This window comes from Lycium barbarum, chromosome 9 (assembly GCF_019175385.1).
Source record: "Lycium barbarum isolate Lr01 chromosome 9, ASM1917538v2, whole genome shotgun sequence".
Taxonomy (NCBI): Eukaryota; Viridiplantae; Streptophyta; class Magnoliopsida; order Solanales; family Solanaceae; genus Lycium; species Lycium barbarum.
In genome coordinates, this window is record NC_083345.1 from 118,689,080 (window position 1) to 118,833,258 (window position 144,179).

Below are 144,179 nucleotides of genomic sequence, written 5' to 3' on the forward strand. Positions count from 1 at the left end.
TAAGTATCACATAAAAGTCATTAAACCTTTTTAAAAGGAAAAAAATCATTCAACTTTGCCTAAGAATTACAACAAGTCACTAAACAAATCTGTTTATAACAAAAAAGTTTGTCGACTTTGCCTGATGTCTTTTTTGTTTCCTCCTAATGATTTTTTATGATATTTATGCAAAATTGAGTGACTTTTTAGTTTTTCAAAAAATGGTTTAATGATTTTTGTGATACTTAGGTAAGTTGAGTGATTTTTTTTGTTATAAAAAATTTAGGAATATTATCACAGACCTCTCCTAAGGCTTTAGCGATAATACTCACCTTCCCTGAAGTTCTAAATATTACGTAGGCCTCCTTAATTTCTTTCGTATTTAGTGTAACGAAACTACATTTAATCTAAAATAGACAAGTTTGCCCATCATATGTTTATTTTATTTTTTATTTTAAGCCATATATGTCACTCATGTTTAAGTCATAAATAACTAACTATATTTAATCTAAAATAGACAAGTTTTCCCCTCATAAGTTGATTTACTTTTCCGTTCTTTTTAATCCATAACAAAACCACAAAGCCATAATTTCATTTGGAAGCAAGCATATTAATTTGGGAAAAGGACATATTCCTACCGGATGGCCATGTTTCTCCAAACCCAAAGTGTAGCCAGCGCAATCTTTTGTGGCGACTTTAGTCGCCACTAAAGGTCCGCTGCAAAAAACAAAAGGGACTATTTGTGGTGACTATTTTTTTTTTCTCATAAAAGCCACTAAAGATCAACTATGTATAGAAAATGTATCATACGCATAAAAAAGTATCATTGTTGTATAGAATATGTATCCCTACCATATATCTATAGAAAATGTATCATAGGTTTGTATCATTGTTGTGTAATTTATGTATAATAAATGTATCATCAACGTATACTCACTAATCATACATATATTATACGTTAGTTATACATTGATTATACACTAATGATTCACATATTATACATATTCCATACATAAGTATAGAAAATGTATCATTGTTGTATAATTTATGTATAAACTGTATCATTCTTGTATAGAAAGTGTATATATAATTCCAGCATATGTATATAAACTGTATTATTCTTTTATAGAAAGTGCATCATACGTATAAAAAATATATCATGGATATACGTAGAGAAACTGTATCATTGTTGTATAGAATATGTATCACTACTGTATATGTATAGAAAGTGTATCATACGTATAGAAACTGTATCATTATTGTATAATATGTGTATAATTAACGTATAATTTATGTATAATAATGTGTAATTAACGTATAATTTATGTTTAATAAATGTATAATTAATTTATACTTACTAATTTTATTAGTTTGTAGTTGATATATTTTTGTTTGTTAAGTTTTCGATGATAGGTTACTTAGTATATAAAATGCATCATTGTTGTATAGAATTTGTATCCCTACTGTATATGTATAGAAAATATATCATAAGTATTATTATACATGTTTTGAAATATTTCTTGAAGGCTCAATCAACGTATAAATATACACATATTATACATGTTTTGGAATATTTTTTTAAAGTTCAATCACTGTATAAGTATACACATATTATACATGTTTCAAAACATTTGTTGAAGGCTCAATATGAATTTTAACCTTTAGTGGAGACTTTTTAATTGTCACTTAAAAAAAAAAGGTTGATCTTTAGTGGCGACTAAGAGTCCTTTTTTTGGCAGCGGACATTTAGTAGCAACTAAAGTCGCCACAGAAAGTCTATTTTTTTTTTTTAAGGGTGTTTGGGCTGCTGGATCGGCCAGCGCTTGGGAATAGTTTGGGCCGGCCGGCCAGCTCATGGTATTAGGCCCAAATGTTGGCCATTGTATGTCTTTTTTCCCTATTAATTTATCCATTTATACTGCACGTTATTTTTAAAAATAGAAAAACTATTTCTCACGTTCTATGGGATTACGAATCTTGACACTTTCATCTATTCATTCAATTTCTTCAATAACTTTTGGATCTTAGAAAATGAATAAAAATAATCAATAGGAAAGATTATAACATAAAAAAAAGGAAAAAAAACAAGCTTAAGTTAAGCATGTCAAGTGGGCCGGGTCGACCCAGTAAACTTGGCCACCATCGCCCCAGTACAGACCCGGCTAAGAGCTCTTAGCACTGATCTATATAACCCTCAATTTATTTCACAATAGAAGTAATTGATTATAAACCTAGCAAAGTGGTCTAGTTTTAATGAAAGAGTGCTAAGACAGAAATCAAGAGCTACTTGGGTGATACAGGGTGATTCCAACAGTAAATTTTTTTATGCCTATCTAAAGGCAAGGCAAGCTAGAAACTGCATATCTACTATTTGTAATGCCCAAGGAGTATTGCTCACTATACTTCATCAAGTGCAGGAAGAATTCTTCAACTACTTCTAAGGGTTGATAGGATCAAGTGCAGGTGAATTACTATGTCTTAACAGTGATATAGCAAAGAATGGGTACTGTCTGAACAAGGAGCAACAATTGACACTTATTAAGAAGGTTTCTAAAGAGGAAATTATCCAAGATTTGCATGATATTCCAAATGAAAAGTCCCCTGGTAATGATGGTTTCCCTGCTGAGTTCTTTAAATCTCAATGGGATCTGACTGGAGAGGAAGTCATACAGGCCATCCTCTAAATGTTTGATGCTAGCAAAATATTGAAAGAGATAAATTGTGCAACCATCACCTTAATATCTAAGGTCTCTAATCCTACATATGCCAAGGAGTATAGGTCAATAGAATGTTGTACAACACGCCAAAAACTAATATCCAAGGTAATCACTGCTAGACTGAAGCTGGTAGTAGATAGTTTAGTGGGGAATTCTCAGGCAGACTTCATCTCTGGAAGAACCATACTGGATAATGTTATTGTTGCTCACGAGTTAATGAAAAGATACTCCAAGAAGAGTATGTCCCCTAGATATTTAATTAAGATAGACATTAGGCCCCTAGATATTAATCAAGATAGACATTAGGATGCCTAGAATGGTGTTACTGGAATTTAGGATGCCTGCAAAGTTTGTTAATCTCATCATGGAATGTGCTACAACAGTCAGTTACTCTTTGTTGATGAATGGGGGGACTCGCTCCTAAATTTCAAGCAAAGAAAGGGCTAAGACAAGGAGACCTTATGTCTCCATATCTCTTTTTCTTAGCTATGGAGTACATGAATAGATCACTAAAGCAACTAAGACTGGATCCAAAGTTCAATTACCACCCAAAATGTGAAAGGTTACAGCTTGTACATGTGTGTTTTGCTGATGATTGCTTATGTTTTTTAAAGCTAAAAAGGGATCCATATAGTTAGTGCTTCAGGATTTTAACCACTTCTCTGAGGTTTCTGGACTACAAGCCAACCTGGACAAGAGTTCATTATACATCACTGGTGTAACTCAAGAATTAAAGGAGCAAATACTGACTGACATGCAATTCAGTCATAGAGAATTGCCTTTCAAATATCTTGGTGTTCCTCTGTCCTAAAGGCAGTATTGTAAAAGGTGAGCGCCTTCTCGCTAAAGGAGCAAGGCGGGGCAAGGCGAGGTAGTGCCGCCATTTAGGGATGTGGCGATGGCACTTCAAAAAGGCGCGCTAAAGGCGTCGAGGTGAGGCGACAGTGAAGGCGAGGCGACAGTGGCCTTTTTTCAAAAAAAAATAAAATGAAACTCATCAAAAAAAAAATAGCGGCTAGGGTTTTTTTTTCTTCTTCTCCTCTCTTCTCGTTCAAGCTTCAGGTATGCTCTCTCTTTCTCCTTCTTCTTCTTCTTCTTCTTTTTCTTCTTCTTCTTCAGTTCTTCTTCTCTCTTCCTCCTCTGGTTTTCGACTACTGCTTCTTCTTCAGTTCTTCTTCTCCTTTTCCAGTGACTCCTCCTCTATTTCCGGTGACTTCTGCATTTTTTTTCCTGCTTCTATTCTCTTCTTCTTTTTCTGTATGCAAGAGGAATAGACTTTCTCCTCTGTTTTTTTCTTTTTCTATTTTCTCCTTTGTTTTTTTTTCTCAACTACACCAGCGAGGCAGTGACTGTTTTGCTCCTATTTTTTCTGTTCAATAATTGCTAACTTTTGTTATATAGTTACAAACAGTAGGTTCAAATTCAATGGCATTGTCGGACACTAGCAAAAAAGACATAGGTTGGAATTATGGTACCAAAGGCTCAACAAAAGATCAAGTTATATGTAACTTTTGTCAAGGTACTTTCAATGGTGGAATTACTCGTCACAAACAACATTTGATTGGTGGTTACAAAAATATACAATTTGTCCGCCTGAAATTTGGGAAGAAGTAAAAAAGTATGTTGAGAGTAAACAGTTGATAAAAACTCAAATGTTGCACCAAGCATCTTTGGTTCATCTCTCTGATGAAGATGATGAAATGAATGAAGCTGCTGAAATGATGCCTCCTCCCTCAAAAACTCAAAAAATGTCATCCACTGCATCATCCACGGCACGGACTGCCAATGTGAAAGGTTCCCCCAATCTTTATTACCCGCAAACATCACAGGCAAAGGGAAAGGGAAGCAGTAGCACGGGAATGTTTGATTCATCTAAGAAGTTGCTAAGTGATCGCGCTGTAAGTGCTTTTGTATTATGGGTATATGATGCAGGGATCCTTTTTAATTGTATAAATGAAAAAAGTTTTGATAAATACATTGAGGCCATAGGACAATATGGCGTAGGAATAAAACCTCCTACCTCTCATGAAGTTAGAGTTACTTATCTAAAAAGAAGGTGGAGAGTATAGATATGATTATTGAGGAACATAGATTGAAATGGACAGAGTTTGGGTGTTCAATTATGATGGACTAGTGGACAGCACGAAATGGAAAAATGATCGTCAATATTTTGGTCAATTCTCCAATAGGTAATTTGTTTCTTGGATCAGTCGATGCTAGCGATGAATCTAAGAATTCCACCAAAATGTTCATCTTGTTTAAGAAGACTATTGAGCAAATTGGACCGGAAAATATTATTCAAGTTGTTACCAATAACGCTAGCGAGAATGTTAAAATGGGTGACATGATTATCGGTGTGTACCCGCACATTTATTGGACTCCATGTGCTGCCCATTGTATCAATTTGATGTTTGGTGACATCTTCAAAATAAATCCGTATGCTTCAGGTGAAAAACAATTAGCTCTAACTTTCTTTATAGCTTATACTTTCTTTATAGCTTATTAATTATTAGCCACTAAAATAATCCTTTTACAGTTTTTCAGAAGGTCGTTAAGATACATTCTTACATTGCTCAGAGGCCATTGTTGTTGAACATGATGAGAAGACATACAAACCAAAGAAATTTTGTCAAACCGGTTAAGACAAGATTTGCAACGGCCTTTTTAACTTTGCAAGCTTTTTATATGCAAAAGAAAAACTTGAGAACTATGATCTTCTCAACCGAATGGACAGAAAGTAGATTTGCAAAGGAACTTTTGGGGAAAGAAGTTGTCAGACATCTTACTTCTACATCTTTTTAGAATGATGTTGTTAGGGCACTTAAAGTTGGTTCTCCTTTGATAGTAGCGCTTCGCTTGGTGGATGGAGAAAAAAAAATCATCAATGGGCTATATTTATGAAGCAATGGATAGAGCCAAAGAAGCTATTGAAAAGGGTTTTAATGGCAATCGGAAGCAATATGAGAAAGTAGGCCATGTTTTGAACCCGAGAATATTTTACACTAATTATCAAAATAAGACTTTATCAGGAGAAGTGTGGGATGGTTATCTTGATTGTGTTGCTAAGATGGTCCCTGATGTACAAACACAAGATGCACCAGTCAAAGAGCTTCATATATACAAATATGCAATTGGCAGTTTTGGTAAGCCTCAGGCTATAAGAAACAGAGACAAAACGTCCCCCGATAAGTGGATTGATTTAGTTGTTTTTATAGCTTTACTTAAGTTATTTGACTTATTTATAATTATTAACCTTTAAATTTATTTTTTTATAGCTGAATGGTGGTCGGTATTTGGTAATCATACTCCAAACTTGCAACAGTTTGCCATAAAAGTATTAAGTTTGACTGTAGCGCATCCGGGTGCGAGATAAATTGGAGCGTGCTTGAACATGTGAGAAGAATATTTATTATATTCTAATTTCTATACACATTATTATTAGTATCTACTAATTAGTTTCCACAACTTATGTGTAGATTCATACCAAAAAGAGGAATAGGCTTGAACTATCACGTCTCAATAATCTACTGTACATTAAGTACAATAGAACGTTGAAGCGTCATTACGATGTTGGCGATACCATTGATCCAATTCAGTTGGATAATATTGATGAAGCAAATGAATGGTTAATTGGATGCCCCGAAAATGAAAAAGAGCAACTAGTATATGAGGGATGTGATCTTGATTGGGGTACTGTTTATAGGGTGTCTGGAGTTGAGGAGAATATCTATGGTCTTAGGGGGGTTTCTTCAAGTTCAAGGTCACATAACAAGGGCAAAGGACTATCTACTACGACAAGTTTAAGTCGGTCTCGGTGCTTAATTGATGAAAACTCTGAGCCCGAGGAGGAAGAAGATGAGGAGCAATATACTATTGAGAATTTTGGATATCAAGAATTTGCAAATCTTGAAGATCTTGAATTTGAATAGACTTTTAGTATTGCACTATTGCTTGAATTTTAGTATTGCTTGTCTTATCACTTATGAACTATTGAGTCATTCAAGTTCTAGACTTTTAGTATCTACTATCTACTTTTCATTTTTTGATTGAAATATTTGCTAATATGTTATTGCTAGTGAGATTTTGATTATTTATATATGCAATTAAACATTTTAATTTTTTGGTATTTATTGGCACCGCACTTCAAAAAGGCGAGCGCTTCGCCGCTCGCCTCGCCTTAAAGCGAGACAGGCCCTTGTCGCCTTTTGTCGCCGCGCACCGTCCAAAACACTACCTTAAGGAAAGTAAATATTCAATAATGTATGTCTTTAGTAGAAAAGATGACTTCCAGGATAAATGTTGAACCACAAAATTCTTATCATACAGTGGCAGAGTTCAATTAATCAAGAGTGTATTTGAAATGCAGAATGTCCTATTTGAAATGCAGACTTATTGGGCTCAGGTCTTCCTACTTCCAAAAAAGGTGATCAAGGTGTTCAATAGCATATGCAGGGCTTTTCTTTGGGTTGGTAGCACTGAAACATCTAAAGAGCCTTGATAGCCTGGGAAACACTTTGCATGCCAAAATCAGCTGGGGGTTCAAATTATTGACTACCATATATGGAATAAACCTACTATATGCAAGCTATTTGTCACGCCCCAAAACCCACCCTAGGCGTAACAAGCATCCAATGCTATGAACAACACCGGAAGCACCTTATAAAATCAATAAATGTCTAATCTCTTTCGACAATTATAGCAATATGTTATAAATAGCTAACTAACTCATGACCACAATCAAATAATGAAAAAATCAACAGAAGTCTGTCATAAATGTATCGTTATAAAATGTAGCAACATTCAAAGACTCAAGCAATGACTTCAACAACTACCCATAGAAATAACGTCTATCTATGGAGCATCTAAGATGATAAATAAAACATAATTTAACTTCGGAACGCATCCCGAACACTAAAACAATAATTAAGATAGGATGGTGCTCCACGACCAAGCATGTAAGATAGGATGATGCCCCACGAACAAGCATGTAAGATAGGATGATGCCCCACGAACAAGCATGTGGGCTCACCAAATAGTCTAGAAATCTCTTAATCTACGCGTGTATCACAAAGTTGCTCCTCAACGTTACCTAACACACTATCAAAAACAACAATGGTGTGCCTGAGTACTGGATGCTCAATGAGCGTCTCCAGGACAATAGTTAATATTACAAAATAATATAATAAGGATCAGTAAAGCGGTGCCAATAAAAGCAGTTTAAATTTAGAGATAGAATAAATCACCAAACTTAGTAACACCAACAATGAAAACCATTAAAGAAGAAATAAATCAATTTCAACTCGTATGTCGTTTATCACGTTTAAGTCTTTTAATCATGAATTCAAGACCATCAATAAGCCACTCACAGGCAACCAAAGTGTGACACATGTCGATACATGCCCAAATAAACATAACGAAGGGATGACCATTTAAGGTTCCCTAAACCGCATAGAAGCACCACATCGAGGTTATCGACCCTAATTGCTACCCTTCCTCCCGAATAGCTAGGCAAAGACCACATCGGGATTGTGAATCCTCGATGACCACTCTTCCTCCCTAATGTCTAGGTAACCCCACTAGGATCCATAGTGACTACCCTTCCTCCCGAGTAGCTAGGCCAAACATAAACAACATAAATCATGTAAAAGAGCCAAATCACCATCCTAGTATAGAAGCCCAATCACTCAAATCATGGCATGGAAGCCGAATCACAAGTTATATCAAGATAGTCACATTATTCATTAAGGATTATGTTTATCATCCCATTATTGGGGGGTACATCAAGTCATTTTAGTTTTGGAAACCGGGTTCACTTCTTTAAACAAGTTCAAGTTCAAAACAATCCATTATAAAGCACTCACATGAGATAGTCAAGCTTTGCAATTATCAAGTTTAAACATCCCTTATGGGGTAATTCAAGTTCAGATACCAAAGCTTTATATCTCAATCTTCAATCATCCTTTAGAGAGGAAAACAATCATGAATACATATATATATATATATATATATATAATATAGTACAAACAATGCTTAATGTGGGCTTGACCCTCACAAATACAAACCACAACTAAAGAGTTCATAAAACTCAATCGAAAGAGTATGTTCAAAAAGAGACATACCTCTAATCCCGCTACAAGCTAGCAACTGGATTCTTCCAAGTTCAACAATCTTTCTACAATGGTTATTAATAAAAAGTTTAGAACTTTAACCAACTCTAGGGATTTCTACCCTTATTCGAAAAACTAGGGCTTTTATACCCTTAAAACTTGTTCTTTAATCCATATGTGAATCATGAGTGAATTCTAATCTTGTAGTAATCTCTACACTAGTTCAAACCTCATTAAAAATCTCATAAAAATCAGAAGTCTTACCTTTTGATGGAATCCCACTCATTCCTTCTCTTCTGCTTTCCTTTAGTTTTCAAAAATCTAGGGTTTGGGAAGATGAACTAATGTCAAAGAGGATTGAATTTGTGTAGAATTGATAGAGATGGATTAGGACTCAGCTTAGGATTTGAGAGAGATCTCTAGGGTTCCTTTCCTCCAAAAAGTCAGCCAAAAATAGTAGGGAAAAGTTATAACGAAGTTAGGCTTTTAAAACATCCTTCTTGGTGCGCGGCTGGAGGCCCACTTTGCGCAACTGGTCGTGCAACAAAGGCAGTAACACTGCCTCTGGTGCGCGATCACACACCTGAAGCCACTTCACGTAGCCGATCGCGCAGACTGAACAATGTCCAGTAAAACAGGAATAACTCCTAGCACAAAGCTTAGATTGAGCTCCTAATATATAGTTGGAAAGGTATTTCAAAGACCTACAACTTTTATGTTTTTAGTTTTCCAAAATTCTCAACACAAATACTCGAAAACTGTACATAACTGAAGATTGTCTCAGATTTAGACGAATTTCAAGATTTCTAACGAACCTCTTTATCTTATTTTTCTGTGGACTTCTGGAAATCTGTTTCATGTAGCTTGGCAAGGAAATTTTGAGTCGTGGGTACAGGACCCTTTACATGTAAGACCTATTGCTCATGCAATTTGGGATGAAATTCATCTTTGCTCTGGAATCAAAGAAAGATAATAAATGGCTCTTATGGTGTGACTTGGAAGAAAGGTTGTTTTTTCCATATTTTGGACCTTAGCTCCATGGAAGAATATGTTACTGCTGAAACACGGAAGAATTGAAATCGTAGATCAAAACACTATATATGGATGGTATGAGAGCAGCGGGTGCTGTAGCGAAACTGATTGCAAAAGAGGGAAAATCGGCCACATTAAAATTACCTTCTGGGAAGGTCCGTTTGATATCCAAAAACTGCTCAGCAACAGAAGATTAAACACAAGCAAAATCCGTAGTAACATTGGAACATGTAAGAATAGTCTTTGACCCCGAAAAGATCATTTAACACCTGTACCCATCCCGAAGGGATCCATATAGCTAAAATGACATCTAAACCCCAATTATTTCATATTCACACCTAACTCAGATTTACGGGACGTTACACTATTGTGGGCCATTACTTCAAAAAAGGATACGTTGTGGGTTAAATGGATCCAAAGCTACTATATTAAAGGAAGAGAGCTGACTGAAATCCCAATTCCTAAGCAGATTTGTTGGCTTGTCCGTAAGATATTTGAAGCTCAGAATTATGGTTTGAGAATCAAGATGTCATAGATGAGCTCAGGACGAATACAAGTAATGGAGAGTTCATCATCAAAAAGGCATACATAAACTTCCTGCCTCAATATCCCAAAGTACCTTAGAAATTTCTTGCACTGGGAAAAGGCATTTACCTAGACATCAATTCATCTTATGGTTGGACATTCATCAAAGGCTGGCCACAATGGAGAGGCTTAGTAAATGGGGAATAACAGTAAACATGGACTGTCCACTATGCAATATAGGTGATATGGAGCAGTTTTCTCATCTGTTTTTCGAGTGTGCCTATTCTAGATATATGTGGAGTTCACCGTTAGGTTGGATGAAGATTAGAAGGCAAGTGTTGAACTGGGATGAAGAAGTGACATGAATCTCTAGAAGAGCTTATATGCATCGACCACGAGCAGAGATTCTAAGCTAGCTGTTTGCAGCTTGTGTCTACCACCTATGGATTGAAAGAAATGCTAGGAGGTTCTCACATCACTTCACACCAGCAAAATAGAAACCGAAGGACATTGCCATTCAGCTACACATATGGGGCCAATGCAAAGCGAAATGGAAGGGTGTACTCGATAGTTTAAATGCTTATCCTGTCTAGTTTTGATTCTTGTAAATGAGTATGGTTAGATAGGAATGACATTGAGGTCTAGTTCTATAGTCCAAAATGAACTGGCTGTGTATATAGCACATTTGGTTGAATGAAAATTTTACGGTTTGACCTATATATATTATGAATTTCAATGTATATGAATTTGGGCATGTGAAAAGTACATAGTCGTCTCATGATAGTTTAAACTTGTTTAATTCAGTATGTCAACTGCAGCGAAAAACATTTATCGTCAAGCTCAACAAAGATGATAATTAAGCAGAGAAAATTACAAAATATAGAGCATGAAAATTCAATATGTCCTGGAAGAGCAAGAGGCTCTTAAAGCTCTTAATGTTTCTATGACACTTCCTGAAAGTGGTGATACTCCCCAACATGTGAAAGATATATCTTGAGGCACATCAAGCTTGGAAAGAGAAGAATTCTCTTGCTCGAACGTTACAACATGGATGATAACAATATTATGAGAGAATGCTGAAAGTATGACGATGTTAAGGATATGTGCTCCGGATTAAAAGAAAAGTTTGGTCATACTTCAGTTGCCAAGTTAAGAGCGCTTACTATTTATTGATACCCAATTTTTTCCTTTCATAATTTTTATTTAATTAGTCAGACTTTTTGAATCAAAAGTAGAATGGAATATGTTTTTTAATGTCAAAACAATTTTACTTTTTAAAGTCAAAACGATTTTACAAAATTACTTTGGTGTTATTTTGCCATTTGATTTGGTAAATATCATAAAGTATATCAATGTATATCATATTGAATATTCACTATATAAATCATGATTTTTAAAACATACTTATCAAATTTTAAAGTCAAAACAGTGAAAAAGATTATTTAATTAATTGCTTAAACTAATCAGCACTAATTGATAAAAATTTACTCCGTTAAATCAAGAAATTAGATTAAGTGAATGATCATTTATTCAGTAACTATTTCAACCGAAAGCATTTGTCATAAGCACAACGTTGTTGAACCATAAAATAAGTAATGAAACTTTAGTGTAAGGGCTGGGTATATGTTACACCTCGGACATTTCATGTTGTTGTGCCGTGAATAGACTAACGTGAGCTTAAGGTGAGCATGGAGTCCATACGACCTTAAGGAGAGTATTGGATAGCCTTAACGTGCGTACTACAAGATTTTGAAGTCATATGAATCGGAGAGATTAGGTTCGTCGAAGGAAGTGAAGTATAAGTTGTGTTTGGGAAGGTTTAGCAACTATCGAGTTGATGACTATCTCATAATATCTTGAGACGAAGCTATAGGGCTCCTTAGATGGTTAATGAAGTGTTAGACAAGGGCCAAGAAGGTTCCATAAGGATTGGAGGTGAAACGAATCGACGAGAACAATTTCGGAAAAAGTTGAGTTGTACGACCACTTATACGGTCCGTATAACTTATACGGTCCCTATAAGGGTCCGTATAACCTGTCTAGAGAAGGGTCAGCCCCTGGCGGTATTACACGGCCACTTATATGGACCGTATAAGTTATACGGACCGTATAAGTGTCTGTATAACCACGCCGGGCAGCTTTATTTTCTTGTTATAAATAAGTGACCCAAGTTCACATTTCTCATTTCCCACATTCTCCACAACACTTGAGAGCTCTAGAATGTTCCTCACACCATATTAACACAAATCCAAGAGAAATCAAAGATTAAACACCAAGAATCAAGAGAATCAAGTGTAAAGAAGTTCACTAGGGTTTGTAGTAGGCAAGATTTCTTTTGGAATTGAAGTTGGGGTTTCTCTCAAGTGGAGTATATTCATCCAAAGTTCATCCTTACATGATCAAAGGTGAGTTTTACATCTATTTTATGTTATTAAGAGTATTTGGTTGTTGAATAACTTGAATGAAGGAAGGAAGAAGAATATGGAGTTCAACATGGATTTAATGATATTCTTGAATAGTGAATTAATTTGAGTCATGATTCCTAGCGTACCATCAGTATAATCTTGTTGTGAGTGATGCTAATGACGTTGAGGAAGTATTATGTGAAAATGAATATGGTATTATGTTGTAGCTATGGTTAAGAATGACTTTGAAAAGGAGTTTTGAGGATTGAACAATGCTTAGCTTGAAGAAGTCTATTGATTATTATATTGTGGGTGTTGCTATTGATATTTGGGAGTTGTTTATTATATGAAGAAAGTTGTCGAAACAAAGGAAATGCTGCCCAATTTTTGTTAGCTCTTAGTCGCTTTAGTTTAGCGTTAAGCATGTTTTAAATGGTCTAATTTAGTACGAATTCTCTTGAATGTAGAGTTGTGAACTTGGAAGGAGAACGTTTAGTCGTTAAGAAAACGTAAAGGTATGTAAGGATAGTCCCCTTCTTTCAAAAGGCATGACTCCTATATTACGATTTCCTATAATGTTTCCATGATATTCTTACATTCCAGAGTTGAGAGTTCATGATTTGTAAGAGTTTCTCATGAGTTAGAGATAAGATGTGTTCTATGATAATGATGATGATGATGATTCTATTTCTTGAGATTCCGAAGCTTATGAATTGATGCTAGTATGAGCTTGATGATCTTACTTCATGATTTCATTGATGTTATTCCGTGTTGTGATCTCACCTTATGATATTAGTTCCTTCAGGGTGAGATATAGCGACGACGATTATTTCATAATGTAATCGGAGGCCACCGACCTTACGTCACTCTAATAGAATTGTAGTTTTTACTTGAGCTCTCATTCATGCTTTATGCTATGTATATGTAAGATCACACCGGGCCTAGTTTGCCGGGCAGACACCGCTACGGTAGGCGTAGTGGGAAGCTTATGATGATGATTACACCGAGCCTAGTTGGTCGGGCAGTCACCACAAGTAGGCGGCTTGAGATGACTACCCGAACGCGGGAGGCCCGGACGTGGGCTAATGATGCTATATGACTCAGACAACTTACTTATGTATATGTATGTATGAAATGATGTTGTTTTATATATAAAAGTCAGCATGCTTGACTCCGCCATAAGAGGCAATCAGTTACAGGTTATCCCTTCATCTTATGCTCTCTTATTTCTATATTATGCTGTTATACATGTCTTACATACTCAGTACATTGTTCGTACTGACGTCGTTTCTTTTATGGATGCTGCGTTCATGCCCGCAGGTAGATAGAGAGACGGAGCAGATACCTAGGGACTTTATCAACGGATATACAGAAGCACTCCACTACTCCAGAGTTGTCGCTTATTGGTATATTCTTTTGTGCACATATTTGGGGCATGGCGGGGTCCTGTCCCGTCCCTATGACTTCAGTATTCCAATTAGAGGCTCGTAGATACTTATGTGTGGGTAGTAGATGTTATGTGATCTCTTCAGTGTATATTTTGTACATCATTTTGTAGCCTTGTGGGCTTATGTACATGTGCATATATGTGTCTTGAGAAGTACACGAAGATCGTTTCGTAATAAGTTTGTGTTGAGAATGATGTATGTTTAGGTTGGGTTTGATGATAAGTTTGATAGGTGGCGCTCGGTAGGCTAGCTCCGGGTGCCCGCCATGGCCCTCTAGTTGGGTCGTGACAGTATAAGCCATTTTTAGCGTAAAAATGAAGTTGGTTTCCTCACTTTATAGAGACGATATGTACATATTTGGCATTGATGTATTGAGTTTAAATTGGCTTTTCTACTCCATAAAGAATGAAAGAGTAACATGCTACACTACCAAGTTAGGATTACATCTATTTTTTATAGCAAAAAACATTCAACTTGCCTAAAAATCACGACAAGTAATTAAACAAATCTCTTTGTAACAAAAAAGTCAGTTGACTTTGTATGAGTATGATACATAATGTCTTTTTTGTTTCCTCCGATAGATTTTATATATATATATATAGATAAAAATTTATATATATATATATGCAAAGTTGAGTGACTTTGTGATAACAGGAAATAGTTTAATGACTTTCTGATACTTGGAAGTTGAGTGATTTTTTCTTGAGTGAACCAACCCAATTTTCACCCAATTTTCTGCGAATATTTAACATTATTGCCTAAAAAGACGTTGTCACTCACTCTTTCTTTGAGTCCTTTCTACTCCGTTCATCTCAATTTATGCGTCACTTTTTGAATTTTGAGAGCCTGAATTTGCCATTGACAACAAATTTTCATATGCTTTTTAAATATTTTGAATTGTAAATTATTGTAATTTAGAATACTTCTTTACCGAGCTTCCAAATACATAAATTTTATTTGAGAAAACTTGAATTCACGGGTGAAAATTAAGAATTTTTACTATCTTGAAATCTGAACTATGCCATGGAAATGGGACAGAAGGACTACTACGTTAGATGTAATATTGGAAAATAAATGGAAATAAATAGGATTTATCCTGAAAATAAAAAATAAAAAAACCTCAGAATAAACTTAATTGGACTAAGTTTCTACAAATGTAATATAACAAACCTCTCTATAACAACCTCGTACGTTTCGACATTTTTTGGTTTTTATAGCGACTAAATGTTTTACACGTATAATAACTTTTGATATTTAAATCTTAACTGGTTGTTATAGACATAAAAATATGCATAAATCTAATTTTTCAATTTTTATAAAAAGAAACAAAATAATGTAAATGTTAAATCTCAAAAATATGCATATTTACTTAGTAAAAATTAAAGAAAGTTTATACAGTTTCAATAAATTCATAACAAAATGTATAAAGGTTTAACTCAAACACACATAAATACTTTAGCATGCAATAAAAATATGCCTCATAAAAATACTTTAGCACGCTATAAAAATATGTCCAATCAAACAATGGATGTTGCTCACATTTTGTATTCATTCTTTGTACAAAGTAAACCTTATGTACATAGGAAATTCTAATGGCAAATACTAAGCTTCATCACACTTTGTATAAAGAAGGGAAATCTTTTAATGATGGAAATATATATTCATAAACATTACTCTTTGGCATAAATAATGTATTAAAGTGTCAATATATTTGATCAAAATCTCTAGAACTATTACTGATAATTTTAGATATTCTATTTTTATAAAGATGATTATTCCACTATAAAAAAAAAATTAAAAAAAATTAAAAAGATAGTTGTTATAAAGGGGTAATTTTATAAAGAGCGACTGTTATAAGGATGATTGTTGTTATTATAGGTAATAAGCTATTATAGAAAAGTAAAATATAACTCGATTCCAAACAAAGCTTGATTTTTTTTAGTAATGTGTTGTTATATAAGAATTTTATTATAAAAAGGTCTGATGGTAAAATAAGCTACCTAAGAAAGTTATTATTACTTTGTATCTGTAGGACATAAAGAACAGCATGTGCTCCTTTAGTAGGTTTTACTTCTGATTCCATGACTACATTCCAAATATTCATTCTATTTTCAAAGGGAAACATAAGTTAATTAAGCAGATGCAAAAGACAAAGACAAAATAAACAGGAATTTAGGTCCTTCAGGGGCAAACAAAGGGCAGAGAGCAGATCACTCAATTTAAGAAAATAATGCAATAGATGGAAATAAATTATATAAAAAAAAAAACAGCTTTGTTCTCAAAGCTCTCACTATGCGTGAGGTTTGAAAGAGCTGGATTACATCGAATCTATGATATGCAATCTTACTTTACACCTTTGTAAGAGGTTGTTTTCATGAGGCTTGAATATGTAAGACCTTCTGGTCACACAAGAGAAGCTATTATGGTTGCGCTAAAGCCCCATTATAAAGTAAAAAAAAAAAAATAGAGAAATTGAAAAAATATAAGCACTTGTCATGCCTGTTGGCATTAGGACCCATACTACTACTTTTATTAGTGTCGAAAAAGTGTAGAAGCAAAATGTGACACATATGAAGTTGAAGTACTATGACTAGTTAGTTACTTCCACTTCTTGAATTTGCCTCCATGATTGTTGCCAAATTTACCATGTTTGTATTTGCCATGCCCCTTGCCATGTTTAACCTTGCCATGCTTGCCATGATCATAATGTCCATAATGAGCAGTACCCGGTGCAGGGTAATGACCTCCGCCGTGTCCCATGTGATGAGCACCATAGGCGGCCGCTCCTGCAGCTGCAACTCCGGCCACTGCAACTCCGGCCATCATTCCATGCCCTGCAGAGATGAAATCAGAATTTAAACAGGACGGGTTTGATATGCTTTAAGTGTTTTTAGTGCTGGACTCATAGTATAGAATTATATCATGTCCAATACCCCCTCTGTTTCAATTTATGCATCTTGATTTTACTTTTAGTCTATTTCAAAAAGGAATGCAACTTATTAGAAACTTTTTTAATTTAAACATCTCACACGACATGTTTAAACCGCAAGATTCACAAGGCATTTGGTACAGTATATTACATATCTTTAGTTTACGTTTCACTTAACATTTGTGCTCAATCAAACGTAGATACATGAAATGAAATGGAGAGAGTATTTGTTCAGAATTTTAATGGGTTTTCACATATAAAGCTATGTTTCACGTCGAACATACTGAATTCGACTGAACCGTTGCCGAAAAGGTGCGTCCATAGCCAGGGGCGGATCTATTAAGGGTCGGGGGGGTGCCACGCCACCCGCAAGCCTCACCCGAAACCCTGTGTATATATATGTATATATACAGAAGCTATGTACAAATATTTAAAGTGGCACCCCCACTACAAAGTAACCTGCTGGTGCCAGTGGACAGAGGCTTTGATTCTTGCTCTCTGGTCGCGGGATCAAGCCCCAGCGGCTGCACAAAATTCTTTTTTTTTTAACCCTTGCTGCTCAACATACAACAATGAGCAGTAGCAATCTTTGTTGACTTAATTTAATTTATTAATCTTTGACTTTTTTATTTCTTAAAGTTAAGAATAGAACTTTCCCTCTCTTCCTTCTTATTTAAAAAAAGACACAACCCTCTCTCTTCTCAATTCTCATCAAAGAAACAAACCCTCTCTTCTCAATTCTCATCAACTAAACAAACCCTCTTCATTGCTCCAAAGCCAAAATCCCATTCGGCTGCTTCCTCCATTGACCCATTGTAAGGATCTTTTCGTCTTTCTTTCTTGATTTCTTTTGAGTTTTTTTTTTCTTACAAAAATGCTTTTTTGTGTTAAAATTGTAATCTTGCTTGTGAATTTTGTACATTTATGTATAAAAGTTGTCATTTTGCTTGTGGGTTTTGTACATTTACGTATAAAAGTTGTAATCTTGATTGTGGGTTTTGTACATTTATGTATAAAAGTTGTAATTTTTCTTGTATATTGCTATAAATAAATGTTTCATCGGAAAAGACGAATAACCCGAATCAAAGTTCGAAAAGACGAATAATCCGACCCGAAGCTCAAATTGATTGAATGACGCATGGCACCCGGAAACTTCAAATCCTGGATCCGCCTCTGTCCATAGCTGATGCTCTGAATGCAACAAGTAACTCAACATATGTAGTACCATTGACAATAAACGTCTGGCGAAGCTTGTTCCTTCTATGGATCACAATTTATACAAAGGACTTGCTATGAGTACTTGCTATCCTTTATATTCTTTCTTTTACCTTTTATTTTTGTCATATTTGTCTTCTAAAAGTGTTTTTCTGTAATAATTTCAAATCAAGCCATAACTAAAAGTAATTAAGCAGTGGTACCTCCATGGTGTGGAGCAGGCTGACCAGGGTAACCTGCTGGTGGATACCCTTGTGGGGGATATCCTGCAGGTGGATATCCCTGTGCCGGAGGATAACCTTGTGGCAGATACCCTTGTTGAGGAGGGTAGGCCCCGGGTTGTGGAGGATATCCTCCGGGTGCCGAAGGATACTGTCCCGGAGGATATTGCCCTCCAGGAGGAAACTGTCCTCCCGGAGGGTACTGTCCTCCCGGAGGATATTGCCCTCCTGAAGGATACTGTGCATGCTTATCCTTTCCACCTCCCATTCTTCTCGAATACCTAGGAATTTGTCAAAAAAGGATAAAACTGAAAATTTTAATATCATAGAATTGAAGAACATGAAATTTAAATTTTTGTACTTGCAATTCAAACACCAAGTAGCCCAACAAACAAGGGGAAAAGATAGCATGAAGTAATGTATATGTGTGGTCTCTTGCATGTGATAAAGTTATAGCCAGAAATTATAGGAACTAATATGTCATTTCATCGTCCCAATTTATGTGATACATTTTGTTGTTTAGCCTGTCCAAAAAGAATAACACATTTTTATATTTAAAAATAATACAACTTAAAACTTTCTCTTTTACCGTTCATGAAATGATTTAGAGTCACACTAATATTTATGGCCTATTTTAGACCACAAGTTTAAAAAATGTTCATTTCCTTTTAAATTTCGTTTCGAGTCAAACTATATCACATAATTTGGGACGGATGGAATATATGTTTGAACCAGTGAATTTGACAAGTAATTAATGTAACAAGCCAAATGAACATCAAGTACTCTATCCGTTGAAATTCAAAACCAAAAGAACCCTCAATTCTTGATGAAATGGCATTTAGTGATCACACATGATAAAATTCCTAAATAAGAAAAGTGCCAAACATGAAACCAAATCTGTGATTCGACACATGACCAAAAAACAATAAATCTCTCAAAAATTTCCTAACATGGAAAGCAAGAGCTAGCAATTATACTTTCTTGCTAGAGAAAAATTGAAACACGAAATTAAATTTGAAAATTCATAAAGACAACTAATTAACAATCAGAAAAGAAAAATAAAAAAGATCTTGGTCTCAAAAATTAATGCATGAAGTGGAAAGGGTCCTTACAGATTTGCTAGTGGAGATACAAAGAAAAGAAAAGTGTATGAATTAATGAAGGAAGAATTTGACGAGTGGATATGGTTGAGTATTTATAGGCCCTTTTACTCCTTTAAAATATTTTCCACGCGTTAATTAGACCATATATGACGTGATTAATACTAATTGAGGTGTTCAATAATTTTCTCCTCTAGAATTTCTGATTTTCCAAATTTTATAAATATTTTTAATTATCTATTATTATTTATAATTTCTTTTATGAAATATTACCTAGCTATTATTTATTATTCGGATAGTATTTACGGTCAACCTTTTTCGTAGCAAATTGACTTTTGTTGTCTTTGTTATTTGTAGTGCTATTTTCTAGCCATGGTTTCTTCTTTTCCTCACTAATTCCATAACATAGGCTTTTGACGTGTTCCCCATATAAGTCGTTTATTTTCACCCTTTCAATTTTGAATACCTGTCCACGAATCAAGCATTTACCAATAATAGAAACTTGTATTTCTTTCTTCAAAAAAGAGTAAAGATTTGGAAACTTGTCAAATAAAGTCCATCTTACAAAAGAAAGAAAAGAAGTTGAAAAAATGTGAATCAATGATCATAAGCACCTAACTGCCAAATTGTCACATGCTTAAGTTTACTACGCTTGAATTTTCCACGACCAAATACTGTATGTTGCGTCCATATATAGTAGCACCATTTTTTGGGGAGAGAAATTCAAGATTTAAAATTGATGAGTTCAAAATAGATGTGATTTATTAAAAAGTTACATTCTTTTATAATTACGTAGAAGCAATCCGAGTCGAAAGTAATAGGTTAAATTTAATTCATTGAATCCATTCTTATCCACATGCGTAATTGCTTATATGTTTATGTGTGTGTGTTCCAAGTGATGAAGCATAGATAGCAACTAAACGATCAATCACCACCACTACCTAGAAGTTTTTATTATTATTATTATTATTAGGGGGAGGAGGATAGGAGAGGAGGGCAATATTACATATGGCGAAGGAGGAGGGGCTCCCACCATGTGAGCAAACTTCGACCTCTTGAGAACAAAGTTTTTTTTTTTTTTTCAATGATAGGGAAATTTCCAGAGTCAATGGTGCACGTTCGAAATTCAGCAAATAATGGGTCCGGTTTTCTACCCTGTTTCGCTTAAGTGCTAGGCTTTCATTTGTGTAAGGTTCGAATTCATAACGTGTGCCTAACTTGCTCATTACGTGTTAGTGCTCTTACCACTAGAAGAAAACAAAGATTGACGACGTTAACTCTCACTCTCAGAGTCAAGCTTTAGTTGGTTCTCAGAATAGATATTGACCGTAATAGAACAGAAACAATGACACATAATTTTTAGAAAGATTTATGTTCATTAGCTCATGAAAAAGACAAACATAGGTAGGCTCTCTCGCGGAGTAAAGGTAACTAACCAATTTCCCATATTCTAGTAAATTAATGTGGTAGTGCAAGACATGGTTGATTAGCTAGCCAAGCATGTACCAGAAGTCTCTACACTGGCATTTTAATAGGTCAAGAAGGTCCACTGGTAAGCATGTAAGTTTCTTCATTTATCCCGGTTTGAGGCCTTCCTTTTATCTTGTCTATGCACTCAAACCTGGTATTTGAGAGGAGATGTCTATTGAAGTAGGTAAAGAAAGTGTCCTGAGACTCCCTTGAGAACAATGTTATAGATGTAATTTTGAATAATATAGTTATATTGTTTTTGTCTGTTTATAGTTAGAAATTATACCGATAAAAGATCACAAATCTCTCTTCTTCTTCTTTTGCTGTCGAGTGACGCAGCTAGCGGATCCATGGATGCAAGAAGATTTCTAGCTCTAGTAATTCCTGTAATATGATTACTTGACTAAAGTGGATTTGTGACAATTTGGGTGACATTTACTTATCTTAGTATGTTGTGTGGTTAATGGAATGTTGATATTTTGATTTTAAGTCTTTAATATATTCAGATTTGTATTATAAAAAAGTTCGAAAGGTTGTTTCTAGTAATAAATATATCAATTCTATAATATATTTTAAACTGTGGATTAAAATCCAAATAGTATAAGTAAATTGCGGGTGTTTGTAACCTCTTTCGCACCCAAAACGTTCCATAGGCTGAAAGTTAATTGGGGAGGTAAAAATGCAATTTGTGGAGGTTTCTAACCTCCGCTATTTGCTGTCACGGAGGTTGGGCAAGCCCCAGCAATAATCTGCCGCAAATTGATTGTGGCGGCGTTAACTGCGGGGGTTTGGTGAACCTCCATGACAACAAATAGCGGAGGTTTCTAACCTCCGTAAATTGCATATTTGACCTCCGCTAATTGCACCTTTTTTTGTAGTATTTCACACTCTTGGATAGAAAAAATACACATATAGGCTCAAGAGTTTAAACAATTGACCAGTGAGTGAGCTGTCCAACATGTTATACTAAGTCTTGACCACTATGCTTAACAAATATTTTAGAATGAATGGATAAATTTATACTACTGTTTGAACTGGATTCAGAAGGGTAACAAAGATGGTGAGAACGTAGACCAAGAAATGCAGTTTAACCTTTCACATAATTTATTCATTTTGCCTTTTGTGGACATTCGTTGCTTGTCAATTTTAGTTAACTCGTTCCAGCAATATAATAATTATTATAACAAGAAGAGGAATCTAAAAGAAGTCTTCTCAACGCCTTCAGACCTTCCCAACATCACAAGGAATAGAGGCAACGCTATAACCCAGAATATGCCATTAATGCACCAATCATCGAGAAAATTGTCTCATGTTTGGTCGATCAAAATGTTTTGAAAAACATTTTCTCTAAGAAGACAAGTTTCTTAAAAATTAGGAAATGTTTTAGAAAATATTTTGCATAAAAAAGGTTTACTGAACACACCCATCATCTTATCTTCTGCTCTATTTTTATGGATAGTCAAATGATAGGTCGAGAAAAGCAACACCCAGATGCAGAATATTAAGTGAAAAACTATATAAGATTTTAAAATTTTAGCTTAAATTATACAAGTTATAATTACATGATAAACAAAACTGTAAATTGTTCCATTTCTGAACATGCTGAAGATCCACCCGACTAATCGGGACGCGCCGGGAAGGCCCGCTAGGCAGGGGTGGATGCAATAAGAGGCCAGGGTGTTCACCCAAACACCTTGGACAAAAACTTATAGTATATATTTAGGGTAAATTTTCTGTGTTCATGTACATATTTTAACTTTTGAACACCCTGAACATATATTACAATGTATATTTAGGTCCACTTATTTTTCCGAACACCCTGAGTGAAAATCCTGGATCCGCCACTGCCGCTAGGAGGGGGGTGGGTGAGTGCTTCCTACCGAGATGATCCTCATTTCCGAAACTAGAACTCGAGACCTCTGGTTCAAGGTGAAAGGATCCTTAACAACCCACAACATCCTTCAGCGGTAATAAACAGTTAAATCGGCAAAAGCGCAAAGCAGCTTCCAATTCCTTCTCATCATCGCAGTTGTATCCCAGCAAATAGGCTCGAGCTGAAGCAGTATAAGGGGAAAAAGGTGAGTAAAAGGAGTTGAGTGATTAATAAACCAGAAGACAAAATTACAACTAACATACCAAAACGACCCAAGCCCATGAATGGTTCTGCTTCGTCATGTCTTACAAGCTTCTTGTTGGTCCTGTATTTCCACAAACAAAAGAAAATTAGCTAAAGTTCAATATAGCGATTTATATATTATAGAAACAGGTATTTAAAACATTATACTACTTTGATATCTTTAAAGTAATGCTACAGGGAAGCAAAATATAGCACAAGTAGTGAGATGCTACAACTCTCCCAACTCCCAAGGATGTTTTTCTAGGCTCATTATACAAGCATCAGGTGCAAACCAATCCTCACAAGCATATATTTTGACCCCAAACATGTTGTAAGATGTACTAGATCCTCAAATATTAAAAGAAGCTATGTGAACAATAAGAGTTTCCTGCACGGATGGAGATATTACTCCCACAGAAGCTAGGATCTAAAGCATAAAAACTACTAGCAAAACACAATCCAAGAAGCAGTAGACTAATTGTTTATGCCTTCCTCTATTCCTGTTAGTCTTACTCAGATTATATTAAGTGGAAAAGGTATACCACACATTACATTATTACATATAGACACGATTTTCACTTTAGAATTGTAATACTTTTCGTTTAAAGGATAGCACACTCTGTCACCTATAATGACCATCTTTGTCAGAATGGGAAATTAAAATTAGTAGCATCTAAAAAGGACCTTCAGAAACAAGTGAATTTTGGCACATCACTATTATCATTGTCTACTTATTTTCAGAAAATAGAATTTCAAAAGTTGGCGCACATAAACTTTTCATGTGCCCTTAACCGTGCACATTTTTCCGGAAACAATGAATTCCAGAATCGCCGTAAGCTACATGCAGGTGCTTACCACATCTTGCTTCGTTTCATTTGGTGACAACAACATCCTATCAAAACAGTGGCCTGAAATAGTGCACACCAGCAGACCATTTGTAGGATCCAGTACAACTTCCCTGCATGTGTCATCACAATCTGCGCCAACACACACAAGAGAAAACCAACAAGCACAAACCAATGACACAGTCCTTCCCATCTTTCTAATTATCAAATGACTGATTTGCACTGTTGCAAACATTTCCTTACCATGAACGTGTCCAGTTTTTTCACAGACAAATACATCACCAATTTGATGGTAAGCACACGTCTCTCCAGAAGACGCATGATCATTCCAATATTATCACCTAGGCCTTTACTTTTCTTCCAAATAGATACTTGATCAGCAACGGTCTTATCGAGATTATACGGTCATCATTTATCAGTACATTAAAGCCAGAAGATAAGACAAATACCAGTAGAAGATTCTTTTGTGACAAGTAACACAATAGAATATTCTTGCCGTATGCACCTAAATGCACATTAAGGGACTTAGGATGGATAAGTTCCCAATACTTTTATTTCTTATTTTTTGTTTAGGATATGTTTTCACGAAACACGTGGAGATAAGTAAATGTGCACACTCAGGGACACTGAAAGAGTTTCTGGAGATGTAGAAAGTATTGGCATGTAACAAAATGCTCTTATGATAGACAAAGTAATAGCCTGTTTGGCCAAAGTGCTTTTTGAAACGGAAAAAAAAAAAAGTGTTTATTTTAGAGAGTTGAGTTGTTTGGCCAAGCTTTTAGGACAGAAATAAGTGTTTTTGAGTAGTAGCAAAAACTGTTTTGCAGAAGCTGAAAAAAAGTAATTTTTCCCCAAAAGCACTTTTGAAACCTTGGCCAAGCACAATTACTGTTCTAATATTGGCAAAAGTGATTTTCAAATCGATTAGCCAAACACAAGCTGCTATTCTAAAAAACCACTTTCAAAATAAGCAGATTTTCAAAGCTTGCCAAACATGCTAAAAAGCTGGTATCCCATGTTTTCTATCTCTATTCTCCCTTAACTGTCTCTTTATTCACCTCTTTGTCCCTAATTGCTTGCTCCTTTCTACCTTCCAAGTATTCTCTACATCATCTCCAAAGTCCCTTCTATGACAAGCCCTCTTCTTTGTCTTGTATTTTTCTCTTTCCCTTCAAGTTTTATTCAGGTAAACTTTTATCTGCAATTTTAATATTCCTAGGAGAAGACACACTAATGAATCCCCTCAATTCCCTGCATTCACTCAATTTCTAGTCGGAGTTTCTCAATTAATAGAGATCGGCTAAATTAATCATGCAAAGGGAGGCAGGTACGAACATTCAGCGTTAGGTCAGGGAAGCGGCACCACTTACTGGGAGTTTATTATGTGAGTTCATGGGATACAAAAGAAAAGTGTTTTTAAAGAAATTCAGTTTCAATTGACTGACTTAAGTATTAATGTGCTAGGCCTTTGAATTTTGGTGTATTTTGTAATCGACTTTGCTTGGTGCCTCAGGAAAATAAAGTTCTTTAAATTATTCATTAAAAGATAACCTTGACTCCATTTGAGATCTTTTCTAGGTCCTATTCACCCAATCCCTCTCTGTTTTAGCACAAACTACTTCTCAGCTGCCTTGCATAACAGGAATGGTTAATGCATGAAAGAAACACTCCATCCAAACAAGATTTCCAGAAAACGAAAACAAGAAAGCCCAAATAATGACTTCAGGAAGTTTTCACAAAAAACACCAAAAAATGTTAATAAAAATCTCAGTCAGTGAGTCCTTCCTCAAGAAACCACATATCTAAATATCAGAGTGCCCTGCCCTTACCCCGCCCCCCAAATATGATTTATGGAGTAACCTTAAAGGAGTCAACTTTATACCATAAATCCAGCCATAAATTCAGGATGAAATTTATTTGTGATTATATCTAGATTCGGCTGAAGTAACTAGAAACTAAGAATACAGAAAATACTAATCACTTGAGAAGGAATAGGAGCTTGGCTTCTTTTAGCAGCCTGCATTTGGATGTAATACTCCTTAAATTCATGTTGGGCAATTCCCGACAAACTCCACCATGTCCTCTGCATCATGCTGCAGTGAATGCATACCATTTTACCTAAAGTAAATTTAATCTACAAGATGCATACATCATTTCACAGCTAAAGAAAAATTCCAAGAGGCTAATCTGCCCACTTTCCAGTTTACTCTCTCCATTTCTTTCAATATCCCATAAATTGATCTTATCGGAATAGTATAAATATCAATTCTTTCGTTCAATCCGGTCACTCTTGATGACAGAAATGAGAAGTGGATCCCCTTGTCCTTTTCAACAACAACAACAGACCCAGTGTATTCTCACAAGTGAGGCCTAGGGAGAGTAGAATGTACGCAGATCTTATCTCCTATCTTTGTTTGTGGGGTAGAGAGGTTATTTCTGAAAAATCCTCGGCTCAAAAGAAAAGAAAAGAAAGGAAAGGAATTTGATGCAGATACAAAAGGTATGACAGCAAAATAGCAAGATACAAGCAAATGGGCAATAGACCCTTCTTTTTTTTTCTAAACTAATAATGTTGTTTTCCTTTTAGCCTAACAAAATGTTTTTAGTGCTCAAATCTGAAATCTTCTCAGTCCACAAGAAATGCCATATTTATTTTCAAATTTATAAACGAGCTAGCATATGTTACTCAGCCTAATGTTGACCCACTTTGGCATTTCGATTTGGTTCTGCCTTAATTTTTCTACAATTGGTCTACATGTTGGGGTAACATTTTCTAAAATCAATTCCGCAGTTCAATTAGGACTTGCATTGTGTTGGGAAAAGGTTGTTCTATCAAAACAAATGGTTGAATACGGCTATTTTCAGAAATAGCAATAATTTGATTGGGAAAAACTCGGTAGTTGATTTCTGTTTCTGGATTTAGTCTTCAAAACCAAATAAGGCTGGATTGTTTAAATACTTTCGAACACGTGAATTGTTTTACTAATAATGTTCTCAAACACATTTCCAAAACCAATCGTTTTAAAACTAAACCAAACGCTTTACCCAAATGCCACCGAAACATTCAACTTTCATTGGGATCTTTGTAACTGTAAAATTATAATTTTCAGAAAAAGCTCAAATATGCCATTAAATTATCGGAAATGACTCATATATGCCACTCGTTAATAGTTTGGCTCATTTATGTCTTCGCCGTTACCAAAATGACTCATTCATGCCATTTTTCATCAATTTGGGTCGGATTTTTTATTAATTTGGGATTTAAAATTGGATTGGTTTAATTAAACAATGTGGACCTCTAATTGGAGGTCACGTGTCATATCTGGTATTATAAAATCGGTGTTAATAAAAAATGGCATGAATAAGTCATTTTGGTAACGGCGATGGCATAGATGACCATTTTGATAACGGTGATGGCATAAATGAGCCAAACTATTGACGAGTGGCATAAATGAGTCATTTCCGATCGTTCAATGGCATATTTGAGCCTTTTCCGTATAATTTTTGAACTTTCAGATTATAATTTGCGGAGTTAGAGGTGAAAAAGAATTAGGTCAGCTGAAGTACTTGGTCGATAACAAGTGAATTTCACATTTGAATCAAAAGATACCTTGATGTCAAGCTTCTTCCAAGCACACTCCCGTGGCTTTTTTGTTGGGAGTTCCAAACCCCATCGCAAGCAATACCTGTAACAAAATGTCATCAATCAAGAAACACCAATGTCAAATGGATGAATTACATATTCTGAACATATAAATTTTTACCAGAGTATGAATAAGTAAAAGAATAAGAAGTGTCAACAAAAAGGTAGTCAAAAGTTCAATGCAAATAAATCGAATGTATGAGGGCTTCTGGATATAGAAAAGGTATAAGACTTAACCAAATAGGTGAAAGGGAAAACAAGAAATCAGGAACAAGTTAACAATGACTTAGTATGAACCCAAGGGTATAGCATAGTAATCACTGAAGTAGGTGTAAACTTTGGGGACCAGGGTTCAACTCCCGATAGAGAACAAAGATACTAGATGATTTCTTCTTATCTGTCTAAGTCTTGGTAGGCAAAGTTACCCGGTACATGCGCTCTGAGTACCTATATGTGGGTGGTAGGAGATAGCAGGTAGCTGAAGGAATAGGTCGAGGCACGTGAAAGCTGGCCCAGACACTAGCTTTATCAAAAAAATAGAGTTAAGATAAATACTAGTACAAGTACCTATAACACCAGGACGGATAGATTATAGATAAGCCTATGCAGCATGAATGAAGAAACTATTAAAAGGAAGATGAAAAGGGAAAAAACACGATGCATTGTACTTACAGCCGACGCCACAGGATTCATCAGAAGCAACACCATTTAGAAACTTACAGACCAATGAACATGAAACAAGATCCTCCGCGTTGCCATAAAAAGAACCAAGTTTTTGGTCAATACGAAATAACCACGGGCAAACAAAAGCATAAATGGCTCTCTTTTTCAGTCTCTTTATGTACACTGCAAACAACGTGAATTACCTCCGAGGAAAGGAACTTCAGAATGTGGTGGAGCAACTCAGGAGGGATTTTGCTGAGAATACTAGCTTCTATCGTCCTTGGATCCCTTCTTATGTTGTTGGTACTAGCACCCTTACACTTACCCAAACGAGTCTCACACACATTTGCAGATGAAGATGCACATTCACCTTCAGCTTTAAATGGCAACGCAAAAGATTGAGATTATAACAATGCATTTACCTTTTCCTTCCCCTGTATGTCCTCAAATTTCATCCGCTTTACTCCTCTATTTTCCTTCTCATCCTCCTCCTCTGCACCAAACCTATCATTATTGTTCTCAACTTTCAGTTGCTTTAAAAGAAGACACTGATTTTGCTGATTTTCACCTTGTATTCATTAATCTGTTCATTCCTATATATACACGTTATTGTAAATAAAAGAGGCTAAGAAAAATACTAAAAACCTATACACTTGTCTACTCATAATTTGTACAGCTCTGTAACAGAAAAATATTCCTTCACATGACTAGCACGTGAAGGAAGGTTCCTAGCAAGTTCCTATTTTATCCAGCTGGCAGATTTACAACGGCTGGGATTGAATTTGTGAAAATAGAGATCTGTGGCTGTGATTGTTCCATGTGTTTGGCATCCAATGCCTTGGTCAACACAGAACATATTGAAGTGGGAAACATACTTTTGTTTGAAAACATTCTACTTTATACTTTTGTCTGAAAACTTTTCTACTTTTGTCTGAAAGCTTTTCTCTTTCCTTTTAAACTCGTTCTCTTTCCCCTTCTCTTTCTTTTCCATTCTTCTTCTTCTTCGTTTGATTATTTCGATCTGTAACCATGGATGCATCATTCAAACTCGAGATGGTTGGATCTTCATTATCCCCCCTCAAATTGGAGGGTAGTGAAACAACCCCCAATTTGTCTAGCAAAAATCGGTGAGATGCCCCAGATAGGGGTTTTGTGAATAGATCTGCAATCTGCTGCTTTGAAGGGACGAAGGACAAAGTAATGAGACCGGAGACGAACTGTTGTCTTACAAAATGACAATCCAGTTCAACATGTTTCGTCCTTTCGTGGAAGATCGGGTTTTTTGCAATATGGATAGCCTCTTAGTTATTGGAGTGAAGAGTCACCGGCAAGCTAGGAGGAGCGGCAAGATCTGATAGAAGCCTTACTAACCAGGTAATTTCTATTGTCACTCTACGCATTGAACGGTATTCAGCTTCCGCAGACAACAATGATACTGAGATTTATTTCTTTGATTTCCTGGAAACGGGTGCTCCACCAAGGGTGATGAAAAAACCACTGACTGACCGTCGAGAGTCAGTACAAGATGCCCAATCAGCATCGCAGAAAGCAAGTAATTCGAAAGATGAATCAGAGGAGAGGAGGATCCCTTGACCTGGATCATTTTTCAGGTACTTCAAAACTCTAGTAGCAGCTAATAAATGTGATTCTCGTGGCTGTTGCATGTATTGACTAAGAATCAGAACTGCAAAACTTAGGTCAGGTCTAGTATAGGTCAGATAGTTGAGTTTTCCCACTAGGTGTCTGTATAAAGTGGGATTGGATATCAAAGGACCATCATGTGCATTTAGTTTGGAATAGGGGTCAAGAGGAGAGGAAACTGTAGCACCTGAACAATCAAATTCTTGTAAAAGGTCCAGAGTGAACTTTCTCTGATTTATGATGAACCCCTGTTTTTCCCTTAAGATTTCCATACCCAGGAAATAATGAATATCACCCAAATGTTTGACCTTGAAAGTTGTGTGTAAAAAATCAGTGATGTGTTGTATTTCAACAAGATCATTACCTGTAATCAAGATGTCATCCACATAGACTGCTATGATGGAGATAAGATTGGCATTTTGCTTGAAAAATAGTCAGTAATCATTAAGAGAGCTAGAATACCCTTTAAAAGCTAAAGCATCAGCCAACTTAGCATACCATTGTCTGGATGCTTGTTTTAAACCATACAATGATTTCTTCAATAAACAAACCAATCTAGGATTAGGACAGTCCATACCTGCAGGAAACTTCATGTAAACCTCTTCCTGCAGGTCCCCATGTAGAAAAGCATTGCTTACATCAAGTTAGTGTACTTGTGTTACACCCCGTACTTCGAAGAAACACTATTAAATTTGAATGTAAGAATGTCGAGTTACGACTAGGTAAAACAACTTTGGAGTATGAGGAATGAGGCATTATTAAGTATATTGTTTAAATAATGGATGATTATGATCTTGTAAGTCATAATCGGGAAAGAGTATTTTAAAACACAAGAATATGGTCATTATCATGTATAATAAGTGATAAATATCATGTATGGAGGGTTTCGGAATATTTCGAGATCGGGCAAGTTGAAGAAAATAAGTTCGACGAAAATTTGAGAAATGCTGGATAGATTTTTAGTCAACTTTGGAGGGGTATATCTCTATGCATATTTGGAGTTTTAAGGCGTTTTAAAAGCCTAAAATGAAGTTCGTCAAGTCTAGTTTATGATTCAACAAACCACTCATCGATAGGACGTCGGAGTAGAGAATTATAGACGCTACAAACTGAACTGTCGCGCAGAAACAGCACTGCTACAGTACGCTACAGTACTGCTACAGTACTGTAGCTACAGTGACGCCGTTTCAGCCCTTATAAAAAGGGGCAAACCCCCATTTTTTTATCATCTAAAAACTTCTCAAATTTTCCAGAAAATTCAGCAACAAAAAGGGGCCTAAATCTCACATAAAAGTGAGGATTGTGAGTGAAATTTCAAGCTACGAAGTACTAATCGAAGTCCGGGCAACGCATAATCACGAATATAATTTTGTTTGGAGTTAGAGGAGCATGGGAACAATAAGATGTTGAAGAATTTGCTACTTTCATAAAAACAAGGTAAGAATCAATTCCTTTTTCTTATGTTATGAAGGTTTGTTTGTGTTGTAGTATGTAGAAATGAGTAGAATTTATGAAAATGTGGAAGTTTTCAAAGTGGGTATGTATATATATTATATATGTAGCCATGGGTGTATATATGTTGTATACATATATGAGTTGAATTTTAAGTTGTATACTAGTTGTGGTTATTGTGGAATTTGTATTGGAAATGGAAGTTGAATGAAAATTGGATGAAATTGGAAAGAAGCCATGTTGGCCGTGTGGTAGATTGTTGTTGGAGATGAATTAGTAAGTAGAAAATGTGTTGGAATGGTTTTGTTGCATATATAAGAATTTTGGATTGAATATGGAAGTTGATGGAATTATTGAATATTGAATATATAGCTTGGAATACTTTTGGTTTATGTTTGAATGGTCTTATATTAGTATGTGAATATGAAAATATTGATATCGGGTTGTAAGTGCAAAGTTGAATTTGGAATTGTCGCATTATTTGGAAAATAAGACTATTTACGCTAGAATGCGTTCCTAGTCGATTATTGATGTTGTATATATTGTTGTTGGTATGGTTGTTGTTGTTTTAGCCGAGTTTTAACCTCGGGGGTGATATATATATAGGGGAGATGCTGCTCAAATTTTTATAGACAAGAATTGGTTAAGGTTGAAATTTTAAGTCTTATGAATAGTAAATTGGTAAATGTGACCATTTGTAGGTTTTGGACGAAACGGGATTTGAGTTTTGGCAAGCATAAAGGGCAAGAAAGGTATGTAAAGTTATCCCGATTCTTCTCTTGGCATGTCCTAGATGTACTAGGCTTGGATTTACGCCTCGGGGAATATTCTGTCCATCGGAATCCGCGTTTGAAATCGTCGCTTTTTCATTCAATAGAATTGAATTCCTTAAGTATGCTTTGATGAAAAATTATGAAATTTTTTCCCAAATTGCTTAGGAAGTTATGGAATGTCCTAGAACCTTTGTAGGTGACCCCATAAGCTTAAAAATACGTAATTTGAGCCCACCGCTTCATTGGTTCCGAGGTGGGCCCACTATTTCTAATTTTACCCTTTATGTGTCTATGACTTGTCTTCGAGCGTTTTCGTTAGAGATACTCTAACTACTCCTTTATCTACTAAATAAAAACTATTTTAAATATTTCATTAAGTCTTATAAATTGTTTTGAATCTTGAAAACGATCTCGGATAGATTATGCCTCCGTAACCCGTTATGACATCTAAATTTACTTACTATGTTTCCGTCCGATTTCATTGATTTGATTTGACATTCGATATGCCTCATTGAGTCTCTGGAAATATATATATGGTATTTTTAGTGCATTTAGTTTCTCACTACTCCGTTCGTGGATGCCTCAATGTTTCCCCCACTGAGCCCGGGCCAGGATATGTTGTCAAGCGTGATCCTTTGCATTGTTCGCCGTGCCTCGATGTGAGGGGGCAAGTATACGCGTACATGGGTTTGTGGAGTATGCTGTGCCATGTACGCTTGTTCTGATATGATCTGATATGGCCATCTGATATGATATGCTATGTTACGGGGTTATTCCCCTTTTCTGATCCTTATGTGTTGTGGCACCAGTGTCGGGGGGTGACCACGTTCTGTCTGCCGAGTCCCTTGGCAGGGGCCGGATATGATATGGCATATGTTTCTGTACATACTCTTCATGTTTTGAAAATATGCATTTGATACTCTGGACATCTCACTCACATTTCTGTACGTTCTGTTCCGGTTATGATTTTGTTCTGTAATGGGACCAGGTATGACATACGTTTCCTGTAAGTACTATTTATGCTTTATGATCAGCATTTTGCTAATCTGGATATTCCGTTCATTTTTCTGTACCTCCTGTTCCGATTATGACTTTGTTTACTACGTTCCATGCTTTACATACTCAGTACATATTTCGTACTGACCCCCTTTCTTCGGGGGCTGCGTTTTTATGCCGCGCAGGTACAGACTATAGATATGCTGACCCACCTGCCTAGGACACCTATTCTGCTATTCTGGAGCGCTCTTTTGTCCAGAGCCTATACTCTGGTACAGTCTGCTACTGTTGGATATATGTACGCTATTCAGGGGTACGACGGGGCCCTGTCCTGTCTTATGTTTCTGTTATGTTCTGTAGAGGTCCGTAGACATACATGTGGGTTCTGTATATGTTTTGGGTTGCTATGATTTGTGATAGCCTTATCGGCTTCCATGTGTTATATATGTTCCTCTATGACACTAGTAATGTCGACTACTTTTATATTTATATAATCTGCTAGTCTGCTGGTTTGGATTATTGGGTACGTTTGGGTGTCCAGCACGGACACTAGTCACGGCCTACGGGGTTGGGTCGTGACAACTTGCCATCCTTTTTTCACAGCAACAGTTAAGAGACATCTGATTGTGGTCATTTTGACTACTGGGGAAAATGTCTCAGTATAATCCACACCTTCCTGCTGGATATCCCCCCTCACTACTAACCTTGCCTTTAACCTTTCTAGTGTTCCATCTGATCCATGTTTGACCTTGTAAACCCACTTACAGGGTAGTGGTTTCTTGCCTGGGGGCAATTCATCAATCTCCCAGGTATGATTGACCTTGAGAGCATCCAGCTCTCCTTGCATAGCTTTGTTCCATCCTGGATGTTGAGAGGCTTGTGCAAAAGAGTTTGGTTCAGTTGGAGTGTTGGAAAGTGGAATGGAATTAGTAGATGTGTCATCAGTGTGATGTATGGTAGCTGTGTCATTAGTGGAATGGGAGTGCTGATCAATAGAACATGATGGTGGAGTGTGTGGTAGAGTAGTGGAATGATCACCAGTAGGTTAAGTAGGACAAGAGAATGAACTAGGTTGAGGTGAGTCTGAATTTGATAGAGTGGGTTGTGGTATAGGAAAAATGGTAGCTGGAGAATTCAAATTAGAAGCAAAAGGGAATTGATGCTCAAAGAATTTAACATCTCTGGAGACAAAGACCCTCTTGGTAGATAAATCCATTACTTTGTACCCTTTTTGGCCTTGTGGATACCCCAAGAAAACACAAGCTACTGCCCTAGGATCGAACTTTGTTCTGTGTTGTGCTAAGGTTGAGGCATAGCACAAACAACCAAAACACCTCAAGTTATCATACTGTGGTCTAATTCCAAACAAAACCTCATATGGTGTCCTTCCTTTCAACACCCTAGAAGGAAACATATTGATAAGATGTGTGGCAGTCAATATACACTCTCCCCAAAAGGTACTAGGTAAGTGAGACTGAAACATCAGACCCCTGGCAATTTCCAGGAGGTGTCTATGTTTTCTTTCAACTACTCCATTCTGTTGTGGAGTCCCTACACATGATGTTTGGTGTATTATCCCTTGAGATTTGAGAAAAAGGGCTTCTTGTGTTCCTTTACCCAATTCTAGAGCATTATCAGACCTTATAACCTTTACCTTAGCATTGAATTTCCTTTCAACCATGATCAGAAAATCCTTTAAAATAGGAAAAGCATTACACTTAGAACTCAACAAGAAAGTCCAAGTTCCCCCTACTGAAATCATCTACTATAGTGAGAAAGTATTTGTATCCATTGTGAGTACATGTTTTATATGGTCCCCATGTGTCAATATGAATTAGATCAAAGTTGTTTTTAGACTGAATTTGACTTAGGGGAAGGGGCAGCCTAGTCTGCCTGGCTTTAGGACACACATCACAAATATGTTGGAAATTTGAAGGAAAATTGATAAAAGGAAACTTTCTCATTACTGAATAAGGGACATGTCCCAATCTTACATGCCATAGACTTACACTAGGAACTATATTTGCTGAAACTGGAAGAGAAAATGACTTAGACTGAGGAATGGAATTGCTTCCTTCTTGCTATGAGACTACACTGTCACATGAAATAGACTTAGACTTAGGACTAGGCTGCAACAAGTAGAGTCCTTCTTTTGCCTCACCAAAAGCTTGAGTGTTCCTCATTAAAGGGTCCTGTAATATGCAGCCACTAAGAGTAAATAACACATCACATCTAAACTGATTGCATAACTTATGAACTGATATTAAGTTATATTTGAAATCTGGGACTTGGAGGACATTTTTTAAGGTAATTTTAGGAATAATAGAGACACTTCCTGCATGAGTCACAATGATCCTAAAAGAATTAGGTAAAGTGATACTAATGGGAACAGGAAAGATAGACAAAGAAATAAAGGATTTAGAATCAAAACACATGTGTTCTGATGCTCCTGAATCAATAATCCAGGTGGAAGTGTTAAAAGCAGATAAGCAAGTGCCTGAATACTTTAGAATTGTACCAGCAATTTCTCCTGCATTGAACCCAACATTTGAACTGTTTGAACTTCCTGTTTGTCCCATCTTTACTTCTTTAATCACTTGCTGAACCAGATCTGAATATTGATCCCTGCTCATATATGGAATAGGACTGTTGTCCTTACTCATGTGTGGAATAGGATTATTGTGATGGTTGTTGGATGCCTCCCCTTTAGCAAATACCATGTCCTCCTCAGTAACTATTCCATTGGCCTTTGCCTGATAGGGCTTAACCTTTGTGAATTCAAAATCCTCAGGAAAACCATGAAGCCTGTGACAATCATCCTCTGTATGACCTGTCCTCCCACAGTATGTGCAGCTCACATTTGGGTTGTATTTGTTTTTCCTAGGTTTATATTTTGAAAAAATTTTGTTGTTCCTTGGTGTGTAGTTGCCAAACCTTTGCTGTGGTTGATTTGATGCTTTAAAATTTTGATTCCCATTTCTCTGATAATTTCTGCCTTGTGAAGTCACCATGAATGAGGCAGATTCAGTAGTGTGGTTAGCATTTGCATATGCTTCTCTTTGATTTTCATCTTGTAAAAGCAAAGAGTATGCCAGATCCATACTGGGTAATGGGTTCATCATGAGGATATTTCCTCTTGCCTGTGTGTATATATCATTTAAGCCCATCAAAAATTGTATCAATTTTTGGTCCTCTAAAGACTTCATTAGTTTGGCTTTTCCTTGACACACACATACACATGAACAGCATATGACAACATCAAGTGCATCTATCTCATCCCATATTCTTTTCAGTTTGGTAAAATACCCAGCAATGTCATTATTTCCTTGAACAAGCCCCGATAATTCCTTTTGCAAATGATAGAGTTTGGCTCCATTTGACTTACCAAACCTTTGCTCAAGGCTGTCCCAAAGTTCCTTTGTTGTTTTAGAACTCATTATACTATCTGCAATTTCCTTTGTTAGTGCATTTGAGATCTAACAAATAATCATATCATTAACACAACTCCATTGTTCATATTCTTCTGATTTCAGATCTGGAGCCGTACAAGCTCCATTGATGAATCCAAGTTTTCTCTTGGTTGATAAGGCTAGGAGAATAGATCTCCTCCAACCTGGATATCCTTTGCCATCAAACACATTGTTAATTAAGGCCATTCCGGGTGAATCAGAGTTATTCAGATGGTAAGGATGACTGTTATCGTAGGTGATGGTTTTGTCTACATTGCTTGGTTGTACATTTGGTGTTGCATCAGCCATTTTGGTTTATTGAGAGATTGAAGGTGATTCTGATGAAGGTTTCGGATCGAGCTCAAACCTGCTCTGATACCATAAAAGAAGACACTGATTTTGCTAATTTTCACCTTGTATTCATTAATCTGTTCATTCCTATATATACACGTTATTGTAAATAAAAGAGGCTAAGAAAAATACTAAAAACCTATACACTTGTCTACTCATAATTTGTACAGCTGTGTAACAGAAAAATATTCCTTCACATGACTAGCACGTGAAGGAAGGTTCCTAGCAAGTTCCTATTTTATCCAGCTGGCAGATTTACAACGGCTGGGATTGAATTTGTGAAAATAGAGATTTGTGGCTGTGATTGTTCCATGTGTTTGGCATCCAATGCCTTGGTCAACACAGAACATATTGAAGTGGGAAACATACTTTTGTTTGAAAACTTTTCTACTTTATACTTTTGTCTGAAAACTTTTCTACTTTTGTCTGAAAGCTTTTCTCTGAAAGCTTTTCTCTTTCCTTTTAAACTCGTTCTCTTTCCCCTTCTCTTTCTTTTCCATTCTTCTTCTTCTTCTTCGTTTGATTATTTCGTAACCATGGATGCATCATTCAAACTCGAGATGGTTGGATCTTCATTATGCTTCCCTTTATCCTGAACCATATCCACCAAATTACTAAACTTCAATTAACTCCATCTACAAATACAGCTAACGCTACCATCTGAGGCATATTAACACAAAATCAGATATATCGATAACGACTCTGCACACTCATAGAGACAAGGATTTTAAGGTTACGGGATACAGATTGCAATCATACTAATACTTTCTTCTTTTAATGTGGCACTATTACAATTTGGAGAGTAAAAAGTACTAACAATTTTCCTTTGATCACAATTTTGTCAAGCATTTTTCATATTACTCTCACCATCCTATTGTTTGCATTTGACTAAGCCCGGAGTTTAATGTATTAATTTAACTTGTATATTACAATAGTGATAAAGGAAGAAAATATCAAAGTAGTGTTTGAAAAGTCAGTTTGTTAGAGAAAACACAACATCAAAGTTTATATTTTGAATAGTTCAACGAATTTGAATTCTTGAAAGTTGTAAAAGTTATATAGGAATGAAACAGTATCGAACATTTTGAGTCAGTACAAAAAGAAAAGATTGTCATATAAATTAGTAGGAAGGATGAGGTATTAACTATAAGAAGAATGAGACTTATGATATGTCAATAAAAATAAAAAAAATCAATGATCAAGTCCGCACCCAAAAGTAAATGCACTGACCCTCCTACTTTGATCAAACATTCTTTTTCGAAAGAGAATAGAAAAATTAATTGTCGCGAAGTTGAACGTATTTCAACAAAATTTCAAAATACATTGTGTAAATTCAAAATAAGTATGAAGTCAAATACATATGAGATACATATGACGAAATACACTCAGATACAAAGGAGAAGAAGCTGGGAAAAATATGTAAGAAAAATAATGTGGTCAATTGAGTTTGAACCTGCGCGGGCAGGGGCAGAGCCCATACGCAATAAGCACTCCAGCCACGGCCGCTTGATGTATCATGTAGCTACGAAATGAAAATGTAGCTACGAAATGTAATTGTTGTTATTATCAATAATTAACTATTAGAAGCTACACCAAGTAATTTTTCCTTTTATTTTTATATACAACCCAGAAATTCCCAAAGAGCAGTGGCATGCAAGTTTGAAGTTCGGTGGATAATGGGCCTGCCGCTCTACCCTTCTCTACTTAGATACCAAACTTTTGCCTAATGCAAGGGTCAAACACGTAATGTGCTCCCACCTCGCACATCTTGCGATGCGCTCATACCACTAGACCACCCTGAAGCACCTTTTGTCCATTTGTTTCCTTTTTTTGGTATTTTTTTAATTTTTCGACTTTCCACGTGGCATTTTAAGACCACAAGATTAAAGAACATTTTGGTAGATTCGATATATATTTAGTTTAATACCACAAGAGTCAAAAGTCTTACTCATTCGTCCAAATTATATGACACTCTTTATTTTTTAGTCAGTCCCAAAATGAACGACACCTTTCTTTATTTAGTAACAATTCAACTTTAAATTTAACTTTTTACCCTTAATGAAAGGATTTCTAGCCACACAAATTTCTATGATTTGTTTTAGATCACAAATTTCAAAAATCTTCATTTATTTTTTAAACTTGTGTCAAATCAAACACCTTCATATAAAATGGGACGGGGGAGTATTTACTTTCTTAAACTCCTTATCAAGTCAAAACCAGACAAATAAATTGAAGGACTGAGCAAAAAAGAAAGCAGAAACTTTTATCTGATTTTGAATCGAAAAAAACACACAAAAAATAAAAAAATCTAACACCAATATTTTCAGAGCATAGCCAATCCAACATCCAGCTAAAAGAGGAAGTTTACGTAAAAAGTAGCACAGGATTCATAAATCATTGAGATCATCGAGCAAACACCAAATAATTACAGCGGTAATAAATGGAAATTTACCTATGTAAATATTACTGATAAATTTAAGGAATTGGGCCAGTGAATCATCTCCATCGTCGGATATTACCATCACTGTGGCTTAAAAGGCTGAATTTCCACACAGGTATATTATTGTATATCACTTTGCATATTTTTCACACAAAATATGATTTAAATATATATTTATCAGATTTTAAAGCCAAAATGGTGAACGAAATTATTTAATTAATTGTTTAAACTAAACAGTAGTTAATTGATAAATATTTTACTCTGTTAAATCAACAAACTTAATTAATTAAATAAAAAAATTAATTGCATTTCAATTTTTACAATCATTTTAGCTTTAATTTCAATAACTCTCAAATTGGTCACTGTTGACACCCAATTTTGTCCCGTCTCTCCTCCGAAATACCTATTTGCGCTTCTAATATTTTTGGAAAAATAAAAAATATATATATTATGTTTACTATAATTATTAGCCCTTATCAATACCGCTATTACATTATTCTATCAATTATTCTTATTACTATTACCGCATTTATTATTATTATTATTATTATTATTATTATTATTATTATCATTATCATTATTTATTACTATTATTATAATTCATTATTTATTACTATTATTATAATTCACAATTTTTATCATTTCGGCATTTTACCAGCTTATGCACACACATCGCATTTATCTTTGCATAATTAAATAATAGTATTTATCTTACTGTGGATTTTTGAAATATTATTGCACGGCTATTACAACGCCATTTTTTATCTGAGCATTAATGATTGCATATTTTATGTCGAACAATATTTTAACACAAGTTATTTAAATAAGTCTCTTATTCAAATTTAGAAGCCAAACTATTTCTTGCACTCGGTCCGTATTTTGACTTACCGGACCCCAAATCAAAGTCCGATTAACTCCTAATATTTTTTGGACTAGACCATATTTTTTACTCAATTTTTAGACCAGTCCATGTTTAAATTTATTAGCCCATTCTTTTAATACCCGGTCTAAAAATCAACCCAGTCCACAAATGGACCGGGTCCGATCCGTTTTCACCCAAAATAAGGGGGGTTCCCCTCATTTTCCATTTTTTCCGCCGCTGCCCTTTCTTCTTCGTCTTTTCTCTTCCCCCTTCCTCCTCACCTCCGCGTCTCCGCCTCCATCGCCACCACCTCTACACCACCATCTCCTCACTTCTCATCGCCACCCACCGTTTCTCCCTCCATCGCACACGCCCCTCACATTCTTCTTCTACCTCTGACGCCTCCATGCTCCCACGTTATCATCCACTTCATCTCTGACACCTCCCACGCCTCTCCCATACCGCTGCCATTTCCACTACTCCACGCTCACTGTCACCCCACTTAATTTTGTCCCCCACCACGTTACACCACATTCCTTCACTCGTCTGACACCATCTCCACCTTCTGTTGTTCCCCGCTCCCTTTCCCTTTATTCAACACAAAATACATGGTAGATCTATAAATGGAGAGGAAAACCCCCACCCTTTGGGGGGCGGAGGAGACGAGGCTGGAAAACCCCCAAAAACCCCGGAAAGCAAGGAACAAGTTTATTTTTTTTCAGTGGTAAAATCACCAATAATACTAGTTCATTAGCCGCCTCAAAATCTCCGTAAAAACCAGTTGCTTTAGTAAATCGTAGTCTCAAAATAGCTAGTCAAAATTCTAGAACATTTGTTTTCGTTTTCTGCTTTTATTTGCTTTGTGTTGTTGCAAATCCGAGCATCGCAAATTCCGATTCGATAGTATTCGAGTAGATTGAAGGATCCGAAGTCTCACTTCGCTGCACCCACAACAGGTCGGCGTCATATCTCTTCTACTCTATCTGTTCAAATCATTTATTCTGTCATGAATATAGTCTGCCTGGGTTTGGATGCGATAAAAAACGAATATATGACATGTTGGTATTGATTGCTGATTTGATTTGGTCTCAAGCCTGGGATCTGTGCCCAGTTCTGTTAGCGACCATGTATTAGGTCGGGTTCCATTTTTTCTTTTTCAGTATGATCAGTATGTCTTATATGAAAATAATCATGTCAAGACGATTTCTAGTAATCTGTTTCTTTGCTTCAATGGATTGCCTGATAGGCCTTTGTTATATGGTTACGACATAATTAGAAGCTCTGTGCCCATCTAACACTATGCATCCGGCATGCTTTTTGCCTTATGATTAATTTGTTCGTTTATGTTGTCAATGTGATATGAATGATTTTGTTTGTCTGAATCCCTCCTTGTATTTCAATCTTTTTTTTTGTGTGTGTTTGTGAATTTGTTTGTTTTGCTGTCTACATATGTTTAGTTAAGTATACTTTAGCTAGTTATCTACTGATCCATTTACTGCTATATGCCAATATGCCTAATTAGGTGTGGTTAGTTGTTTATCAATTATTTCCTGTTATGTGGGCAATAGGCGTACTAATGGCAGCTTAGCAGTTTTTGTTAGTCTATCCTAATTATAGCATTCTCTCGTATCTGTTTGTTTGTCTGCTGAACCTAATTTCATTATATGATAGTTCTTATGATTGATCATATTTAGTAATGGAAGTATCTTAAGTTAGTCATGGTGTCATGTATAGTGCAGCCTAGTCGTAGTCCAATCTGTTAGTATCTTAAGTTAGTCATGGTGTCATGTATAGTGAGACTAGTCGTAGTCCAATCTGTTTTTCTTAACTTAGTTATCTTGTGTGTTCTGGGTATAGGCTCATTGTTCTATTATAGTTCAGGCTGTTTGGACCTATTAATGTTAGAATAGGGCCAATAAATAAGTTTCAGTCCATCCAGTAATTTGGTCCTGTATTCATCTGTTCCTAATATTCAAAACCAGCACATTATCTGTTCCTAATATTCACAGTTTGGTCCAAGCTGTTTCTTTTTTTTTATATTTGCGATTATAGGTGTTGTGCCTGTTGGGTCATGTGTATATTTTAGCCTTAGCAGCCTGCATTGCCATCTCCCCCTGACTTCTGCATCCATTTGCCTGCTAGTTGGCTTGTTTTAGAAAATATGTCGATATTTCTACTGTCTTGAACTCGACCTTTGTCGGCACTTGCGTATACTGATACACCCATCTGGATTTAGTTACTTTCTTCTTAATAAGTAAGGTTATCATGTCGTCGATAAATGCGGGATGCTCTATTTGAACTAAACCCGGATACTGAACCTTAAGTCTTTGAAGCCTTTCATTGTCTATTATACTCACTGATTGCCCAGGTGCATCCTACATCCATGCCCTTTTTCTTTTCACGTACTACTACTTGTCTAAAGTGCTTCCGTTATGGCTTTCACTCTACCTGTCATGGTGAATACTTGAGCTGCATTTAATCTGCCTCCTTGTGCTAATGAGCAGTCCATATCCTCATTTCCTCCTTCACTTACAGCCACTGCCACGCAGATGTCGTTTGCCTTAATATTTCTTATAATTTTCGCCTTGCAATGTGCACTGCCACTACTGGGCAGAATGTGTGCTTTAAATGCTCTAATGTTGTTAAAACCCTGAGGTTATATACCTACGTATACATAAGGTATACTTCAAATATACCTAAATATACACAGTATGTATATAACATGTTTATTTGTTTGAGTTTACATCTTACATGTTTAGCATTATCGATTGATCGTATACTAATACTTTGCTTTCAATCTTATGCATGAACATCGCATACGAGTCCGAGAGACTCGTTCTTCCTCCGCATTCGGTGTCGGGCTAAAAGCCCAACGAGATCTCTTCATCAAACCATCCCTGTCCGCAGCCCATCCTAAAGAAAGAGCAATTCTGGGCCGAAGCCCAGTAGTCCGTGAATCGTAGCAGCCCCAAAAATGGGCTGAATCCCATTGGAATTATATTTGCTCTTTTATTTTATTTATTTTTGCATATCAATTTGTATCATTCAACTAACTTTTTGTTGTTTTTTTTTTGTTTATTAGTTTAGATAAATCCTAACTAATTAGCAGGTTTAGTTTAATAATGGGTAGTTAGTTTAAGGAAGATTAACAATTAATCCCATAAGTTTCATTTTCTTCTCTCCACATTAAAGTTATTTATAGAATCTATAATACTTATTAAAATAGTTGATAGTATAAAATTCATATTTTTTGAATTAAAGGAGTTATATTTTATTATCTTAATTTCAAAACGTCATTAATATGCAAATATAAACTCGAATATTATTTTATAAATAATTCTTCAAACTTGAATCAATCCCACATCATTTTAGCTAAGCATAATTAATAAGTTAATAAAAAAGAGAAAGAAAAGTTCATCACCTTTTGCATCCTATTTATAAAATAGTTTAGATTAAGTAAGCATATCTAACCAATTAAATTTTAAAGTCTCATTTACATTATTTTCATAATGAGTTTAGATTTCCTACATCACTATACTCATATAATATCATTTTATTCTAAGTCAAATTGGCTAGGCTTTCTCTTAAAAAGCTTTTATCTATATACAAATTATTGTATTTTTGCAACTCTCGTTTTACAATAAAATTATTATTTTAAACTCAGCAACATTTATAAGTTTTATTTTTAAGTGGACTACTATATATTTCTTCAAGCTAGTTTAAATAACATCATTATGTTTTTCTTTAACACCTTAATAACATTTACAACTTATTTTTCTTACGATTTAAGCATTATATTTAATCTAAATTAATTAACCCAAGTTTGGTCGGATAACCGTATTTAGCGGATTCTAAAGGATGCCTAACCCCTTCCCTTTAGGATAATATAGAGCCCTTACCTAGAATCACACTGGTTAAGCAGACTATTAATTGAGGTTTAGTTTTAACTTTGCCTTAGTTAATCTTTAGGTGTCCTAATTCACCGTTAAATTAATTAGGTGGCGACTCCTTAAATAAAACAAATAGGAACCTCCAATACGTCACACTCCTTAAATCAAACCCGGTTAAAATGAGGTGTGACAGTCACAATTGAAACATTTTAATTATTCTCTGTCTCTTTTTTAATCTGTCCCAAAAATAATGATACATTTCTATATTTAGAAACAATTTAAATTAAATTTTCCTCTTTTATCCGGTGAAAGGATTTACGGTCACAAAAATCTCTATAACTTATTTTAGATCACAAGTTTCAAAATTCTTCATTTATTTAACTCTATGCCGAGTCAAACTATATCACTAAATTGGGACAGAGGGAGTGTGTGTATATATATATATATGTTGGTTGACCGGTAAATGAACGCCGGTGACCGGAGAATGACATCGGCGAAGGTAACGGGTCGGGTGGATCCGAATATGTGGGACCCGATGAAGAGCGATTTTTGAGAATAAAATGATAAAAAATGGTCCTTAACATATGGTTTCATTTGGTGTTTAATATATAAATATGATGAAAATAATTCTTAATCTTTTTCAGAAAGTAATCACTTTGGTCTTAAGTAAACACTGTCACACCCCATTTTAACCTGGTTAAAGTAGAAGTACGACATATTGGAGATTCCTGTTTTTTTGTTTATTTTTAAGGAGTCGCCACCTAATTATTTATGGTGAATTAGGACACCTAAAGTTTATTAAAATTATGTTTAAAGTTAACTCTGTTTAAAGGTCTGCGAAACTTAAGATTCTAGGTAAGGGTTCAATTAGTCTAAAGGGAAGGTATTAGGCATCCTTTAAGACCCATTAACAATGGTTAACCGACCGGACTAAGATTTAATTAGGCTAAGTTATGTTTCAAGTATAGATATAGGTACGAAATCTTATGGCATGTTGAAAAATAACTCGTAATTATTAATTTATAAAACATCAACAAACACATACTAAAAATGACCCAATAACAAATTGTTTTAAACAAGATCTGGGCAAGGTTAGAACAGACGACTATCGACTTAAGTGCTATTTCAAGTTTTAGCATATTTTAAAATTACGTTTTTTATAGGAGAAATCATTTGCACTTGAAAAGAGGAAAGGATATTGGGTTGTTGATTTTTAGCGTTCGAACTCAAGTCATACTCTATATGATAAGAAATATTATGACTAACTGCCTTTAAGGGACGTCTACTACCATTTATGAATAAAATATTTCCTTAGTTGCCAGTTGTAGATGATATCCATCATGACTAAATAAACCGATTGTTAGTTTTAGTGTTTATCAAATAACACACAAGCAAATAAAGGCAACTAAGCCAACAAAATAAAACATATCAGTGGCATACTCAGCCAAGTTCTGAAGCCTTTTTGCACAGCCTGACCATAGAAAACAGTGACGCCACAGCAGCTTATGGTAAGCAGTAGGCTTAGGCTTTAAATAGGTCAAACGTTGCCTAAGAGACGCGGCAATCCTTCACAGAGAAACAACAGCGATTATCTCGTGAATGTGGCAGCAAGGTTGTCGTTCATTGGTGGTGTAATCGAGTCTCAAAAATGAGACTCTTAGACTCCGGGGTTCATGCAACAAAGAAAGAAACAAGAAATAAGAATTAGAAAGAGAACCCAATCAAAGCAATTATGGAAGACAAAGGAGAAAGTTAAGGAAATTATTCCAAACAAATCTAAAACATTACATTTTACTATAATGTCAACAATCTGAAAAGTAAAGAAATTCAAAGTCAATACCAATACGTCGAAACATAGTACACATTCAGTTTCCCCCATATCATACCACAAAGATAGAAACAAAGAAAACATTTTTCATGGACACTTCACATAATTTCTGATTTGGTTCCAGTTCCAGGAAGAAACAAGATTATCAACTTTACACAACTTTATTCGAATGTAAGCTCAAATTCCTAATCGCAACATTGAAATAGGTTTGTTAGTGGCTGTTGAAACAGATGTTAAACATGATTTTTTCCAACAGCACATCATAATAACATAAGAGGGCTACCCCATAAACATCAAAGCACCTATCTTTGCCTTTTAGACTCACGATTCAGAGGCGAAGGAAACGAATAAAGTAAACAAATATTGACCAGTTACTACTATCACTGCTGTTACTATCACTGTATTTCCTTCACTGGTTTTACTTCTATTTACTTTTTATGAGAAAGTGTTAGCGTGAGTATGAATAAAAATGGCACAGCAAACAGGATTAGCAAGACCAGCTAGTAACATCTCTTTCCACCTTTATTTGTCTTTCAAATTGGGGTCACTCTTACTAGTTATAAAGAATGAGATTCACAGAAATATTCTGCAGTCTTGATAGTGCGGGAGATCATGCGTATTTCAGAGTTCGCAGCTAAATATAATAGCAACACATGCAGGAAAGAGAGACAATACCAAACAGCTTAGGACAGGGGCGATATACCAAGCAAGTTCAATTATACATGGCATAAACAGCCTCAGTTAAATAGGTACAACAGAGTTATTTAAGAAAATAAATCCTTATAAATAAAGTATGCAGACAGATTTAACAATATGCTCACTAAGCAGAATTTGAATTCACTAACTATGAGCAAGTGATTAACATAGAACTTATCCGTGTCTATGAACCAAAAGAGTAGCCCATGCCAACTCCTACTAACAGAAAGGATAAGTCTCGATTTTTCTTTTTACTGCAAACAACCTTAAGCTTATCTGATCATTTGAATCAACGAAAGGTTTCACTTCAAGTCATGAGAATTAGAGTATGATATCCAGAAACAGCATAGACATGATTTATTTCATAAGTTTTCATAAACGAAACACTCGTACATAACTGATATCAGGGTCTAAGACATATTTAATTTCATATAAAACATACTCATCAGACAAACAATAGAACTAAGCCTAATACTTAGTTGCTAATGGAATTGAGCATAGAACGTAAACTAGAAGCCAAATCGAAACAACAAACAACATCGACATATCATATAATCATTGCATCGTATCTAACCCAAGCAGATTTCATACATATCAGTGTATATTGCTTGAACAAACAGAGTAAAAGAGAGACAAGTGCCGACCTGCTTCAATCGTATACACAATATACCTAAGATGTACACGTCACAATGTATATATCAGATGTATATCGAATATATCCCTTCTTATTATCTTGATAACCCACTGTATATCTTATGTATATTCGGCTTTAAATCGGTTCCAAGTCCTGGAAATTCAGTCTAAATATTCAAACTACAGTGTACGCCTTTCCAAATTATTTCTTAGCAATTAGTATTCTATCCTAACAGCTCCCAAACATCAAACAAATAACGTAACGACACAGAAACTACATAACTACTAAAATATAGCAGAATAGGCTAGAAGTTTAATCAAACAGAAACTAAAGACTATAAATAATAAATGTATCGAGGTTTACCTCTTGCGAGTGCAGTGAAGTGAGGCGTCGAGGTCTCGAATCTACGCTCGATCTTCAAGTAACAAGCCGAAAGAGTAAAATGACTTGATTTTCAAATGAGTGTTCCCAAGTATAGCGATTGAAATATGCAAAAATAATTAGGAATGGTTAAAGTGGCTTCCGAAGAACTGAAACGGAACAGAATTCGAACGAATTCCAGATTTAGAGTAGTAATCAAAGAGATAGGAAAATCGTTAGGAGTCCAAAAAAAATCCCCCCCTTTCAATGATTCAACTTCGACATATTTATGGGGTTTTGTTAGCGTTAAAGTGAAGAGAGGAGCGTGGGAGAGAGACGAAAGGCGTGGGGGAACAAGAGGAAGTGGGGAGCAGAGGCGTGGGGGGACAAGGGTGTGGTGGAGAGGAACATGAGGAGCAGGTGAAGAGAAGTGGAAGAGAGAGACGAGGGAGATGAGCGGCGGAAAGGGGAAAAGAAAGAGAAGAGGAGGAAAGGTTAGAGAGGTAGGGTTTTGTTTAAAGATTGGACCGGGTCGGGTCAATTTCGGGTATGGGCAGGTCCGTTTGGAAATATGTAATGGGCTGGTCCGTTTGGGTATTTTAGTTGGGTTGAAGATATGGGTTGGGTATTAAAATGTGGGTTGTTTAATTGGGTAGGGAAAAACATTGTATTTGTATTTTAAAGCCATTAATTTGGCTGAAAATTGTTGATCCTTCCTCCTTTATTTAATTATTGTTGGGCTTCTAATTTAATAACTAAAATATATTAGGTGAAGACAAATAGTAATTAACATGTAGAAAAGTAAGGATTTTACAAAGTGTTGTTTTTGTAATTAAATTTAACGAATCCGAACCCCAAAAATGAAACGATGACGAACCGTTAAAGTTTGTGATAAAGTAATGCTCATAATGTTGAAAATAAAAGTAGTGATATTAATAGTAGTAGCAATAAAATATTGTGAAAAAATAAAGTATTTAGCTCGTCAGTAAATTTAAAAACCCGAGTAAATTAAATAAAAGAGGGACAAAATTGGGTGTCAACAAACACAATAGCTATTACTTTAGGGAATAAAATTTTAACACTAGACCTTTTCATTTAAAGTTACTACAATACTTTTACTTTAGGGAGAAGATTTAAAAGAATTATTTTTAATGGGGTGTATTTGTAGGAAAATAAATAGGTAAAAATTTACTTGCACCGGATATTTACATCAAATCAAGATCTTGGATATATACTTTTTAATACTTAACCAAGTTTAAGTGATACGCATTTTCACTTTCATTTGTTCTATTAAGTGTTTTTTTTTTTTTGTTAACATATTTGTTCTTAAGACTAATTTATTTAGTCAAGTATAAACATCTAATACCAATAAATAAATTGTTTAATTTTGTGTAACCATCTAGCATAAATAAGTGTTTAATTTTGATTTTTGCTTATATTTGTCGACTCTTCGCTCTTGTTATTTCTTATTTTTCTCATTATCCTGATATGTTTGTCCTTATATGACTCTTTTGCCTTGTTTCCTCTTGAGCTGAGGATCTTCCGGAAACAGCCTCCCTACCTTTCAAAGTGGGGTAAGGTCTGCGTACACTTTACCCTCCTCAGACCCACATTGTGGGATTTCACTGGATATGTTGTTGTTGTTGTTGTAATGCCCTTATGTCAAATTCCAACATTACATAATTAAGTTCCAACATAACTTAAGTAAATAATTCAAAAGAAAGGGAAAATATAAGTCTATAACCTCATTCACAACGAAATTCTATTTTAATAACGTCACTCGTTATATGTCAAGTTTGTTAATGACTCATTCTTTCCAATATTAAGAGGTGTAGTTTCAAAAATTAGAATAATAACACCCTTATACTAAATGAATAAAATAAAATAAAATACAAGCAATTGCATGGAACCACAAGAAGTAAAGGTTGAAAATGAAAAGATAGGAAATGAAAAATAAATAATACAAAAAGAAAAATAATTAAAAAGTAAAAATTAAAAAGAAATTAAAATAATAGAAATTAAAAATCAAAAGTAATTAAAATAATAGAAATAAAAAATAAATTAAAAATAAAAAGAATTAAAAGAAACAAACTAAAAAATAACTCAATAATTACAGAGTGTAATTACACCCAATTCTCAACCCTCTCCCCCCCCCCCCCCCCCCCCCCCCCCTTGAGAATTGAAGAGCGTAATTACACCCTCTCAATTCCCACCTAACTGTGTAATTACTTGGTCGAACAAACAGGCCAAACTATGTAATTACACCCAATTTCAATTATCTGGGTGGCTTTCCAAACACGCCCTAAGTGTTTTTTTTATTAACATGTTTGTTCTTAAGACTAATTTATTTAGTCAAGTATAAACACCTAATACCAATAAATAAATTATTTAATTTTGTATAACCACCCAGCATAAATAAGTATTTACCGGCTTTTCATTTCGAGGTGACTGAGGATAAAAAGATATTCTTCTTGATCAGCTAGGATATTATTCGCAAAGGAAAAAGAGTGGAAAATCTCTTAGATGATTCTATCAGTATCTCACATTGACTAAATAAGGCATTCAAAAGTAGTTTACACTTTACACAGAACTTGGATGACTCAAATTATCCACGATTTTGTATCAGATGTATAAGTTTTTAGTATCTGCAATCACAGGAAGCTGAACAGATAATCCAGTTCATTTGACGCAAAAATTCCAGGATCCTAGTAATAATTAAGGAACAAGTACAATTGTTACTACGTAACAATCCCAAGCAAGTTAGAGTCAGCAACATGAACTGTTCATGTCACTTCATTTAAGCCCGTCTCAATCGCATCTTGCTTCAACTTCAAAAAGTGAAAAACATGAAAAAGGAAATGTGGCTGGGGATGGTGGACCAAAGCAGGCATAAAACACTGCAAGCTTTCAGTTTCAGAACTATGCACCATAACTCACAACCAGAGTGAAGGGAAACAAAAGGAGAAGCGACTACAGTACAAAGTTCACTAACAAGAAAAGCCCCTAATGTTAATGTTTACAGGAACTGCAAAATGACAAACTTTAAGAAGCCTTCTGAAAATGACTGGACAGAAGCTTTGCAATCTCTAGAAACCCAACCTTGTCCTTGCCAGCAAATATAGTCTTCAACTTGTCATCACAATTTATCTCCTTCTTGTTTGCAGGGTTCTGCAGATCATGAATTTTACTTGTCAAGAAAAAAACTAAATGGTGTATACTGTATATGACCTACTACACACATTTGTTAAAGTGGATTAAACATGAGATGACTCATATCAGATAACAACTACTAAATCAAGAAAGGCAAAATACATCAAATCACCCTTAAACTATACCCAAAATGTCGATATCACACCTAAACTATACGGGCGACCTATTACACACCTGAACATCTAAAAACTAAAATTATTCGCACCCTGGAAGGCATTATACCACTTTTACAGTGTGTGGTGTTCCTCACGCGCATCCATGTCAGCGCCACGTGGAAATAAAATAAATTTTATTACTTCCAGTACTGTTTCTTTTTTCTTTTTTCTATTTTTTTAATTTAACACTATTTTCTTTTTCCTTTTTTTCTATACTCATCACACAAACTCCATTATCACTATTCCATCATCACCATCAAATTTACTAGTTATAAACAAAGATGCCATCACCACCAATTTACGACCCACCATAAAAAATAAAAAGAAAACAGAAACTGATCTGCCGCAAAAATCCGCCAAGATGCCGGACAATTCTCTCTGAGTTTTGCACAAAATTCAATCTTTGCTATTTCTTGGACCGTTCCATTCTCTCTCTCTGTAAAATTCTCTCTTGATTTTGCACCGAATTAGTCTTTGGTGGTGGTTTTGGTGGAAGGTGATGAAATTGATGATGGTAGTCGACATTTTTGGTGGTGGCGGTGGTGCTGCTGTGGTATTTGGTGATGGGTGTTGAAATAGGTGATGGTGGTGTTGTGACTTTTGGTAGTGGAAGGTTTGGTAGTGGTGAAATTGGTATGATTTTGGAAGGGTGGGGTTTATAGGGGTAGTGAAATCCATGGTGGGTGTGTGCGGATTTGATGGTAGTGAAAAAGATTAAGTTGGTGAAGTTGTTGTAACATGGTGAATTTCTTCTATATGGATTGATGAAGAATTGTGAAGATCATTATGAATTGATGAAGTTGTTGTAGAGAATTGTTATAAAAAAAATGAAGTAGAAATAATGGAGGGTGGGGTGTGAAGAAGAAGAGGGGGGTGTGGTGGTGGTGGTGATGAAATGGAGAAGAAGAGTTGAAAAAAAGGAGAGGCGGGTTGGGGTGGTGGGGGTGGTAGTGGTGAAATGGAGAAGAAGAGTTGAAAAAAATCAATTTTTATTTAATTAAAAAATTATTTTTACTACTTCACTCGCCTATTTATTAATTATAATTATTTTTTTGCCACGTTAGCTTATAAGGTGCAAATAAATTCAGTTTTTAAATGTTCAGGTGTGTAATAGATCGCCCATATAGTTTAGGTGTGATATCGACATTTTGGGTATAATTTAAGGGTGATTTGATGTATTTTTTTTTTCAAACATCAGAAGTATATGGATTGTCATCAACATGATAAGCAACTCAAAAAATAGTAATTATGATAGTTTGATAAATCGATGGCAATCATCTAGTTTTAATAATGAAATATAATCCCTCTCTTCATAAATCTATGCCTCAAACTACTAGTAGAAGGAATGTCAAATGATCACAAATTATCATCTCGAAAACCAAATTGCAATAGTCTGCAGAAGTAACAGCCTTTCCTATACACCCCAAGTGTTGGTGGTCGTTGATAAGTCACGTGTAACTACATAAGTACATAACTATCAAATTCCAATCTGAATGTTCAAGTCCACAGAGATTCTGCCCTAACGATTGTTTCTGTTCTTTGCAGCTAATTGTATCTCAAACAAAATGAACGAACAAGAAAAAGCATCTTTTACAAGAAAACTAACATAAAAAATAGGAGGGCGCAAATGCGCAATGTAAAGAATAATGCTTGGCTACATTGTGTTTTGCTTTTTCCATCAAACACACTTCAAGGAATATCTCAGAAGTATATCCACAGCGAAATTCTGCTTTTAAGTCTGAATATTGGCATAGGTAGTTAAACATGCTTGAATTACTGGTACATTATATCAGCAATTATTTCCAGCTTGGGTCTTATAAAGGATTGCCCCAGCTAGTCATACAAAGTGTCGAAGTAGCTTGAGAATAAAAAATCATGTATGATTGATTCAGCACATGGCAACCAAATCAGACATCATAGTATTGCAGGCCCCCAAGGCAGCAGCATCTATACTTGTCAAATTATCATACAAGATTATCTGAATCAGCAGAAGACAAAAACCTTGATACCAACCAGTTTATTCATTATCATGTAGTGTGCTAATATCTATTCTGGGCTAGCTACTCATCACACGAGCTACACTGACCAGCCAAAATAAGCCCAACTCTTAGTTCATTCACAGCTTACAGGAAATCTCACAGGGCAGAAAGTAAAATAACAGATGGAGAGAGAATTGATCATTTGATATCACATGTCGATCAGTAGACTAACTCATTACAGAGACTTTAACCTCAATGCCAAAATGTTAGGGTCCTTTGTTCCAGTAAAAGGCAGTCTACTAGAGAGGAAAAATAACAATATCCTTTAATCAAACAGAAACAACTAGACTCAAGAATGTTAAATTCCATCTATTGTGTGATTGAGCAAATAAGTTTGTGACTATCTTTAAATGAATAAAGCTAGACAAGGGACCAGACAACAGCTTGATTGTAGATTGCATTTAACGAGTTAGATGCAGTCACTACCATTTTCCAGCAGACCTCAAACCCCACCCTGTACAAAGATATTATACATCTTCCAGAAGCACATGGCAAAATACAATCATCCCCGGAAATTGTTTCATTAAAAGAGAAACATAATGTCTCCTTGCCGTGTTAACTATACATGTCACTTTTTAACACCTTCAATCGTTATACTGTCACACCTACAGACCGATGCATTTGGATGTCTGGCGTAGGACATGGTAAACCATCTTAAATAACTTTTTTCATTTTATCATCTAATGTATTTCTAATCTTTCATGACTATACATCTATCCTAACATTTGCATTTTACGACATTCATTTTGTTGATACGTTGGACCTTAGAGGACCAACATGCAGTCCAATATAACATAGCTGGTACAAACACCAAGTAGCCATACTTGACTCAGCTCAGGTTTGACATAGCCCAAGCAAAAAAGCCGCTTCAAATCCCTTATTTTTGCAAATAGGCTACATTTTCACACTTAGAATCCCTAAACCGACAAGTTGCCAACTGTAACAATTTCACCGTTGCGCCCAAGTGCTCCCCAGTACCATTTACAACTCATATATGTCCTACCAAATTGACCTTCATGTGGTCCATGCATATCAAATAGTTTCAATTTATAACTAAAAGTAAGAAATTCACATATATCTTAGCAACTTGTTCTTTACATTTCTACAAAGAGGCTATTTCAAAGAGCAATTCTACCGTCATGCAAACGTTCCTTCTCTACCATAAGTAACTATATGTCCTAAAAGTTAACACTTAGAGAAATAGAAAGTGGACCTGAAGATTATTGGTCTTTTCCATCACATTTCTACAAAAAGAGGCAATTTCAAAGAGCAATTCTACCTTCATGAAAAAGTTCATTTTCTATCACAAGTAACAACATGTCCTAAAAATGACACATAAAGAGATAGAAAGTGGATCAACTAAAAATTTCAGGGAAAACATTTTCTGGATCAATAGAAACACACCAACGCATCCCCGACCCACACCCGCCCTACCCCCCAGCCTACATCCCCACCACTAGAAGTTGCACTCTGAATTCAAAAATCTCATAATGATTTGCTTTAAATATATGAAAATGCTCTTAAATAACATTCTCCAACTCGAGTAACAAACACAAGAAAAAGAGTAGGAAAATCACTTATTCTCCTAGAAAATATTTTCTTGGAAAACATTTTCCATCATACCAAACACACCCTTAAAGAAATAGAAAGTCGACTTGAAGATTATTGGTCTTTTCCATCACATTTCTAAAAAAGAGGCTATTTATTAAAATATCAATTCTATACCTTCATGCAAAGGTTCATTCTCTACCATAAGTAACTAAATATCCCAAAAAACTGACACATAAAGAAACAGATGGACCTCAAGATTATTGGTGTTTCCATCACATTCTACAAAAAGGGGCTATTTCAGCAATTTTAATGTCATGCAAAGGTACATTCTCTAACTATATGTCCTAAAAATTGACTGGTGAAATAGGTACCGGCTTCAGTATCCCTTTATATTTTCTGGTCGCAGTGGCAGTGGTGGTGGTGGGTGGAGCTGCCCTGGAGCTCTTTGCAGCAGCCACCAAGGTTTGGCAATAAAAACACACTAACGCATCCCCTACCCACCTTCACACTATCCATTCACCCCCTTACCTGCCTACCCCACCCAACCCCCCCCCCTTACCTGCCTACCCCACCCACCCCTGAATTCACTACAAGAAAAAATATATGTGGCAACAATTTTTGTTTTTTTGTTGCATAGACTTTTCCCAACGGCTGTTATTGCAACAATGTGCAACAACCTTTTTTTTTTTTTTTTTTTGCCAAAAGTACTTTTTGCAACAAAAATCAATACTATGACAACAAAATTAAATTCTTTGGCAACAAAAAAGTTTTTGCCAACAATAAAACAAAGTTGTTGCCAAATATTAAATTTTTTGTTGCCATTTCTATACTTTCTTGTAGTGATATTCAAAAACCTCATGGTATTTTGCTTTGAATGTATGAAAATGCTCTTAAATGACATTTTCCAAACACAAGAAAACGAGTAGGAAAATCACTTATATTCCGAGAGAAAATACTTTCTTGCAAAACATTTTCCATCATACCAAACACACCCTTAAAGAAATAGAAAGTGGACTTGGAAGATTATTGGTCTTTTCCATCACATTTCTATCATCATGCAAAGTAAGTACCTAATTATCTCAAAAAAAAAAAAAATCAACACATATATAAAGAGATAAAAAAAACAAACCTGAAGATTATTAGTTTTGATGTAATCCCAAACTTTCTTAACAGCATCAGTACGCGATATTTCATTAGCACCAACAAATTTTCCTAAAGCAGGTGAAATCGGTACCGGCTTCAATATCCCTTTATAACGACCTTTTCCGGTTGTCGTGGCAGTGGTGGTGGGGGTGGGTGGAGCTGTGGCGGTGGATGTCTTAGCAGCAGCCATTAGAGTTCTGCAATAGTTACCGAAAACCCTAGTTGATGATGATGCCATTGCTTTGCTTTTTTTAAAAAAAAAAAAAATAATAACTTGGATTCTGATCAACCCTAGAGAGAAAAATGAGGGGTGTTTTTTGAAAGGAATGGCAAAATCGAGGTTTATAGCAAGGGAATGAAAAAGTTGTAGTTTAAGGTGGAAAAAACTGGGCTTTTGTTGGGCCGGGTATCTCAAGATTTAACTGGGCTTCGCATAAGTTGAAACGGATCGGGCAATTTGCAGGATTGTCCTTCGCTGGGGGTGGTCTTTTTAACTTTTGTCCCTCAAATTGGTGGTCTTTAATTTTTGTCCTTCCCTAAAAATCTCTTGATTTCGGGTTCAAACTCCGGTTTAGTTAAAAAAATTTAAAAAAAAATTGCAAGGCAGAGTTTTGCAATTTAAACATTTGCCTTGCCAAAATTTCTTCTTTTTTTACTGAGCTGGAATTTGAACCCAGAATCTCGGGGTATTAGGCAAAGGACAAAAAAGACCCAGCCAAATGAAGGACAATCCGTGAAAAAAAAAAAAAAAAACGGGTGGAGTAATTTTTTAAACGAGACATAAGTTTATATCTTTTAGGTCCCACAACTTATCCCACATACTTGCATCAGGAAATAGGTTCACATACAGATGGAGGTTTTTGGCAAGGGAATGACAAAGTTGTAGTTTTTCGTGAGGGAATTGCTTTTTCGAGTAATTGTGTTTTGGAAAGCGTGGACCTGTTGGGCTGCTAAAGTGCGGAGGATTTTGGGCTGGGTCTTTCCAAACTTAACTGGGCTTCCATTACTGTTTCATCATAAGTAGCAAGATTAGTGTCCTTTTTCTGGCAAAAAAATAACGATACTTTTTTTCAAACGTAGTAGTATTTTTCTTTCAAAAGGTAGCATATGTGTGCGCATACAGTGTCAATGTATATACAATGTTTATACACTGAGACATTGTATATGCAAATGTATATAAACTGATAGCGTATATACAGAAGGGGACATATATGAATTTTGCCTGCAATTTAGGGATACGTGTATCAATGTTTATCTGCTATAACATGTAAAATATGATTATGTTTTGTAATTATTTAAAAGTAATGCTATAAAGTGTAATTATAAATCATAACCAGTTACATTAGCTAGATAATTTTTCCTTAATATATTTGTGTATAACTTCACAATTCACATGTATCCATTAAACTTCGGCAATAGTTTTCGAAAACCACAGATGATAATGCCATTGCTTTTTTTTTCCTTGGATTCTGCAAAACCCTAAGGGCTCGTTTGGTAGCTGGTTAGAATTATGCATGTATTAGTTATGCATGTATCAGTAATGTAGGTATTAATTATGCAGGTATTAGTAATGCAGGCATTAGTTATGCAGGTATTAGTAATGCATGTATTAGTTATGCAGGGTTTAGTTATGCATAAATTATTGCTTTGGATGTTGGTTTGTTATATTAAAATATTACTCGTATACACATGACTTTTTTTAGACAAATATTAGCCTTTTAAGTACCATTACTTGTCCTAAAACTCTTTTGATCATGTGTTCAATGGATGGAGACTCTCATATGGTGTATTAAAGTGTTATTATAATATTTAAATAATGAAATGTACTTTTATTTATTTTATTTTATTTATTTATGGACTTTTAGACAAATATTGTCCTTGGTCTATACATAACATGTGGAAAATTATTGAACATGCGTAAAGTCGAGCCTAAATGATAACTATTAGCTATTAACGACGATTAGTTTATGGTATACCTATCCACGATCCCTTGGATTTGTGCATTTAGGGGTTTGTGGTTTTATTTTTTTATTTTTTTGTCCGTACACTATTCGTCATCACTATTAGGATCATCCAGTCACCTTACTCATATAAATCAAATTACAACATTTTGAGGTCTCCTCCCATTCACCCATATAATCACCACCTACTATAATATATTCTGCAATCGACGCCATAATAAATCTATAATAAACTACGGCTATGGTTATGACTGCAATCGACGCCATAATAAATCGATAATAAACTACGGCTATGGTCTATGACGGCAGTCGACGCCATACTAAGTCGTTGGGGACTGATTTTATGATGAAAAGCAGGATCTTTCGCCGGAATTTTTGCCGAAAACAGGATCTAAAAAGTGGATAAATTAGGAGCTTTTAGAGGGAATTTTTTTTTTTTTTTTTTTGGGTAATTAAAATGTTGGGGGTTGGGGGTCAAAGTGTAGTTTTCAAAACTTTGGGGCTGGGATTTGACACAACACATCTCTGACATGCTGACGTCATAAATGGTGGCCAAAGCACCAATTTTGAACACTTATGGCCTTTTAGCAAAATAACTTTTACCAACTCCCCCCACTTCAAGTTAGGGGTGTGCAAAAACTAGTTTAACCGATAAACCGAACCAATAAAAACGCTATTGGTTTATCATTATTGGGTTAACGGTTTGTAAATGGTTTTGTAATTTTTTATGGGGTTATTGGTTCGGTTTTTTATTTTAAGGATTTAGTTAATGGTTAAACCGATAACCCAATAAGCTTATATTAAAATTATTTTTTATCCCTAATTATATAATAGTGGCTTTAAATTCTAACTATTTAAAACAAGTTTGTTTTAGAAAATAGCAACAACGTATTTGAATTTGCTTCTACAACATCCAAGGTTGATACTTAACGTGAAAGAAAAGAAGTTTGTTTTAGCAAATGTCAATAACGTATTTGAATTTGCTTCTACAACATTCAAGTTTGCTACTTAACCTGAAAGAAAAGAAGTGTGTTTTAGCAAATAGCAATAACATGTTTGAATTTGCTTCTGGTTGTAATTTATGTAGACTTTTAATCTTTTACGTATGAAGGCAGTGTATATATGAACAAATTAAAACAAGAGAAAGCAAAAAAAAAAAATTAGAGGAGATTTTCTTATCGGTTAAACCAAAAACCGAACCGCTAAGGACCAAAAACCGATAACCGAAACCAATAACGAATATCTTATTGATTTGGTTATCAGTTTAGCATATTTAAAAATCGAAAATCAATAAACCGAACCTATAATACACAAAATCGAACCGAACCGACCGATAAGCACCACTACTTTCAGTTACACCTCGGCAATTTCATGTCGTTGCGTCGTGAATAGATTAACGTCAGTTAAGTCGGACACGAGACCTTCATGACTACAAGAGGGTGATTGGCAGCCTTAATGTATATACGATAAGATTTTTAAGTCATAGGACTTGGTGAAACTAGGTTCGTCAAAGGAAGTGGAGTATAAGTTATGTTTGGGGAGGATTTCATGGGTGTCGAACTAACAAATATTTAGTAAGGTCTTGAGGACGAGTTATAATGTCCGTTAGATCGTTAAGGATGTGTTACACAAGTACCAAGAAGGTTCCATAAGGATTAGAGATCAAACGAAGCGATGAGAGCAAATCCGGAAAAGTATGGATTAGACGGCCATACATACGGACTGTATAATTTGTACGGCCGTATGTCTGTTCGTAGAACCCCTCCAGAAAGGGGTAAGTTTCTGGAAGAAACATACAGTCCAATATACGAACCATATAAATTATACGGTCCGTATAGTGGACCGTATATTTCGAGGCGGGTCCGAATTTTATTTTTATATATGTATGATCCCTCTTTTTTTCTCACTTCTCATCTCTCCAACACCCTTTAAACCTCTAGAACTTTCTCCATATCACACTAACACATATTCAAGAGAGAAATCAAGGATCAAACATCAAAAGTTGGTAGAATCAAGGGTGTGAATGCTTCCTAAGGGTTGATAGAAGTTGAGAATCTCTTTGGTATTAAAGTGGAGTTCTTCTCAAGTGGAGTATTCTCATCCAAAGATCATCTCTACATAATCAAAGGTGAGTTTTATGATTATTTTATGTTAATGATAGTGTTGAGTAGTTGAAGAACTTGAATTAGAAACAAGTATGGAATATGAGCTTAAGTATGGAAATAATGGTATGCTGGTTTGAAAGGTAGTTGAGTTATGATTCATGGTATAATATGAGTATAATCTTGTCATGAATGGCACTAATGATGTTGAGGAAGTATTATGTGAATGATAAGCATGATGTTGTATTATAGTTGTGGTTAGGGAGGATCTTGGGGGTGAATTTGGAAATTGAATAACATCTAGCCAAGGGAATTTATGTGTTATGATATTATGGGTGTTGCTATGATGTTTGGGAGCTGTTTTATTATTTGAGGGAAAGTTGTTGAAACAAACAAAATGCTGCCCAATTTTCGTTAGCCTTATTCGCTTTAGTTCAGGCTTAAGTATACCTTCAACAATCTAACCTTCATACGAACCCCTTTGTATGTAAAATTGTAAGCCGGAAGGAGAGCTCTTAGTCGACATTGTTAAGGAGATACAAAGGTATGTAAGGCTATGCCCTTTCCTTCAAAGGCATGACTCTTGTTTCATAATTTCTTCCTTATACTTCCATGACCTTCTTACATCCCTAAAGATGAAGTTTGAAGAACTTTGAGAACTTCTTACGAGATACATTCCACAACGATAAAAATGACAATGATGACTTCATGATGCAGATATTTCTATGCTTATGGTTTCATTGATACTATTCTTCCTTGTTGTCTCACCTCAAAATACTAGTTCCTTCAAGGTGAGACTTAACGGTGAGGATGATGCCATAATGTAATCGAAGGTTCATGACCTTACGTCACTCCGATAAAGCGCACTTTTATTTGGGCTCTCATGCATGCTACGTATATTATATGTGTATATGATATGTATATGTATATAGGGGACATGGGGAAAGGTGAGGCACTATAGACGCATAGTCACCTGATCAGCTGGTATCTTATGATATCACCCCGGACGCGGGATGCCCGAACGCAGGATATATGGGTAATGGATCGGGCCGTTAGTTCCGCGGCTATACATTGATATATGATGATATATGGATTGGGCTGCACGTTCCGCAGCAATACATGATATGGTGATATTTTTACGAGCTTGCATGCATGACTCCGCCTTAAGAGGCAAGCAGTCACCGGTTATCTTCTTATCTTTATTTTATCTTCCTGTTCCCTTGATATTTTATGATGCATGTTTTACATACTCAGTACATTGCTCGTACTGACGTCCCTTTTCTTCTTGGATGTTGTGTTCATGCCCACAGGTAGACAGGGAGACGACCCAGCTTCCTAGGAGCCAGACCAGCTTGCACAAGAGCACTTCCATACTCCGGAGGTGCAGTTTCTGATATATCCTTTTGTGTTCATACTTGGATATGGTGGGGTCCTGTCCCGTCTTCATGACTTCAGAGTTTCAGTTAGAGGCTCGTAGATACTTATGTGTGGGTAGTGGATGTTATGTGACCCTCATTGTATATTCTGTATATTATTCTTCTGCTGCCGCGAGGGCTTATGTATATATATGTGTACATGTTTTATGGAGTTTATATGTGTACAGGTTAAGACGATAGTAGTATGATGTGTGGTGCTCGGTAGTCAGCTTCGAGTGTCCGTCATGTCCCACTAGGCGGGTCGTGACACTTTCAGTAATATTGTCTTGATTGATTGAATTTTTATAATTAAAAAAATATGAAAATTGTTATCAAATTTCATCTTAAATTTTCAAAAGTACCTCTATATCAATTAGTGTCTTGGGAGTTTTAGATCAATAACAATAAATTTAATTATATTTAGATTTCAGTACTATCCTTAAAATTGCTGAAAATATTAATACAGTAAATATGTTTTTGAAATGATAACAAAATTAATTTTAAACAATATTATATGTAGGAGAACCTATAACTTGCAAACATTAGCTAAAAGATTTAAAAATCATACTCAAATTTTATGATTCTATAATATTAAATATAGTTTATTTTATTATTATTATTATCAATCCAAGATTCATTAAAAAATTAACCATCAAATTTAATAATTTTATCTGTGTTTGGGCTGCACAGCACGGGGTTTTATTTCTAGTTTTTTCTCTTATATATTTATATTTATTTTAACTATATAGAAGCATGGGTTTAGACCCATGCTTTGCCGTCCGTCCATTAAAAAACAAAGTGTGGGCTCCATATTAAACACCAACCAATAATTAAAAAAAAAAAAAGTGGAACCCACCATCTCCAAACTCAAGGAAAAAAAAGAAAGTGGACCCCATATTAACAAAATCAAGCAATATATAAAAAAAAAGTGAATTCCATATTAAAAAAAAATAATGTCAAAAAAAAAGTGCAGACTTTGTATTCGTAGCAAACACTAATATAATAAAGTTTTAGATACGGAGCACAAACTATAATGTTATTAATCGTGTTTTGAGCATAGTATATATATGTGCATAAAAACAATGCAAACTAATAATGTCCAAAAAAAAAAGTGCACCCCATATTAAAAAATCAAACAATATTCATGTAATTTCCAAAGTATCTCATTAAGTCAATAATGATGGATTCATTGCCACATGCGTATCAATCCATTAGTGGGAGCAAATGAAATTATTGTACAGCAAAAAACATGGACCCCATATTATTGTTTTTCTTCAAAAGGTTAAGTAGTCAAACAATACAATTTTCTTTCTTTTTTTATATTAGTCTGAGATCTAATCCAGATATTGAACTGTTGTATCTGCTATTCCGCCATGCCATTTATTTGTTATGTTTACTAAAATAAATATACCTAAAATAGTTATATTTTAAAATAAGATAGAGTTTAATTACTTTTTTATTTTTATTCTTACTCTAATAAATGTGAAAAGAGAATAATGTCGTAAAAAAAATATATCAAATGGAGATCAAATAATGAATAAGGTAAATTAGTCAAATTATAATTCTAATTGACATTTTCTTAAAAAATCATGCAAAAGACAACATGACAAGTAAAATGAGCTAAATCGAGAATATTTATCAAAAATTTAAAAAATAGTATTTCTTCGTTTAAATAGAAAATAAATTTCTACTTTATTTCGTTTTAAACATGTAAAATTAATTTAATAATTTGAATTAGAATTATCCAAATCAAAATTTGATAAAAAATAATAAGTATATTACACCTTTAAATTAATCGAATTAAAATTGAAAGTATCAACTGATGCTTAAATATTGCTATTGTTTTATCTCAAAGAGAGGAAAATAGTTTTTTTTTTTTAAAACAAGTCTTCTCTTTTAAAAAATATTAATAAATTTTTGCCGATTTTGTATTCGTAGCAAACACTAATATAATAAAGTTTTAGATACGGAGCACAAACTACAATGTTATATTAATCGTGTTTTGAACATAGTATGCATAAAAACAGTACAAACTTATGTATGTTTATTAGCTACATACACATAGATGCACTATAATCTAAAATGTTGGGCCCGTGCGCAGCACGGGCATAGGCCGTCTAGTTATTATATTTTTCTATATGTACTAAGCGCGGTAGGGGGACGAACACGGCTCCCCCGCTTGTACCAAAAGCTGCACGAATTGTGCCCGCATTAAATTCTTGTACTATGAGCTATATAATTTGTACACTTTATCCAATTATTTTTATATCCCATGTAGACATGTGTCATATTACTTAATATTTATTCCCTTCTTATGTATAGACGTATGCACTTTAAATTTAATTCTCCGACACATTTATTTCCTCCGTGCACTTTTACTTGTTCACTTTTAACTTTTCGTGTTCTAGCTGAATATTTATTTTCTTCTCATGTATAGACATATGCAGTTCAATTTTCATTCTCTCACACAAATTTATTTCCTCCATGCACTTTAATTTGTTCACTTTTGACTTTTCACATTCTTTGATAATTAATAAATCCCACGTGGATATATGCCATAGTACTGAATATTTATTCTCTTCTCATGTATACACGTGTGCACTTCTATTTTAATTCTCCGACACATATTTATTTCCTCCGTGCACTTTTATTTGTTCATTTTGACTTTTCACGTTATTTAAGAATTAATAAATGAAGTACTCCTTCCGTCCCATATTATTTGGCCACATTACTATACTTGACTTTTCACGACCTTTAAGAATTAATAAAAATGAAGTACGGTGGGGGACGAACACGGCTCCCCCCGCTTGTACCAAAAGCTACACGAATTGTGCCCGCATTAAATTCTTGTACGACGAGCTATATAATTTGTACACTTTATCCAACAATTTTTATATCGTATGTAGACATGTGTCATAGTACTTGATATTTATTCCCTTCTTATGTATAGACGTATGCACTTTAAATTTAATTCTCCGACACATTTATTTCCTCCGTGCACTTTTACTTGTTCACTTTTAACTTTTCGTGTTCTAGCTAAATATTTATTCTCTTCTCATGTATAGACATATACAGTTCAATTTTCATTCTCCTACACAAATTTATTTCCTCCATGCACTTTAATTTGTTCACTTTTGACTTTTCACATTCTTTGAGAATTAATAAATCCCACGTGGATATATGCCATAGTACTGAATATTTATTCTCTTCTCATGTATACACGTGTGCACTTCTATTTTAATTCTTCGACACATATTTATTTCCTCCGTGCACTTTTATTTGTTCATTTTGACTTTTCACGTTATTTAAGAATTAATAAATGAAGTACTCCTTCCGTCCCATATTACTTGGCCACATTACTATACTTGATTTTTCACGGTCTTTAAGAATTAATAAAAATGAAGTACTCCCTTCGTCCATATTAACGTAGACATGTGTCGTAGTACTTAATATTTAATTCCCTTCTCATGTATAGACGTATGCACTTTAAATTTAATTCTCTGACACAAATTTATTTCCTCCGTGCACTTTAATTTGTTCATTTTTGACTTTTCACATTCTTTGAGAATTAATAAATTTCACATGGATATATGTCAGAGTACTGAATATTTATTCTCTTCTCATGTATACACGTGTGCACTTCTATTTTAATTCTTCGACACATATTTATTTCCTCCGTGCACTTTTACTTGTTTATTTTTTACTTTTCACGTTATTTAAGAATTAATAAATGAAGTACTCATTCCATCCCATATTACTTGGCCACATTACTATACTTGACTTTTTACGTTCTTTAACAATTAATAAAAATGAAGTACTCCCTTTGTCCATATTACTTGGCCACATTACTAAAAATATATGTCTATTTTTCTATTCTATATTTATCTTCTTTTCTATTTCTATTATCCCTGTTTTTCTTCTTTGTCAATACTTTAAATGTGAAGAGAGGATGAATAATAGCAATGCAAATTTGCACCAAAAGTTATTTTAATGCTCTTACACATAACTTGTTCACTTTTGACTTTTCACGTTATTTGAAAATTAATAAATCAAGTATATATTTTATCATAATATCCATTTTTATTGGTATATAGTCTCAATACCCTCAGAAAATGATTTGAAAATGAATAATTAATGAGAAGGGTAAAATAACAAGAATAATATTTTTCCTTGATATGTTAACATCGACAAGTAAAAGTAAAGGGAGGGAGTGACATTTATCCCCGTTTTCCTTCATTGTCAATACTTTACTTATTTACTCTCCTTTGCAGTCTCTGATTATTGTTTCTTTACATTTATAAAATGTATTACTTTATATTTTCATTTCAGAATTAAAATTTGGTGATTAATGATATAACATATATCTTTCTAATTTTGATTTCTTTGTAACAATTAATATAAAAAAATATAATATATTTTTAATTAATTTAATAAAAATATTTTAATCCAATATATACAACAAAATGGTTTTTATGTTTGGATCTGAATAGTTACTTAATTGAAATGGATATCAACATGTCAGTATACATATAAAATATTAAAGAATTTAAAATAAAAATTTTAGAATCAAAATATTAATTTTCCCTCATATTCTTACTAATTTTATTTTACATCAATGAACAGCTTTCATTGTCATGATAATGATAAAAAAGTCCGACTCTTTCCATCTCAAAGACTTTTAATTACAACTAAAGTGATGGTACATAAAATACATTTTGTATATAAAATAACAATTAGAATGTTTTTAAAAGTTATTTTCAAAATACAAACCTTAAAGACTGACTAATTAAAGTGAATAGACATCTTCGGCCCATGCATTGCATGGGCATGTATTGCTAGTTACTACTACTACCATATAGAAGCACCAGTTGGTGCCCCTTTTGGTCGTCCGTCGTCCGGTTGTGGGCCCTTAAATTACTAAGCATATTAATAGTAGCAATAGACAGTAAAGAGAAATGGAATTTGTCTATACAAAATAAAGAGGTGGGTCCACTGATGTTATAGAAAATGTAAGGAACCAAAGAGCCGTGAAAATAGGAAAAGCATATGGGCCCCATAGCATAGGAAGTTGAAGTAAGGTGCAGCTTTTTCATCGGACAAAAAAGTTGAAAACAAAATAATGGGCGGTTTTTATGTCCAAAAATGATAAAAGTACACCTAATAAAGCAGTTAATTACAATATTCTAAAGGCACGAAAATCATACAATCCGAAATTACCCTTAGAAGGATGACGACGATCCAGCTTAATATGGTCCCATATTAAACAGGCCCATAAAAAATAAAATTGTGGACCTCATATTAAACACCAACCAATATTAAAAAAAAAAAAAAAAGGATCTCATATTAACAAAATCAAGCAATATTAAAAAAAAAGTGAATCCCATATTAAAAAAACAAACAGTGTTAAAAAAAAAAATTGAACCCCATATAAACAGAATCAAGCAAAACAAATTGTGGGCCCCATATATATTAAACAACAACTAATATTTAAAAAAATTGTGGGCCCCATATTAAACACCAACCAGTATTTAAAAAAAAAAAAAAAGTGGAACCCACCACATCCGAACTCACGAGAAAAAAAAAGTGAATCTCATATTAACAAAATCAAACAATATTAAAAAAAAAAGTGAATTCCATATTAAAAAAACAAACAATGTTAAAAAAAAAATGTGGGCCCCATATTATACACCAACCAGTATTAAAAAAAAAAAGAAAAAAAAAGTGGAGCCCACCACATCCAAACTCACGGGAAAAAAAAAGTGGACCCCATATTAACAGAATCAAGCAATATTAAAAAAAAAAGTGAATCTCATATTAATAAAACAAACAATGTTAAAAAACAAATGCTTAGAAAATCAAACAATTAAATCAATAATGATGAATTCATTACCACATGCGTTTCAACCCATTAGTGAGAGTAAATGAAATTATTGTACAACAACATACTTAAAATACTTATATATTAAAATAAGATAGCATTTAATTACTTTTTCATTTTTCCTTACTCTAATAAATGTGAAAAGAGATTAATGTCATAAAAGAAAAAATAATATTAAATGAAAATTAAATAATTAATAAGCTAAATTAGTGAAATTATAATTCTAATTGACGTTTCCTCAAAAAATTGTGTAAAAAACAACATGACAAGTAAAATGAGTTAAACAAAAAATATTTACTAAAAATTAAAAAATAGAAGTTCTTCATGGCCCCATATTAAACACCAACCAGTATTTAAAAAAAAAAAAAGTGAAACCCAACACATCCAAACTCACGGGAAAAAAAAAGTGGACCCCATATTAACAAAATCAAGCAATATTAATAATAATAAAAAATAAATCCCATATTAAAAAAACAAACAATGTTAAAAAAAAGTGCTTAGAAAATCAAACAATTAAATCAATAATGATGGATTCATTGTCACATGCGTATCAACCCATTAGTAGGAGTAAATGAAATTATTGTACAACAACATACTTAAAATACTTATATATTAAAATAAGATAGAATTTAATTACTTTTTCATTTTTTCCTTACTCTAATAAATGTGAAAAGAGATTAATGTTATAAAATAAAAAATAATATTAAATGGAGATCAAATAATTAATAAGGTAAATTAGTAAAATTATAATTCTAGTTGATGTTTTCTTAAAAAACTGTGTAAAAAATAACATGACAAGTAAAATGAGTTAAACAAAAAATATTTACTAAAAATTAAAAAATAGAAGTTCTTCATTTAGATAAAAAATCAAATTTCTACTTTGTTTCATCTTAAACATGTAAAATTAATATAATAATTTGAATTAGAATTATCCAAATCAAAATTTGATAAAAAAATTATATGTATTACTTCACTATTAATACGATATAGAAGAGCCGGTTTATAGAGGCAAGATCGTCGTCCGTGTTCGGTCCTATTTTTTTATTTAAAAGTAAAAAAATCCTTTGTGGTCCCACCCACTTTTTTTATTTAAGGACACAAAAATGACGTTTTATATTTTATATTACCAACTCTTCTAAAAAGTAAATACAAATACTTTATTATATTTCTAGTTTTCTACTATATAGAAGCATCGGTTTACCCATGCTTCGTCGACAGTCACTTTTTTAAAAATAAAATAAAATAAAATTTGGGCCCCATATTAAACACCAACCAGTATTAAAAAAAAATAGACCCCATATTAACAAAATCAAACAATATTAAAAAAAAAGTGAATCCCATATTAAAAAAATAAATAATGTTAAAAAAAATTTTGAACCCCATATTAACAGAATCAAGCAAAAACAATTGTGGCCATATATATATTAAACAACAACTAATATTAAAAAAAAAATTATGGGCCCCATATTAAACACCAACCTGTATTAAAAAAAGAAAAAGAAAAAAAGTGGAACCCACTACATCAAAACTCACCGGAAAAAAAAAGTAGACCCCATATTAACAAAATCAAGCAATATTAAAAAAAAAAAAAGTGAATCCCATATTAAAAAAATAAACAATGTTAAAATAAATAAATTGTGGGCCCCATATTAAACACTAATCAGTATTAAAAAAATAAAAGAGAAGAAAAACAAAGTGAAACCCACCACATCCAAACTCACAGAAAAAAGAAGTGGACCCCATATTAACAGAATCAAGCAATATTAAAAAAAAAAAAATGAATCCCATATTAATAAAACAAACAATGTTAAAAAGCAAATGCTTAGAAAATCAAACAATTAAATCAATAATGATGGACTCATTGCCACATGCGTATCAACCCATTAGTGGGAGCAAATGAAATTATTGTACAGCAACATACTTAAAATACTTATATATTAAAATAAGATAGAGTTTAATCACTTTTTTATTTTTTCCTTACTCTAATAAATGTGAAAAGAGATTAATGTCATCAAAGAAAAAATAATATTAAATGGAGATCAAATAATTAATAAGCTAAATTAGTGAAATTATAATTCTAATTGACGTTTCCTTAAAAAACTATGTAAAAAACAAGATGACAAGTAAAATGAGTTAAACAAAAAATATTTACTAAAAATTAAAAAACAGAAGTTCTTCATGACCCCATATTAAACACCAACCAGTATTTAAACAAAAAAAGAGAAGAAAGAAAAGTGGAACCCACCACATTCAAACTCACGGGAAAAAAAGTGGACCCCATATAACAAAATCAAGCAATATTAATAATAATAAAAAAGGAATCCCATATTAAAAAAACAAATAATGTTAAAAAAAAGTGCTTAGAAAATTAAACAATTAAATCAATAATGATAGATTCATTGCCACATGCGTATCAACCCATTAGTGGGAGTAAATGAAATTATTGTACAACAACATACTTAAAATACTTATATATTAAAATAAGATAGAATTTAATTATTTTTTCCTTTTTTCCTTACTCTAATAAATGTGAAAAGAGATTAATGTCATAAAAGAAAAAATAATATTAAATGGAGATCAAATAATTAATAAGGTAAATTAGTAAAATTATAATTCTAATTGACGTTTTCTTAATAAAACGTGTAAAAAATAACATGACAAATAAAATAAGTTAAACAAAAAATATTACTAAAAATTAAAAAATAGAAGTTCTTCATTTAGATAAAAAATTAAATTTCTACTTTGTTTCATCTTAAACATGTAAAATTAATATAATAATTTGAATTAGAATTATCCAAATCAAAATTTGATAAAAATATTATATGTATTACTTCACTATTACTACTATATAGAGGAGCCGGTTTATAGAGGCAAGATCGTCGTCCGTGTTCGGTCCTACTTTTTTATTTAAGAGTAAAAAAATCCTTTGTAGTCCCACCCACTTTTTTATTTAAGGGGCAAAAAAATGACGTTTTATACTTTATATTACCAACTCTTCTAAAAAGTGGATAGAAATACTTTATTATATTTCTATTTTTCTACTATATAGAAGCATCGGTTTACCCATGCTTCGTCGACAGTCACTCTTAAAAAAAAAAAAAAAAACTGGACCCCACCCTCCCCAAACTCACAAAAAAAAAGTGGACCCCACCCTCTCCAAACCTATGAAAAAAAAAAGATGGACCTAATATCGAAAAAAGAAAAGAAAAAAGGCAACGTCAAACAAAAAAAAAAACGTGCACCCCATATACTAAAAAATCAAATAATATTCATGTAATTCCCAAAGTATCCCCATCAAGTCAATAATAGTGGATTCATTGCCACATGTATATTAACCCATTAGTGAGAGCAAATGAAATTATTACACAGCAAAAACTATGGACCTCATATTATTACTTTTCTTCTAAATATTTAAATGTTGTATTTGATATTACGCCATGTCATTTATTTGTTATGTTTACTAAAATAAATATACTTAATATATATATATATATATTTAAAAAATAAGATAAAATTTAATTACTTTTTTATTTTTATTCTTACTCTAATAAATGTGAAAAGAGATTAATATCAAATGAAGATCAAATAATGAATAAGGTAAATTAGTTAAATTATAATTCTAATTCACGTTTCCTTAAAAAACCTTGCAAAAGACAACATGACAAGTAAAATGAGTTAAACCGAGAATATTTACCACAAATTAAAAAATAGCATTTCTTTGTTTAAATAGAAAATTAATTTCTACTTTGTTTCGTTTCAAACATGTAAAATTAATTTAATAATTTGAATTAGAATTATCCAAATCAAAATTTGATAAAAAATAATAAGTATTTTACACTTTTAAATAAAATAAAATTTTAAATACGAAGCACAAACTATAATGTTATATTAATCGTATTTTGAACATAGTATATATATATATATATATATATATATTATCACTATCTAAACACAACTACATATACATAGATACACTATAATCCGAAGCGCACGGGCATAAGCCATCTTGTATATATAGAAGTGGGAGTTTGGGGGACTAACACTGCAGTAACAAATTGTACAATAAGCAACTTGAGTTGTACTTTAAACATGTCCCATCTCACACGTGTAAAGTAGAGCACTCCTCCAAAGTGGTCCTTGCCAAACCCTTTTTTGCTTTTATTGACACGTATTTTGACAGTACTCCACCTTTTCCATTTAACTGATTTTCACCATCCATTTACGATTTGAGGGTTGAAATTGCAACTTTTATCCGCATGGACATATATTGTAGTACTGAATATTTATTTCTTCTCATGTATATACGTATGCACTTTAATTTTAATTCTTCGATACATTTATTTTCTCCGTGCACTTTTACTTATTCACTTTTGACTTTTCACGCTCTTTAAAAATTAATAAATGAAGCACTCCCTCAGTCCCATATTACTTGATCACATTACTAAAAATTTCTAATAATTCTATTATATATCAATGTCCAAGAGAGGCGAACACACCAGCAACAACTTGTACAAAAAGTTGTCTGAGTTGTAAACTAAATTTTGACTTATTTCAATTGTACTTGATTTCTTTCCTTTTTTTTTTTCCAGTTGTGGGTCCATTTCATTTAACAAGTACAACTTCTTGATTTGCCACATATTCTCTATGCACGTGTATTCCACTTTTACGTTATCATATTTCTTTACTTTTGCATTTCGTTTTATTACTTTATTATAGAAAGCACATGAAATTGTACCCTAAGCAGGGACTAAATGTTTACATTTCAGAAGTTTAACATTAATTCTACCTCTTGTTTGTTTACTTTTTAAGTTTCCATGTGTTTGCAGTGTCTTAATTGTTCTTTCATTTCCTTCATTTGGCATTCAGTCCCTCTATTTCAATTTAAATATCTAAGTTTAACTAGACATGAAATTTAAAAAATGAAGATAAATTTTTAAATTTTGTGATTCTAAATTAAAAATATGTATAATATAAGCGACTTGAGTTGCACTTTAAACATGTCCCATCTCACACGTGTAAAGTAGAGCACTTCTCCAAAGTAGTCCTTGCCAAACCATTTTTTGCTTTTATTGACACGTATTTTGACAGTACTCCACCTTTTCCATTTAACTGATTTTCACCACCCATTTACGATTTGAGGGTTGAAATTGCAACTTTTATCCCACGTGAATATATACCGCAATACTGAATATTTATTCTTTCTAATATATATACGTATGTCTTTTAATTTTAATTTTTTGACACATTTATTTTCTCCGTACATTTTTACTTGTTCATTTTTAACTTTTCACGCTCTTTAAGAATTAATAAGCGAAGTACTCCCTCAGTCCAATATTACTTGGTCACATTATTAAAACTTTCTAATATTTCTGTTATATATCAGTGTCCAAGAGGGGCGAACACATCAATAACAGATTGTACAAAAAGTTGTCCGAGTTATAAACTAAATTTGGACTTATTTCAATTGTACTTGGTTTCTTTCCTTTTTTTCCAGTTGTGGCTCCACTTCATTTAACAAGTACTACTTCTTGGTTTGCCACATATTCTCTATACACGTGTATTCCACTTTTACGTTATCATATTTCTTTACTTCTGCACTTCGTTTTATTACTTTATTATAGAAAGCACATGAAATTGTACTCTAAGCACGGACTAACATGTGTACATTTCAGAAGTTTAACATTAATTCTACCTCTTGTGTATTTACTTTTTAAGTCTCCATGTGTCTGCAGTGTCTCAATTGTCCTTTCATTTCCTTCATTTGACATTTAGTCCATCTGTCTCAATTTAAGTGTCTAAGTTTGACTAGACGCGGAGTTTAAGAAATAAAGATAGACTTTTGAATCTTGTGTTTCTAAATTAAAAATGTGTATAATATAATAAAATATCTTTTGAATCTTGTGATTATGAACTTGACATCTAGGATATTCGAATTGTTAACTTACTAAATATAAAAAGAGGCGAACATAATCAAAATAAGATAAATTTTAACAACAATTGCGAAATTAAGGGGAAAAATAAGAAGAAAATAAACAAAATACTGCTTGGTGGTTCATATAGTTGGTACTCTAAATTTGAGATTTTCTTTTAATTTTTCCTGTTTAAATTAGAGTTTTGCTATTAATTTTGATGAAATTATTCTAAAAATTTCTTTGCTAATTAGATCTAATGCAGTGTCTCAATTGTCTTTTCATTTGGCATATAGTCCCTCTCTCTCAATATAAGTGTCTAAGTTTGACTAGGCACAGAGTTTTAGAAATAAAGATAGATTTTTGAATCTTGTGGTTCTAAATTTAAAATGTGTATAATATAATAAAATTTGAATCTTGTGATTATAAACTTGACATGTAGGATATTTGAATTGTCAACTTACCAAATATAAAAAGGGGCGGACATAACCAAAATAAGATAAATTTTAACAATAATTGAGAAATTAAGGGGGAAAATAAGAGGAAAAGAAACAAATATGGAGACTCACGAAGGAGAATCGCTGTATACTTTACAAAATATACAAACCATAAAGACTAACTAAAGTGAGTAACCAAATTAATCATGTTGAGCCTCGTGCATCGCACGGGCATAGTTTGCTAGTTCTCTTATAGGAGGGAGTTAGCTAGCTCCTCTCCGTCAACATGTCAGTTTCACTATAAGGATATTTTTGGTATTCTGAAATATTTGTTCCACAATCTCGAAGTGCTAGGCGAGGAGTAAAATTTAAAAGACCACTGATTTGAAGGACAAAAATTAAAGACCAGCCCAAGTGAAGCGCAATCCGCGCAAAAAAAGAGAGACAGAATTGAGCTAAGTAAAATACATCCTTGTTTGGATTGCTATGTCGGTTGTATTACTTGATTACAAAGGTACGGTAAAATTGGACGTATCCATATCAGAAATTGATCACGTGATTGCATCGTGGCTTAATTGGACGTATGCTGATTATTTGGGCCCAACAGCTTTATAGTGAACCCTTATTTGTGGCAAAGGGAGCCTAACAATTTAGCAAATGATGGCGATGTTTATGTGTTACTGGTCCCTATAAACGTGTCTAGCACGTTATTTCCTGTCAATCATCGCAAAAACTATTAGGTGATATTATTTGTAGTTACATAAATCTATTTTATATGAGGTACAAAAATATTACTATAGTATAATATTGTATCTCCACGTAATATTTTCTTGAAAATGATGTTCTTTGGATTTTTTTCTTATTTTTCCCCATATTGGAAACTTGTTACAACTAATATTGTGAATATTAATGATTAAGGGACCATTTTGTTATTTATTGTCATTTAAAAATATAAAAGTGTTTGAAAATCGTTAATAAGCAAGATAAAATTATAAGAATATCAATTAGTTTTAAGAATATTTAATCATATATTCTTTAAAAATTAAGTTGATCACAAAAGTAAGACATAACATTTTTTAACAAATCAAGTCCTCCCGTCGCCGTTAATTTTTCCGACTTCATGGTAGTTTTCACAATGAAATTGTTATACGAAGAAACAATTTCGACTATCTTATTTTCTTTCAACATAAAACTTTATATCTAACGACTTGTAGAATATAATCAATCAACTCTATGATAGTTATTTTTGTTTTTGTTTCTCATCCTCCAATTTTATTGAGGCATATCCGTATTGATTCATTTTCTTTGTAATTGATGACCCAACCTTTTGTTGTTTGAAGACACCCTCAACTTCAATTTATATTTTTCACAAAAAGCAGACATAAATCTCTCAGATTAAGAAATAAATGTGAAATCGGATGGATCGATAATCTTTAATTTCTAATAGCTTTTTCTATAGACTCTATAAACCTAATTAAGTTCTTACTTTTGTTTATTGAAATAAAAAGTTCTAAAGAATGTCAGAATCAATAAATTCATGGTAGATTTCAAAGTTCTAATTTTTTTTTTAAAGTTCTAAAAAACTAATTATTGATTAATTAGGAAAGCTATAAAAAGTTACCATTGATTATTGAAATTATATTTACGAACATAATGTTATTTTAGCAAAATATTAATGGCAGTCAAATGATATATATTAGTCAATGCCCTGAATACTACAATTTTGATATAACAAATTATTTGTTTGAAGAAAATTTTAATTTTTGCGGTCACCCATATTTAGGCATTATTCAACCAAAAAGATTTTTAATTTTATATCGTTTTTTAGCACAATCAGGAACTCCAGCTTTCTTCCTTGGAATCCATAAAAGTTGTGTTTCATAGTGTTCTTGTTTACATGGGATCAGTATGGTTTTAAATTTCAAAAACACGTGGGATTCTATTTTCAAGGTTATTGTCCAAGTGGAATTAGTATAGTCTTCAAACTTTACATTCCATTACTAAAACTTTACATTCCATTACTAAAACTTTATTACATTCCATTACTAAAACTTTACATTCCATTACTAATTTTAAAAGATTCTTATCATTAGTTTACTTCAAATTTCAAAATATTATATTTTGTATGATTTTATCCAACATCTATGGGATTGTCTCGTTAACTAACACCTTTTAGGCTATGGTTGCCGATGATGCAAATTGCCTCTACAAAGCTAATACAATATGCCTGTGGTATAAAAGCTACCGTAAAAGAATTCAATGAGGTGAATTGTCTTGCATATAGGGATGATACGTGTGATCGAAAGCATTCTTTGTTTGTCTAATTAATGTTGGTTTGGTTTGGGATTTCACGAATATGTGAGACATACTATCTTAAGAGTCTAAACTCGATTAGGATTAGAAGTTTGTACAAATTCGAATTAGGTAAAAATCTAAATATTACCTAATTGTCCAACATGAAAGTATTCTTTAAAGATAATTTAGCTTTTAAAGGGCATAAAAGTCGTTCAATATTTAAAGGATATTCTGATGAGCTAACATTCATATTCATGCTTTTATAATAACTAGTCTTTATGAACGTGATTCGCACATTAATCAATGTCAATCATAACAGATGTTAGGTATTATTGTTTGAAATTACATACGTACTATTTATTTCATGAGGTACAAAAATATTATTTGGGTGTAGCCACTTAATACTTCTCAAACGTGCAGTTGCGCGTTATTCCCGGTCAATCTCAATCATACTAAAAAATAATTAGATAACATTATTTGTAATTATATAAATTTATTTTGTGAGTTACAAAAATGTTACTATAGTATATGATTTAGGATATACTTCGTTGAAATTGATGTTCTCAGTATTTTTTTTTTCTTCTTTTTCCCCATATAGAAAATATGTCACGACTAAGATAATACAATATTAGAGAATAAGTGACCATATATTTGTTTATTATCATTTACAAATACAAAGGTGTTGAAAATCATTACTAAACAAAATTAAATTACAAGAATATCAATCAATTTTAAAAATATTTAGTTAATAACTTAAAAATAAAGTGATCACTAAAATAAGGTATAATAACATTTTCTATTAAAAATTCAAGTAACACATAAAAAAATACATCCAACCAATCCATAAATAAATATAAATATCAATTCAAGAATTAGCACCTCATGAAAAATAAGTTAACATAATTAATAAACCACAAAAAATAGATATAGGGAAAAGAAACTTATACCATATCCTACACAATGCAGATTATCAAATTTGTAAAATAACTAAACAAACAAAAATTGATCTGCTAGTAGTCTCTATATATGTTTTACGAATTGCGTACCTAAAATATAAACCTTCAACTGCAATTTTTTTTCTCGTTAATTTCCGAATTTTCAAGAACTCCCTTCCGTCTCTAACCTATTAAAAATAGAATCTTAAATAATTAGTTCCTTAAACGTACCTTAATTTCTCCAAAAGGAGTAATTAATTTAATGTTATTTTATTATTAATTGAATTCAAAGTCTCAAATATTGGATAAAATATTTAAGATTATAATTTTATTCAACGTTTGCGTCACTCATTGTCTTCAAATTAATACATTATTTTAGTTTAACGACTCTTATTCTATCTTTTAAGACCACACATATAAAGTAATCTAAAAATACCTAACCTATCAAATTATGGTCTAATAATTACCTAATCATTTTACTTGTTAGACTTCAAATTCTAACCTGCACAAATAATTTTCAATCACACACTTACTCCAAGGAAAATAAGGACATACGTTTGATACTTTCTAATATGAATGTGATAGCAACTCTTTAACTAATTTGATTCGAAATCGAAAATTAGAAGTAGTATTTGCTTTAAACTCCAGTTTTAGTTGTGACACTTTTTATATTTACCAAAATAGTCAATAGAAATATAGTAGAATTAGACTAAAAGGGTATAAAAGTCGTTTAATATTTAAAGGCTATTTTGGTCTACTAACATTTATATTCATGATATTAAAATAATTATAAACGTGCAGTTGCACGTTATTTCAAGTCAATCTCAACCATATTAAAAGATATTAGATAATATTATTTGTAATTATATATATTTATTTAATGAGTTACAAAAATATTACTATAGTATAGGATTGTATCTACTTCTTTGAAATTGATGTTGCCGGTATTTACCTTTTTCTTCTTTTAACTCGTATAGAAAACATGTTACAACTAAAATAATTCAATATTAAAGATTAAGTAACCATAAAGCCGACACGTGGCAACCACTGTCTAGCGATTAATTAAAATTAGATAATTCACTTGTCTGTGACCTTATTTTATAAATTCAAATGTTAATCTTTAATCCATATTTTACGTTAAACATTCCGATAATATTTGCCATAAAAAATTAAATACAAATATTTCTAATCTTACATTATCTTTTAACCTGGTGAATATCAAGGACATGAGATATATCAAAGTTCTAAATTATGACCCAAAATAAAAAAAAGGAAAGAAAAGACTCCTAACATCGATTCTTCATTGACTTATTTAATACACTCTGTTGTCTTTAATAGAAGTCACATGGGTATAGGACTACTATCCTACCTATTACGTTCTAGCATATTTATTTGCTAATCATTCTCAACATGTTAGTCTTGGATCCTATCTCCATATTTTAACTTGGACTCTATAAATGAAATATTTTTACTTTTTTGTTCATTAACGTTATAGAGATAATTTAATTAATAAAGAGTATAAAGATCAACCAATATTATTATTCGTTTTACTCAATCAAAGTAGTAATAGTAGTAGTACCCAGTTTTGATATACCTAGTTTTGAATATATACATCATAGGGGGTGTAATAGGAATTCCAGAATATAGGAGGTGTAAGTGTTTAATTTTAAAATACAGAGGCTACGGAATTGAGTCATGTTACATTGGTGTTTAATAGTGTAATTAGTCCTTAAATTTTCAGCTTTGAAAATTTGAAGAAAATAATAAAATTGTTTGGCTCCTTCGTTTTCTAAATCAATTCATCCAATGGGCTCATATCAAATTAAAATGTATGGTTCAAATTGAAAAAGGATGGGAAATCAATTTTTCTGTCTACTATCATCTTTGATGTCCATAAACAAATAGGATTATATCCTATATCATGCACATTGGAAGTAAAATTTGAAGGATCCTATAGGCGGTGTTTGATTAAGATTAGAAGTTTATGCGAATTCATATTAGGAGAAGTTATTAAATTTACAATTTTATTCATTATAGACTTATTATATTAAGACTCAATTTATCTTTAAAGGGTATAAAAGTCATTCAATATTTGAAGGATATTTCGGTCTACCAACATTTATATTTATGCTTTTAAAATAATATAGATATTGATAATATGCATAATGAAAGCACAAGATCAAGACCACAACATTAATATTTCAGCTTATTATATCTGGTCAAGTAGAAATTATCAAATTATTGTTCCCATGATTTGATGTCCGGATGAATAGTCTCTTCCCTTTCATCTTAAACCTCCTCCTATAAATTAAAATGGAACTTAATTTCCTTTATCAAGGAAATCTGAAAAGAAAAAAAACATAATAGCATGATATTCTAAGTTCACTCTTTTTTCTTGCCTTTATCTTTTTCTTCTACTAATATTCTTCCGTCTTCTTCAAAGCAAGAATACAAGCTATGAATGCTTTCACTTCTACATTATTACCTTACCCCAAAACTCTCCGTTCTCCCAATCGGACATCTTCCTTTTCATCAGTAAACACTAAAACATCTTCATATACATCTCCAAAAGCCACAGCAAAAAGTTCATCAACTAAACAACATAATAAACCCCCAAGAAAACCCTTATTAGAACCTTCATTTCCCGAAGTTATCTTGAATGCATGTGACGATTTCATCGACACTTTCATTAATCCTCCTCATCATCCTTCCGTTGATCCAAAATATGTTCTCACTGCCAACTTTGCTCCTGTCGACGAACTTCCTCCAACAGAATGCGAGGTGGTAAAAGGAAGCCTTCCACCGTATCTTGATGGCGCTTACATTAGAAATGGTTCAAATCCGCAATATCTTCCTCGTGGACCTTTTCATCTCTTTGATGGTGATGGAATGCTTCACTCTACTAGAATTTCTCAAGGTAAAGCCATATTTTGTAGCCGTTATGTCAAAACTTACAAGTACTTGCTAGAAAAAGAAGCTGGGTTTTCAATCATTCCTAATCTCTTCTCCGACTTTAATAGCCGTATTTCCTCTGTGACTCGTGGAGCAGTGTCTATAGCTAGGACAAAATTTGGTCAATTCGATCCAAGCAATGGTATTGACCTTGCAAATACTAGCTTGGCTCTATTTGGAGGCAATTTATTTGCTCTTTGTGAATCTGATCTTCCTTATGGTATAAAATTAGCCCCAAACGGTGATATCATACCAATTGGTCGCCATGATTTTGATGGAAATCTTTTTATGAATATGACAGCACATCCCAAAATTGATCCAAACACTGGCGAGGCTTTTGCTTTTCGTTACGGTCCAATATCTCCATTTTTAACTTATTTTAGAATTGACCCTAATGGGACCAAAAGTCGTGATGTACCAATATTTTCCATGACACATCCATCTTTTGTTCATGACTTTGCCATCACAAAAAATTATGCCATATTTCCTGACATACAAATAGAAATGAACCCTTGTGCCCTCCTTACCCGTGACTCACCGGTGGGTTACAACTCGAAAAAAGTGGCTCGCCTAAGGGTGATTCCTCATTACGCGAGGGATGAGTCAGAAATGAAGTGGTTCGAAGTGCCAGGGTTTAATATGATAAATGCAATTAATGCATGGGAAGAAGATGATGGTGATACAATAGTAGTGATTGCTCCGAACACAATATCAGTAGAGCACTTTGTGGAAAGATTGGATTTGATCCATGCATCAATTGAAAAAGTAAAGATAGACTTGAAGACGAGGATGGTAAGAAGATATCCAGTGTCGACGAGGAATCTTGACTTGGCAAGTATCAACCCGGCTTATGTTGGGAAAAAGAACAAGTACGTACAGTTAATAATTTATGATTTATATTTCTTCCGGACCACATTCAAGAGGATGAACATTCTTTTCAATTACTCTTCACTGGTAATATAATATATATTTTTACAACTTCAGTGTACATCCATGTAAAGAAAAAGAATTTAGCTTTTGTTCGCAGTATCTAGTCTAGCTTTATAAACTATAAAGTTAAGTTGGCCTATAGTAGGAAATGTTCTCTCAAATTTTATTTATATCTGGTTAAGATGTCTTGTTTTGCTTTTCTTTCCCATTTCCCCCCTCAACTTTATACTATTCTCTACGTTCCAATTTAATTGTCGTAATTTTCTTTTAATTTGTTTCAAGAAGAATTCCTCTTTCTATATTCTCTACCTTTTCATCTCTTTGATGGTGGTGGAATTCTTCGCTCTACTAGAATTTCTCAAGGTAAAGCCATATTTTGTAGCCGTTATGTCAAAACTTACAAGTACTTGGTAGACAAAAAGAAGAGTGGTGGAGCAGTGTCTGCTACATGTATCTAGTAGGCACAAATAACTGATAATGAAGTCTGTTTTTTAAATAATACTAGACGGTGTATGCCCGTGCTGCTCACGGGCCCAACACTTTAGATTATAATACATCTATGTGTATGTAATTGTCTTTAAATAGTGATTACATATATATATATATATATTATGTTCACAACATGATTAATATAACATTGTAGTTTGTGCTCCGTATCTAAAACTTTATTATATTAATGTTTGCTACGAATACAAAATCGGCAAATTTATTAATATTTTTTAAAAGAGAAGACTTGTTTAAAAGGAAACTATTTTTCTCTCTTTGAGATAAAACAATAGTAATATTTAAGCATCAGTTGATACTTTCAATTTTAATTCGATTAATTTAAATGTGTAAAATACTTATTATTTTTTATCAAATTTTGATTTGGATAATTATAATTCAAATTATTAAATTAATTTTGCATGTTTAAAACGAAACAAAGTAGAAATTGATTTTCTATTTAAACGAAAAAATACTATTTTTTAATTTGTGGTAAATATTTTCGGTTTAGCTCATTTTACTTGTCATGTTGTCTTTTGCATGGTTTTGTTTTTAAGAAAACGTCGATTAGAATTATAATCTGACTAATTTACCTTATTCATTATTTGATCTCCATTTGATATTTTTTTTGCGACACTAATCTTTTTTCACATTTATTAGAGTAAGAATAAAAATAAAAAAGTAATTAAATTCTATCTTATTTTAAAATATAAATATTTTAAGTATATTTATTTTAGTAAACATAACAAATAAATGACATGGCAGAATAACAAATATAACAGTTTAATATCTAGATTAGATCTTAGGCTAATATAAAAAAAGAAAGAAAATTGTATGGTTTGACTATTTAACCTTTTGAAGAAAAACAATTTCATTTGCTCCCATTAATGGATTGATACACACGTGGCAATGAATCCATCATTAGTGACTTAATGAGATACTTTGGAAATTACATGAATATTGTTTGATCTTTTAATATAGGGTGCACTTTTTTTTTGACATTATTAATTTGCACTATTTTTATGCATATATATATATATATATACATACTATGTTCAAAACACGATTAATATAACATTGTAGTTTGTACTCCGTATCTAAAACTTTATTATATTAGTGTTTACTACGAATACAAAGTCTGCACTTTTTGTTTTACATTTTTTTTTTTTAATATGGAGTTCACTTTTTTTTTTATATTGCTTGATTTTATTAATATGAGGTCCATGTTTTTTTACCGTGAGTTTGGAGATGTGGGTTCCACCTTTTTTTTTTATATTGCTTGATGTTGTTTAGTATGGGGTTCACCCTTTATGGGGTGCATTTTTTTTTTTTGGACATTATTAGTTTGCACTATTTTTATGCATATAATATATATACATATACTATGTTCAAAACACAATTAATATAATATTGTAGTTTGTGCTCCGTATTCTAAAGCTTTATTATATTAGTGTTTGCTACGAATACAAAATCTGCACTTTTTTGACATTGTTGTTTAGTATGAGGCCCACCCTTTTGGACATTATTAGTTTGCAATATATATATATATATATACTATGTTCAAAACACGATTAATATAACATTGTAGTTTGTGCTCCGTATCTAAAACTTTATTATATTAGTGTTTGTTACGAATACAAAGTGTGCACTTTTTTTTTTTTTTTTTGACATTGTTTGTTTTTTTTAATACGGTATTCACTTTTTTTTTTATATTGCTTGATTTTGTCAATATGAGATACTATGTTCAAAACACGATTAATATAACATTGTAGTTTGTGCTCCGTATCTAAAACTTTATTATATTAATGTTTGCTACGAATACAAAGTCTGCACTTTTTTTTTGACATTGTTTGTTTTTTTAATATGGGATTCACTTTTTTTTTTATATATTGCTTGATTTTATCAATATGGGATACTATGTTCAAAACACGATTAATATAACATTGTAGTTTGTGCTCCGTATTAAAAACTTTATTATATTAGTGTTTGCTACGAATATAAAGTCTGCACTTTTTTTTTGACATTGTTTATTTTTTTAATATGAGATTCATTTTTTTTTATATTGCTTGATTTTGTTAATATGAGGTAATTATTTCTAATCCTCGGAAATGTTACTCCTTTTTATGAGAGCTCTAGATAAAGAATTATTTGTTTTAAATAAATCCATTCAAGATAATTTGATTAATTTGGGATAAAAGAGAGCTGGACATGATGAAATGGCAAAATTTTTGTGGAGCCCACATGGTGATGATATCTGTTGCCAACAACGTGTGAAGTGAAAGCTTTCTCGTGGTGGGGCTCACGTGTAAGAAAATATAAACTATAGTAGTACCTTTTTGACCATAAGGGAAAAGGCACACGCTCTTTAACATTCAGTACAACACAAATTATGCACGAAAATTACGTAATACCATAAATGCCCAAACGGACGACGAAAAAGTGAGCCAAACTGGCTCTTCTATATAGTTAGAATAATTCTCTTCTTTTCTAAAACGAAAAAGGTCCAAAATCACCCTTTAACTATAAGAAATAGAACACTTTTGCCCTCGGTAAAGTTATCCTCGTCGTCTAATAATTGAGCACTTCTACCCTTATTTGCTAATGACTGAATGTTAAACCCATATCCTATTTTAATTGTATTAATTAGTATAATTTTAGCCCTTTTTCGAAATTTAATCCTCTTCATTTAAACTTTGATTTAATGTTTTCTCTAGTATACCATATTTTAACCAATTTAAGAGTCGAATAAATTTATTTCTTTAAGTTTTGTGTTTGGTCAAATGTCATCATATAAAATAGTACTCCATTAGAAAGAGTATTCTTTTGCCCACTCATGCCCGTAAAATCTAACCCCCACCCCCACCCCCCAAAAAAAAAAGAAAGAAAGAAAGAAAAGGAAACATGGATGCTTTACTGTTTTGTAACTTTTCCTGGACGAAACATTTATAAGTGTTGATTCAAAAAAAAAAAACCGACACAGTCCGTCGATTTTCGAAATGCGACGTAACGTAAACCGCCGGACGTGTTGCGTCGATTTTCCATTGGTTTTCACTGAAAACCCGACGCAATCCGTCGGTTTTGGTCGTCGATTTTTGCATGTTTTTTAGTAGTGACTATTTGCATTTTAAAAGTTCTAAGTAATTTTATAACATTTTATTTTTGCACAACTATGATAACTTTCAAGAGTTCAAATTTATTAAACTACTCCCTCAGAACCAAGTTATGCGAAGGCAAAAAAAAAAAAAAAAAAAAGAGTTATGTGAAGGACTTTGAACTTCGGAGTATGAGAGTCAAAATACTTAATTTTAACTATGAATTTACGTATGAAAGCTACACAAAAAGTACTACAAATCAATATAACTTATGATTCAAAATGTTTTAAAAAATTGAGAAAATTATAGTCAAAGAAAAACTATTTAACTCCCCAAATAGTAATATCTTCGTATAAAATGGGACGGGGAAAGTATTAAATTTGATGGTTTCTCTAGTATACTACTAAATTTTAACCAATAGGTGTCATCACGACTATTATATTTGGGTCGTGATAGAATGAGGTGACATATTTTACGTGATTAACTTATTAATGTAATGGACGCTTGAAAATCACATAGTTTTTTTTTTTTTAAATTGAGCCGAAAGTGTCTAATAGGCAATCCCAATTTTTTTTTTTTTGGGGGATGATATAAATAATAGCTGTAATGTATTCTCTTATATTACTACTATTACTAAGGGGCTAGAAGCAGACTACTGTTCAACAACATGTCTGCTTCAACCCTCAAGGGTATTTTAGGTATTTTGAATGGTTGGTGCCATAAAGATATTGTATTAGATTGCTTTGTAGATGTATTTTTGTACTCTTGTACAAAAAACCAAGCCCGTGTTCGATTTATTACTTGTGTTTGACAAAAGCTGTACTTCCGCATTTGGTATGTGTGGGTTCCATTAGCTTTTCATAATTGAGACTTTGGGTCCCATTAGCTTTTCATATATCCGACTTTCTCTGCATTTGCTGGAGTCATCCTTTAAATCGGTGGGTGCCATTACAGCAATACACAACTCCACTTTCAGTTAGGGGTGTGAAAAACTGATTTAACCGATAAATCGAACTAATAAATATGTTATTGGTTTATCATTATCGGGTTATTGAGTTAACGGTTTGTAAATAATTTTGTAAATTTTTTTATCGGTTCGGTTTCTGATTTTAAGGATTTAGTTAATGATTAAACAGATATCCAATACGCTCATATTAATTTTTTTTATCCCTGATTATATAATAGTGACTTTAAATTCTAATATTTAAAACAAGTTTGTTTTAGCAAATAACAATAAAGTATTTGAATTTGGTTCTACAACATCCAAAGGTTGCTACTTAACGTGAAAGAAAAAAAGTTTGTTTTAGCAAATAACAATAAGGTATTTGAATTTGCTTCTATAACATCCAAGTTTGCTACTTAACGTGAAAGAAAAAAAGTTTGTTTTAGCAAATAGCAATAATGTATTTGAATTTGCTTCTGCTTGTAATTTGTGTAGACTTTTAATCTTTTATGTATGAAGGCAGTGTATATATGAACAAATGAAAACAAAAGAAAGCAAAAAAAATTAGATGAGCATTTTCTTATCGGTTAAACCGAAAACCGAACCGTTAAGGACCAAAAACTGATAAACCGAAATCAATAACGAATATCTTATTGATTTGGTTATCGATTTAGCCTATTTAAAAAGCGAAAATCAATAAACCGAGCTGATAATGCACAAAATCGAACCGAACCGACCGATAAACACCCCTACTTTCAGTAATATAGTCTTGATTGATTGAATTTTTATAATTAAAAAAATATGTAAATTGTTATCAAGTTTCATCTTAAATTTTGAAAAGTACCTCTATATTAATTAGTGTCTTGGGAGTTTTAGATCAATAACAATAAAGTTAATTATATTTAGATTTTAGTATTATCCTTAAAATTGCTGAAAATATTAATATAGTAAAAATATGTTTTTGAAATGATAACAAAATTAATTTTAAATAATATTATATGTAGGAGAACCTATAACTTGCGAACATTAGCTAAAAGATTTAAAATCACACTCAAATTTTATGATTCTATAATATTAAATATAGCTTATTTTATTATTATAATCCAAGATTCATTAAAAAATAAACCATCAAATTTAATAATTTTATCTATGTTTGGGCCCGTGCACAGCACGGGGGTTTTATTTCTAGTTCTCTTATAGGAAGGGAGTTAGCTAGCTCCTCTCCGTCAACATGTCTAATTCACTATAAGGATATTTTTGATATTCTGAAATATTTGTGCCTTATTGCTGTTGTACCTGAAGCTTTTAAGTACATACCTTTCCCATCTTAGACAAAAACATTGTACTCCCTCCTACTTTGCCTATTTCTTATATACTTTTATTTTACTTAAAAAGATAATAATTATTAATTTTTTATCATGGTTTCTATTTTTTATGCTTAAAACTTGATTGAAAATGATATTTATATTTATCATCATATATTATATATTGATGTGTGACTGAAGTGAAAATTGAAATTCCATTCTTAGGATTCTTAGAAGCTTAGAAGCTCACAATGAATTTTTTGATTTATAAATGATAAATTGTCATTTTAAATAATAACTCATGCTAATCGACGTAACTTGATCATGATTCACGAGGGAAACTCCTTCTAAACTGTACTTTTCAGTTAATACTTATAACTAACAAAATTAAGATATTTTTTAATAAAAAATAGCCTATACACTCCAAATATTTAGCAGTTTTATTGGGCCGGTGCTGTTACTAGTTCCTTACTAAGGTATATAAATGCAGCTATTGGAAACCCTTTTCCAAAGGCAGAATTGGTACGGTAAAATTGGACGTAGTGGCTTAATTGAATGTATCCATATCAGAAATTGATCACGTGATTGCATAGTGGCTTAATTGGATGTATCCATATCGGAAATTGATCACGTGATTGCATAGTGGCTTAATTGGACGTATGCTGGTTATTTGAGCCCAACAACTTTATAATGAGCCCACATTTGTGGCAAAGGAGTAGGATCAGGGCGGACCCATGTGTAAAGTTTGAGTGCTCCGGCACTCATTAAACTTAATCACGAAATGTATAATTGTATAGAAAATATAAAGAAAACAGATATAAATAGTTAATAGAGCACCCCCGAACTCAAAATTTCTGGGTCCAGCACCCCCGAACTCAAAATCCTGGGTCCGCCTCTGAGTAGGATCCTAACAATTTAGCAAATGATGGCTATGTTTGTGTGTTACATGCATAATGAAAGCACAAGATCATGACCGCAACATTAATATTTCAGCTTATTATATTTGGTCAAGTAGAAATTATCAAATTATTGTTCTCATGATTTGATGTCAGAATGAATAGTCTCTCCCCTTTCATCTTAAACCTCCTTCTATAAATTAAACTCCCCACGGAACTTAATTTGCTTTATCAAGGAAATTTGAGAAAAAAAAAGGGCTTAATGCATATGCAGCCCCTTAAACTTGTCATTTTTTTTTTTCATTTTGACACCTATTTTGACACCTCAACTAAGTGTTGTTCCTATTGAACCCCTGAACTCGTCCTCAAGTGTGTCTATCAAACCTTCTAAATCTGATTTTTATTAGAAACAAAAATTAAATTGTGGTAATGAAGGTGAAGTAATATTTTAGACGTGCGGTAAGCTATTCTTTAGGTCATAGATGTGTCGGTTTCTGCTGGTTCTGCTCTTCTACTGTCAGCTTAATTAAGAGCTTACTCTTTTTTTCCCTCTCAATTGCTGCTAATCTTAGCTATAAGATGTCATAATTAAATTAGAATATGTATTAGCATGTTGCTAGAAGATAGCATACTATGTAAGTCAGATTGTGTTTGATAGACACACATGAGGACGAGTTCAAGCGTTCAATAGGAACAACACTTACTTAAGGTGCCAAAATGAAAAAAAAGAACAAGTCCAGGGGGCTCCATATGCATTAAGCTAAAAAAAACAAAAAAAAAACAAACATAATAACATGATATTCTAAGTTCACTCTTTTTAGTTTCTTGCCTTATCTTTTTCTTCTACCACTAATATTCTTCCATCTTCAAAGAAAGAATACAAGCTATGAATGCTTTCACTTTTTCCTTCACTTCTACGTTATTACCACACCCCAAAACTCTCCGTTCTCCCAATCGGACATCTTCCTTTTCAGTAAACCCTAAAACATCTTCATATACATCTCCAAAAGCCACAGCAAAAAGTTCATCATCTAAACAACATAATAAACCCCCAAGAAAACCCTTATTAGAACCTTCATTTCCCGAAGTTATCTTGAATGCATGTGACGATTTCATCGACACTTTCATTAATCCTCCTCGTCATCCTTCCATTGATCCAAAATATGTTCTCACTAACAACTTTGCTCCTGTGGACGAACTTCCTCCTACAGAATGCGAGGTGGTAAAAGGAAGCCTTCCACCGTGTCTTGATGGCGCTTACATTAGAAATGGTTCAAATCCACAATATCTTCCTCGTGGACCTTTTCATCTCTTTGATGGTGATGGGATGCTTCACTCTACTAGAATTTCTCAAGGTAAAGCCATATTTTGTAGCCGTTATGTCAAAACTTACAAGTACATGGTAGAAAAAGAAGCGGGGTTTTCAATCATTCCTAATCTCTTCTCCGACTTTAATAGCCTTATGGCCTCTGTGAGTCGTGGAGCAGTGTCTATAGCTCGGACAAATCTTGGACAATTCGATCCAAGCAATGGTATTGGCCTTGCTAACACTAGTTTGGCTCTATTGGGAGGCAATTTATTTGCTCTTTATGAAACTGATCTTCCTTATGCTATAAAATTAGCCCCAAATGGTGATATCATAACTATTGGCCGTCATGATTTTGATGGAAATCTTTCTACAAATATGACAGCACATCCCAAAATTGATCCAAATACTAGTGAGGCTTTTGCTTTTAGTTCCGGTCCAATACCTCCATTTTTAACTTTTTTTAGAATTGACCCTAACGGGACTAAAAGTCGTGGTGTACCAATTTTCTCCATGACACGTCCCTCTTTTGTTCATGACTTTGCCATTACAAAAAATTATGCCATATTTCCCGATATACAAATAGAAATGAACCCTTTTAAGCCTATCATCACCGGTGGCTCACCGGTGGGTTTCAACTCGAGAAAAGTGCCTCGCCTCGGGGTGATTCCTCGTTACGCGACAAATGAGTCAGAAATGAAGTGGTTCGAAGTGCTAGGGTTTAATATGGTACATGCAATTAATGCGTGGGAAGAAGACAGCGGTGATACAATAGTAGTGATTGCTCCAAACTTAATATCAGCAGAGCACCTTTCGAAAATGGATTTGATCCATGCATCAATTGAAAAAGTAAAGATAGACTTGAAGACGGGTACTGTAAGTAGAAATCCAATGTCGACGAGGAATCTTGAGTTGGCCGGTATCAACCCGACTTATGTTGGGAAGAAGAACAAGTATGTGCAATTAATAATTTAATGATTATGTTTTATCTTGACCACATTGATCAAGATGATGAACTATGACCTATGGCAATTGAGCACCTGAACACATGATAAAGTTATTTCTATTAGACACTTTCGGCTCAAATTTTAGATAGCTTTTGCATGCGCCCATCGACTAAATAAGTTAACCACATAAAATATGTCACATCTTTTAATTATACACATTAGCCTCAGTTGGAACAAGCTAAGCCTGAGGTTTTACAGCTTATTGAGGCTAATGTGTATAATCAAACGAGGTGACATATTTCAAATGGTTAACTTATCTAAGTAATGGAAGCTTGAGAACACGCGCATAACTTTTCAAAAATTTGAGCCGAAAGTGTTTTATAGGAACAACTTTATCATGTGTTCAGATGCTCAATCGTCATAGGTCATAGTTCAAGTACCTAAATAGAAGATAAATTTAAGGATTTGTGGATGTATTCCGATTATACAGTTATGTACCACTATTCCAACCTTGTTTTTTCCGATGATATATATAACAACTGCAATTTTTCCTCATTAAGGTACATATATGCAGCTATTGGAGACCCTTGGCCAAAAGCAAAAGGCGTGGTAAAATTGGACGTATCCATATCAGAAATTGAACATCGTGATTGCATAGTGGCCACAAGAATTTTTGGACCAAACTGTTTCTGTAGTGAGCCCTTTTTTGTGGAAAAGGACCCTAACAATGTATTTGCCGGTAATAGTTTGTTATACAATCAATCATTATATTTATTTATTCTTCTTGCGTTATTGTCACGTCGGTCACATAATTTTAGTCACTATAACAACAAAGTTACTGCAATGTTATTTTTTCATCACGTTAAAGTAACTGATCTAGGCAGCGGCGTAGCCACGTTTATCTAAGGGGAGTCAATTGACAGTACCCTTAGTTAAAGAATTTATAGTGAGTAAATAGATCAAAAATTATTTAACATTCATATATATACATGTTGAATCCTTTTGAATTTTTTGTATGTTTATTTCTTTATGTTTGAATCAGCCGATGAAGATGATGGCTATGTGGTGTGTTATATGCACAATGAGAGCACAAGAGAAGCAAGTTTCTTGGTGATGGATGCAAAATCTCATGATCTTGAAATTGTGGCTGTTGTGAAATTGCCTCGTCGTGTGCCTTATGGTTTTCATGGGATATTCGTGAAGGAAAGTGATCTTAACATGCTATAGGATAGATAGTGCCTGGTAAACTCGAATATTTGTGACCCGAGAGGCTCGGGCTTGTTCAGCACAAGTTTGAACTTTAAAAACTCAAGTTCAAACTTTTGTTTGTGTAGCTTGATTCTTGAAAAGTGTTGGTACTTGAAGCTAAGTGATAGTTTGTATACACTCGTATCTAATCATCAACTATGTTTCAATCTAGAGTACATTGAGATCCGCTATATGAATTTCAACTATTCAAATCACTCTATGTAAGACCGTCTTAGTATTGTTTACATGTATCTAGTAGGCACAAATAACTGATAATGAAGTCTGTTTTTTAAATAATATAATTCTCTGATCTTTTCTAAAACGAAAAAGGTCCAAAATCACCCTTTAACTATAAGAAATAGAACACTTTTGCCCTCGGTAAAGTTATCCTCGTCGTCTAATAATTGAGCACTTCTACCCTTATTTGCTAATGACTGAATGTTAAACCCATAGCCTATTTTAATTGTATTAATTAGTATAATTTTAGCCCTTTTCCGAAATTTAATCCTCTTCATTTAAACTTTGATTTAATGTTTTCTCTAGTATACCATATTTTAACCAATTTAAGAGTCGAATTAATTTATTTCTTTAAGTTTTGTGTTTGGTCAAATGTCATCATATAAAATAGTACTCCCTCCGTCTCAAAAAGTTTGACCTCTTTTGACTTGACACTAAGTATAAGAAATAAAGAAAGACTTTTGAAATGTGTGATTCAAAACAAGCCTTAGATATTTTTAGCTGTAAATCATCTCATAAAATTAAATTGTTTCTAAATATAAAAAGGGGACAATCTTTTTGGGACAGACTAAAAGGAAAAGGAGGACAAACTTTTTGGGACAAAGGGAGTATTAGATAGAGCAGTCTTTTAGCCACTCATGCCCGTAAAATCTAACCCGAAAAAAAGAAAAATAAAAAGAAAAGGAAACGTGGATGCTTTACTGTTTTGTAACTTTTTCTGGACGAAACTTTTATAAGTGTTGATTCCAAAATCTGCAAATTGATGCTCGATAACAAAGTTGTCATGAGTTCTTCAATGATTGAATCAAATTCTCCATCATCGATTTTTCTTCAAAATAGATGTCACGACCCATGTGGCCGTGAGTGGCACCGACACAAAACCCTTTAGTGGGTGAACCATCCCCTTAACCTTTTTCTTAATCATTTGAACAATTATAAATTAATGACCAAAAAAATCATGAATAAGTTTAAATCATTGCCATAAATAAAATAAATACGGAAGTCCTAACTGTTAAAACCCCAAAGATCCGAAAGTCATCGTACAAAGACTCTAAAGCATAAAGCTGTCTAATGAATGAAATAAATGTCTAAACTAATCATAAATGTCTGGAATGAAAGTAGACATCCAAATAAGGAAAGATTATCAGGCGGTATGGCATGGATGGGAGCTCACCCTCGAATATGATTGGAAACTAACCTCACAGTAGATATGAGGTCTGGAAGATGTCTCTGGAACACAATCTGCACTCAAATAATAAATGCAACAAGGTAGTATCAGTACAAATACTATGTACCGGTAGATATCATAAGCCAACTAAGACTAGTATCGTGCATACGTTCATAAAATCAATAAGATAGGTAGATAGGCACAACAACACATAACCAAATAATGTCATCAACAGAAATCAGCCAACACAAGAATAAGATAAATCCAGCTATCAATCAATCACCGAGTTGATATTAGTTTAGTCATCAGCAAACAACGGAAATAACACGAGTCCGATGCAATGCAATAAAATAATGAAAGTATCTCAACCGTGTACACACATGCTAAATGGTATTGTTTCCCAAATAATCATGACCTGCAGCGGATCCATGGTGTCCATGTACCACTAGCTCCAGAACCAACCTCGGATCATGAGCCCATAACTAGGCCACATCCTCACCCCCTGTCTAATGTGCCTTTATATATTTATATCTCTGTATCTGATCACAATATGAATCGCGACATATTTCCAGCCCACCTGTCAATATGGAACATGATCAGTCAATAATATCAATGTCAATGAATACAAGGCACCATGCCACCAGTCAAAAATAGACTCAGATCACATTTTAGACCATCATGATCACAGTTCGATTCTGCAGAACCTTCTACAAACTAGTTTGGACTTTTCAAACCAGAAGTCATAATTTAGACAGGAATTCGTTCGACATATGCATACTTAATTGGAATAACAACATCATTAACATACCAAAACAGCCCATTTGGTCAGATTTATTCATGAAAGCATTGTGAACTGAACACGAGTTTACCATGTTCTTCAAATAGGACACATATTAATCATATGTAAGTTAGTAACATGATTTCAAGATTGTCATTATCAGCACATGGTGCACATAATCAAACATCAAACCTATTTGACTCAGAATTTTAAACAGTAGGTATGCTAATCGCCGAACTAAGCATATAGACATAGATTAACGCTAAACATGGGTATCTAATTAAACAACAAACAGGTTTGATGCCTAATCTAAATTAACCGCCCATCGAACAACACGATTAACACACTAAATGAACATGAATTTACACTGAGGAGGATTGAGCTGAGATTAATCAATTTTGCAGAAAATAGCTCAAGCGAACACCAAACATAGCGAAAAAAAATGAATTTCAAGGAAGAGGGGGAATTACCTTCTTCGGGTGCAGCGAAGTGGGTGCGAAGCCTTCGATATACACTCGAACACTTGTCAAATCCGAGGTTGCGAAACTCGGATTCACAACAACCACAGAACAGACGAAAAAAAATCGTTTGAGTATTTTTGATTCGATATTTTTGTGATATTGTGACAGCTAAAAAAAAAATACTTTGCAGGGGATTTCTTGGCTAAAACGACCTGTTCTTGGGGAATTTCTTGAATCGAAAAAATCCCCTTCCCGTTCTTGGGGGGGTTTCACCAATCAAAAATCCTTCTTGGGGTAATCTTGTGAATCCCCAAATCCTCCGTTTCTTGAGGTAATTTTATGAACCCGAAAATCCCCCCTTTATTGACTTGGACAACGATTATATATTGGGCGAATTAGGGTTTGTTTAAGAGGAGCGGGAAGACAAGATTAAGTGGGGGATGACAGTGAGCGTGGGGGGACAGAGGAGCGTGGGGGGGGGGGGGGGGGGGGGGCAGGGGTAAGTGGAGAGGAGCGGGGTGCGAGGGAGAGGAGAAGTGGAGAGGGGGGCGGGAAAGGGAGAAGCGGCGGAGATGATGGGGAAAGAAAGAAAATGAAGGGAAACCCTCCCTTATCTTGAAAAGGGATGGGTCGGACCGGTTATGGTGTGGGCTGGACCGGGTTATGGTGTGGGCTGGACAATTAAAATGTGGATTGGGTATTAAAATGGGCTAGTGAATTAAAATGATGTCAGGTAAATTAAAATGTGGACTGGTTTTTGTGAATTGGTCCGAAAAATAGTATGAGTTGATTGGGCTACTACATTTAAATAAAAGACCTATTTAAATAATTTGTGTTAAAATATTACTTCATATAAAATATGCAATTATTAGTGCTCAGATAATAAAAAATGGTGTTGTAATAGTCGTGCAATAATATTTTTGAAAAATTCACAGTCAATAAATACTATTATTTAATTATGCAAAGATAAAATGCGATGGGAGTGCGTAAGCCGGTAAAATGTGTTGAAATGATAAAAATGTGAGTTATAATAATATTAATAATAATAATGATAATGATAGTAGTAATAATAATAATAATAATAATAATAATAATAATAATAATAATAATAATAATAATAATAATAATAATAATAATTAGTATTGTAATAAAATAGTGAAACTCTAGCATTGATAAAATGCTAATAATTATAGTAAAAATAATATATATATATATATATATATTTTTTTTTTTTTTAAATTTTCCAAAAAATGTTAGAAGCATAAATAGATATTTCGGGGAAGAGGCGGGACAAAATTAGGTGTCAACAACTTGTCCCTCTTTGCCCGGTAATGATGAAAAGAGTTGTCGGGCAAAGACGTTGACTCAATAGCCTATTTTGTCCCGGCTAAAGGAAACATGAGAAGATTATGACCGAACTCCGGTCTCTGAGTTGCCTACATATCCCGGGCTGCACGAGAATCAGGTCGAGTGTAGTTCTGGGACAATTACGACACCTGAATGACTAATGAACCCCGATTGACGCGAATCTTGCAAACATTGTCTCAGTGTCGAATTATGATGACACTGGGTATTATGATAGAACTTGAGAATTCTGAAAATTGGATTGCTGGAATGCAAAAGAATACTTGTGATTAGAGACGAGTGTTCGAGGTAGATCTTTGACCCGTGTCGGGAAGTCTGATTATCCTTCCCGACAATTTGCCCCAGTTCGCTGCCGAAGAAAAAGTTCCCCGATTTGATGTGTGATGCCAACTTCGATATTGTTCAAAGCCACCAGCTAAAAACAAATGTTAGCAATAAAGAAATATATGTGTAAATAAGACAGGGTTGGAGAAGTTACACTTGCAACCCCTGTTTCGAAAGTTGAATCCACATTCGGAAATGGGTGCCTGAACTGAAATATAAGATACCCGCATTCGGAGGTGGGTGCCTGAACTAAAATATAAGATACCCGCATTCGGAGGTGGGCGCCTGAACTGAAATATAAGATACCCGCATTCGGAGGTGGGCGCCTGAATTGAAATATAAAATACCCGCATTCGGAGGTGGGCGCCTGAACTGAAATATAAGATACCCGCATTCGGAGGTGGGCGCCTGAATTGAAATATAAAATACCCGCATTCGGAGGTGGGTGCCTGAACTGAAATATAAAACACCCGCATTCGGAGGTGGGTGCCTGAACTGAAATATAAAATACCCGCATTCGGAGGTGGGTGCCTGAACTGAAATATAAGATACCCGCATTCGGAGGTGGGCGCCTGAACTAAATATAAAATACCCGCATTCGGAGGTGGGTGCCTGAACTGAAATATAAGATACCCGCATTCGGAGGTGGGCGCCTGAACTGAAATATAAAATACCCGCATTCGGAGGTGGGTGCCTGAACTGAAATATAAAATACCCGCATTCGGAGGTGGGTGCCTGAATTGAAATTTGGATCCCCATCCACTTCTACAATACCAAAAATGTGAATCCACATCCACTTCCACGTCCGTATTATACGGTGTAATGAATAAATCCACTTCTGATAATAGGTGACCATGTCCGTATCCACCTTGAAGAAAGATAACTCCACGATTATGTGCCCTTGATCCATCGAGAAATGCCACGAGCTAAAACAACTGTTAGTGATAAGAATATGTAAATAGCTGGGTTTGAAAGAATTATGCTCACAGCCCTTTGTTGAGAAGATAAATTCGTGTCCACTGTTGCGATCAAGATTTTCATGATGAGTGGAGCAACGTCCACCGTTTAGCGCAAGCTACCTTTGCATCCACGTTGAAGGATATTTGCCTTTTGCAGAAGGCTAACTCTTTGTTCACGTCCATAACTAAAATTTGAAGAAGAGTCAAATATGCGCCACATCTATGTTAATTGAAACCTGTCTCATCAAAGAAAAGTTGTGAGTTTAAAGAAAATTGGTTGACTTGTGCTTGTTGGGGAACTTGGCCATTGAATTGATTTTTGCTTCGGTCGCGTCCACGTTCTTCGATGTCCCACCAGATATTTTGCTTTGCCCGAGAGTTTCAGTTATAAGTAATAAAAGTGTATTTTGAGAATAACGAGATTTGGATGACTTCGAAGGGAAATACTTAGTGGCTCTAATAGATAGAATGATTGTGAAGACTCGAATTTGAATTTATCAACATTTTTAGAAAGATATGGGCGGACTTTTATTTAGAATCGTCAAACATTTAAGACCACTTGTGTGCTAACTTCTAAAAATTGTCCCAGTTTCAAGTCCTGGAGGCACTTGGTTCTAAACGATTTGGAAAGTGAGAACTTATAATGAAAGTTTTGGGAAGCGATTTGACCGATTTCAAAATTTGTCCCAGTTTCAAGCTACTAAGACATATGAATTTAAACAGTGGGAAGACCAAAATCTTATATAAAAATCCTTATGTATCTTATAGGAACCAAAATGGTTGGACAAACCGAAGATATTGAAAATTTTAAAATAGAAGGGCCGAACCCGTCTCGGGTTGCCTACGTAACCCAAAGGAATCAGGCCAGACGTAGTTCGTGATCAAAATAAGAACTTTCGACTTTTATTTTTAATAAAAGGGAGGGTCGAACCCTATGTGGGTTGCCTAAATTGAAATTTAAAAAAATGGGACTTGCAAAATATAACGATTTGTATATAAATAGAAGCTTTTTAAGAGAAAACCTAGCCAATTAAACTTGAAATAAAATGACATTATATGAGTATAGTGGCGTAGAAAATCTAGACTTGTTATGAATAGAATGCAAAAGATTTAAAATAATGTAAATGAAGCTTTAAAATTCAAATGGTTGGATCTGCTTACTTAATCTAAACTATTTTATAAATAGAATGCAAAAGGTGATGAATTTTCTTTCTCTTTCTTATTAACTTTATTTAACTATGTTCGGCTCAAAACATGTATAGATCGAATTAATCTAAAATGTTTATAAAATATACTTGGATTAATATTTGTATGTTAGTGACGTCTAATTTTCCGGTATAGTAATAAATAAAACATAATTCCTTTGATTCAACATATTCTATTTTAAAAATCAATTGTTCTGAAAGTAGATATTAAGATACTACAAATAACTTTAATGTAAAGAGAAGAAAATGAAACTTATGGTATTAATTGAGTTTCTCTCTTAAATTTTATTACCCATTATACTAAAGCTAACCCACTAAATTTGCTAACGTTCACCTAAATTAAGAAAATAACAACAAAATAAAAATTTAGTCACATAATACAAGTTAAAGACACAAAATAAAATAAAAGAAGTAAAGAAATATCGAATGGGCCAGCCCATTTGGGAATTGCTGGACCTATTTGTTGTTGGGCCTCAGCCCAGAAATTTCATCTGTATTGCTACAGGCTGCTGCTGTTATCTACATGGGCCAAGGCCCAAATATTTTGTTTTTCTTGCTGCGAGTAGGCCTGATGGGAAAATGACTCAAGAATAATGCGTTGGGCTTTTAGCCCAACACCGAATGCAGGAGGGATGAGTCCCTTGGACTCGGATGCGATGGTCATACATGAAACAAAAGGAAAAGGATTAGTATACGGTTATCACACATGAAAAATTTAAAGACAAATATTCCTATACAAATGAAACATTCAACCAAAGAAATGAAGGGATGGCCATAGAATCGATAACACATGAAACGAATAAAAATGGGCAATGAAGCCCGAATACTAAACAAAACAGCCAACTAAAATGGATTCAAGCCCAATTGAAATAATAACAGTCACATGGATGAGGCAGGCCCAAAACATGTCGGAAATATGAAAACAGTGAAATAGGCCCAAAAATAATAAGGCAGTCCTAGTTTTCGGAATGAATAACTTATGTATTTATTACGTATATTAGAGTATATTTCACGTATACGCACTTATAAAGATGTATAGAAGGTTGATATTGGAAAGCTTACGCCCCGTCTTCCCGATGTTGCACGATAATCAAACCCAGTATATTTATAATGTAAGAGCATATAAAGGAACAATTGACCGAAGCAGGCGCTATATCATGCTCAATCAGAACTGAACTTTTATTTCTGGATTAGTAGGCACACCAACTGACGATCATACATTTGAACTTCTTCATAAATAAGTCCACACATCCGACCACTCAAATTCATTCAGGCATGCAAATATATTACCAACAGCCACAATCCAAGCTTACAATTCTAAACAAACGACTGAAATATAAAGTGTCAATAGACACTTGGAATATCCAGTCTCAGAATTTCAACAGATTCAACAGAGAAGATAAAAAACAGAATGTAATAACTTAAAAATAAGCTTATATCAAAACTGTTTTAGGAACTGAAAAAAAAGAGTGGAGTTTTCATGAACAAAGGGGAATGGAAGCGTATCTCGCAACTTCGAATATGATAAAGATCAGATAAAAATGTGATGATTCAAAACTTGCGGGTTCACAAATGCTAAATTTAAATCGAGAATCCCTTTTCTTTAAAAAAAGAAGGCTCATTCTGCGACTTGTGATACTACGACAGGAAACCAAACAACAACACATTTTAAGAACAATTCTTGACTCAAGTAACCCACCACAAAGAAATCATTTTTGTATGTCAAACACCTAGGTCACCAATGACTCTAACTTAATCTAAACAGGTTCAGACATGTCTCAAGCAGTCAAAATCAATTCACACCAGGTTTTTTTTTTTTTAAAAGAGAACAAAGAGCTTAATACACATGATATCAAACAAGAAAGTTTATGCATTACCTAATATATATTTAACCATACTGATCAAATCCAACAACCCATTAATCCAGATTTGAAATAAGCAATTAATAGGCTGACCAATCATAACAAATTTTAACCATATTAACATGATTGGTAGACTTCTAGATCACAACTGAACATAAAGCTCATTAGATGTCAACCAACCTAGATTTTAGAGAACAAGCAAGCATTAATATCATTCTTTCTAATAGTTCATGGAGTTAACCAACATACATGATTAATAAGCAAATCATCCTAGGCCTGACCACATAGTTAGCCTACTGATTCATATTTTCTTTGATTAAATCATATTCGACCATATTCAAACAAGCTAAACCCAAAACTTGAAAGCAGTCATGGACAAGTTTAAATTGAAACAAACCATGCCAAGAGTGTGAGATTATTTAAACAACAAGATAGCAAATCTTAAAGCAAAGCTGAAATTACATTGGAAAATGACACAATACTAATATGATGATTGAGTCAAGCAGTGAGCTAAACATGATGGAAGGCAGGTTAATATCAAAATGCTAGCAATCTGGGCATGATACATGGCTAGGTGCAACTAATCTGATCTAAAATATACTAATCTAATAAATTAACATGCCAAACTGACAACGTGATTTAAATAGTTGCACATGCTATATTGGGTTTAATATTTATTAACAACAAGATTTAAACCAAGAACTTGCTAAACAGAAATTGAAGTAGGCACAACATCGATCTGGGAAATACAAACAGGACCAACAATAATCCATAGATGAAATGGTTCCCAGGAATTCTTCTTGATTAAAAAAAAAATAAGATTTCTGATATTAAAAAAAGGGGTACTGGACTACTGGTTTTTGTTGAAATATGTTGAACAAGATCTTTACACTTAAGAGATGTATACATTTATTTATTCACCCTAACTTCAGTTCTGTTTCAATGTTCAAGACAAATAAATGTCTTAGGAGGCAAGCATATCATTTATACACAAATCACATTTTAGACCATCATGATCACAGTTCGATTCTGCAGAACCTTCTACAAACCAGTTTGGACTTTTCAAACCAGAAATCATAATTTAGACAGGAATTCGTTCGACATATGCATACTTAATTGGAATAACAACATCATTAACATACCAAAAACAGCCCATTTGGTCAGATTTATTCATGAAAGCATTGTGAACTGAACACGAGTTTACCATGTTCTTCAAATAGGACACATATTAATCATATGTAAGTTAGTAACATGATTTCAAGATTGTCATTATCAGCACATGGTGCACATAATCAAACATCAAACCTATTTGACTCAGAATTTTAAACAGTAGGTATGCTAATCGCCGAACTAAGCATATAGACATAGATTAACGCTAAACATGGGTATCTAATTAAACAACAAACAGGTTTGATGCCTAATCTAAATTAACCGCCCATCGAACAACACGATTAACACACTAAATGAACATGAATTTACACTGAGGAGGATTGAGCTGAGATTAATCAATTTTGCAGAAAATAGCTCAAGCGAACACCAAACATAGCGAAAAAAAATGAATTTCAAGGAAGAGGGGGAATTACCTTCTTCGGGTGCAGCGAAGTGGGTGCGAAGCCTTCGATATACACTCGAACACTTGTCAAATCCGAGGTTGCGAAACTCGGATTCACAACAACCACAGAACAGACGAAAAAAAATCGTTTGAGTATTTTTGATTCGATATTTTTGTGATATTGTGACAGCTAAAAAAAAAATACTTTGCAGGGGATTTCTTGGCTAAAACGACCTGTTCTTGGGGAATTTCTTGAATCGAAAAAATCCCCTTCCCGTTCTTGGGGGGGTTTCACCAATCAAAAATCCTTCTTGGGGTAATCTTGTGAATCCCCAAATCCTCCGTTTCTTGAGGTAATTTTATGAACCCGAAAATCCCCCCTTTCTTGACTTGGACAACGATTATATATAGGGCGAATTAGGGTTTGTTTGAGAGGAGCGGGAAGACAAGATTTAGTGGGGGATGACAGTGAGCGTGGGGGGACAGAGGAGCGTGGGGGGGGGGGGGGGGGGCAGGGGTAAGTGAAGAGGAGCGGGGTGCGAGGGAGAGGAGAAGTGGAGAGGGGAGCGGGAAAGGGAGAAGCGGCGGAGATGATGGGGAAAGAAAGAAAATGAAGGGAAACCCTCCCTTATCTTGAAAAGGGATGGGTCGGACCGGTTATGGTGTGGGCTGGACCGGGTTATGGTGTGGGCTGGACAATTAAAATGTGGATTGGGTATTAAAATGGGCTAGTGAATTAAAATGATGTCAGGTAAATTAAAATGTGGACTGGTTTTTGTGAATTGGTCCGAAAAATAGTATGAGTTGATTGGGCTACTACATTTAAATAAAAGACCTATTTAAATAATTTGTGTTAAAATATTACTTCATATAAAATATGCAATTATTAGTGCTCAGATAATAAAAAATGGTGTTGTAATAGACGTGCAATAATATTTTTGAAAAATTCACAGTCAATAAATACTATTATTTAATTATGCAAAGATAAAATGCGATGGGAGTGCGTAAGCCGGTAAAATGTGTTGAAATGATAAAAATGTGAGTTATAATAATATTAATAATAATAATGATAATGATAGTAATAATAATAATAATAATAATAATAATAATAATAATAATAATAATAATTAGTATTGTAATAAAATAGTGAAACGCTAGCATTGATAAAAGGCTAATAATTATAGTAAAAATATAATATACATATATATATATATATATATATATATATATATATTTTTTTTTTTTTTTTTTTATTTTTTTTTTCCAAAAAATGTTAGAAGCATAAATAGATATTTCGGGGAAGAGGCGGGATAAAATTGGGTGTCAACAATAACAACAACTTGGAGAAGAAAACTCCACTACTTCTACCCTTTTTCAATGGGTGAACTATCATTAGGAAGGAATTCATCCTAATATTAATCCCAACAATCATGTTACATCATTTCATGGGTTTTCTAGTCAATTCAACCCTTTTCAATCAGTTTTTAGGCTACAACTGTCATTTTTATTGGAACTCTAAGTTTCAATCAACACTTTCCACCATTAATAATCAAATTCTCATCCAAGGAAGTGATAATCTATACTCCTAGATGATTAAACAACAATAAAATCAACAACCCATTCATTATTCAGGGATTTCATAAATTCTAGGGTTATAACCTTTTAATTCCCCATTAAAGAACCTTAGATGATGCAAGGACTTAAGACGATTATGGAATGAATGAAGATAGCGGTTGAGACTTACCTTGATAAAGAGTGATGCCCTAGACTTAGAAAAACCACCTTTCTTGGGAACTGCTTTTGGTGTTCTGTGGGGAATGAGTTCTAAATATGAAATATAAAACACAGTTTCTGCCTCCCGTCAACCGTTGCAGCGGCCGGCGTTCACTATAGCGGTCCTGCGATAATGGGACTGGTCCTGCTATGGCGGGCCTCATTTAACCTTGAAGCCCCGCAGCGTCGACCACCCAGCCGCGATGGCAGACTGGCTACAACGGTAATACACTGATGCAACGGTCCACATCGACGAGTGAGCTCTGGTGTTTCACCCAAAATCCCAACACCGATCCGAGGCCCTACTGACACAAACCAAACATGCACATATACATAAAAGCATGCTACGAACTCACTTGTGGCCTTGAAATTTCCAGCGGAGATCTAATTACCATGTCACCCCCCAAACGAACATATAGGATTTCAAACAATGCGCTACAACAAACAGTTCAAGTTTCAATTTTTTTTGACTTCTAACTCTTTGAGTTCTCATTAAGCTAATTTCTATTCTCGAGAAGGCACTAACAAGGTTAAAATGGTCAAAGCCCTCATAATGATCTAGCGGGTCGTTACAATAGAGCTCTCCATTTTGTGTGTATTGAAGCCTTTATTCAAAAGAAAATATTAGCTCTGCTATTATTTCGTTAGTTATAGTTGGATATGACTGTACAATGCCATATATTTTGGGCTTCCATGGCTAAACCTTGTTTGGTATTAAGAAAAAAAAAAAAAAAAACCTAATATTGGTTGTATGCAGGCGTCAATATCACATAATCTTTTTTTCCTTTTTAAAGTTAATAACGATTGAGTTTTTTTTCCTTTTTTTTTTTCTAGAAAAGATTGAATTTCATATTAAAAAAATTAATAAGAGGCCGTTTGAATGGGCTTATGTCTTTTGAATTATAAGCCAAAAGCCATAAGTTAGGAAGTTTAGCTTATGACTTATTTTTGCTGTTTTGGATTAAAAATAAATGCTTTAAAACACTTTATTTATTTTAACCAAAAACTACAAAAGTGCTTAAAAGCACCAAAATAAGCCGATTCAAAATTCCATCTGTTTCATTTTATAAGATAGTATCTTACTGAATAAGCTATTTAAGAAGCTAATTTGTTACATACTCTATCTATAAATTTTTATAAAATTTTATACGAAACCGTTAATATTATTATTTAGGGAGTTAAAAAAACAAAAAAAATATTTGATCATGATTTTTTTAAAAACATTTTCTAGATAGTATTTTTTTAGCTATATATTATGATTAATAATACTTTTTATGTACTTTTCAAATAGGTACACTTTATTTCAAAAGTTTACACGAAAATGAGATGAAAAACTCCAATTCTATCTGTCCTAAAAGATGCAATAGGAAAAGTGCTTACAAGACATGTGGAGATTGAAAAAGAGATTATACAGTTCTACAAAAGCTTGCTAGGATCAGCTGCCTCTAGCATTCTAGCTGTGAATTTGCATATCCTAGGTAATGGGCCTGCACTGACTATAATGCAACAGCAAGAACTGTGTCAGCCTATAACAAGATCTGAGATCAAACAAGCTTTGTTTGGTATTGATGACAATTAAGCTCCAGGAATTGATGGTTTCAATGCTTTATTTTTCAAGAAAGCATGGGAAGTTGTCAAAGAGGATGTCTATGAAGCAGTAATGGATTTCTTCCAAAACAACAGACTTCTAAGAGCTACAAGCAACACTCTAGTCACACTTGCGCCTAAAAAAGCTCAACCTGATACTGTGACAAGAGTCATTTCTGGGAGAATGAAAGTGGTAATTGATGGGATAGTGGGATATAGTCAGTCTGCATTCATCCCAGGCAGATTAACCTCTGATAACATCATTCTTAGTCATGAGCTTGTTAAGGTCTATGCTAGGAAGCAATTGTCACTTAGATGCATCATTAAGGTGGATTTGCAGAAAGCTTATGACTCAGTGGAGTGGTCTTTCATTGAACAGATGTTGAAAGGACTGGTATTTCCAAGGAGGATGGTTACATAGATCTTGACTTGCATCAATACTATAAGCTATACATTCATGGTAAATGGGGAAATGACTAGTACTATGAAAGCTAAGAGAGGCCTGAGGCAGGGGGACCCTATGTCCCTCTATATATTTGTGCTTCTAATGGAGTATCTAAATAGGTGTTTGAGTGGGCTGCAAAATGAACCAGAGTTTAATTTTCATCCTAGATGCCAAAAGTTGGGCATAACACATCCGTGCTTTGCAAATGATTTGCTCTTGTTTGCTAGAGGAGATCTCAAGTCTGTCATGCTTCTGAGGGACATATTTGGTATGTTTTCTGAGGCTTCTGGGCTGAAAAAAATATGGCCAAAAGCCAGGTATATTTTAGAGGGGTGTCCTTAGCAACAAAGCAGTCCATACTGGAGATGTTGGGATATGAGGAAGGGGAGCTCCCTTTCAAATATTTAGGAGTACCTTTGTCCACAAAGAGACTCATAGTTCAGCAATGCAAGCCCTTGGTGGACAATATCACTTCAAAAATCACTAGTTGGATGGCTAAATGCTTATCATATACGGGGAGACTCCAACTAATTAAAGCTGTCTTATTTAGAGTGCAAGTATATTGGTATCAATTGTTTCTAATGCCTCAAAAAGTGATAAAGCTGATTGAAGCTATGTGTAGAAGTTATTTGTGGTCTGGGGAGGCTGTCATCACTAAGAAAGCCATGGTGGCATGGGACAAAATCTGTCTTCCAAAGAAAGCAGGTGGTTTGAACTTATTAAATCTCAGAATTTGGAATCAGGTGGCAATTTGCAAATCCCAAAACAGGTAGCTTGGATGATTAAGAAGATCATACAAATGAGGAAGTACTGGCCAACTCTAGGGGACATTGATAGTATTGTCCATAAAGGGAAATTCCATCTTGCTATAGCTTATGCTAAGCTGAGAGGCTAGATTGTGGATGTCCCCTGGAATAGATTGCTATACCAAAATTTTGCCGAGCCTAAACAAATTTTTATCTTATGGCTGAATTACATGGAAGCTTAAGAACAAAGGATAAGTTGATAAGTTGGGGGATGACTGCTAGTGCAAACTGTGTACTATGAAATGCCATGGCGGAAACGAGGGAGCACTTATTTTTTGAGTGCATCTTTGCAAGGGACTTATGGCACAGGTTATTGCAATGGCTGAAATGGGATAGGCAGATTCAAAGTTGGGACCTGGAATGGCAATGGGTGAAAAAGATGTCCAGAGGAAAGCACCCTAAAAGAGCACTGTTGAAGGCAAGCTTGGCTAATGTGGTGTATGGCGCATGGATTGAGTGAAACAAGAGGATATTCAAGCAGCAAGTTGCACAAGGGTACCATCTATTGCGGTAAATGAAGCTACATATTTGTAATAGAGTGCGATATAGTCAAGCTATGTTTAGCTATATTTGTTCCCCCGGAAATTAGGATGTTTGGTCTGTTGGTAGGTAGAAAATTAGTATTGGATAGTGCAAGGATGATAACAGTAGGTTACTAGACTGGTGTATGGGGTTTTTAGAAGGGTTGGATTGGTTATGTCCTCCCATGTTATGTAATTCTCACTTGGTGATTGAAATAAAATATTCCTTTAGTTGCGGAAAAAAAAAATTGGCTTCTGTACAATGAGCTTTGTCACTAAAAATGGGACGGAGGAAAAATTATTATTTTATTATTACTGTAACAATTATAAGAAGTAATAATAGTGAAATTTAAGCCAAAATTTATCCCCCTTTTTAAAAAAATAAAAAATAAAAATAAAACCAATTGAGTTTGATCGTGTTTTTCGCTCAAAAAATGAGGAAAATGAAAAACCAACTGAGCTCAATTTTATAAAGATATATGAACCTAGGAACTGTACCCTCAATACATCTGCTACTGTTTCAATGTATGTTGCTTAGATTATTAAAAAAAAAAAAAAAATTGGGTGTATGCTGTGTCATACCCCATTTTAACCGGGTTGAAGCGGAGTACAACATATTGGTGATTCCTATTTGTTTTATTTTAAGGAGTCGCCACCTAATTGATTTTAAGGTGAATTAGGGCACCTAATTACTAACTAAGGTAAAGCTAACTAAACCTCCGTTAAAGGTCTGCTTAATCAGTGTGATTCTAGGTAAGGGTTCCATATTATTCCAAAGGGAAAGGGTTAGGCATCCTTTAGAATCCGTTAACTACGGTTATCCGGCCAAACTTAGGTTAATTAATTAAGGTTAAATAAGGTGCTTAAATTTTGAGAAAATGGCTTATAATGTTACTAAAGTTTTAAAGAAACATATAATAATGCTATTTGAAATAATGTTTATAAATATTGTTAAGGCTTTAAATGCAAAAGTACTAATCAAATATCCGGCATAACGTTAGCTGTTCATCACTTCTCACAGGATAATACTAAAATCGACAGTTTGCTGATTCTGGTCCATTCCTTATGCTCTCATTTTAATCCAACAACAATCCTATACTCAACCTTTTTTAGAAAAATTTCAGCAGTCGTTAAGGCCTAGACAGCATCTAATCCCATAAACCAGACTGAAGTTATACCATTTTACAGAGGGCTGATTATGTTTTTTTTTTTAAGGAATGCTTGCATGGGGGAAATCATACAAAGGACTAGTTCGTTTATATCATATTTAGCATATTCACGGAATTCTCCAGCTAACAACATCCATATCTAACTTGAAACAGGTTTGTCATATTAGCCCATAGTCAAATCTAAGCATCTTTACCCAAATACTCATTATAAACAACCTTAAAGACATCCGACCTAATCTAAATGACTCAGATCTTGCTTTTAAATTAGTATTTTAAACATACAATATCATGCTACAGTTTAACATATCATTGATCATTACTAGTTGACAAACTTCAAGTTCGAACTCAAATTAGGCCGAGATGTGGCATATCTCGTAAAATCAACTAGTCCATTAGCAAACAGTCCTTATGCTAGATACATAATGGCTCACAGCCCTTTAACAATCACAAATCCAACCTATACTCCACAAATTAAACACAGACTTGAAAACGAGCGAACTAAGCAGTTATGGACGAGTTTAAATTGAATCAAACCACACTAAGAATGTAAAAATATTTAAACACACGACAGCAAATCTCAAAGCAAGGTTGAAATTAAATTGGGAAGTAACATAATACTGATCTGATGATTAAGTCAAGCAGTGAACCAAACATGTTGGAAGGCAAGTTAATATCAAATATACTAGCAAGCTGGGCATGATACATGGTTAGATACAACTAATCTGATCAAAATATACTAATATAATAAAATAACATGCCAAACTTTAAACATTGTGTCAAATCCTTTCATATATGCGGGGTTCCCTCGACAAGCTTAACAGACACGATTAACAGGTCACCCAATCTAAACTAACGTATGATTAATCCAGTGACATCCCAGCAAATGTAAACTCAAAGCGCGAGGTTAATCTAAACTTTCATATGAAGCCAACATGATCACAAAAACTAAACTAAACGGGACCAAACATGCTTAATACCACTAACATAACTGCAGACAGGCTGAAACGCAACTAAACAGGCAAATCACCTAGACAGTTCAGGGCATTCAAACAAATACTAAAATAAATCAAAGGTAGGAAATTTACCTGCTTTGGGTGCAGCGAAGTGGGTACAGGGCCTGCGATCTACGCTGAACACTTCAAATCTCTGAGTTTGCGTAGACTCGGATGCGAAACAATAACAAGACAAAAATGCGAAAATAAAAAAAATGGCTCGACACTTTGAATATTAAGAAAACAGTGGGCTAATATTTTAGGGGAAAACAGAGGCGGTTGGCAAACTCAATATTTTCAGGGGATTTCCACCATCAGAAAATTTGTTATTTTCATGAGATTTCGCCAACGGAAAACTTGTTTTCAGAACTTAATTTTCAGGGGGGATTTTGCGATTCAAGCTCTGGTTTTGGAAGGGATTTTGCGATTCCCGGGCCTTTTTTTTTTAACTCCCCTCTCAAACGATTCAAACACCCTTATTTATAGGGTTTTGCTTTGCATTGTGTTGAATAAAAAGAGAGACGTGTGGGGAACAGAGGGAATGGGGGTGGCAGTGAGCGTGGGGGGGGGGGGGGGGGGACAAAAGGAGGTGGAAGAGATAGGGGGGAACAAGAGAGGATAGGGGAGATGAGGGAGGAGAGAGGAAGGGAAAGAGAGAGACGAAGAAGTGGGTGGGGTGCGACGTGAAGGAAAAGAAAGAGAAGATGAAGGAAACCCTTTTTCCTTTGTTAAATTAAAAAATGGGTCGGGTCGGGTAGGTTAGTGGGTATGGGCTGGGTATAGTTTAAATAATGGACTGGGTAATTTAGAGTGGGGGTTTGGGTTGGTTTGGCTGATTTTTTTTTTAAACATAGGCTGGTCCAAAAAATGCTTATGAGTTGATTGGGCTTTGATTTGGGTCAGATGGATCAAAATACGGGCTGAGTGAAAGAAATAGTTTGACTTCTAAATTTAAATAAAAGACCTATTTTAATTAATCATCTACTGAGTGGATGGTCACTACCCAGTGTAATCCCACAATAGTGGGGTCTGGGGAGGGTAAGATGTACGCAGCTTTACCCCTACCTGGGTAGGGAGGCTGTTTCCGATTGACCCTCGGCAACCCTCCTCCTTTATCCGGGCTTGGGACCGGCAATGTGAGCGAGCTCACACAGGTAAAATATGTAATTATTAGTGCTCAGGTAATAAAATTACATGACGTTGTAATAGCCGTGCAATAACATTTTAACAATAAATAAACGCTATCATTTAATTGTGCGAAATAAATACGATGCGTATACATAAGGTGGTAAAAATGCTGAGACGCAAATTATAATAATACTGGTAATAAATAATAGTAATGGTAGTAGTAACGATAGTAAAAGATAATGACGGAATAATGAAATTGCGGTATTAATAAAAGCTAATAATTATAGTGAAATATAAATAATTATTTCTTAAATTTCCAAAATGCTAGAAAATGTAAATAAATATTTAGGGAAGGCGGGACAAAATCGGGTGTCAACATGCTGGATATCCTCTAAAAAACTATTTATTCTCGAAGATAGGTACGGGTGCGGCGATATTTTTAGAGTAAAAAAAAAAATCTTCAACATAACGTTCTAACAAGAGTCAACTTTTTAATCAATTTCCTCCATCTCTATCTCTATAAAATGGAAGCATGCATAATGTGTAGTCTATTTCATAACAACTTAGCTTATCTTGGGATTTGATAAATTATGTCATTTTGTGTTTTGATGATTTGACAAACACTTGAGGGACCAGGTTCTCAATCAGGTCCCTTGAGTGTAGTACAATCAACACACTACAACAGTAAGGCTGCGGTACTGCTGCTGTTCCGACTGGTAAAACCGCGGTAGCACAGCTGCAGTTTTGCTAAAGGCCAAACCTGTAGCTAAAAGCCAATATCAAAAGATGAAATATCCCTATCCACGGTCACATGCTTCTCACATTCTCCCCAATATATACACAACATGTTACAAGGTGTTTAACCTAGCACTTGCAAATCAGAAAATTATATTCTCTCAAGGGTAGCTGCCACTGCTGTCAAGAACAAAAGCTTAATCAAACTCAAGGACCAAATCCCAACAATTGAAGATGTCTTAAGTCCTAGGTTTGTTAAGTCTTTTGTATTTTGGTTCTCCGTTTGTAATCCTACACTACTTTCAAGAGGTGTCATTGTAAGAAATTTCTCAACCTTTGTTATTTTGTTGTCTTGGCTAGATTTAGTGAAAGTCAGTAGTTTTCTTGGCTAGAGTTAGTCAAGGGTAGTTGGTTACTTAGGTAGAGTTAGTCAAGTATTGTAGATTACAATAGAGTAATTGTAAGAGGTGAGGGATTAAGAGTTTTAATTCCTAGGTTGCAAAGGTTGTAATTTGAAAGTTGCTCAGTTAGTGAAGTTAAAACCTACTTTGGTGCGTCGTGGTTTTTAATCCCTTGAGCAAGGAGTTTTTCATGTAAATATCTTGTCTCATTTAATTTCTGTGGTGTACTCGAGGGAACATATAGAGAACTTGATTCTCTATACTGTTTGGTGGACTGTCCGCTTAGTCTCTATCAATTGGTATCAGAGCAGGTTCTTTCTGTTGACACCCAATTTTGTCCCGCTTCTCCTCCGAAATACCTATTTACGCTTCTAATATTTTTTTGGAAAATTAAAATATATTTATATTTTACTATAATTATTAGCCTCTTATCAATACCGACATTTCATTATTCTATTACAGTTACTAGCTATTATTATTATTATTATTATTATTATTATTATTATTATTATTATTATTATTATTATTATTATTATTATTATTATTATTATTATTATTATTTAATTCACAATTTTTATCTATTTTGGCATTTTACCAGCTTATGCACACGCATCACATTTATCTTCTCGTAATTTAATAATAGCGTTTACTCACTGTTGAATCTCAAATATATTATCACCCGACTATTACGACGTCATTTTATATTCATCTAAATATTAATAAACACATACTCTATATTAGGGGATATTTTAGCACACTCAGTGTATGATTAATTTTAAACGGGTCTCTTTAAAACCCGTACTATTTTTCGGATCAATTCATAAAATTCAGCCCAAATAATTACCCAACCAGCCCATATTTTAGCCAACCCATTCCATTAAATCATTTATACCCGACCCGGATCCGTTCCTTTCATTTTTTTCCTTCAGCTCTCTCTCTCCTCTCTCTTCACTCCCTACCGCCGCTCCCCCTCTCTACCCTACTCTTTCTTTTCCATCGTCATTCCCCACCACCGCCGCCTACACCCCGCTCCCACTTCCCTCTGTTCCCCACTTTCCTCTGTTCCCCCCACGCTCTTCTCTCTCTTTTTCACAAAAAAAAAAACCCATAGATTTCGCCTTATAAATAATGGTTTCCAAATCAGTTTACGGGGAGATTTTTTTTGATTCAGGAAATTCCCCCAAGAACTGAAGCTTTCGAACCCCAAAAAAAAAATCCCCTTAAGAAATACTATTTAGCAGTCACGATTCTTTGTTGATATCGATTAAAAGATTCTCAGTTTTTTTTTTTTTTCGTTTTATCTTGGGAATTAGTTCAAGTTCGAGTGTGTGCGAATTCGGGATTTGTGGTGTTACGAGTATAGATCCGAGAACCCCCCGCACCTCAGATTCGTTGCACCCGAAGAAGGTAAATTTCCCTCCTTTAAGTTGTTTAGTATTTGTTTGAGTGTTTGAAACCGTTTATGCGATTTGTTTGCTTAGTTGCAGTTTAGTTTTTTTTTTGTTTGTAGTTATTCTAGTTGAATTAAGCATGTTCCGTCCTGTTCAGTTTAATTCTGTGATTGTTTTAGTTTTATATACAAATTTAGATTAGCCTGGTGCTTTAAGTCGACTTTGGTTCGCTTGTCACTGGATTAATCGCGCGTGAGTTTAGATTATGTGACCTGTTAGTTGTATTTGTGTGCATTACCCTTTTCTGTGGAGAGTTAGCCTGAACAAGTTTACTTAGGTAATATTGTGATTTAGCCGTGTGTAGTTAGGTCTGCATATTAATGTTGTGTTAATGTTATGGATGGCTTAAGTTAAAAATGGCTCAAAGGGATGAAATGAATTGAGAAAGAAGTCCTTCGTCTGAGAATCGTTATTGTCTCGCTAAAAGAAAAGAAATTTATTTGTTTGTGGTTTTCAGTCATCTTATGGGGAATATTGAAAAAAAAAATGAATAAAATAAGCAACCAGTAGGCTTTGCTAAGTGTATGTTAGTTAAACATTGGTCTGTTTTCTTTGCCACTTAACTCAATCTTTGATTAATCATATTTACAGCCTTATTATTAAGCAAGCATGTATGCATATGTGTGTGTGTGTTATTTGAGTATGTTGAAGCCCATGACAGTGTTGTTTTCCTTTGTTGAAAGTGGTTCCTCTGAAAAAAATTGAAGTATGTTAGTGCCCTGTTACTTTGCTTGATGTATACCCTTACCATTAGACAAGTTTATGGTCGTGCGTGTTTCTTCTCTATCGCTTTTGTTCCTTTTGATTTACTTCAATTTCAAATGGATGTCACATAAATAATTATGATAATTAAGTATATTTGTGTTCTGCTTTGTGTCGTAAATGATAAGAGAATCAGACTTTTTCTCTGGTATGAGTATGTGCTAACAATAAAGTTTGTTTAAGGTTTATTCAATTTTCTACTTTATTGGTTGTTTAAGCTTGTTAATTAACAGGTCTTTACTTAATTTACGGATTAAAAGTTTAGCCATTTAATCAGCTGGCATTTAGTTTCGTCCAAAGTAGGTAGATCAGTTCAAGTTCTGTGTTTAATTTGAATGAATAAGCGCTCTTCTTTTCCCTTTCATCTTTGTCTTTCTCTTCATTTTTACTTCATATTCAAACAAATGATGTATTAGACATGTTGATTATAGTGATTAAATACGTGTTTGTATTTTGCTAATGTCGTGAAAGTTAACTTTCTGATTCTTTGTTATAGCCAGGAGTGTGGTAAAAAAAAAAAAAGGGATCTTAATACGCCAGATTCATATACTGTTAATATCTTAAGGTTAGATGTTATTTTTTCATGTTTGAGTAAGAGGCTATAACTCTAGATTTCTTTCTCAGTTGTTTTACTTTCTTATCGTGCGATTTAACAAACGATTCTAGTTTAAGTAACAATCTTTGGATTCTGTTTCTTTGAGACATGCTTTGGATTCTAGTTTAAGTATTTTCTGTTAACAACTGGTCGTAAGATAGTCTCAGTTACATAACCATGAGTGAGATCTCATATGATTAGTCAATAACCAAGTTGTGTCACTATAAAGGGTACTACATAACGTTCTGTTTATTATTATTCATCGTATAACAGTCTCTACATCACTGTTCATTGTATGACAATCCCTTCATTATTTTTAACCACATAAACAATCCATGCATTATAATTTCCGTATAACTAGCGTATGAATCGAACAACCCCTCACTTTCCAGCATATTTCTCCAAGCTTTTGGTTGGCTTTTCCGAAAATCCATTGAGAATATGATAGGAGTAAATATTTCTGAGGTTCTATTTCTGCCTGTTTATTGGAGTTTACTGTTTGGTCGAGCCTTCTATTTTGTTTAATAGAGAAACTTTGAATTGGGTTAAACCATGCCAAGGATAAAATTTGAGAAACATAAGGGGATTGTCGTGCAGTTTGTGTTTTTTCTTTGTGTTTCCCGTGTTTTAGAACAAATGCAGTGGTATATTAGTTAAGCTTTATATATATTCCATAGTATCAGTATACCTCTTTGTTGGAATTATACATAAATTATACACAGCATATACACAATCCGTTTTGAATTCGTATTTTTACATGTTTAACCTTATTGATCGTATACTAATTCTTTCCTTTCATTTTATGCATGACCACCGCATACGAGTCCGAGAGACTCGTTCTTCTTCTGCATTCAATGTTGGGCTAAAATCCCAACGAAACCCTCTTATCGAGTCGGCCCCATCAGTTGCGTAAAATAATTTTGGGCCGAGGCCCATACGGCAGCGACAGTCTACGGTGAAAAAAAAGAGATTGTTGGGCCAAAGCCCAACAGCAGCAAACAGATCCTAGCAGTTCCAAAATGGGCAGAGCCCATTTAATGTTATTTGATCCTTATTTTATTTTATACATTTAATTTGTATTATGCAACTAACTCTTTGTTTGTTTTTGTTTTCTTAGTTTAGAAGAATACTAATGAATTAGTAGGTTAGTTTTAGTAATGGGTAGTTAGTTTAAGGGAGATCATAATTAATTCCATAATTTTCATTTTCTTCTTTTTATATTAAAGTTATTTATAGTATCCATAACATTTACTTCTAGAATAATTGATAGTATAAATTCATATTTTCGAATTAAAGGAATCATATTCTTATTATCTTAATTTCAAAACATCACTAATATGCAAATATAAATTCAAACATATTTTAAATTACTCTTCAAGTTTTGAGTCAATCACGTGTATTCTTAATTAAGCATAGTTAATAAAGATAATAAAATGGATAAAGAAAATCTATTAGCTATTTTGTATTTTATTCATACTTCTAAAACTTAAGTCTATTAATACCTCATCGCTTAGTTCGTTTTAAATATTTATTAAAACATTGCATAAACTCGCATTTTCTTCTGCTTATATGCGAATTATCATATTTCACAAATCTTATTCTGAATGGGATTATTATACTTCCATTTGAAGCATTAGCAACATTTATAAGTTTATTTTAATAACATTTAAAATCATCTTTTATGCAAGTCATTGTTTTCTGTAAATTTTATTTTAAATAACATTATAATGTTTTCCTTTAAAACGTTAGCAACATTCTTTAGCCATTTTTCTTAAAACTTTAAAATGCCACATTAATATCTTTTGTCTTAATTAATTAACCTAAGTTTGGTCGGATAACCGTAGTTAGCGGATTCTAAAGGATGCCTAACCCCTTCCCTTTAGGATAATATAGAGCCCTTACCTAGAATCACATTGGTTAACCAGACTATTAACGGAGGTTTAGTTCTAACTTTACCTTAGTTAACATCTAGGTGTCCTAATTCATCGTTAAATTAATTAGGTGGCGACTCCTTAAAACAAAATAAATAGGAATCACCAATATGTTGTACCCTAAATTGACCCGGTTAAAATGGGGTACGACAGCTTGGCGACTCCGCTGGGGAACTAGGTTCTTAACCATAACAACATAGGTTAATAAATAATTTGTTGGAAGTTTTGTTTGTTTTGCTCTATTTTGTCTGTATTGTTGCTTTATATGCTTTTAAGTATTTTTATTATTGTTTCATTCCTTATGTGCATTTTTATGTAATATGTATACTACTGCTTTCCTTAAACTGGCATTCCGTTCATATTTCCTCCATTTCTGGAGAACTCACACTATCACACGTACACGCGAGGTGTGTTTTGCGCACCCGCAAATTTCTTCAAAAATCCAAAATTTTAGGAGAGTTGGCGTATGCGCGGGGTGTCCGAATAATGGTGACCGCGTAGCCTTCTCACTCGAGTAGTCCGCTCGGGAACCTTGTGTCCAGTAAACCCACTCTTAGTCTACCTAGGGTAGAGCGAAAACCAAAACCTTGTAAGGACATGCATCATTTTAAACCTAAGAGGCTTAATACCCTTGGTGTATTAAGTTCATTAGTCAACCTTACCAAATGTCCAAATGAGTCTATGACTCTAAGTGGCACTATTCACTATCTATGTGCATTATTTGAAGGACAAATATGTGGAATATGTGGACCTGGTACTCTATAGATAAATATTTCAGGAAAAACTGACATTTTGTTGCAGGTTGTCGTGGAGCATCCAATTAATGCCGAAGGGTTGAAGACAACTAAAAGAAATTAGTGGAGATGAAGTGTTAGATATCTTAGATTAACTTTGAATTGTATTATTAAACCGGCATGTAATAAATTTTTATTATTCTTGTAAATTAGTTTTAGGAAGAGTTATGGAATGATACATAAAAGACATGTTTGTCCTTCAAATGTTCGTTAGGCCTACCCCTGGCATAAAGAGGTACCTTGCATTATAGAACGCGATGTATTATGTGCAATAATGTGTTTATGTTCAATAACATGTCCTTACACCATACTGACTCGTTTCCTTTTTTATTTTTTCTTTTCTTGTTTTATCTTTTTTTCTTTTAAAACTCATTTTTCAAAACAGAAGGTTGACTTGTGCTTAAGGGGAACTGGCGGAGCATCCATATTTCACACGGTCTAGAGCCAAGAAATCAGACTCTGACTCATCACTAATCACCTGGTTAACTAAAAAGACTCGTTCTAAAATGGAGCAAAGTTTGATCAATGCAACCAGTTCATCTGAGCCATCTCTTAGTTTACCGATCACGAGTGATCCCACATCCTCTAATGAACCAGAAACACATTTGGAGATCATTGCTCGTCTGGAGCGACGAGTTGCTGAACTAAGTCACATGGTACTTCAAAATCGGTCATTTTCTCAAACTCCGCCACATATGACTCCATCTCATGGGGTTCGTCAGACTTTGCCTATGCCACCTCCGTTCCCAAATTTGGATGAACTTAACCAAGCAAACTATTTTACCACTTCTCAACCAGCTCATTCCGAACCCATTGCCCACCTAGTTACTCAAAATACTCCTCTTTTGTTTACAGCCGCCTCTTCAAAGGCTCAGTTCATACCGCCGACACATGATGTTACCAATGCGCATCAAGTTCCGCCGGTATATACTTATCCCACAGCTCCACCCATGACACAAACCCAAGGACAATGTCGCACAGATGTTGATCATTATGTCGAAGTCGAAAATGAGGCAAGGGCAGTTAATGATGAAATGATAAATAGAAAGCTCAAAAGTTTGGAAGATGCCATGAGGAGTTTGCGTGGACTCGGTAGTAACCAAAGCGTGAGATATGAAGAGTTATGTGCATTTCCTGAGGTAGAATTTCCACCAGGTTACAAGATTCCAAAATTTGAGAAGTTTGATGGGTTGGGAAACCCTTTCTTCCATATGAAGGTCTATTGTGAAAAGTTGATTGGTGTGGGGAAGAACGAAGGGATAAGAGTCAATCTATTTAATCAGAGTTTGAGTGGAAAAGCTTTGGAATGGTATTCCAAGCAAGATACAACCAAATGGCGTACTTAGGATGACTTGGCAAATGCTTTTGTGGATCATTACAAGTTTCATGTTGAGATCGCTCCTAACAGAATCTCAGTTACAAAATTAAAGAAGAAGTCAACCGAATCATTCCGAGAATATGCTATACGGTGGAGGGAGGAGCATCTAGGGTACACCCGCCCATGGAGGAAACAGAAATGGTTACTTTCTTCATTCAGGCACTAGAACCGGAGTACTATGAACGTTTGGTGACAATGGGCGGAAAAACTTTTGCAGAAGTGATCAAAGCTGGGGACATGATCGAAGATGGCATTAAGACAGGGAGAATAACAAGTCTAGCAACATTGCAGTCTACTAGTAAGGCCATACAAACTGGTGCTCTCGGAAATGGAAAGAGAAAAGAATAGGGAACGACAGCGGTAATGGCTCTGGGAAGCACCTCGTACCGCCATCAACCACCTCCGCGGTACTAGTCTAATGCTCTCCACTCACAATATTTTCAACATTCGTCACATCCATACAACCAAGCTTTGTCATCTTACCAACCTCAATCACCACAAATTTCCTACCCCGTCTACAACACACAACCAATATACCGAGCTCCACGACCACCAACACACCAAGCTCCACCATCACAATCTCATCATCTAAACAATGCATCCGCACCTCGCCCAAATAGACCTTTCCGTAATTTTACACCGTTAGGAGAGACATTGAGCGTTATTTTTTAAAGACTGCAAGCTTCAGGCTTATTGTATCCTGTGGAAGGTAGAATTCCAGATCCACTACCTAGAGGTTTTGATCCCACTAAAACATGTGCATATCATTCGGGGGTAAAAGGCCATTCCACTGATCGCTGTTACGCATTGAAACATAAGGTTGAAGATCTTATTGAAGCAAAACAGATCATGGTCAAACAACCGGCACCAAATATGGTTAACAATCCACTCCCGACCCATGATGGGGCCACGATAAATATGATTGGAATAGATGAAAATGATGACGATCCAGCCAAATTCATAGTGCCTATGGATAGCGTGGAAGATCATGGTCTTGTAGCCGTTGCTTCTCCGGCTATAGTGATAAGGGGTTTTGTACCTATCGAGATATTAGGAGCTTCATCAACACCTGTGAAAGTAATTCAAGCACCAAATTAGTTACCAGTGCTCGATACCAAAGCCGTACCATGGAATTATCAACAAGCTGTGATGGAATGTCGAGGAAAGGAAACGATCATTGACAAGACTAAGACGTCAGGAATGACCAGGTCCGGAAGGTGCTATACCCCTGAAGAGCTATATTGAGGCAAACTAAAGAAAGCAATGTGCCTCCCAAAAGGGTCATGACAGAAGCTGAGGCAGAAGAATTTTTGAGGAAGATTAAGGCCAGTGAGTACTCAGTTGTGGATCAGTTGAAAAAAACCAATGCCCAGATTCCTATTCTCTCTTTGCTTTTGAGTTCGGATGTACACAGAAATGCACTCTTGAAAATTTTGAGTGAAGCATATGTTCCAAGCGAAAAAACTAGTGAGACGTTAGCTGGAATAGTTGGGCGCGTGCTTGACAGTCATTGAATCAGCTTCGATAATGAAGAACTGCCACCAGAGGGATGTAGTCACAACAAAGCACTCCATATAACTGTCAAGTGTCGTAACATGTTTGTGTCTAAAGTGTTGATTGATGGGGGCTCGGGACTTAACATTTGTCCACTAACAAGTCTGAAGAAGATCGGATATAATATTAGCGAGCTTAAGACAAGTGATATGAATATCTGAGCATTTGACGAGGCTCAAAGATGTCCTATTGGAGAAATAGAGTTGAATGTGCTAATTGGACCTGTTGAGTTCATTATGGATTTTCAAGTACTTGATATCTCCACGACATACAACATGCTGTTAGGAAGACTGTGGATCCATCTGGCTGGAGCTGTACCATCTACTTTGCACCAAACTGTCAAATTTGAGTGGGATCAACAACAAATATGCATACATGGAGAAGGTGACACGTCTATCTATCGAGAACAATCCATCCCATTCATCGAAGCAACAGGAGGGTTTGATGGAACAACTTACCATGCTTGGGAGGTTGTGAATGTTACTAAAGTGGGTGAAGTGTGTCAAACTCAAGAATAAAAAATGTCATGCGCCGCAATCATGGTTGCAAAAGAAATGCTGAAAAATGGGTACCAACCTGGATTTGGGTTAGGGAAGACATTAAATTGGCGGGTTGAGCCTGTAGTTCTCCCTACGCAACAGTTTACATTTGGTTTGGGATATGAACTAACTGAGGAAGAAGTGAAGAAAGCACGAAAGAATAAAGGAAAGGAGATTTTCTTGCCAAAACCCATTCCTACCGTTGATCAAACTTTCTCAAAACCTGCCGTCTCCAAAACTTCAGATGCGACTGTTGAAGTTGCCTATGATGATATTGTGGAAGGGATCAAGAACTTGTTCGTGGAAGATGAAGATGATCATGCTAGGGTAATCGAAGACTTTGCTAAAACACTGACCTTATAGGCTGCCGAGCCAGGACCTGAGTTGAAGAATTGGACTTTTATCTTAGCCCCGGTTCGCCGGGAGTTTCAGTAATTTAAGTTTAAATTTCCTTTTGTAATAGGCCGAAGGCATAAGCTAGAACCTTTAGTTTCTTTTTGTCATGTCGCCTCTATGTTTTGTTACGGCCTTTCTAAATTAAGACTTTGTCATTTGTTACAATGAACTACGCTTGGCCTGACTTCCTTTGGGATACGTAGGCAGCCCATATCGGGTTCGGCCACTCTTTTCAAAATATTTCGGTGTCTTTGTTTTGTGGGTAATGAACTACGTTTGGCCTGACTTCCTTTTGGATACGGAGGCAGCCCATATCGGGTTCGGCCACTCTTTTCAAAATATTTCAGTGTCTTTGTTTGTATGTTTGAACTACGTGTGGCCTGATTTCCTTTTGGATACGTAGGAAACCCACGTCGGGTTCGACCCACCTTTTATTAAAAAAAAAAACTCAAAAGTTTTTATTTTTAATCACGAACTACGTCTGGCCTGATTCCTTTGGGATACGTAGGCAACCCGAGGCGGGTTCGACCCTTCTATTTTAAATTTTCAATATCTTCGGTTTGTCCAACCATTTTAGTCCCTATAATATACATAAAGATTTTTGTATAAATTTTTGGTCTTCCCATTGTTTAAAGACATGTGTCCTAGTATCTTGAAACTGGGACAAAATTTTGAAATCGGTCAAATCGCTTTCAAAAAATTTCATTATAACTTCTCACTTTTCAACTGTTTAGAACCAAGCGCCTCTAGAACAAGAAACTGGGCAATTTTTTTAGAAGTAGCACAAAAGTGGTCTTAAATGTTCCACAACTTTAAATGAAGTTCGCCCATATCTTTCTAAAAGTGTTGATAAGTTTGAATTCGAATCTTCACAATCATTTTCAGAGCCACTAAGTATTCCTTTTCAAAGTCATCCAAAACTCATTACTCTTATTTTCAGAAGACATCCTTTATTACTTATTACTGAAACTCCTTGGCAAAGAAAAATATGTGGTGAGGCCTTGAAGAACGTGGACACGACCGGGACAAGAATCAATTTAGGACCAAGTTCCCCAACAAGCACAAGTCAACCAATTTTCTATAAACTCATAATTTTTCTTTGATGAGACAGGTTTCAATTAGCATAGATATGGAGCATATTTGACTCTTCCTCAAATTTTAGTTATGGACGTGAACAAAGAGTTAGCTTTCTTTAAGAAAGGCAAATATTCTTCAATGTGGATGTAAATTTAGCTTGCGCTAAACGGTGGATGTTGCTCCATTTTTCATGAAATTTTGATCGCAACAGTGGACACGAATTTATTTTCTCAACCAAGGGCTGTGAGCGTAATTCTTTCAAACCCAGCTATTTACATATTCTTACCGCTAATGGTTGTTTTAGCTCGTGGCATTTCTCGATGGATCAAGGGCACATAATCGTGGAGTTAACCTTCTTCAAAGTGGATACGGACATGGTCACCTGTTATCGGTTTGAATTCCTCAACTTTATCATCACTTCATACATATTTATTTATTTCAAGTCGCTAACAAGTTCTTTTTAGAATGTAGTATTTAATGAGATGACAGGATCGAAATCTTGCATCATATGTTAAATCGTGGGGACAATTGTAGATTTAACTTACGTCACAACGGGACATGAATTAGGATGTGGAATTATATCTCTTCACGAATGTCTTTGTGAATGTGGACATAAACGTGGATATACATTTATACATTACAAATTGTGAGAGTGGACGTGGATTTATATTTCAATATCGTAGATTGTGTGGTCGTGGATTTATTTTCTGCATGGTGGATATTGTGGACGTGGAAGTGAATTTATCTTTTTACATTATAAACATTGTGGATGTGGACGTGGAGGTGGATTTATCTTTCTCGCATTATACAATTTGTGAAAATGGACGGGGATATAAATTTACATGCTACGCATCTTGTGGACATGGACATGAAATTCTACATTATAAAATTTGTAGAAGTAGATGTGGATTTATATTTTTACCGTGGATGTGGACGTGGAAGTGGATTTATATTTCTTACATTATAAAATTTTGTGGAAGTGGACGTGGATTTATTTTCTGCATTGTGGATATTGTGGACGTGAAAGTGGATTTATCTTTTACATTATGAACATTGTGGACGTGGACGTGGACGTGGATTTATCTTTTTTGCATTATAAATTTTGTGAAAGTAGACGTGGATTTATCATTTTTCACACGAATGACTTCGTGGATGTGGACGTGGATGTGGATTTATATTTTTACATTATAAAATTTGTGGAAGTGGACGTGGATTTATTTTTCTGCAATGTGGATATTGTGGACGTGGAAGTGGATTTATCTTTTTACATTATAAACATTGTGGACGTGGACGTGGACGTGGATTTATCTTTCTTGCATTACAAAATTTGTGGAAGTGGATGTGGATTTATATTTTTGTACCGTGGAAGTGGATGTGGATTTATATTTTTGTACCGTGGAAGTGGATGTGGATTTATATTTTTGTACCACGAAAGTGGACGTGGATTTATATTTTTGTACCACGAAAGTGGACGTGGATTTACATTTTGTACCGTGGAAGTGGACGTGGATTTATATTTTTGTACCGTGGAAGTGGATGTGGATTTATATTTTTTGTACAGTGGAAGTAGATGTGGATTTATATTTTTTGTACCACGAAAGTGGACGTGGATTTATATTTTTGTACCACGAAAGTGGACGTGAATTTACATTTTGTACCGTGGAAGTGGACGTGGATTTATATTTTTGTACCGTGGAAGTGGATGTGGATTTATATTTTTTGTACAGTGGAAGTGGATGTGGATTTATATTTTTGTACAGTGGAAGTGGATGTGGATTTATATTTTTTGTACAGTGGAAGTGGATGTGGATTTATATTTTTGTACGGTGGAAGTGGATGTGGATTTATATTTTGTACAGTGGAAGTGGATGTGGATTTATATTTTTGTACAGTGGAAGTGGACGTGGATTTATATTTTTGTACCGTGGAAGTGGACGTGGATTTATATTTTTGTACCGTGAAAGTGGATGTGGATTTATATTTTTACACCGCGGAAGTGGATGTGGATTTATATTTTTTGTACAGTGGAAGTGGATGTGGATTTATATTTTAGATTTCCTTAAAACAAACGTGGATGTGGATTTAGATTTCGTTAAAGTGGATATCAATGTCGACTTAATTCTTCTTCAAGTGGAAGCCATAAATTTAATCTCCAAAGTATGTTACGGATTCAACTTTCAAACAGGGGTTACAAGTGTAAACTTCTCCAACCCTGTCTTATTTACACATATATTTCTTTATTGCTAACAATTGTTTTTAGCTTGTGGCTTTTGACAATATTAAAGTTGGGGTCACACATCAACTCGTGGAACTATTTCTTCGGCAGCGAACTGGGACAATTTGTTGGGAAGGATAATCAGATTTCTGGACAAGGGTCAAGGATCTACCTCGAACACTCATCTCCCACCCCCAAATATTCCTCTTGCATTCCAGCAATTCAGTTTTCAGAATTCCCAAGTTCTATCATAATACCCAGTGTCATCATAATTCGACACTGAGACAATTTTGCAAAGATTCGCGCCAATCGGGATTCGTTAGTCATAAGGTGTCGTAGTTATCCCAGAACTACACTCGGCCTGATTCTCGTGCAGCCCGAGATACGTAGGCAACTCGGAGACCGGAGTTCGGCTATAATCCTCTCAAATTTCCTTTAGCCAGGACAAAATAGGCTACTGAGTCAACGTCTTTGCCCGACAATTCTTTTCATCATTACCGGGCAAAGAGGGACAAGTTGTTGACACCCAATTTTGTCCCGCCTCTCCTCCGAAATACCTATTTACGCTTCTAATATTTTATTGGAAAATTAAAATATATTTATATTTTACTATAATTATTAGCCTTTTATCAATACCAGCGTTTCATTATTCTATTACTATTATTATTATTATTATTATTATTATTATTATTATTATTATTATTATTATTATTATTATTATTATTATTATTTAATTCACAATTTTTATCTATTTTGGCATTTTACCAGCTTATGCACACGCATCACATTTATCTTCGCGTAATTTAATAATAGCGTTTAATCACTGTTGAATCTCAAATATATTATCACCCGACTATTACGGCGTCATTTTATTTTCATCTAAATATTAATAAACACATACTCTATATTAGGGGATATTTTAGCACACTCAGTATATGATTAATTTTAAACGGGTCTCTTTAGAACCCGTACTATTTTTCGGATCAATTCATAAAATTCAGCCCAAATATTTACCCAACCAACCCATATTTTAGCCAACCCAGTCCATTAAATCATTTAGACCCGACCCGGATCCGTTCAATCATTTTTTTCCTTCAGCTCTCTCTCTCCTCTCTCTTCACTCCCTACCGCCGCTCCCCCTCTCTACCCTACTCTCTCTTTTCCATCGTCATTCCCCACCACCGCCGCCTACACCCCGCTCCCACTTCCCTCTGTTCCCCACTTTCCTCTGTTCCCCCCACGCTCTTCTCTCTCTTCTTCACAAAAAAAAACCCATAGATTTCGCCTTATAAATAATGGTTTCCAAATCAGTTTACGGGGAGATTTTTTTTTATTCAGGAAATTCCCCCAAGAACTGAAGCTTTCGAACCCCCAAAAAAAATCCCCTTAAGAAATACTATTTAGCAGTCACGATTCTTTGTTGATATCGATTAAAAGATTCTCAGTCTTTTTTTTTTGTTTTCGTTTTATCTCGGGAATTAGTTCAAGTTCGAGTGTGTGCGAATTCGGGATTTGTGGTGTTACGAGTATAGATCCGAGAACCCCTCGCACCTCAGATTCGCTGCACCCGAAGAAGGTAAATTTCCCTCCTTTAAGTTGTTTTAGTATTTGTTTGAGTGTTTGAAACCGTTTATGTGATTTGTTTGCTTAGTTGCACTTTAGTTTTTATTTTTGTTTGTAGTTATTCTAGTTGAATTAAGCATGTTCCGTCCTGTTCAGTTTAATTCTGTGATTGTTTTAGTTTTATATACAAATTTAGATTAGCCTGGTGCTTTAAGTCGACTTTGGTTCGCTTGTCACTGGATTAATCGCGCGTGAGTTTAGATTATGTGACCTGTTAGTTGTATTTGTGTGCATTACCCTTTTCTGTGGAGAGTTAGCCTGAACAAGTTTACTTAGGTAATATTGTGATTTAGCCGTGTGTAGTTAGGTCTGCATATTAATGTTGTGTTAATGTTATGGATGGCTTAAGTTAAAAATGGCTCAAAGGGATGAAATGAATTGAGAAAGAAGTCCTTCGTCTGAGAATCGTTATTGTCTCGCTAAAAGAAAAGAAATTTATTTGTTTGTGGTTTTCAGTCATCTTATGGGGAATATTGAAAAAAAAAATGAATAAAATAAGCAACCAGTAGGCTTTGCTAAGTGTATGTTAGTTAAACATTGGTCTGTTTTCTTTGCCACTTAACTCAATCTTTGATTAATCATATTTACAGCCTTATAATTAAGCAAGCATGTATGCATATGTGTGTGTGTGTGTTATTTGAGTATGTTGAAGCCCATGACAGTGTTGTTTTCCTTTGTTGAAAGTGGTTCCTCTGAAAAAAATTGAAGTATGTTAGTGCCCTGTTACTTTGCTTGATGTATACCCTTACCATTAGACAAGTTTATGGCCGTGCGTGTTTCTTCTCTATCACTTTTGTTCCTTTTGATTTACTTCAATTTCAAATGGATGTCACATAAATAATTTTTATTATGATAATTAAGTATATTTGTGTTCTGCTTTGTGTCGAAAATGATAAGAGAATTAGACTTTTTCTCTGGTATTATAGTGATTAAATACGTGTTTGTATTTTGCTAATGTCGTGAAAGTTAACTTTTTGATTCTTTTTTATAGCCAGGAGTGTGGTAAAAAAAAAAGGGATCTTAATACGCCAGATTCATATACTGTTAATATCTTAAGGATAGATGTTATCTTTTCATGTTTGAGTAAGAGGCTATAACTCTAGATTTCTTTCTCAGTTGTTTTACTTTCGTATCGTGCGATTTAACAAACAATTCTAGTTTAAGTAACAATCTTTGGATTCTGTTTCTTTGAGACTTATGCTTTGGAGACTCCATTCGTATCAAGTGATTTTCAAGTTGTCTCCTCAACAAATGATCCGGAGTTTCAGTTTTCCCTTTTATTTTGGAATCTGAATTTGTTGGTAGAGTAATTTAAGATGAACTATTTCTATATAAAGAAGAAGACTTGTCTACGAGTTCAATTTACAAGTTAGTTCATGAAGTGACAATCTTAAAATCGGAATACATATTCAGTCGTGTGGTTTGAAGCTTCATATGAGGAGCAGTTAAACGACCATTAGCCTTCCTTGTTTTGTTCATTAATAATAGCCTTCTTTGATCTTTTGGAACTTCTAATAAACGATCAAGTATTTTCTGTTAACAACTGGTCGTAGGATAGTCTCAGTTACATAACCATGAGTGAGATCTCATATGATTAGTCAATAACCAAGTTGTGTCACTATAAAGGGTACTACATAACGTTCTGTTTATTATTATTCATCGTATAACAGTCTCTACATCACTGTTCATTGTATGACAATCCCTTCATTATTTTTAACCACATAAACAATCCATGCATTATAATTTCCGTATAACTAGCGTATGAATCGAACAACCCCACACTTTCCAGCATATTTCTCCAAGATTTTGGTTGGCTTTTCCGAAAATCCATTGAGAATATGATAGGAGTAAATATTTCTGAGGTTCTATTTCTGCCTGTTTATTGGAGTTTACTGTTTGGTCGAGCCTTCTATTTTGTTTAATAGAGAAACTCTGAATTGGGTTAAACCATGCCAAGGATAAAATTTGAGAAACATAAGGGGATTGTCGTGCAGTTTGTGTTTTTTCTTTGTGTTTCCCGTGTTTTAGAACACAGGCAGTGGTATATTAGTTAAGCTTTATATATATTCCATAGTATCAGTATACATCTTTGTTGGAATTATACATAAATTATACACAGCATATACACAATCCGTTTTGAATTCGTATTTTTACATGTTTAACCTTATTGATCGTATACTAATTCTTTCCTTTCATTTTATGCATGACCACCGCATACGAGTCCGAGAGACTCGTTCTTCTTCCGCATTCAATGTTGGGCTAAAAGCCCAACGAAACCCTCTTATCGAGTCGGCCCCATCAGTTGCGTAAAATAATTTTGGGCCGAGGCCCATACGGCAACGACAGTCTACAGCGAAAAAAAAGAGATTGTTGGGCCAAAGCCCAACAGCAGCAAACAAATCCTAGCAGTTCCAAAATGGGCAGAGCCCATTTAATGTTATTTGCTCCTAATTTTATTTTATACATTTAATTTGTATTATGCAACTAACTCTTTGTTTGTTTTTGTTTTCTTAGTTTAGAATAATACTAATGAATTAGTAGGTTAGTTTTAGTAATGGGTAGTTAGTTTAAGGGAGATCATAATTAATTCCATAAATTTCATTTTTTTTCTTTTTATATTAAAGTTATTTATAGTATCCATAACATTTACTTTTAGAATAATTGATAGTATAAATTCATATTTTCGAATTAAAGGAATCATATTCGTATTATCTTAATTTCAAAACATCACTAATATGTAAATGTAAATTCAAAACATATTTTAAATTACTCTTCAAGTTTTGAGTCAATCACGCGTATTCTTAATTAAACATAGTTAATACAGATAATAAAATGGATAAAGAAAATCTATTAGCTATTTTGTATTTTATTCATACTTCTAAAACTTAAAGTCTATTAATACCTCATCGCTTAGTTCGTTTTAAATATTTATTAAAACATTGCATAAACTCGCATTTTCTTCTGCTTATATGCGAATTATCATATTTCACAAATCTTATTCTGAATGGGATTATTATACTTCCATTTGAAGCATTAGCAACATTTATAAGTTTATTTTAATAACATTTAAAATCATGTTTTATGCAAGTCACTGTTTTCTGTAAATTTTATTTTAAATAACATTATAATGTTTTCCTTTAAAACGTTAGCAACATTCTTTAGCCATTTTTCTTAAAACTTTAAAATGCCACATTAATATCTTTAGTCTTAATTAATTAACCTAAGTTTGGTCGGATAACCGTAGTTAGCGGATTCTAAAGGATGCCTAACCCCTTCCCTTTAGGATAATATAGAGCCCTTACCTAGAATCACATTGGTTAAGCAGACTATTAACGGAGGTTTAGTTCTAACTTTACCTTAGTTAACATCTAGGTGTCCTAATTCATCGTTAAATTAATTAGGTGGCGACTCCTTAAAACAAAATAAATAGGAATCACCAATATGTTGTACCCTAAATTGACCCGGTTAAAATGGGGTACGACACTTTCTAAAAGGTTAAAACCTAGAAAGGATCTTCTTCATGGTCGCTCCACCAAATCTCGAGGAAAGAGAATCTCAAACAAGACCCCCAAGGTTTAATGGAAATTATTATAGGTGGTGGAAGACAAGGATGCATGATAATATTATGGATGAGGAGTCAGAGATTTGGGACATCATCTGTGATGGTCCTTTTGATCCCATGAAAACTGATTCGGAGAGTTCAAAGTGAGTCCCAAAACAAGAACAGAGTACTTTGAAACTGACAGCAAAACCATTAAGAAGAACTACAAGGCAAAGAAGACTTTGATTTGTGGCATTGGGCCAGATGAATATAATAGTGTTTCATCTTATGGATCTGCTAAGGAAATATGGGAAGCTCTTCAAACAGCACATGAAGGAACCACTCAGGTAAAGCAGTCTAAAATAAATCTGCTTAGCACTGAATATGAGCTGTTCAAAATGAAAAAAGATAAGTCTATCCATGATATGCACACTCGATTCACCTCCATAATCAATAAGCTTCATTCTCTTGGAGAAATTATTCCGACCAACAAGCTAGTTCATAAAATACTCTATGTTCTGCCAGAGTCATGGGAAAGCAACTTAATGCTATCAATGAAGCCAATGACCTGCATACACTGACTATTGACGAGTTTATTGGGAATCTTAAGACTTATGAGATGAGGAAAAATAAGGATCTTGAAAGAAAAGAGCCAAGGAAGGAGAAGATCCTGGTTCTCAAAGCTGTTAAAAGTGACTCAAGCAGTGATGAATCTGAGATGGCATACCTCACTCAAAAGTTTCATAAGATGAATTAAAGAAATGGTAGGATCCCATAGAAAGAAAGCTCTAGTAGGAACTTTAGAGGAAATGATTGCTATCACAAATGTGGGAAGCCTAGACACTTCATCAAAGAATGCCTTTTCACAAGCAGGATTATTACAAAAATACTGATAAGGAGGCCAAAAGGAACCAGGTCTCTGACAAGAAATTCAACAGAAAGGATGCTGCTGAAAACTTGGTAAAACAAGCTCTGGCTGCCTGGGGAGATTTCTCCAGTGAATCTGAAGCTGAAGATGATGCAGGCGATACCCCTATGCTGGCTATTGACAGTGAACATTCAGGATGCGAGTCGATCTTTGCACTCATGGCCAAATATGAAGATGATGCAATGAGACTAACGAGGTAAATTTTTTTTTATGTTCAGAGCAAATTGAAAAGTTACTCAAAAACAAATTTGATATCTTTAGCAAATGTGTTTATTGGTGCGTACCATAGCCTCATTAATGAGAAAAACACTCTAAGTGAAGAAATTGGTGAATTAGAACAAGTAAGGGATGATTTGGTAGTCACAGTTGTAGATCTGAAGGAGAAAGTTGAGGAAGTAACTAGAAAAAAATTATTTGTTACAAAGACAAATGAAATGGTTGAACACTCCATCTAAAGGGAGACAAGAGGCTAGTGAGACTTACCTTGATCTTGAAAATGAACTTAAGAAAACTAACATAAGTCTTACTGCCGAGCTAGAGAAAAATAAGCAACTTCAAGAGGATATGAAAAGAGTTAAAATTGATCTTGACAATCACTTCACTGGACCTGGTTCTCTGATGTGGTTGCTGCTATGTACAAAAGTAGTGGAAGGCAAGGCATTGGTTTTCAAAGAACCAAAGCCCCTTACAATCCCTATAGAAAGTATGTTAGTATGACTGATAATTGGCTATGCACTCATTATGGTCAAACTGGCCACTATAAGGATACATTTAAAGCCAAATTTCAGTCCTAGCAGAAAAATATAAACTTTGCAGAAAGAAGTCTAATGTTGAGGGACCTGGTGCCCGAAAGAAGAAGAATGTACTGCCTGCATGGGCGAAAAGAATTTTAATTCACCCATTCTATCAGTACAAGGGACCCAAGATGGTTTGGGTTCCTAAATCTGACAAGTGACTTTGTTTGCAGGCTGAAGTGAAAGGAGACAGTAAAAAATGGTACATGGATAGTGGCTGCTCGAAGCATATGACTGGAAGAATGGATGAGTTCCTCTCACTTAAGGCCTTCCAAGGCGGGAGTGTTTTTTTTTTGGAAATGGCAAGAAATGATATATTCTTGGCATTGTCAAAATTGTCAAGACACTCTCCCATGCAATTGAAAATGTTTATTAAGTAAATGGATTAAAGTAAAATTTGTTAAGTGTGTCAGTGAAGTGAAGTCCTTGTCATGCTCTTGCACTGTCCCCAATCCCAAAACAAGTGAAGTAGTGCTTATAGCAAAGAGATTCAAGAACATCTATGTTGCAGATTTCGGTTCATTAAATAGTGGAGATTTGGCATGCCTTAGTGCTATAGATGATGATGCTGAGCTATGGCATAAATGACTAGGACATGCAAGTTTCTCTTTCATGAACAAAATTGTTGCAAAGGACCTGGTCCGTGGGCTGCTAAATGTCAAATTCAAAGATAACAAGCGTGTGATGTGTGCCTAAAGAGAAAGCAGGTAAAATCCTCTTTCAAACCAAAGAAGGAAGTGAGCACCTCAAGGCCACTAGATCTTCTCCACATGGATCTTTGTGGACCAATAAGGGTTCAAAGAGAGGAGGAAAGAAGTATATCTTTGTGATTGTTGATGACTATTCCAAGTTCACTTAGACTCTATTTCTAAGAACCAATGGTGAAAGATTCTCTGTGTTTGTGGCCTTTGTGAAAGAGATTCAAGTGAAGTTGGGAAATCAAGTGATGAGCATTAGATCTGATCATGGTACTGAGTTTGAAAATTCCAAGTTTGAAGAATTATGTGCTGAAAATGATATAAGTCACAATTTTTCTACCCCAGAACACTTCAGCAAAATAGTGTTTTGGAGAGGAAAAACATGACACCTGAAGATATAGCCAGAACAATGATGATAGCAAGTGTATGTCCAAAAGTTTTTTGGCTGATGCTGTCAACATTGCTTGCCATGTGGACAATAGGTGGATGATCGGGTCCTTGCTTAAGAAGATCCCCTATGAAATTCTAAATGGGAGAAAGCCCAAGCTGACCTACTGATAGGAAATGTCACATTCCATGTTTTGATGACTGTTAAACTATGGAGTACCAGAATAAAACCCAGTCCTCTAGCCGATCTCTTCATACAAATCGACTCCTACAGCGGTCTGTACAGTCAACAACCACAGCTGTAAAGCAACAACTGTTCACTGCACAACAATCTAGTATAAAAGCAACATGTTACAAGGTCGTTTGGGTGTGTCTTGAAAAACCTAAATTCACAACAAAATCTTAGCCGTCACAAGGTTATTCAAGTACCATCAAAGACAAAGCTACAACAGATTGAAAGGTTACTCGTCACAAAGGAAGATACTTCAAGTTCTCAAGCTGTTGAGCTTTGTCATTTGCGCTAAAACTGTAATCCTACTCTTCCCATAAAGGAAGTTGTGTGTAGCTATCTTAAAGTCTCAAGTTTGCTTCTACAAGCTCTTGAGTGGTATACTAGGCTAGAGTTAGCTTAGTTGTATTAGTTGAATTCTTAAAGATTGTTTGTTGGAAGAGTGTCTTCACAAGAACTTTGAGTCGTACACTAGGCAAGAGTTAGTCTAGGTGTATTAGTTTCCTTGGCTAGAGTTAGTCAAGTGGAGGTGTTTGTAATCAATGTATTGCAAAGGTTGAGGGACTACGGGAATTAGTTCCTAGGTTGCTACTATTGTAAGGGTTGAGAGATTATAGGAGTAAGTTCCTAGCTTACAATAATTTGTAATCTAAAGTTGTTCGGTGTAGTGGAGTTGAAATCCTACTGGGTAGGTCGTGATTTTTAATCCCTTGAACAAGGAGTTTTCCATGATAAATCTTACCTTCTGTACTTGCTGCATTGCATAAGGGAACTGGTACTCAATCAGCTCCCTCCATACTATGTTTGGTGCACGCATAGCCTCTAATAATTGGTATTAGACCAAGCTCTTTTTAAACGATTAACACCTAGAAAAGATCGTTCTAATGGCTATCTCACCAAACAAAGAAGGAAGATAGAATGATGTCTACATAAGGAAATAATGAGCAAAACTCTATCTGAGCAGGCTATGATGAATCTTGATGCAGCGCATGAAAAGGATAACGTACCTCAGAAGAACATGACTAAGGTGAACATCATTCTGGAAAAGTCCCTGCAAGAGATCTGTTCCTCAACTACAGCCTTGGAGATGTTGAATTAAAAAAAAATAGAAGAAATTATGGAGTTCAGAAGACTACTATCTCCAACTATCTCCGCAATAAGAACACTGCCAAACAGAAGTCGGGAGAGAGAAAAAAAATTATTCTACATCAGAAAGGAGTAAACTTGTCTGAACAGAAAAATAAAAATCGAACACCCTGTTCATTACTCCAAGGGACCCAATCTGGTGTGGCATCCCAAACAAGGTCAGTGATCATGTTGGAAGACTTGACTGAAAAAGAGGAGATATGGAGGAAAACGAAATCTACCTTTCACTCAAGAGCTTCCAAGAGGGTGGGTGCATGAAAAGAAAAGCATAAGCAAAACATTCTCTCATGTTTTGGACAATTAGGATGCAACAAGGTTTTTAATAGGTGAAGAGTGGAGTCTCAACCCTAAGATATGCAGAATAAGCCAACTTGAGGACACCTGGTTTGTCCTATCCTTCTCGTTATCACAAATCAGAGTGTGGTAACTAATTACTTAAAGAATCGGGTTGCTGACACTATGCAAGAAGCACTTTTTTTGAAGATGCTCTCTCCCTTCTCTATGGTTATGATAAAGGAAGAGTTAAAATCAGGCAAAAAGTTTTTTTTTCTTCGATGACATCTAACTCACTTCTACTGCTTAGAGGTATACACACATAGATGTCTCAGAACAGTGTAAGCAAAGGTGACTTGGCACATTTCAGAGTTGTTGCTCGGATGATTTTTCCTTTTCAAACAAAATCAGCAAAGGAACCTGGTCTCTGCAACTCAGGTTAGTAGCACCACAAGTATAAAAGTGAAATTGTCATTTAAGTGCCAAGTCATCAAAACCTTTTGAAAATTCTCCTTTAGACTTTACACCTTCCTTAAGTTAACCTGACCCAGTCGTCACCTGACTCTTTTATATACCCTTAATTACATTTCCCTCTCTTCATTTGATGTAGAAAATCAAACATATCTCCTTACCTCTCCTCTCCCACGTACAAACCTGATCCATCTCTCACTCTCAGTCTCTATCCTCTCTCCTTGTTTTCTTCTAGAATCAAACTTCATTATGCTTAATGAAAGACCTATTTCTCCAGTCCCTATTGAAACTGACCCCTCTTTCTCACCTTCCAAGGCCCAAAATCCACCCGAATCAAGCCAACCCATATCCTCTCCAAAACCCCATCCTCCCATCGATCTAAAATATGTCACCACTTTCTCAAAATCCTCTGCCTCCAGCAAATCTCTCAGTAGAACTGTACCTTCTTCAGCCATACCTGTCCAAATCAAAAACCTGACTATGTAAGTAGTGGTCATACCGTATCTGTGTCCAAATATTTTCAAAACACAGACCAAATGGAAGAACAAGACAAGGGTGTATAAGTTACCAGTTAATCTATTGAGAATACAAGGGAGTCACATCAAGCTAAAAAACCTGGTCTCCCCAGATATGCATGAAGAAAAGGTTATATGTGATGAAGAGGAGCAAACTTCAGAAGCGAGAAATGTACAAAAAGGTAGCTCTTCTGTCACGACCCAAATCGGAGGGCGGGGACTAACGCTAAAGACCCTACTCGGTTGAGTGTCATACTATCGTTTTACTCATAAGTCACAACTTTTGTGAATCTTTAAATTATGAAATGATGCTTCCGCCGGGTAAAACATGAAAAACTTTTTAATAGAACTCTTTCATCAAGTCAGGGACTTGTCCTTTATCTTTAATTCAAAGAAAACCTTTAGTCATAATAACATCTTTAAAACAATGCATATGAATACATCGACCCACATGGCCGCTTTACACAACTGTCGACATCTCGACGCACTATCCACAGGACACTGTCTACAAAAGTCTCTAACATAAACGAGATACCATAACATAAGTTGGGCCAGGGCCCCAACATACCCATAATGCGTCTGACTCGAGGACATACATGGGCACTCTGACTCTGCAACACTCCTAACAGAAATGGAGTTCACCAATCCAGCTGATAGCCTGGGAACATCCTACGGCAAGTGTCCTCTACTCATCTGTCTGCACCTGTGTGGCATGAAACACAGCGCCCCCAGGCAAAGGGACGTCAGTACGAATAATGTACCGAGTATGTAAGGCAGAACTAAAACAATATATCTCGACTCGAATGACAAAAAATAACAGACTCAATCTGTACCATTAACTAATACTGAGAAGCATGTATGTGCATATGGACTTTTAAAACATCATGTGTATATATATAATGCATACCTTCACCATGCTCGCAGCCCCTTCGGGCATAATAGCATAATGGCCCCGTCGGGCAGCCCCTTCGAGCATCATAATCATCGTGGACCAACTGATCAGGTGGTTTGCGTATATTACGCCATAGCCCTTCCCCTTCCCCATAAAATCATGTCGTACATATATATAAGTGTGCAAATGCATGATAATCTTTGTAAAACATCAAAGACTCCCTTCGGAGCAACTTTAATTCAAAATGGGAACTTCTTCCCCTTTTCATTTGTCTCCTTCGAGACCTAAAAATCAAATATGAAATGCATATGAATAAAAAATCCTTATGAATGTCCCCTTCGGGATTTAGACACCATTATGAAAACGTACAACTTATGGATGCCCCTTCCGGACTTAGGAAGTCAAGAAACTCAAGATATGAACAACACCAATACCAACATAAGAACGTGAACTCCTACATCTAGGAGTGGATTCATTATGAATATCATTACGTGTCGCACTTGTCATAGATCATGCCAAAATGAAAGAAGGAATAGCCTTAACATAACACTTGTCGTCTAATCGATCTCAGTACCAACTCAAACCACAACAATTCCACCTATAATAATGACAATACACTTGTCAACTCGGGGATTACAAGTATATATCGTATATCGAGCGACAAGCTCGTTTCTATAAGAAATTGGGCAGCACTTCCCTTACTTCTTACGCATCTTCATAACCAAACAATAAGTTCAACAACATCGATAACACATCCCAACTATTCCCCTAAAATTTCTATCCATAAAGCAAATCAAGAATATATTCAAAACAACCCAGTATACAACAATATACCAACTACTCTATACAGTTCTTTTCCTTCATAAATGTGTAGTACAATAACGGCAACAACACCATCATCCTTAATGGTTTTCCCGGCATTTCAAAACATTAAAACAACCACCAAAACAGTCCACATCCTAGCGACAACAACAATATAATGTACGGTATATCTTTCTTATTCTCCCATCAAACGAGTTGGCTAAGACTTGGATACGCTCAAATACATGAGGAAAGGATAAAATCTTACCTTATAGGCCAAGAACTACTCTTCTTCCACCTTACTTCACTTCGAAGAAAGCCCGAATTCAGGAACGCGATAAAATGGAACAGTGAGATCAAAGTAGTGAGAAAAATTCATATGTTGTTCATGAGAAAAAGTCCCTTCGCCTTCGTAAAATTGACTTACGTTGCTGCTCTATATTACAAGTATGTTGTTGCTACATATCGGGAGTACGTTACTGCTATAATAACTTATATTTGCATAAAACTCTTCTCAAATGAATACTAAACCAATTCCCTTATGAAAATCCCCTCAATTAAAGGTAATATCTCTCATTAAGATCATAGAATATAGATATATATGGCCTATCTATGTATAAAACGTTCCAACAATGTTTCTATAGAAAAAGTCCATTAAAATGAGATAATGGTGGGACTTTCTTCTTTACACGTGTAAGCATGGTATCCCAACTTAAATTTTGTCATCATCATTTATTCCACTACAATATTATATGCATGCATAAGTGTACCATTGCCAACACGTCAAAGACCCATATGGGTTGGTCTGATAGTGTTTATCCACCAATCTAATTCATTTCTTGTCTTCTACTACCATCCAACATTTAATCACTTACACACATAATTAATTTCTTGATCTCAGTTCATTCAATATTTATCACTTCTAACACACGTCATATACTTATTATCATGATCATGAAATATGGTACGAGTCCGTAGCCTCTTTTGGCGCACACACAAAATATTATTTTCAATCACCGTCACCACAATTTTAAGTCTTAAATTATTTCGGGACCTCATCCTTTTATACACCGATCTCTTTATTTGCATACTTGAATATGACAAAAATTCTCCAGTGCGAACGGTTCGAACCATAGCCCGAAGGTATGGATATAATATTAATGAAACTTATAATATTCTATTTGTTTAACTTCTAATCCTTACGATACATCTGTACCATCACTCTAACCACCTATAAGCTTGGGGGATAATCTCATTTTTGTTACTAATGTCATTTAACTCGCACGCTTTCCAACGCATGAAAACACAGGATGTAACATCTCCTTTCTCTAATCTTGAAAAAGGAATAGAGGGGTCAGCAGACGAGTCTCCATAAAAGTGGATAGACCTATCTCTCGGATTGGTCAAGGACGTTTTGGTAGAATAGACAGTGATTCAGCCCTAATGGAAGAAATCGCACAAACGATGAGCATTATAGGTGATCTAGGGAGTTAAAGGAACTCAGAGAAAATGAAGGAGAGACCTGATCCCTCAGTACTAAGAATTACTGAAGCTGAATCCAGGACATCTCCTGTGTAGAACAAAACACCAGGGTCGCCCAGAAGGAACTTAGATCTGATTCTAAGACCTAAACTTGCTCCTCATGTTGTCATACCTCTTGCTGAGTTCTCACCAGAAAAGAGGGAGGTCAAAATGCTTGTGCTAGTCAATGGGTTAACTCGGGATCGATTTCGGTTCCCGTTAGCAAATCGACCGGTTACCGATTTCCGAACCGTTCTGCCTTGACGGTTATCGGTACCGGTTAGTCGGTTGGTTTGGCTCTAAACGGCCCCGCTCCGGTACCCTTCTACCAAACCGGTAACCAGTTAGCCCAAAAATCATTTTTTTTGGCTTAATTACGTATTTTACACATAAATTAACATTATAGTTTATTAGTTTTTGTGTGTGTGTGTATATATATATATATCCAGAGGTTATAAGTATTAAGAAACTCAAGATTGTATATTTTTAACTTAATTATATTTATATATGTTATGTATATAAGACTATGATTATGTGTGTATATGTTTTATATATATCCATAGGTTATAAGTATTAAGAAACTCAAGATTGTATAATTTTAACTTAATTATATTTATATATGTTATGTATATAAGACTATAAGAGAGAGAGAGAGAGAGAGAGAGAGAGAGAGAGAGAGAGAGAGAGAGAGAGTATATATATAACCGACCGTTACCAGTTTTCGAACTGTTCCACCTTGACGGTTATGGGTACCGGTTAGCCGGTCGGTTTGGCTCTAACCGGTCCGGTTCCGGTACCCTTCTACCAAACTGGTAACCAGTTAGCCCAAAAATCATTTTTTTCCTTTTTTTTTTTTTTTGCTTAATTACGTATTTTACACATAAATTAACACTATAGTTTATTAGTTTTTTTTCGTGTGTGTGTGTCTATATATATCCAGAGGTTATAAGTATTAAGAAACTCAAGATTGTATATTTTTAACTTAATTATATTTATATATGTTATGTATATAAGACTATAAGTATGTGTGTATATGTTTTATATATATCCATAGGTTATAAGTATTAAGAAACTCAAGATTGTATATTTTTAACTTAATTATATTTATATATGTTATATATATATATATAAGACTATAATTATATATACAAGACTATAAGGGAGAGTGTGTGTGTGTCTATATATATATATATATATTTGTGTGTGTGTGTTTAAGTTATATGTATTACTTAACAACTTATGGATATTATAAAATTCAAGATTTTTTTTCTTTCTAAGTATATAACTTTCTATTTTATAACTTAAGTATATGTATATTATAAGTATGTTCTATATTGTAGGTATATATGTTTAAGTTATACGTATTACTTCAATTTTATATTTACTAATAACTCATGAGTATTATAAAATTTAAGATTGTATATTTATAAATATATATAGTTATAACTTTCTATTTTTTAATTTAAGTAGATGTATATTATAAGTATATTCTAAGTATATTGTAGGTATTTTCTTAACTTAATATAAGTAAGAATATTAACACAAGTAAATAGAAGAAAGCTCAATGAGCGATAATTTTTATTCATTAATGGATAACATTTATTTGCAAGTTGTAATTTTTTTAACTTGCAAAAAGTACATGAGTTGCAACTAAGTAGTACAAGAATAAAATTACATTGTAAGAACCATTTCGCTAATATCAGTATATTATATTCATCCATTGGGATATCTTCCATGTCTTCAGACTGGTTCCCTTCACTTGCTATTAAAAGTTCAATCTCTTCCTCTTCGCCTTGCCTCACCACTAGCCTTTGGTTGCGCCGCTCCGATCGAATCCAATCGCGAATGCAAACTAGTACTTGCAAGCTAAATCCGGATAAGGAGTATCTATGGTCTCCAATTTATTGTCTTCCTTGGCTAAATGCACTTTCCGAGGCCACGGTTGATATTTGAACATTAAGGATATCCCGAGCCATTCTTGCAAGTATGGGATGATTCACCTTGAATTTCTTCCACAATCCTAAGACGTCCACTTCGGGAACGGTCATTTTCACCAGTGGTTGCGACAGATAAAAGTGAAGTTCATCAAAGTTTGTAGCAGTAGAAGAAGACATTCTCTGAAAACCACCTAAACTCGACATGCCTTTTCCTTTATTTTGAGAAGTAGAAGTACTAGGTGGTGGAGCAAATATTCAAAAACTTTTTTAAGCTCAATTTCTATGGATCTCTCGGCCTCAAATAGAGATGGTTGCTCGGTGGTAATTTCTAAGTATTCATAAATTTGTCTAACCAACTGAATGGTATAAGAAGTTTTAAGACAAGGATTTAAAATAGAACCCAATATGAATAAAGTTGGTATGAGAAAATAATACTTCTTAAATTTTTCCCTCATAGAATGAATAGCCTGTTGATAACCCGGTTTTTCCTTATACTCGAATAAAACTCTAGCTATTTCGGCCAAGTATGCTAAAATTCCGGTAACCCGGGGTAAAATTGTCTAGAAAAATCAAGATTAGCATTATAAAAATGTTCTAAAATTTCTTTACATTACAAAACATCTTCCCAATTGCTATCAAATAACCACTCCGTAACCTCTTCATTGTGATTGTTGTGATTATTTTGTATGGCAACCCTATATTCATATGCTTATTGCAATATAATGTAAGTGTAGTTCCACCTAATATCAACTTCAACTTGAATTTTCCTAGGTCTAAGACCAAGACTCCCACATTGATTATTAAAATCTCTCATTTTAGCCTTACTTGAATTACAAAAAAGAAAAGCAACTGTATCTCTAATCTTTTGAATAGGATCATCAAATAAGGAAAAACCATCTTTAACACTCAAGTTTAAAATGTGACAACTACATCTTACATGAAAAAAATCCACTAGTGGAGGTTTTAATTCCTTTTTATAAGGCCAACCGCGCTTGTGTTGTTAGTAGCATTATCTAAAGCAATACAAAGTGTTTTTTTTTTGTAAATTTGAAAAACTATCATAATAGTTGTTATTCCGTTCGTTGAAAATTTACCGTCATGACAACCCTTCCCTTCATCATATAAATAAGCTATAATTCTTTTTTGCATGAGTCAGTTATCATCTATCCAATGACACGTAATAGCAAAGAATTCTAACTTATTAACACTAAGACCAATATCAGCGGTAAGGGAAGCATTATAATTTAAAGAATTAAGTACATGACGCAAATATTTTTTTTATATAAATCAATAACATCCGCTCTACAAGTACTTCTAGGAATATCCTCAAACATCGGATTATAACTACGTTGAATATAAGTAACAAAACCCGGTCCCGAAAGAAAGGAAAATGGTAAACAATCATAAGCTACCATTTTAGCTATCTCTACATGGTCTTTATTTTTGTTGTAACTAAAATATTTTTCGGTATGTGGGTCTATTGTTCAATGAGTACTCCTTACGGAACCCGTTCCCTCAACCAAACATCCTTATGTTGACCCAATAAATGAGTCCATAGTGAACCTGTTCCCCCATCCTTATTGTTCCTACACTTGAATTGAAATACTTTTCAACATTTATTACATGTGACTATTTCTTTCTCCCCATATCTAGTCATAAATTTCCAAACTTTAGAGGTTGGCGTATGAATTTTTGTCAATTTTTGTTGTGTTTGTGATTGTTTTGCTTGTTGTGTATCTCCTATCGGATTTTCTGATGGTTGTGTTTTGTCATTAATGTCATCATCATCATCAACAACTTTATTATAGGCTGGGCCAAATCGGTGTTCTAATGTTTCATGATCTAAAATTGAATTATTTTGATTAATGTCAACTTGATAACACATATTCGCTTCCGTTTCCAGCACACTACTACTGCCTCTTCTAACTCTCTTAGACATAATTAAATTGCAAGAAAATAAATTTCAAGAAAATAAGTTGCGAAAATTAAAAATAGAGTTGGAACGAATGTACCAAATTGCCGAAATAAATTCCGCCAAAAAAAAATATTAAAGGCGGCTAGACTTGTAAATCCACCAACACTTTATTTTTGTATAATTGCAAAATATAAAATAGCTAATAATTGAGAATTTGAGAGAATTTGTAATTTTAAAGTAACTAATAATTGAGAGAATTTGAGAAGAGAAAATTGGTGTGGGTGAAAATAAAATGGAGAGGGATTTATATAGGAGTGGGAAAGGAGTTAAAGTATCAAAAATAAAAGTTTGGGGGTTGGGGGTTGGAGGGGAGCCAAAACTCACAATTTTGGCCATTGCCAAAGGCCAGTTCATCAATTTGGACAGTTGGGCAACGACCCAATAACGGCTATAATGGCCAGTAATTTTTTTAAAAAAAATTATCGGTTAACCGGTCGGTCAACCGGCTTGTTCCAATTAATGGTTAGTATTTTTGAAACTGTAACCAGCCTGGTATACTACGGTTTCTGTAACAATTAAATCGATATACCGGGGTCGGTTCCGGTGCCAATTTTACCGGTTTCGGTTACCTGTTTTACCGATTTTAATCGGACCGGCTGCCAGGCTTACTCTTTCCCTTAAAATGAATAAGTTCGGAGATAAAAGAACCACAAGATCTGGAGTTACTGAGAAAATCACTATGATACCTCGAACCAGACAAAGCAAGAAGGCTGCAAAGGCAGCCCTGGAATCAGCTCTCCATGCCAACAAAATAAGGGGTAGAAAAGGGATTAGAAGCTCTCAAGTAAACAACTGCTTGACTGATGAAATTGAGCTAGTAGATGTGGAGACTGCAGTCGTGAATTATGACGAGACAGTGGACAGGGAAGGAATGAAAGATGCCTCAATTGTGAAGAAAAATTCAAAGAAAAGAAAGAGCAAAAACAATGAAGAGTCAAGTTCTATGAAGAAGCCAAGGGTGCAGTTGCTCTAAGCGAAAATTAGAGCAGAGAAAATCTGAGGAGACAAAAGGTGTTGCCGGGAAGGGTTCTTGATCCGGAAATATGATTACTTCAATTAGTTCTTTGCAAACCTCAACTACTCCTATGGTCTAAGCACCCTCATTGCATCAATTGGCCAGACTGAGTTTATGCTAACTGAAGAGACACTGGGAAACATCTTGGGAGTTCCCACTGAAGAAATAAGAACCGTTGATGGAAACATAGAAGCTTCAAGGGACTCCAAAGCCATGATAGCTAAAAAAGGGGTAAAAGATGCGGGTACAAGGGCATGACTTAATAAGAAGGAGCTCAAACTAGAATATCAACTCGCTTTTGAATTGTTCAACAAAGTGCTGCTTCCAAGGGCTGAGGGTTGTACCGTTGCTTCCATTGCAGACCTGGTGCTCATGGAAGCCCTGATTAGCTACTAACCCATAAATCTTCCTACAATCATGATCAAGTTCATCATCAAGTTAGTGGATACAACAGACGGGAAACATGGGCTTCCTTATGGGTTCTTTCTAACCAAAGTATTTGAGCATTTCAAGATCAAGATTGGCAAGGCTATCAAAGGATCTAAAAAGCAAGTGTTCTCCTTGGCTACTTTAGAAGATTGTGAATGCTTAACTAAGAAAGGTGGAAGTACTTCCACAATCTCCAATTTTCTTGTGGCACAAGAAATTGCCACTGCTGAACTAGAAAGGGTCAGAGTTGAGAATACTGCTCTTCAAGTTCGGCTATCTGTGAACAAGAAAGAGGTATGCTCTCAAAGTGCTCTACAGGCTACAAAAATTGAAATTGGGAAGCTTAAAGTTGAAAATAAGAGGCTGACACAGAAAGTGATGAGCTCAAGGACCAGATGCTTCAATATCAGCATATCAACAGTGACCGAGTGGACAGATTACTCATAGCGCTGACTCAACATCCCCAGAAGCCTCAAATTCTTTAAGTGTCCAAGCCCAAATCCCTTCCTACGCCTTTCCTTGATTTGTTTTTTCTTTTTCTCTCTCCAGTTTTGTGTGACAATATTCCAATACAGCTGACAGTTTTTCTTTTATGCATTTTTGATCTGACTACTATGTTTTTGATTAATTGTATTAATCTTCTGGGCATCTACTCTGTCTTGTGCTAAACTATGTTCTTGCTTGTATCTCTCACACCCATGGTTGTGTTACCAGTGTGACTCTGAGTAAGTAATGTTGAACTTCGTTTTGCCGATTCTAATAGTCCTTTTTATTGATGCCAAAAGGGGGAAGATGGAGTAATGTAAAAATGGAGACTTGTAATAAGGAAGATCACATTGTGTCATGCTTGAAATTGCGAAATGTAAAGATGGAGACTTGTAATAAGGAAGATCACATTGTGTCATACTTGAAATTGGGAAATGGGCGTAAAAAGGAAGAAGACCAGGTGCCACATGTAATACGTTGCTATGTTTCTGACATCTAATACATTGTAATGTTTCTTTTCAAAAATGGTCTACATCGTAGGGGGAACGAGTGGGATCTAGTTCTCAAAGGGAAATAGCAGCAGGGGGAACGAGTGGGAACTAGCTTCTCAAGGGGAATAGCGCATCTAAGTTTGTCATCATAAAAAGGGAGAAAATTGATAGGAAATACCATATTACATGTTTTGATGACTTTCAAACTCTGAAGAACTAGAATGAGACCCGGTCCTCTAGCTGCTCTCTTCGTACAAGTCGACAGTTACAGCGGTCCGTACAATCAAGCCACAACCGTAAAGCAGCAAGTGTTCACTGCACAACAGTCTAGTATAATAGCAACATGTTACAAGATCGTTTGAGTGTGTCTTGAAAAACCTAAATTCACAACAAAATCTTAGCCTCACAAGGTTATTCAAGTACCATTATAGACAAAGCTACAACAGATTAAAAGGCTCGCCCGTTACAAAGGAAGATACTTCAGGTTCTCAAGCTATTGAGCTTTGTCATTTGTGCTAAAACTGTAAACCTACTCTTCCCAAAACGGAAACTGTGTGTAGGTATCTTAAAGTCTCAAGTTTACTTCCACAAGATCTTGAGTGGTACACTAGGCTAGAGTTAACTTAGTTGAACTCTCAAAGTTTGCTAGTTGGAAGAGTGTCTTCACAAGAAGTACACTATGCTAGAGTTAGTCTAGGTGTATTAGTTTCCTTGGCTAGAGTCAGTCAAGTGGAAGTGTTTGCAATCGGTGTATTGCAAAGGTTGAGGGACTACGGGAGTTAGTTCCTAGGTTGCTGCTATTGTAAGGGTTAAGGGATTATGGGTGTAGCATCCCCTTTGGGAGGATACCACTTGTGAAACAAAAGTTAATTTCATACTTACAACGTTTAGAATAAATTTATGCCAAAAGATATTCACAAAAATATTTAATAGCGGAAGTAGGCCCATG

The 144,179-nt window shown here is 34.5% G+C and overlaps 6 protein-coding genes and 1 pseudogene across 7 annotated transcripts; 4 read left to right on the forward strand and 3 right to left on the reverse strand.

The window, feature by feature from the left end:
• The first annotated feature begins 5,601 nt into the window (after nucleotides 1-5,601).
• LOC132612251 (uncharacterized) lies at nucleotides 5,602-6,625 on the forward strand. Its single transcript, XM_060326556.1, has 3 exons — nucleotides 5,602-5,839; nucleotides 5,972-6,030; nucleotides 6,173-6,625. The coding sequence occupies exons 1-3, from the start codon at nucleotides 5,602-5,604 to the stop codon at nucleotides 6,623-6,625; spliced, it is 750 nt and encodes a 249-aa protein (XP_060182539.1).
• A 9,636-nt stretch (nucleotides 6,626-16,261) lies between these two features.
• LOC132612356 (glycine-rich protein A3-like) lies at nucleotides 16,262-19,761 on the reverse strand. Its single transcript, XM_060326636.1, has 3 exons — nucleotides 19,691-19,761; nucleotides 18,561-18,859; nucleotides 16,262-17,047 (listed from the first exon to the last, which is right to left on the reverse strand). The coding sequence occupies exons 2-3, from the start codon at nucleotides 18,844-18,846 to the stop codon at nucleotides 16,812-16,814; spliced, it is 522 nt and encodes a 173-aa protein (XP_060182619.1). The 5' UTR covers nucleotides 18,847-18,859; nucleotides 19,691-19,761; the 3' UTR covers nucleotides 16,262-16,811.
• Nucleotides 19,762-22,627: 2,866 nt separating this feature from the next.
• On the reverse strand, nucleotides 22,628-28,819 carry LOC132612252 (F-box protein SKIP31-like; annotated as a pseudogene).
• A 21,842-nt stretch (nucleotides 28,820-50,661) lies between these two features.
• Nucleotides 50,662-56,229, reverse strand: LOC132609624 (upstream activation factor subunit UAF30-like). The gene is made up of 2 exons (XM_060323686.1): nucleotides 55,872-56,229; nucleotides 50,662-50,955 (listed from the first exon to the last, which is right to left on the reverse strand). The coding sequence occupies exons 1-2, from the start codon at nucleotides 56,121-56,123 to the stop codon at nucleotides 50,830-50,832; spliced, it is 378 nt and encodes a 125-aa protein (XP_060179669.1). The 5' UTR covers nucleotides 56,124-56,229; the 3' UTR covers nucleotides 50,662-50,829.
• Nucleotides 56,230-79,059: 22,830 nt separating this feature from the next.
• Nucleotides 79,060-80,888, forward strand: LOC132609626 (probable carotenoid cleavage dioxygenase 4, chloroplastic). The gene has a single exon (XM_060323688.1). The coding sequence runs from the start codon at nucleotides 79,275-79,277 to the stop codon at nucleotides 80,730-80,732; it is 1,458 nt and encodes a 485-aa protein (XP_060179671.1). The 5' UTR covers nucleotides 79,060-79,274; the 3' UTR covers nucleotides 80,733-80,888.
• Nucleotides 80,889-87,856: 6,968 nt separating this feature from the next.
• LOC132609625 (probable carotenoid cleavage dioxygenase 4, chloroplastic) lies at nucleotides 87,857-91,130 on the forward strand. Of its 2 annotated transcripts, none has more exons than XR_009570896.1 (3): nucleotides 87,857-89,676; nucleotides 90,245-90,409; nucleotides 90,713-90,852. XR_009570896.1 is itself a non-coding variant. In XM_060323687.1 (3 exons), exons 1-3 carry the CDS (start codon nucleotides 88,304-88,306, stop codon nucleotides 90,895-90,897), a joined length of 1,737 nt encoding a protein of 578 aa, XP_060179670.1. In that variant the 5' UTR covers nucleotides 87,906-88,303; the 3' UTR covers nucleotides 90,898-91,130. The 2 variants fall into 2 exon arrangements, 1 of the variants encoding a protein (XP_060179670.1); XM_060323687.1 differs by having other exon boundaries at nucleotides 87,906-89,676; nucleotides 90,231-90,409; nucleotides 90,713-91,130.
• Nucleotides 91,131-104,646: 13,516 nt separating this feature from the next.
• LOC132612253 (uncharacterized) lies at nucleotides 104,647-105,900 on the forward strand. The gene is made up of 3 exons (XM_060326558.1): nucleotides 104,647-104,951; nucleotides 105,257-105,403; nucleotides 105,750-105,900. The coding sequence occupies exons 1-3, from the start codon at nucleotides 104,647-104,649 to the stop codon at nucleotides 105,898-105,900; spliced, it is 603 nt and encodes a 200-aa protein (XP_060182541.1).
• The last annotated feature ends 38,279 nt before the right edge of the window (nucleotides 105,901-144,179 follow it).

Bases quoted from the DNA above. Each gene is read 5' to 3' on its own strand.
- LOC132609624 (XM_060323686.1), bottom strand. From the start codon at position 56,123: ATGGCATCATCATCAACTAGGGTTTTCGGTAACTATTGCAGAACTCTA. The intron at 50,956-55,871 runs GTTTGTTTTTTT...CATGATCTGCAG, and splicing joins TCAAAACTAATAATCTTCAG to AACCCTGCAAACAAGAAGGA.
- LOC132612356 (XM_060326636.1), bottom strand. From the start codon at position 18,846: ATGGGAGGTGGAAAGGATAAGCATGCACAGTATCCTTCAGGAGGGCAA. The intron at 17,048-18,560 runs GTACCACTGCTT...TCATCTCTGCAG, and splicing joins GCCTGCTCCACACCATGGAG to GGCATGGAATGATGGCCGGA.
- LOC132612253 (XM_060326558.1), top strand. From the start codon at position 104,647: ATGGTAAATGGGGAAATGACTAGTACTATGAAAGCTAAGAGAGGCCTG. The intron at 104,952-105,256 runs GTATATTTTAGA...AGCTATGTGTAG, and splicing joins AAAATATGGCCAAAAGCCAG to AAGTTATTTGTGGTCTGGGG. The intron at 105,404-105,749 runs GTAGCTTGGATG...CTTATGGCACAG, and splicing joins ATTTGCAAATCCCAAAACAG to GTTATTGCAATGGCTGAAAT.
- LOC132612251 (XM_060326556.1), top strand. From the start codon at position 5,602: ATGGATAGAGCCAAAGAAGCTATTGAAAAGGGTTTTAATGGCAATCGG. The intron at 5,840-5,971 runs GTAAGCCTCAGG...ATTTTTTTATAG, and splicing joins ATATGCAATTGGCAGTTTTG to CTGAATGGTGGTCGGTATTT. The intron at 6,031-6,172 runs GTATTAAGTTTG...ACTTATGTGTAG, and splicing joins TGCAACAGTTTGCCATAAAA to ATTCATACCAAAAAGAGGAA.
- LOC132609625 (XM_060323687.1), top strand. From the start codon at position 88,304: ATGAATGCTTTCACTTTTTCCTTCACTTCTACGTTATTACCACACCCC. The intron at 89,677-90,230 runs GTATGTGCAATT...TTCCTCATTAAG, and splicing joins TATGTTGGGAAGAAGAACAA to GTACATATATGCAGCTATTG. The intron at 90,410-90,712 runs GTAATAGTTTGT...TGTTTGAATCAG, and splicing joins CCCTAACAATGTATTTGCCG to CCGATGAAGATGATGGCTAT.
- LOC132609626 (XM_060323688.1), top strand. From the start codon at position 79,275: ATGAATGCTTTCACTTCTACATTATTACCTTACCCCAAAACTCTCCGT.